Raw genomic sequence first — 144,179 nt, 5'->3', positions numbered from 1 at the left:
AAGATGGTCAAATAAAGGATGTACTCATCCGTATGCTGCCGCCCATCCCGACGTGTTTCCCCCTAGGATAATGCACCAGGGTTCATCAGGGGAAGGAGTGGGGCTTCTCACGGACCGAGGAAGCTCTAATAAGCTGCGTCTCGGAATAACCGCTCAGCAAGTCCAAGGCAGCTATAATGAGCTGTGTCTCGGAATGACCGCTCTCAATGAACCACTCACTATTAATGTGTTTACATGTTTGCTTAGTGATGTGAGTAAGGCTACTTTCACACTTCCGTCGGTACGGGGCCGTCGCAAACCGTCAGACCGACGTACCGACGGACGTTGTGCTAAATTTAGCACAACGTGGGCAGCAGATGCAGTTTTACAACGCATCCGCTGCCCATTGTGATCAGCGGGGAGGAGGGGGCGGAGTTCCAGTCGCGCATGCGCGGTCGGAAATGGCGGACACGTCCAGGATGCCGGACGCCATGATGATAAATGTGTAATGACCAGAGGTCCGAATAAGATCCAGTGAGTCACAAACCAAGACCAAGGCAGAAATCTCCAACGGTATTTACTCAAAGGCAAATTAATCAAGGTAATATGGAGAATATTAAGTCAGATGCACCCCAAAGATACACTAGCTCAGCAGCAGCTGAAATCACTGTGCCACTCCAAGGTCTCCTGAGAACTGTGTACTACAACAGACTAGTAAGAAATTTACCTTACAGGCAACTAAAAACAGGAACAAGTGTAAATTGAATGTAGTGTTATTAAGGGAGCCCCTGGAATGGCACATTGAGTATAACTTACACAACTCTAATATAAGATACACCTCTAAAGTAACAATTTAACACTCTGAGCAGAGATACCCGGGTATCTATAACTATGGTACCGTATCCTGAGATGGATTTCCTCTCAGGCAGGAATCCGCACAGGCTGCAGCCAGTTCACATTTTCAGCGCCAATAAGTTACAGCAAACTCCTCTTGTCTTGTCGGCCGATGCCGAGCCCAAACGCCGGGGACTTAGTTAGTGGTCTCACGATGTAGTCTCTGCTTCTGTAGCTCCTAGGAATGCTTCCACGACAATCCGTCCGTCTCTGTATCAGCCGTCTGTCCAGACTTGGTTCTCCACTCAATGCACAGGGAATCCACAGACTTCCAAATACGTACTGGGTTCTTAGTAAAGTCTCAGTCTTTTGTTAAATAAAGGGTTAACTCCTCTCCAGGAAACGTTAGCAACACAAGTCTCTCACAGAGTTAAACAAAAGGTTAATTCTTCTCCAGGGGAACGTTAGCAACAAAAAGTCTCTCAAAAGCTTCTTTTCCTCCAAAAACACTTGCAGTAAATCCACACAGTCTCTCTTTAAGATATCACAGCAGCTTCTGCCTTTGCTTCCCGCCTTTTTCTCTCTCAGCTCTCGCTTCCAAGTTTCACTTTACACCCGAGACACTAGACCCCACCCAGCAGCACACATTGTCTCTGGGAGTTTTGCACGGTCTGTTCTCTTCTGCAATAGGCAAAAACCACAGGGTCCTAGTGCCCTCTCAGTGGGACTACAGTTCACCCTCTTACATGCCACCCCACTAGAGGTTGGCGTCCTCGACATACCTTCCCACTCAAATTCATCTTGAGCATATCGCTGAGGCGGTATTCCTGCCGTAGATCGTGTAGTTCTCCTGAGTCCTACATCAACAGGTGCGACCTTAGAGGGAGCTAGAGTCTCTTCCATGGTCGTGTCAGTGGGCGTAAGTGGAGTTGTCTCCTCCTGCGGCTCGATGTCCTGTGATACAGCGTCAGGACCAAGCAGTTGACCTGATGCACTCTCCTCAACAACATCCTCCATATCCCCAACATTCTCATCACCCGAGGCCAGATCGGTCACAGGGGGCAAATAAGCAGGCGCAGGAGTAAGCACACCATCAAACTCAAGATCATTCAGAGCTTCCGCCCCTTGAAACATGGCCTCTGGCTCTAGGGGGGTAGGCGCCGAATCTTCAAACCAGCACCGCTGTAACATGTTACGATGCAAATTACGGGTTGGCCCCCCTGTCCCCACCGGTTCGACCTCGTACACTGGAATCTCAGGGTTCACCTGTTTTTTTATCAGATACGGTATCGCCTCCCATCGGTCACTCAGCTTTCCTGACCGTCGTTTTGTCCTCACCAACACTCTGTCTCCCGGAGAGAACAGCTCTGTTTGTACAGGTCGCGTGTCCTTATGGACCACCTGGCGAAGGCGGTCACCCACCACCTGATGCACCACCCTCAACCGCCGCCGATGCTCTCGTACCCACTCGGATGCAGTCCGAAGGGGGGCGGAGGAGGGATCTGGCATGCTCAAATCCTCAATGTCTCGGCCAGGTCTACCAAACATCAACATGTGTGGTGAGTAACCAGTAGTACTGTGCACCCTGTTATTGTAAGCCCACATCAATTCGGGGAGATACTCAGGCCAGCATGTCTGTTGCTGACTCTCTAAGGACCTCAACATTTGCAACAGGGTCCGATTAAAACGCTCACACGCCCCGTTACCCTGAGGGTGGTAAGGCGTTGTTCTCGACTGCTCGATACCATAGAGCTGGTGCAACTCTTTCATCAGCGTTCCCTGAAAGCAGGCCCCTTGATCTGAATGTATTCTCTGCGGACACCCGAACACTTGGAAGAAATGTCGGCACACTGCCTCAGCCGCCGACTTGGCCGTCTGATCTCTTGTCGGCACCGCTACAGCATACTTGGTAAAGTGATCTGTCATCACCAGGCAGTAGGAGTACCCTGATGTAGAGTACCCTATCAACACGTAGTCAATCATGAGTAGTTCCAGTGGAGCTGAAGTCTTAATAGACTGTGTGGGAGCCCGCTGCTCAGGGCTTTTGTTGAGCCCACAAATTCGGCACTGCCGACACGCGTCGGCCACCATCCCTCCCAACTCAGGGCAGTAGAGGACTCGCTGCAACCACTGAAGTGTCTTTTCACTTCCAAAATGGGCCCCCTTCTCATGCGCCTCACGAGCGACCACCGGCCCCATCCCCACAGGAATTATCAGTTGGTACCGATGCTGCAGCTCCGATGGCAGGTACACCTTACGATACAAAAGACCTTGTTCCACACACAATTTATCCCATTGTCGAAGGAGTTTCATTCCTTCCATGGACAACTGAGCCTTGTCCTCTGCACTGGGCCAGGCCTTGTTTTGTACCCAACGGCGCACAAGTGCAACGTCCGGACACTCATCCTGGACTCTTGTCCAATCTGAGGGTGTTTTACCCAGGACACAGGGCATCCCGGTGGCCACCCCACTTGAGTGTACCACACTTTGGAAGATAGGTATTTGCCCCAAAGCTGGAGTTTCAGTATCCTCAAGTTGTTCATCAACATCTTCCCCGGATGACCCAAGGGGCACTCTTGACAATGCATCTGCATTGCCGTTCTCTCGACCAGAGCGAAATTTAATGCGGTAATTGAACTTGGCCAGTCTGGCGACCCACCGCTGCTCCAACGCCCCCAGTTTTGCATTCTCTAAGTGAGCTAGCGGGTTGTTATCTGTCATGACTAGCACCTCAGCTCCTGTTAGATACTCGGCGAAGCGTTCTGTCATTGCCCACACCAGGGCCAGCAATTCCAGACGGAATGAGCTGTAGTTAGCCGGATTTCGCTCGGAGTCTCTTAAAGATCTGCTGCCATAAGAAATCACTCGTTCTCGGCCGTCCTGCACCTGTGCTAGTACTGCCCCCAACCCATGAAGACTACCATCGGTATACAACAAAAAAGGGGTGTCAAACCGGGCGTAGGCCAGCAATGGGGCACTCGTTAGGGCGGTTTTCACTCCATCAAATGCCTTTTTCTGTAGGGGCCCCCATGGAATGGGGCGATTTCGAGGACCCAGCGCTGTCCCTCTCAAAAGTTCATTCAAGGGACTCACCACTTGTGAGAATTTAGGCACAAACCGCCGATAGTATCCTGCTAGGCCCAGGAAGGCCCGCACTTCTCGCAGGTCACAAGGAGGTGGCCACTCTTGTACCGCCTTAATCTTACTGGCTAAAGGTAGTACCCCGTCCGGGGTCACCAGATGCCCCAAATATTCAATCTGGTTTCGTAACAGCTGACATTTTTTTGGCTTTATTTTCAGGCCGTAGCTCTTGAGCCGCCGGAGAACTTGACGCAGCTTCTCCAGATGATCTTCAAATGAGGTTCCGAACACCACAATGTCGTCCAAATATATCAGGACTGATTCAAAATTTAGATCACCCAAGCAATGTTCCATCAGGCGTTGGAAGGTTCCCGGGGCGGTAGCGAGGCCAAAGGGCATCCGGTTGAACTCAAAGAGCCCCATTGGCAATACAAACGCTGTCTTGGCCTGATCTTTTTCAGCCATTGGGACCTGCCAGTACCCGCTTGCCAAATCCAACGTTGAGAAATACTTGGCCCGACCCAGGGCCGACAGGGATTCTTCAATACGGGGTAAAGGATAGGCGTCCCGTACGGTGTGGGCATTCAATTTCCGATAGTCCACACAAAATCGGAGTGTCCCATCCTTCTTGCGGACCAAGACTACAGGGGCCGCCCAGGGACTCCGGCTCTCTCGGATCACTTGGTTGTCCAGCATACTGGCCACCATGCTCTTCACCTCTTGATAGAGCGCCGGAGGAATTTGGCGATATCTTTCTCTAATGGGTGGAGTATCCCCCGTTGGAATCTCATGCGCAATCGTCTGGGTACACCCGAAGTCCTCTCCATGTCGGGAAAAGGTCTCTTGATGTTCCCACAAAACTCTCTCCAACTGCTCCAACTGCACGGGGGTCAGCTTCTCCCGATCCACTCCCATCTGCTCCATGATCACATGAACATTCCATTCCTCCGTAGGAGGTTCAGTCCGGCCTACCTCGACCGCGAATGTCCAGGATGACTGTTGGTCTGGTCGCAATTCGAACCCTGCATTTTCCGGCACCTTCTCTGCCGGTACGAACAGTTCAGCCAGTATGGTCCCAGCGGGAATTGCAACAGCTTCATCTAAAACATTGATGCATCGGACCGGTACTCGTCCATTCTTCACAATCGCCAAAGAACGGGCCACATGTACCTTGGCAAATGAGGAACCCTCTCGGGCGGGCTCAAGTAGCACTTCAAGCCCATTCAATCTCTGTGCAGCTCCCACAGGCAGCATTAAGAGTTCCTCTTGTCTGGGTCCCAGCAGGATCGGGGCCCTCGAAGTCACTCGGACCCGGCCCACCCGGCCACCTGGGACCGCACTTTTCAGCAAGTCGCAACTCAGCACTAGACGGTGTAGAATTCTCTGTGTGGGTCGGTGTCTTGTCGCACGGGCCCAGTATCGGGGTCCTTCACTGGCATACATCTGGTGATTCAAATCTCGCAGCACGTTCATTCCGAGCGTCACTTCCATCCCTCTTCTAGGGGGGTGATCCACCAGTACTACCCCTTTCTGCCCCAGCTCTTGACCAAACATTTTTAGTTGCATCCACACGATCCCTTTTACTGACAATTGACCATTATTTGCGGCGGTCAGTCGTATCACTCGGCCATCCTCTGGAATCACTAGTCGACTGAAGTATCTCTCATATACTTCTAGAGGCATTATAGTACATTCGGATCCCGTGTCAACCAAGCACCTCATCTTCCGCCCTTCAAACTCTGCTTCTATCACTGGACTACATGCAAACAAATCTTGTTCATTCCGTCGAGGGCTTTGTGTGGGTGGGGCCGCTGCTGCTTGCCCTCTCATGGCAGCGGCCGGAAGTTTAAAGCCGGCGACGGGGTTTCTGGGGCTGTAAGCGCCCGGCAGTAACGCGAGATGTGTCCCTGGCGGCCACACTTCCAGCAGGTGATTGTCCCTCGTGGGCGAGGGCTTGACTCATTCTGATAGGACGACCTGGCCATTTGCGGGGTCACCGTTCCAGGGGGTGAGGCAGGAGGTTCCCGCGAGGGGGTAGAGGCGGGATCAACTGTCAGTTGAGACAATTTCAGCTTCAACTCCTTCACCTCAGCACGCAGAGCTTGTACCACGCTTACCAGCCCCTCTCCCCCCGACCCTGATGAACCACCTTCCTCCAGCTGGGCACTGTTCACTGACCCCTCGGGAACATAGGCCGATTTCTCTTCCCTTTCCACTGCAGCTCGGTAAATCTGCCAGAAAGATAACTCTGGTGCAACCCGGGCCATTTCCAACAGTTTGTCCCGGAGAAGTCTATTGGCTACACCGGTGATGAATTGGTCCCGGAGCAAGCGGTCTACCTCCCGGAATGCCCCCATGGCCCCCGGGTCTAGTCGCTGCATCTCATTCAACATCTCTTGCAAAATATTAGAGTACTGCATCAGGGACTCACACTCTCTCTGGGGACGATTAAAGAATAGGGACCGAAGCTGAGCCACACGCGCTCGGCCCCCCAAACTCCCCTCTAACAGTTCCAAAATCTTTTCTAATGTATCCCTCTCTGATTCTGGGCGCACCATCACCATACGCCTAATATCACCCTCCAGTGCATTTAATGCCAGCTCAGCGCGTAACGCGGGGGTCAAATTACACATGCGCAGAATACTCCGGATTCTCTCAGCCCAATCTTGCAACGCCATATTGCGCCCATCGTATTTCGGCATGCGCTGAAGTAAAGCCCCTACAGGCACATACCCTCCCGGAGTCGCAGCGGCTGCCAAGGGAACCCCAACCCCTGAGGAGGAAGCGGATACAGCGGGGTCATTTCCACCCTCGCCCTCGTCCATGACAAACACTGGATCCTGCCGACTACGCCAAAAATGTAATGACCAGAGGTCCGAATAAGATCCAGTGAGTCACAAACCAAGACCAAGGCAGAAATCTCCAATGGTATTTACTCAAAGGCAAATTAATCAAGGTAATATGGAGAATATTAAGTCAGATGCACCCCAAAGATACACTAGCTCAGCAGCAGCTGAAATCACTGTGCCACTCCAAGGTCTCCTGAGAACTGTGTACTACAACAGACTAGTAAGAAATTTACCTTACAGGCAACTAAAAACGGGAACAAGTGTAAATTGAATGTAGTGTTATTAAGGGAGCCCCTGGAATGGCACATTGAGTATAACTTACACAACTCTAATATAAGATACACCTCTAAAGTAACAATTTAACACTCTGAGCAGAGATACCCGGGTATCTATAACTATGGTACCGTATCCTGAGATGGATTTCCTCTCAGGCAGGAATCCGCACAGGCTGCAGCCAGTTCATATTTTCAGCGCCAATAAGTTACAGCAAACTCCTCTTGTCTTGTCGGCCGATGCCGAGCCCAAACGCCGGGGACTTAGTTAGTGGTCTCACGATGTAGTCTCTGCTTCTGTAGCTCCTAGGAATGCTTCCACGACAATCCGTCCGTCTCTGTATCAGCCGTCTGTCCAGACTTGGTTCTCCACTCAATGCACAGGGAATCCACAGACTTCCAAATACGTACTGGGTTCTTAGTAAAGTCTCAGTCTTTTGTTAAATAAAGGGTTAACTCCTCTCCAGGAAACGTTAGCAACACAAGTCTCTCACAGAGTTAAACAAAAGGTTAATTCTTCTCCAGGGGAACGTTAGCAACAAAAAGTCTCTCAAAAGCTTCTTTTCCTCCAAAAACACTTGCAGTAAATCCACACAGTCTCTCTTTAAGATATCACAGCAGCTTCTGCCTTTGCTTCCCGCCTTTTTCTCTCTCAGCTCTCGCTTCCAAGTTTCACTTTACACCCGAGACACTAGACCCCACCCAGCAGCACACATTGTCTCTGGGAGTTTTGCACGGTCTGTTCTCTTCTGCAATAGGCAAAAACCACAGGGTCCTAGTGCCCTCTCAGTGGGACTACAGTTCACCCTCTTACAAATGGCAGGCTAAGTGCATGATGTTATGTTTTGCATCTGTGGAGTTTTGGTCATGATTTTGGATGGGAATTTATTATCTATTTTTGCTCTAGATACCTACATGAAATCCCGCCTATATTGATAGAGCTGTTACAGAGAAGTGAGGGATTGTCCGCGTTGAGTGGGGGCACCAAAAAATCGTATTTAGGGTGCCAACCTCCACAGCCAGGTAAGAGCAATATCAGGCCAATTGTAGGGTTTTTGTAGGCAGTTGTATGGTCATTTGTATCTTTGGTATTTACCCCCAAAAAGTTTTTCACTGGGTTGGTGTCTTTTAGAATCATATTATTAAAGGTTGTATGGGAATGTATGTTCACATTTTAATTTAGATTTCCTTAAGCTATTTGATTTGGTACGATTATCATACACTATATCAGCATTTAAAAAAATGTCTGGATGATTTTCTCTCAACAAATGGCCTTGGGGGTTATAAATAATCTAGTGATAGATAGTATATAACTGGTGCAGAAAGTTTGAACTTAAGGGACCGATGTCTTTTTTCAACCTCCATAATTAAAGGGACTGTCAGCAGGTTTTTGCTATGGAATCTAAGAACAGCATGATGTAGGGACAGAGAGCCCGACTCCAGCAATGTGTCATTTCCTGGACTGCTTGGTGTAGTTTTAATAAACTTCCTGTTTTCTCTGGTGTAAATCTAGCAGTGCTCACACTAATGAGCTGTAAATAACCCCTATTGGCAGCTTCCTGTGTACACTGTACATTGTAAGTAAGCTGTCAATAAGTGATGGGGTTACCCAGATTATCCTTACTGGCTTGCACGTGACACTTAAGGTACCGTCACACTAAGCGACGCTGCAGCGATACCGACAACGATCCGGATCGCTGCAGCGTCGCTGTTTGGTCGCTGGAGAGCTGTCACACAGACGGCTCTCCAGCGACCAACGATGCCGGTAACCAGGGTAAACATCGGGTTACTAAGCGCAGGGCCGCGCTTAGTAACCCGATGTTTACCCTGGTTACCATCGTTAAAGTAAAAAAAACAACCACTACATACTTACCTACCGCTGTCTGTCCCCGGCGCTGTGCTTCTCTGCTCTGGCTGTGAGCACAGCGGCCGGAAAGCAGAGCGGTGACGTCACCGCTCTGCTTTCCGGCCGCTGTGCTCACAGTCAGTGCAGGAGGAGTGCAGAGAAGCACAGCGCCGAGGACAGACAGCGGTAGGTAAGTATATAGTGGTTGTTTTTTTTACTTTAACGATGGTAACCAGGGTAAACATCGGGTTACTAAACGCGGCCCTGCGCTTAGTAACCCGATGTTTACCCTGGTTACCAGCGAAGACATCGCTGAATCGGCGTCACACACGCCGATTCAGCGATGTCAGCGGGAGATCCAGCGATGAAACAAAGTTCTGGACTTTCTTCCCCGACCAGCGATATCACAGCAGGGGCCTGATCGCTGCTGCCTGTCACACTGGACGATATCGCTAGCCAGGACGCTGCAACGTCACGGATCGCTAGCGATATCGTCTAATGTGACGGTACCTTTAGTCCAGCAGTGATAATCTCCTGCTGATAAAACACTGATTGCATTAACACCACAAAAAGCTTAGCAAGAAGAAATGTTCACCAAATCATATTTGCATCATGTTTGCACCTTGTGAAATGTTGTGTTTGCATTGTCCAGGTATATTTTTTATATGTTTTTTTTGCTAACCGCTAAAAAAAAACACTGTGTCCAAACAAGTATCTGTTAGTCATAAAAAAATGTCTCAAGGATCCATCCAGGTGCCTGACGTCATTTCATAAAATATATTATTTTTTTATACATGTGTCTCTGCGTAGTGTGTATATTACGAGACCGGGGCTGCACAACACTTGCCTTGTGCAGCCCCTAACTCCGAGATTCATACCCGTGGACCATGGAGTTTGTCTAGAAAACGATTTGGCAAGCAAATGTTTATATTTTGTACATTGGTAAATTCAGTAGGTTTTCCTGCAGTTGTGTGGCATAACGTTGTGACTGCATAGTACATCTAGTCTAATGACCAATTCAGCACTGCTACATCTACATGTAAGAAGGCTGAGACTGTGACTAGGGATAATGCCGTGTAGTGTAGTGCTCGTCTGTAGTGAGCTACTCTAAATTATTGCTTTGTCTCCATACGTCAGATGTAGCAGCCCTGAGAGCTGGCTAATATATCCGCTGCCATCTTCTAATATTACACCTGTTGCTGGCGTTACGCTTCGGCTTCCAACTGTTTCACAGCTGAATTATTCATACACATTGAAACCACTTGTTCATTTAACTGCACAGAACATTAGAACATAAGCTTCATCCCTAGACATCCAGACAGTATTGGTTTTGTTTTCTTTCATTAATATTGTGGCAATATTTAATATAATTCAATCATTTCTTGGTAGAATCAATTTTCTTTTGTAAACACCTTCTAGTCGGGTTATCAATAAAGAAAGTAACAGTGACGTCCTCAATTCATAAGACGAACAAATGCGTGTAGAGTGGTCACACATGTCAGATTATGGACAGCTATGACTTCTGACCCCTACCTTCCCATGCATACTGTGCTGTATGCTCTCAAAAGGGACACCTTTGGCAGCAGCTATCTTCCTTGGAAACAAAGAACAGGGCATGTTAAAATTAGCTATGTCCGACCCTTCTTTCTCAGATGAACGTTGACACTATGGATGTTTATTTGAGTATATAGCCACTTTCGGAGTTTATATTACAGGTTCATACTAAAGCAACTAAGCTTTCTACGGACCTAAAATGGTGCACCCTTACATCTAGGACTGAAACCATTCCTTGGCTTTTGTAAGTATGCAGGTTCCATGCTACCCCACCTCCTAAACCAAATCCCCATATGGGGTCATGCGTAATACCACCATATACAGTGGGTATGGAAAGTATTCAGACCCCTTAAAATTTTTCACTCTTTTTGAATACTTATGAGTTATGACCATGTGATTAGTGATGAGCGTATTTAGGCTACGTTCACATTTGCGTTGCGTCGGGCGCAACCGCGGCCACGCATGCGTCATGCGCCCCTATATTTAACATGGGGGCGCATGGACATGCGTTGTCTTGCGTTTTGTGATGCATGCGTCATTTTTGGCGCAAGCGTCAGGGCGCAGAGGACGCTGCATGTTGCATTTTTTTTGCGTCCAAAATCAAGCCAAAAATGGACGCATGCGTCACAAAACAATGCGTTTTTGTATGCGTTTTGCATGCATTGTGCGTTGCGTCGCCGATGCAACGCCCAACAAGGCAAATGTGAACGTAGCCATACTCGTTACTCGAGATTTCCCGAGCACGCTCGGGTGTCCTCCGAGTATTTTTTAGTGCTCAGAGATTTAGTTTTTATTGCCGCAGCTGAATGTTTTACATCTGTTAGCCAGCATAAGTACATGTGGGGATTCCCTAACAACCTTCAAGCTTCAAGAGGTAGTCACCGGGAATGGCTTTCACTTCACAGGTGTGCCCTGTCAGGTTTAATAAGTGGGATTTCTTGCCTTATAAATAGGGTTGGGACCATCAGTTGTGTTGTGCAGAAGTCTTGGGGATCCACAGCTGATAGTCCTACTGAACAGACTGTAAGAATTTGTATTATGGCAAGAAAAAAGCAGCTAAGCAAAGAAAAACGAGTGGCCATCATTACTTTAAGAAAAGTCAGTCAGTTCGAAAAATTGGGAAAACTTTGAAAGTGTCCCCAAGTGCAGTTGCAAAAACCATCAAGCACTACAAAGAAACTGGCTCACATGAGGACCGCCCCAGGAAAGGAAGACCAAGAGTCATCTCTGCTTCTGAGGATAAGTTTATCAGAGTCACCAGCCTCAGAAATCGCAGGTTAACAGCAGCTCAGATTAGAGACCAGGTCAATGCCACACAGAGTTCTAGCAGCAGACACATCTCTACAACAACTGTTAAGAGGAGACTTTGTGCAGCAGGCCTTCATGGTAAAATAGCTGCTAGGAAACCACTGCTAAGGACAGGCAACAAGCAGAAGAGACTTGTTTGGGCTAAAAAACAAGGAATGGACATTAGACCAGTGGAAATCTGTGTGCTTTGGTCTGATGAGTCCAAATTTGAGATCTTTGGTACGGATGGACTCTACATGCCTGGTTCCCACCGTGAAGCATGGAGGAGGTGTGATGGTGCTTTGCTGGTGACACTGTTGGGAATTTATTCAAAATTGAAAGCATACTGAACCAGCATGGCTACCACAGCATCTTGCAGCAGTATGCTATTCCATCCGGTTTGCGTTTAGTTGGACCATCATTTATTTTTCAACAGGACAATGACCCAAAACACACCTACAGGCTGTGTAAGGGCTATTTGACCAAGAAGGAGAGTGATGGGGTGCTACGCCAGATGACCTCCACAGTCATCAGACCTGAACCCAATCGAGATGGTTGGGGTGAGCTGGACCGCAGAGTGAAGGCAAAAGGGCCAACAAGTGCTAAGCATCTCTGGGGACTCCTTCAAGATTGTTGGAAGACCATTGCCGGTGACTACCTCTTGAAGCTCTTCAAGAGAATGCCAAGAGTGTGGTTAAGTATATAATTCCACATGTGTTAATTCATAGTTTTGATGCCTTCAGTGTGAATATATATATATATATATATATATATATATATATATATATATATGTATATATATAGATAGATAGATAGATAGATAGATAGATAGATAGATAGATAGATAGATAGATAGATGTATATATAGAGAGAGAGAGAAAACAAAAAGCAGCACCAAAATAAAACAAAGGGTGCAAAGCTTGAGAAAGGTCCACATCCTGGACTGAAACGTCGCACATGTGCCAATAAACCACTTTTATTTTTTCTACTACTACTGGCTACTAAACAGACAAAATTTCAAGTTACGAACTATTTATTATGTAGGACTACACGTAATATATGATGCCACATGCTCCTGCAAATTGATATATGTAGGTCGCACCTCACGAGAATGACGTGTACATATGAGGGAGCATGTTAGAGATATATTGGCAGCACGCAAAATTGATGAATTTTACCGCAAGTCCTTTCATGGACATGATACTTCTACTTTCAACATACGGGGCATTGACAGACTTCGTTGTGGCATCAGAGGAGGTGACTTTAATCGTCTTTTGGCCTAATTACAATGCCGTTGTATAGTGATTTTTGCACAAGGACACCACATATGCTCAATGAGAAACTTAGTTTTGCTTCATTTATTTAAGCTCCTCTTATTCTTCGTTTCTCTCTTTTTAGTTCTTTTAATTGTTGCAGTGTTGTTTTTCTTTTTTTTTTGCAGTTTTAATTGTATTCTTGTTGATATTGGATCCTCATTCCTGCCAGTCAAGATACCAAGAGCATCACAGTTCTTTGTCCAATGGGTTGCAATAGTGTTTTTTTTTTTTTTTTTTTAATTCTTTTCATTTTTCATGCTAGTGTATTGTCATCACAGTGAGGTAGGGGTGTGTGTTTGTGTGTGTGTGTATATCTCTTTAAGACTATTTTTTCACATCATGTGCATATAATGCACTTTACATTCACTTTATATGGTAGAATACTGACATGGCAGCCCCATCGAGCTTCATGAAAGCGGAGTCAGTGGTGCACATGCCTCATGAGTCCATGCGCCTTGGGCTCTGCTCTGTGTTCATATGGTGTGTTACTTCATTTGCTGAACACAACACTATTCTGGCGCGGCGTGTGTGCCACAATAATGGCTCCATGACACCTGGTGTGGGTGTTATATATGAACACAACCAGGGCCGCCATCAGGGCATGACAGCCGTGACTGGCGTATGGGGCCCAGTGAGCAGAGGGGGCTCGCATCGGGCCCCGTCTCATCTGGTCACCGGGCCCCCCCCTGCAGGCGCTGCAGCATCGGCACACTATTGACGTGCGGGCCCGCGCCCGCACGTCAATAGTTAACAGCCGCCAGCCAGTCTGAGGCTGGCGGCTGAATAGGGCCGCAGTGCGCACTCGCCGGCGTTGCCGGCGTCTGATGTCATTGTCAGCCGCCGGGCCCGGCGAGTGCGTCTGTGTGGAGCCTGGGGGGGATCTTCGCCCGGCGCAGGAGCATGGCCAGGTAAGAAGTCGTAGTTTGTTTTTTTTCTTTGAGAGCTGCGAGCCTGCGATCCAGGGGGGCCCGGGGGGCAGGATGATGGACACACAGGGGCAGAAATGCTGGACACAGTGGGGCAGAATGGTGGACACACAGTGGGGCAGAATGCTGGACACACAGTGGGGCAGAATGCTGGACACACAGTGGGGCAGAATGCTGGACACACAGTGGGGCAGAATGCTGGACACACAGTGGGGCAGAATGCTGGACACAGTGACAGGGGCAGAATGCTGGACACAGGGGCAGACTGTGAGACCCAGGGGCAGAATGCTGGACATTGGGGCAGAATGTGAGACCCAGGGGCAGAATGCTGGACATTGGGGCAGAATGCTGGACACGGGGCAGAATGGAGATACGGGGCATGATTGGAGACACGGGGCAGGATGAAAGACATAGGGGCATGACTGGAGACAGATGGGGCAGGATTGGAGACAGATGGGGCAGAATGGAGACACAGGGGGCATAATTGGAGACAAGTGTCAGGATTGCAGACATGGGGGCATGGTTGGAGACATAGGGGGCAGAATGGAGACATGGGGCATGATTGGAGACACTGGGGGCAGAATTGGAGACAGATCGTGCAGGATCATGGGGCAGGATGGATATGATGGAGACAGATGGGGCAGGATGGAGAGATCACATGGGGCGATCATATGGGGCAGGATGGGGAGATCATATGGGGCAGAATGGATACTCATGAGGGCAGGATGGGAGAACATCTGGCTGACGCCAGGAATGAGACACACGGGGCCAGGCTGGGGGATATTATTAATACCATAGGGGCTAATTTAGGGATATTATTACTGCAGTGATGTATTTATTTTATTTTTTTAGTATACTGTTTTAAATGGGGGGCGGTCCTGGTACTGTATAGAGTGATACTATGTCGCCTTCTTCATGTGGTGTAATGTAGAAGTTGTGAAAAATTAAGTAATGTGTTCTGCAAGCGGAGCTCGAGATAACTGTGTTATTTCCTGCAGAGAGAAGTCCTGGCTGGATGAAATGATGGCGGTCTGTGCTGGATGAAAGATGAAGGACTTCACCTAGAGACGTCACTGGTGAGTCAGTGTGTTACCTATACACTGACACTATACACTGTATACAGAGCTCCTGTGTATAATTTCACTAGTGATCACTATATTATCTGTACACAGACACTGCATACTAAGTACAGATTTCCTGTGTATAATGGCACTTATGGTGATAGTATGGTGCTTTTTTTTAAATTACTGATCAGAATTGTAGTATTCAGTCACTATGTGGTGGTAATATGTGGTCTGGACATGGTGTTGTGGTATTTGTTCCTTGTATGTGATATTATTCGATCACTGTGGTGGTAATATGTGGTCTGGTCATGGTGTTGTGGTATTTGTTCCTTGTATGTGATATTATTCGATCACTGTGGTGGTAATATGTCATCTGGTCATGGTGTTGTGGTATTTGTTCCTTCTATGTGATATTATTGGTCATTTTAAAAATTGAAAAATAAATAAAAATATACCTAAATTGTATTGCATATTTTAACAAATATTTAACAGGTTACAGTAGAGTAGGGCCCGGCCAAAAGTGTCTACCGTGTTATGGTGGCGGCTTAAAAAATCTTTTGGCCAAAACAAAAGCTGCCTGCTATGTATGTGATCTGGTGATGGGAACTTTTAATGTCTGATTGGTGAGAAGTGGAGTTTTTCCAAGAGAGAGCGGTGGGACTGTGGACAGTTCGAGGGGTGGAGCCTGGAGGCGGGGCTGGGGTGGAGCCTGGGCGGAGTCTCAAGGGGGCCCCGAAAATTTTGCCAGTATGGGGCCCCGAAATTTCTAGTGGCAGCCCTGAACACAACACTCACACTTAATTCTTTTTCACAGGTCAGTATTTAGGCTGGTTTCACATTTGAATTTTTTTTTTGCGTTTTTGCGGTAAAAAACGCAAAAAACGCATGCGTTTTTTCCCTATATTTAACATTAAAAACGCATGCGTTTTTTTGCATGCGTTTTGATGCATTTTTGCAACGCATGCGTTTTTACTCTGCATGCGTTTTTACTCTGCATGCGTTGTGTTGCAGAAATGCAACATGTAGTAATTTTTGCGGCTTTTTTTTTGCCGCAAAAAAACACATGCGTTTTTTCGCGGCAAAAAAACCTATTGATGTCTATGTAAACGCATGCGTTTTTAAGCACATGCATTTGTTTGCGTTAAAAACGCATGCGTTTTTATTTAAAAAAAAAAAAACAGAAAACACACTGATATGCCACCCCCCACCATAAAGGTGATAAAGGGATCCTAACCCTATCCCTAACCCTACCCCTAACCCTAAAGGGATCCTAACTCTAACCCTAATCCCTTTAGGGTTAGGATCCCTTTAGGGTTAGGATCCCTACCCCTAACTATTTCTGTTTATAGTGGGTTTTTTACTTTATTTTGATGATTGGCAGCTGTCACACAGTTTTCAGCATGCGTTTAAAAAACGCAAACGCATGAAAAAACGCATGTAAACGCATCAAAACGCCACTTTTTTTCATCACATGCAAAAACGCATGCATCAAAAAAACGCAGCGTTTGCACGCGTTTACATGTGTTTTTTCACCATGTGTTTTTTTTTTTTAAACGCATGCGTTTTAAAACGCAAGTGTGAAACCAGCCTTAGTCAGTATTTCGCACCAGTGTTTATGTCAAAACCAGGAGTGGAACTTACGGAGAAAACCTATAATTAAAAGACTGACACCGGTTCTGTGTTTTGGAGACGCTCCAAGTTTTGGCATACAAATACTGATCAAAATTACTGGTGTGTGAATATGGACTTGGACAGCTCTACCACTCCCCCCCCTCCCCCCCCAAAGAAGCCCACGCGAAACGTGTGTTGGGGTATTGTGAAGTACACACTGGGACATGGGTGAGGGGCTTCAACCTCTTCCTTCACATCACATGTAACATATGGATTGAGTGTCTACACTATTATAGCCATATGCAACATTGTAGGTATTTATACATAGATATGATGTCATGCTAAACATATGCCTTCCTACTTCTTTTTGAACCCATAACATCGAGAGGGATTTGTCTACATACATCTTGCTTATGTTTGGCAGTAAATCCCTAATACATTATACATAGCTGCATATATATCTGACGACCCTCAGTGTATGAGTCTATGATTGAAGATTCCACTAATAGATATAATTATATATATATATATACACACACCCACACATATACACGGCTCAAAAAAATAAAGGGAACACTAAAATCCCACATCCTAGATATCACTGAATTAAATATTCCAGTTGTAAATCTTTCTTCATTACATAGTGGAATGTGTTGAGAACAATAAAACCTAAAAATGATCAACGTAAATCACAACTAATATCCCACGGTGGTCTGGAGTTGGAATGATGCATAAAACCAAAGTGGAAAATGAAGTTACAGGCTGATCCAACTTCAGTGCAAATGCCTCAAGACAAGGAAATGATGCTCAGTAGTGTGTGTGGCCTCCTCATGCCTGTATGACCTTCCTACAACGCCTGGGCATGCTCCTAATGAGGCGGCGGATGGTCTCCTAAGGGATCTCCTCCCAGACCTGGACTAAAGCATCCGCCAACTCTTGTACAGTCTGTGGTGCAACATGACGTTGGTGGATGGTGCGAGACATGATGTCCCAGATGTGTTCAATCAGATTCAGGTCTGGGGAAAGGGCAGGCCAGTCCATAGCTTCAATGCCTTCATCTTGCAGGAACTGCTGACACACTCCAGCCACATGAGGTCTGGCATTGTCCTGCATTAGGAGGAACCCAGGGCCAACTGCACCAGCACATGGTCTCACAATGGGTCTGAGGATCTCATCTTGGTACCTCATGGCAGTCAGGCTACGTCTGGCGAGCACATGAAGGGCTGTGCGGCCCTACAAAGAAATGCCACCCCACACCATTACTGACCCACTGCCAAACCGGTCATGCTGAAGGATGTTGCAGAAAGATCGCTCTCCACGGCGTCTCCAGACTCTCACAGGTGTTCAGTGTCAACTTGCTTTCATCTGTGAAGAGCACAGGGCGCCAGTGGCAAATTTGCCAATCCTGGTGTTCTGTGGCAAATGTCAAGCGTCCTGCACGGTGTTGGGCTGTGAGCACAACCACCATCAGTAGACGTCGGGCACTCAGACCATCCTCGTGGAGTCGGTTTCTAACCGTTAGTGCAGACACATGCACATTTGTGGCCTGTTGGAGGTCATTTTGCAGGGCTCTGGCAGTGCTCCTCCTGTTCCTTCTTGCACAAAGGCTGAGGTAGCGGTCCTGCTGCTGGGTTGCTGCCCTCCTACGGCCCCCTCCACGTCTCCTGGTGTACTGGCCTGTCTACTGGTAGCGCCTCCAGCCTCTGTCTGGACACTACACTGACACAGCAAACCTTCTTGCCACAACTCGCCTTGATGTGCCATCATGGATGAGCTGCACTATCCTGAGCCACTTGTGTGGGTTGTAGAGTCTGTCTCATGCTACCATGAGTGTGAAAGCACAACCAACATTCAAAAGTGACCAAAACATCAGCCAAAAAGCTTTGGTGCCGAGATGTGGTAATAATAATATATTAACAATTGTGTGGACTTTTTCCTATATTCATTATGCCATATGCTAGCTGGCATAGCATTTTTATAGTTTTTTTTTTTGTGTCATGTTGGGTGCTGTTGCAAATAAATAACACTGAAGTCCTGGGGCAAGTGACTACTGGGCTCAATAGACTAGGGTGTCCAATCATCCAGAAATTCCTGGAAAGTCTATAAAAATAAGGAACTTTTTTGCTTTGCCCATAAATAGAAAAAAAATTGAGGCATCTGAATTTTTTGAAGCTGAAGAAACTTATACTGATAACTAGATGGTGGCCTGATTCTAACACATCGGGTATTCTAGAATATGCATGTCCACGTAGTATATTGCCCAGCCACATAGTATATTAAACAGCCCACACACTATATTGCCCAGTCACGTAGTATATTGCACAACCCACGTAGTATATTGCCCAGTCACGTAGTATATTGCACAACCCACGTAGTATATTGCCCAGTGACGTAGTATACAGCACAGAGCCACGTAGTATATTGCCCAGTCACGTACTATATTTCCCAGCGACGTAGTATACAGCACAGAGCCACGTAGTATATTGCCCAGCCACGTAGTATATTGCCCAGTGACGTACAGCACAGAGCCACGTATATTGCCCAGTGACGTACAGCACAGAGCCACGTAGTATATTGCCCAGGCACGTAGTATACAGCAGAGCATATTGCCCAGTGACGTAGTATACAGCACAGAGCATATTGCCCAGTGACGTAGTATACAGCAGAGCCACGTAGTATATTGCACAGCGACGTAGTATACAGCACAGAGCCACGTAGTATATTGTCCAGCCACGTATGTCACAGGTTAAAAAAATAAATAAACATACTCACCTTCGGGTCCGAGGGCCCCTTGTAGTTCTGTCGCCTGTTCGCCAGCTTCTGGTCCCAGGGTGTGATGACGTCGCGGTCACATGACGTCATAGCAGGTCCTTCTTGCGCAGGCGCGCAGGACCTGTGATGACGTCGCGGTCACATAACCGTGACGTCATGGAAGGTCCTTGTCGCGCAGGACCTGTGATGACGTTGCGGTCACATGACAGTGACGTCATGGAAGGTCCTTGTCGCATACCATCTTTAGCACCGGAGGAGCGAGAAAGGCGCCGGAGGGTATATGATGATTTTTTAATTATTTTTAACATTAGATCTTTTTACTATTGACGCTGCATAGGCAGCATCAATAGGAAAAACTTGGTCACACAGGGTTAATAGCGGCGGTAACGGAGTGAGTTACCCCCGGCATAACGCGGTCCGTTACAGGCATTAACCGTGTGAGCGGTGACTGGAGGGGAGTATGGAGCGGGCGCTCAGTGCAGGGGAGTAGGGAGGGACTAATCGGACTGTGGCCGTCGCTGATTGGTCGCGGCAGCCATGACAGGAAGCTGGCGAGACCAATCAGCGACTTGGATTCCATGACAGACAGAGGCCGCGACCAATGAATATCCGTGACAGACAGAAAGACGGAAGTGACTCAGACAATTATATAGTAGATTTTGACTTATTATCATTATGATTTCTTCATATCAGAATTATGTATGGGCTGTAGACATGGATGAATCATGTTTCATAATGATTTACTATGGTTTTCCAATGTGTTCTTAAGGCATTTTTTGGCGTTTTGCCCAGAAAAAAAAAAAGTTGGCAACCAGCTATAGACTGCTATGCCAGGTAATGGTGAAAACACATCAAGCCTCTCATGTCTGACTACCGATTCGCATGTGTTTGTTACACATGTAAGTGGGTTTTGTATGAGGCTGATAGCATAGAAAATCATGCGATATGGGGTAGTACATGTAGAGTGCGGGTATAATTATTTTCTAACAGTAAATATAAATGCAATGTGCCGTTATGCAAGATCTAACAATTTTTTAACTTTAAGGTTTTATCTTTAAACAGGGGCATAATCAACTCCTGGAAACTTCTCTGGAGTTCTTGAAGGACAGCTGAGGAGCAGAGATTACTATGAATGCCTGTTCCTAAGTGTTGGCTGCATAAACTGTGAACAATCTAATGGCATAAATGGCATTGAGGGCAATTAGTATAGTAAATGTAGCACTGGATTCATCAGCAAAAAAAAGATAGATCAGAGTTTCAGCACCCTAAGTGTGATAGTGCTGTGCTGCTTGACCAAGTGCTGCTGTCACTTTTATATTCTGCCATCTACTTGCTCTGTCCTTGCAGATATTGTCCTTAGTGGGATTTGATTCCAGGACCCACAGTGCTAACCACCGAGCCACCATGATAACCACTGAGCCGCCGTGCTGCCCATCGTTTTTAGGGAGAGGTGCTGTCTAAAGGCCCCTTCACATTAAGCGACGCTGCAGCGATACCGACAACGATCCGGATCGCTGCAGCGTCGCTGTTTGGTCGCTGGAGAGCTGTCACACAGACCGCTCTCCAGCGACCAACGATGCCGGTAATCAGGGTAAACATCGGGTAACTAAGCGCAGGGCCGCGCTTAGTAACCCGATGTTTACCCTGGTTACCTTCCGAAAAGTAAAAAAAAACAAACAGTACATACTTACCTACCGCTGTCTGTCCTCCAGCGCTGTGCTCTGCACTCCTCCTGTACTGTCTGTGTGAGCACAGCGGCCGGAAAGCACAGCGGTGACGTCACCGCTCTGCTTTCCGGCTGACCAACGCTCACGGCCAGTACAGGAGGAGTGCAGAGCACAGCGCTGGAGGACAGACAGCGTTAGGTAAGTATGTAGTGTTTGTTTTTTTTACTTTTAGGATGGTAACCAGGGTAAACATCGGGTTACTAAGCGCGGCCCTGCGCTTAGTTACCCGATGTTTACCCTGGTTACCAGTGAAGACATCGCTGGATCGGTGTCACACACGCCGATCCAGCGACGAAATAAAGTTCTGGACTTTCTTCAGCGACCAACGATCTCCCAGCAGGGGCCTGATCGTTGGTCGCTGTCACACATAACGATTTTATTAACGATATCGTTGCTACGTCACAAAAAGCAACGATATCGTTAACAATATCGTTATGTGTGAAGGTACCTTAATTTGTACTGGAGCGTTAACTTCTGGAAATGAAAGAGACCATGCTGCAATAATCTGCCCTGCAGCGGTAGATCCCACCAGTCTAAGGGTACCGTCACACTATACGATTTACCTACGATCACGACCAGCGATATGACCTGGCCGTGATCGTAGGTAAATCGTAGTGTGGTCGCTGGGGAGCTGTCACACAGACAGCTCTCCAGCGACCAACGATGCCGAGGTCCCTGGGTAACCAGGGTAAACATCGGGTAACTAAGCGCAGGACCGCGCTTAGTTACCCGATGTTTACCCTGGTTTCAAGCGTTAAACTAAAAAAAAACAAACAGCACACACTTACATTCTGGTGTCCGTCAGGTCCCTTGCAGTCTGGTTCCCGCACTCAGCTCAGTGACTGCCGGCCGTAAAGTGAAAGTGAAAGCACAGCCGCTGTGCTCTGCTTTCACTTTACGGCCGGCAGTCACAGTGCGGGAAGCAGAGACGGCAAGGGACCTGACGGACACCAGAATGTAAGTATGTGCTGTTTGTTTTTTTTTTAGTTTAACGCTTGTAACCAGGGTAAACATCGGGTAACTAAGCGCGGTCCTGCGCTTAGTTACCCGATGTTTACCCTGGTTACAAGCGAACGCATCGCTGGATCGCATCGCTAGATCGCTAGATCGGTGTCACACACACCGATCTAGCGATGACAGCGGGAGATCCAGCGATGAAAGAAAGTTCCATACGATCTGCTACGACGTACGATTCTCAGCAGGATCCCTGATCGCTGCTGCGTGTCAGACACAGCGATATCGTAACGATATCGCTGGAACGTCACGAATCGTACCGTCGTAGCGATCGAAATGTTATAGTGTGACGGTACCCCAATATGGATGGCATATACAAGCGATCGGCTACCAATATTCTGGAAAATTAATTTTAAATATGGTGAACAATTGTTTTTTTTTTCCAACCCAAGTAACTATAACATTTCAATCTTCGAACACAAAGCAGATGAATGTCCAGTGAGAAATTGTGTTATGCCAAGAAAGATGACCCCCTGTCGTCAAGGTTCTGAGTCAGCAATGTGGCTTATGGTTATAGAGATACAACAGCTGCCTGAAGGGGAGGGGGGAACAGACTGCAGTGTGAATTGGAGTTTATTATATTCTGTATGACCCCTATGATATGTTTGGTTTACTTCTCTTCCAGTAGTTCGCCTTATTGTGATGATAAAAGATAATGGTTGAAGTAGGATTCAAGTAAAACAGTTTTTCCCACCATGATATCAGTGCCGATTATTCATGCTGCAACTGACGTCTGCAACAACTTTGTGCCAATAAACTATTTCATGCGTGAGCTGGATCTCACTCTTTGTCCTTCACGTGCGAGTGCGCGATCTGTCACTCTCCCTTCAGTATGGGGTCTGGCACTCAGGCATCTGCTCCCCATGTATAGTGCAGGGTTTGTCAGTCCCTACCCATCCTCCATATGATCTGTACTGAGGACACAGTTACCTTTTACCTGCCCTCCATTTATTGTGTGTGTGTGTGTGTGGGGGGGGGGGGGGTTCGGTTCTGTCATGCTCCATCTACCCTCCCATGAGTTGTGCACTTTTAACCTACCACCCAATGTGTATTATGGGGTCTTCCACGCTCTACAAGCCCTCCAAGTATAATGTCGGGCCCATTACTTTACCTGCCCCATGCCGAGGATAAAAGCAGCCCATGCTTGGGCGAATTCTGCACACTATGTGCCCGGCCCACATCCAGGCCAGTGAGCAGGGCTACTCTCTGGATGTTGTGTGATAGGGCCATATGATGTAACCAGTTGTCCTCTGGAAGCTCCTGCAGCTTTGACCTGCTGCTCTGGTCTCACTGCCCATCCTTATATCACTGTCCTGAGGTTACAAAAGCTATCTGTACAAGAAAGTAGATTTAACCCTTTTGTGGCTTAATGTACCGTCACATTTAGAGACGCTGCAGCGATATAGACAACGATGCCGATCACTGCAGCGTCGCTGTTTCGTCGTTGTGTGGTCGCTGGAGAGCTGTCACACCGGCATCATTGGTCGCCGGAAAGCTGTCTAAGTCCCCGGGTAACCAGGGTAAACATCGTGTTACTGTTAGCCCTAGCTTAGTAACCCGATGTTTACCCTGGTTACCAGTGTAAATGTAAAAAAAAAAAAAAACACTACATACTTACATTCCGATGTCTGTCACGTCCCTCGCCGTCAGCTTCCCTGCACTGTGTAAGCGCCGGCCGTAAAGCAGAGCGGTGGCGTCACCGCTGTGCTCTGCTTTACGGCCGGCGCTGATAGTCAGTGCGGGAAGCTGACGCCGGGGGACGTGACAGACATCGGAATGTGAGTATGTAGTGTTTTTTTTGTTTGTTTTTTTTTTAACTTTTACAATGGTAACCAGGGTAAATATCTGGTTACTAAGCGCGGCCCTGCCGATCCATCGATGACAGCGGGTGGTCAGCGACCAAAAAAAGGTCCTGATCATTCCCCAGCGACCAACGATCTCCCAGCAGGGGCCTGATCGTTGGTCGCTGTCACACATAACGAGATCGTTAGCGGGATCGTTGCTACGTCACAAAAAGCGTGACGTTGCAACGATATCGTTAACGAAATCATTATGTGTGAAGGTACCTTTAGGATTTCTAAATCAGGTGTTAAGTTTCACAGTAACAGCATAATCTCATTAAAACAGTTCGCATACAATTTGATGGTGGGAAAAAGGAGGCAGAAAATTCGTTTTCATGGCCACATCAATGTTTTAATGTCATTTCAGCAACCATCAAGTCACATGATTTTATACTGGAGACCAGTTACAATACGGCATTTTCATCTTATTTACTGCCCTTTCGTCCATAAATTGTTCAATAAACAATAAAGAAATTGCACTGATTCGTATACAGAGTACACAGTCTGTCCCTTTTCATAGGCCAAAAAAAAACTGTTTAGTCCATTGGTCTGGAAGGTAGATGTGAAGATATGGCATACTGACACAGTCAGTGGTTTCATCCTGGAATGTTTCCCCATCAGATTAACACGACGTGGATATTATGTTAACTAAAACATTTGGAAGTATTTTGGCTTGCTAAAATATTACTTCAATCTCAAAAAAAAAAGGAATGTTTAAGGCTTTTTGGTAACAAAATTAAAAAAAAATTAAAATAAAATAGGATCAAACGGATGTTCCACTAGGGATGATGGAATCTTGGTCCTAAAAGAAAGAAAAGAAAAAAAAAATTAACATCAAGACCCCAAAGAGAAAAAAAAAAAAAAAAGGTTACGCAAGCCATTCTAACTTCTTTATAGAATATTCCTGGTTGAGCCACATGGGTCAAATGACCAGGACACATTGTGCCATCCAGTAATATAATAAGTGGGAATAGAGATCAATTGGCTGCAGTGTAGAGCAGAGCCTCTCGGGAGGACCCAGAGATAATCCACTGATGGCCAATTTTAGTACATCCCCTGTGGTGGTGCTGTAAGGAAATAACACTTCTCTAGGATCCTCCACAGATTACAGCTGATCATGGCGAATCCAGCAGAGGAATACAATTCAATCAGTTAATTTTCATGGGACCTCTGCCCATAGCTTACAACTACCTTAATGGTGTTCTTCATTTTAAGTACAATTGTAGTTTTATAAGAGTTTTTATATATTAAAGGCGCTACATAACGTTTCTGATCAGTGGGGTCTGGGTCTCGAGATGCCCACCACACATTCAAAACACCACTCTGCTCATGAGGCTCATGTAGGAGCTACCCACTTCAGAGTGGTGCGCGCCCTCAATACTAAGTCTATGGGTCCGTACAATCACTCTAAGACATGTATAGAGCCATAGACTCATCAGGAGGTAGTACGCCATTCTGTGCACGCACCTGGTGCAGGAACTGCCCACTTCAAAGCGGTGATTTGTGCAATAAGTGGGGGGGGGGTCTCAGGACAAGGACCAACAATGATCAGAAACATTATGCAGGGCCCGTAATCGAGAAAACAAACGGTTATAAAATGACAATTACACTATCAAATTTAGGATGAAAATTTAAAAGGACGCATCATAGGGCTGCCTTAGGAGGACCTGCTGGCTTCAGACAGATTTCACTGGAAATCAGCTGTGAATTCGCAACAAAACCCACATGCAATTCAAGCAGACATTGATGTGGATTTCACGTGGGTTTATAAACATACAATACGTGTTGAAAACCTGCAACAAAAACCGACATGCAGAAAAACTAAACATGTGCAGCAGCAGAAAAATTAAACATGTGCAGCAGCAGCAGCAAACGTTGGTGTGACGTTACTACACAGGCTATGGATGAAATTTGTAAAACTCCTTTCCTTCCTGCTGTAGTAATTCACTGTAGATTATACCTGTGCAAATCCACAACTAATTTATCCTCTGTGGATTTACCCTCATTTCCCACTTATTCTAATGATAGATTCTTACTCAAATTGCTCTCTTTTGTATAGAGATGCACTTTACGGGGTACGGCACCTCCAGTTTTCTGAAGAATGTGAATTAAAAAAAGCATGCGTCATCGGAAAGTGACCTATTGTTTAAATCAGGTTTTTCTGCTAAATGTATTTATTTTTCTATAGCACAATCTGTATTAAAAATCTAAAAATTCAAATGTTACCAGAACAGGCAAAAAAAAAAAAAACACATTTAAAAAATTGGTTGTGCTGCTGGAAAGAAGTCTCCTGCGGCGGTATTCTTTGAAGGTTCTTTATTATCCACTAAGCATTTCAATGTAGTGGATTATAAAGAACGGTCAAAGAATACCGCAGCAAGAGACTTTATCCAGCGTGTAACTAATGTGATTCTATCCTGTTTGGGTCATTTTCATCCGGACGATTTTTCCCGAGCCACGGGCCAGCGGCAGCCGGCTATCTAAACCTGTTTAGTGGTTGTGCCTTCACACAACCACCCCAAGGTGAGCAAACCTATTATTTATACCATCCCCTATATTATGATTGCACCATATTGTGCACTTCCCCCTTACAGTCACCGTTTCCTCAAAAGCTTGCAATTTTCACACAGGCCACTGGTGCTTTTTTAGACCCGAACTTTCTAGGAGACTTACATGTACAATAACCACAATGAACAGATACTGAACCTCTCTTATATACTAAAGCATCTAATGTGAGTGTGCGCATGAAGGTCGTTGTGAAGGGAGGGGGAGCGGGTCAGCTGTGACATCACCCAATGTGATTGGTGCATCCACAGTTATCAGCTGTGTATAGAGGTGTTACCTGTCATTGTAATCCTGCCTCTGATAAGGAAACTGCTGTAAACTCTTCCTGAAAAGACAAAGTATAAAAAAGCCCCAATGTTCACTATGAAAACTGCGAGATTATTACTTTTGAATTTTTATTAAAAAAAAAAAATGTAAAAAAAAAAAAAATACAGCCCAAAATATTTAAATACAAGGAACACAAATGCCTGATGTAAACAATAAGTAATTTTCTGATGATAATTCTATTGTTAGAGAGGACCTTTCATAAAATTTTTCATGCTGAACTGGTCATGATACAATAGTGGCTACAATACGGTATACAACAGGTTTGTTTGTTTTTTTTGCTTTTTTTTTTTTATTTCTCCTCTCTCTGTTGTGGAAATATTAGCAGTGAAATATTTGACGCTTAACGAGTTACTTTTACTTAAGTCCAAGTGGGTGTTTAGATAGTTTTCAATGGGGGCGTGTACTTCTGCCTCCTGTAGGATGCTGACCAATCAAAAGCAAACAGCAATGTAGAAGAGCAGAAGAACCTGTGATGATGCTAGCATGGTCTCTTGACCAGAGGCCACTGGTCATGCCAGCTGCAGTGAGAAGCCTAAATGAGCACTGAAGATAAAATACACAGCACTGAAAAAGTGTGGACCTAATAGCTCAAGTTAATATTTTCATACGTCTGTGTTTGTCTAGTGCAACATGGAGAATTTAGTGAAAAGTCCTCTTTGGTATTTAGGGGAACAGTATTGAGCTCTATGGAGTTTCTCCAGAAGTTATCCCCGGACTGACAGTTAACACATTGATGTTAAACGCTGTTGAAGAATGAACGTATGCAGGAGAGTTACAGATAGATAAAGAATAAAGATAGATACAGATAGGAGATAAAGATAGATAGAAGTTAGTGACTTTGGTCAGTTTAAGGACTAAACAGATGAAAGAGTGATGAGAGTTAGTACCGGTGACTGTAGTCTGTATTGCAGCAGTTTATTTTGTTCTTTCTCCTTATTTAGTTGTTCCTGAGAAGCCTTCAAGAGCTGTAACAATTTGTTAGCTGCTTGACCCAAATCCCGTGTTAGTTTTTTTTCCTTGTCAAGTCTCTCCTACAATATTTCCAGTAGAAGGACAATGTCAGTTAGATATATAGGACATCCATAGGGGAGTAACTTTGCAAACATCTTGTTTTACTCATATTGTTCCAATGTAGAGTTACATGACCATTTCTGAATCCATATCTAGCAACAAACCAGCGTCTTTGAATCAGCCAAGAAAGCAAATAACGACGGATGCCGCCATCACCCCAATGCACATTTCGTGGCTTGTGTTCTGGAACGATTTTCTATTTAGTGTGACAAGTTATACATAGTTAATACTAGGCTGGCATGTTACATGTGTTCCCGCAGCGGCACTATACCGGTATTCGTTTTCAAGGAAAATTAGCAGGATTACAGAAAATACGTAGACTAAAAATCAATCAGTAGAACAAGATCGTTGCAAAGACCTTTATATTGCAGATTTAAGGTGTTAATAGAGCAGAATAAAAATAAAAAAAAAACTTTAAAAATTTTCTAAAGTTTTCATGAAAATATAAAAGATTGGAAAGAGAAATTAGAAGTCCCCATGAAACGGTTCTTTCTTTTCAACATTGGTTTTGCAATTTAGTCCTATCGAGTGGGTTATGTGGCAATAACAGAACCAAGCGTGGAGGGGATATAGAGAGATATATATATAGAGATATATATATATATATAGAGATATATCTAATATACCTCCAGCAGCTTTTGTCAGACCCTCCCAGCATAGACAACAATCTGGATCTTGTGCTTATGCAAATTACTTCTAACCTATCCACAGTGAACGCAGCTATTTGAGCGGTTAAGATCGTTACTTCGGATAAAAAAATATTAGTATACAACCAAGTATGGCGTTTTATTAGCAATGTGTCATGGGAAAACACAAAATTAGTTCTCCTTGGAAGGAAAGAAAAATATCTTGCAAGTCCCTGTTCTAGCGACAAGCTACCCTGCAAATCAATGTCTGACTCTAAGGAACCTTGGCTAATATTACTCATGGCTTGGAAAAATGGCCTCAGTGCACTGCATAAAATAAAAAAGGCAATTTGCTTCCCAGACTTGCATCACTCTTTCGGTCAGTCTCTAATGGAATTGTGAAGGCTGCAGCCAATCAGCAGCTGATGATCGACTGTAGTGGTCATTTTATTTCACAAGGTTGGCGAGGGACCCAGGGTTCAGAACAGAGGAGTGAAGCTAATCCAGGAGGCAAGTATAGTTTTTACGTATCATTCTGGGGCCATCAATAGGGGGGTATCCAGTAATGGACAACCTCTATAAAAGAGCTTAACACTGACTTAGAGGGTAGTCATCTCCTAAAAGTGGCACATCGAGTACATTGATATATTTTCATGAAGGGGAAAAATAAATAAATAAATAAATAAAAATGATCTAGAAAGCAGGAGCTCATCTGCCCGAGAACAGATATGACAAGATTTTGGTAATGCCAGTGGTTCCCAGCAGGTTGTATAACTGGCTTCCCATGCTGTGGCTAGATAACCGGTTCGGTTCACTGTACATTAGTGGCATACAGGAATTTATTCATGAGAGATCAGTACACATCCATAAAATCATAGAACAACATGGCCCATTCTGACCTTTAGCTGCTGGGCTTCCTCCGGTCCAGTTGACGCCTCTTCCGCGGTTTTCAGTTTCTCCAACTCTTGTTGCAAACTGTACACCGATCTCTGTTCAACAGGAAATTATCAGATTTTTACAGTTAAAGAGAACCTTGCAGCTGGTTTTTGTACCATAAAGCAAACATACGTGAGGTCACTGGAATTCCGATTAAATATATAATTTTTTATTATTATTCTTGCTTCTGTTCCAAAGCAATAACTGGTCCTGAACTTACAGGTCTACGTCCTCTTTCGATCTTTCCTAAACCACCACCTTCCAAAGGTCCCTGATGGACAGGTCACTTCTGAGTCGACGACGCATGGGCTTTTGAGTCCTGATGACAGGTGAGATCAGGACTATGCATCTGCACATGCACCAACCACTCTGCCCCGCTGAGATCACAACTGGCGTGAGATTTGATGGTGCCTCTACAATATTTTGGATGGGGGGGAGGCAAGTCCCTCAGGAAAGAGGCTACTTTCACACTAGCGTTTTCTGGCGTACGTCGCAATGCGTCATTTTGGTGAAAAAACGCATCCTGCAAATGTGCCCGCAGGATGCGTTTTTTCTCCATACACTTGTATTACTGACGCATTGCGACGTATGGCCACACGTCTCATCCGTCGTGCGACGGATGCGTCGTGTTTTGGCAGACCGTCGGCACAAAAAAAAACGTTCCATGTAACGTTTTTTTGTGCGACATCTCTGCCATTTCCGACTGCGCATGCGCGGCCGAACTCCACACCTCCTCCCCGGACATTACAATGGGGCAGCGGATGCGTTGTAAAACTGCATCCGCTGCCCCCTGTTGTTCATTTTTGTCACAGCTTGCGTCGGTACGTCGGGCCGACGCATGGCGATGGGCCCGTACCGACCCTAGTGTGAAAGTAGCCTAACCTGTCTGTCAGAGATTCGGATGCTGCAGAGGAGTTTGGTTTATGGTACAACAACCTGCCGACAGGTTCCCTTAAGATAGCATTTGAGTTGTATCGCATTCCAACACTGTGTAGCCCACCTCATTAGTAAGTTACAATAACTATCTGAGCTTTCATATACTTGGCACAAAAAAAATAAAAATAGACAAAAAAAAAACAAAAACACTACACTTAAACATATTCACCTCTTCCAGTCCTTCTGATATATTCTGCTCTTCATTCTGTTCATCCCGACTTGACTGTGGAGCTTTCAGCTAGGAGACAAGAATTAAAGAACATCGATAGAAGGAGCGTTTTTCACACAATACTGCCAACTTCTCTTCTAAAAAAAAAAATAAAAAAAAAAAAAAAACACTTTCCAAGAGATGAGTCGATCACCATTGTCAGGCTCCAGGAACCCCTAAGGATCGCCTGCTTGCAAGGGGACATGTTGCTACACATGGCGCAGTCAGGTCCACCAGAAAGATCCTCTAACTTAGTCCTCTGCTTCTTAATGGGAGAGGACCAAGCAGAGGACCTCTCACTCCAGGATGTCAATTTACTCTACCTTGAACACTTATGAAATATTCACACTATACGCCATAGATGTGTGATTAATTCATGTAACATCTGCACCTAAATAAATCCCCACGGGACCCATCTTTTGTCATTATGCCAGACCAAAAAGATTACATTTTAGTTAATGTAATTTATACATCAAAGTGCAAACTTGTAATCTAAACAGTCATCCAGTATTTAATTTATTCTGATCCATGAAATGCTTGAAGTAAGAAAAATCCCAAGCAAAATGGAATACGAGCAGCTATGAGAATCCCTAACAAAGAGGCTGCCAAAGTAGAAGTAAAAAATACGGCGGTGAAGGTGGACAGAGGGCTGTTTAGTTCTTTAGGGTTTACCAACCTGGTGACCGTCTGAGCCATGGGAGTCTTGGACGTGATTTTGCATTTCACTCAGTTGCTGCCTGAGCTGTAAAAAAATAAAATAAATAAATAAAAAAAAAAAAAAAGATCCAGTTTACGGATTTGTGTGAAACTACAGGCGATCACGCTATACTATTTTGAGACGCCATGAAAGGACGTAAACCTCGTAGGGTAGGATGACCACAGCGGCTGAGACCCCCATACCAGCCATGGGAATTGAGTATAGATATAGACTGGTCACTGCAAACCTCATTATAGGACATTGTGATCTTACCAGAGAAAGCTCTTTGCTCTGTTTTCTGGCTTCTGTTTTCGTAGATTCCAGCGCTTCTTGTGACTCCGACAAAAGCTGCTGCAACTATAGTGGCGGAAATACACACACAAAAAAAAAATTAGGATATCCATCCAAACAATATATGTGCCATAGGCTAAATGTACATGAATTCTGTATATATGTAGGATATGCAATCTTAGATTTAAATTAACGGTTTAGGATAGAATAATCTTTATGAAGAAAAGTAAGCATGACGGCACTTTCTATAAGTGGGATACATACGCTCTCCACCTCTTTAGAGTACGTCTGACACTCCGTGCTGGATGTATTCATCTGGGTTTCCAGCTGGGCCTCCATAAGAGCAATACATTCCTTCAACTAAAAGACAGAAACCGTATGTTACCTGGAGCAAGGGAAAAAGTATCCAAAATGTGTATTACTGGTGAAACGGTTAAGCCCCCAATACACATTAGATTGAACTCTGCTGGTCGGGATTTTTCCCCATAGGTGGTGGATTTCGGAGATCGGATTGTGCGGACATGATGCAATGTAAAGTGTTTAAAGGGGTCCAGGACGTAACCATTAATGAACTGCAGCTGGACGTACAGCACAGATCCATATACTGTCGTTAATAGCAGCTGAACTGCAGGAGCCGAGAGCGGCCACTACACAGTCTACGAGACGGGGCTGTGCGGTTCTGGTTCTGTACATTGAGAACATGAGACTGCAGTGGGAACTGCAAACAGCTGATCGGTGGGGCGCTCCACCTGGCACCCGATTTAAGGAGTCATCTATACTGAGCCTGTACAGCTGAACACAGTAACAATAGGAGGTCTACGCTACAAAACATATATACAAGTTAGAAATAATATTCACAAATGCTACATGTGAAAAGATGTCTGTCTGATGGTGTGACAACATCCAGGGCTTAGCGTCCCATATAGCAGTCATACCTGCTCCGTACTCTGCACTTCTGATTTTAATCTTTCCAAAGATTCTTCTAAAGATTTTACTTGAATTTGTGACTGTTAAAGAAGAAAAAAAAATAAAGAATGGAACAATCTGTAATAATCGTGACATTTCTAAGCTTTAATGATCAATTTTGTTCAATCTATTCAACTACTATATAAGACATCACAACAACAATCCGGAAATAAGAACAGGAGTTATCTGACCAGTCACTATTGCTTTTTTTGAGGCTTTGTTAATACATGACCGCTATCGTGTTTGAACAAGAAAAAAAGAAAAAATCAACGTGGAGGCCTCATAACAGACCACAGATGAGAAGCAGTAGATACAGACAGTAGGCAGCGTCTCGGAATAGTTATAGAGAAGCCAAAAGAAACAGCGGTGAGGCCATTAGACGCTGAATTTTTGTGATCATTTACCAAGCAATCACTTGATTTTGAAGGGAAACCAGTGTTTCATTCTAAAAACTGTGAATTTGCATCTTCAGAGAGGAAGAGGACTAGAACTCTAGTGCCACCTATTGGAATTAACAATCCTAAAAGTCAAAGTCGACCCTTTAACGAGCCTTGTCACATGACTTGGGATAAAAGCCAAACCAGAATCTCAGTTTGAAGACATGTTTCACAGTGTTGCCCCCTCCTCAGTGCAAAATATGAGATCTAGTTTGGCTGTATGAGAGGCCTCCGACTGAGGTCTCTCCTTGTGGACAGGCATGTCATTTATAATTGCCAGTCAATTTTGAGGGTGTAACTGATGTTCCCCTGCAAAATCAAGTAATTGATTAATGTGCAATCTGAAACTCAGCCTTGATTTAGTGTATACTGATATTTCAAGAATATATGATAAGCAAAAAAAAAATGTATAATAGATCTTATTAGAAAAAGGTTTCCCCACTTATGAGCCACTTCTTTCCCTGTTGAACTCATCATTTACTATGAAAAACTACTGAAATTCATCTTGGTCAAAAGCAAGATGTATCAGGGGCTTGCTCACAGAAGTATCAAGTTACAGCTCCCATTAAATTATACGGACAGGAAAAAGGGAAGAGCAGCAGTGAGGAGAATTCAGCACAGCGAGAGATGCATTGGGATCTGCCTGGTCTTTCAGCTAATTTATTTTACTTCAGTGCTGGATTCACAGCCACACAGCTCAGTATCTCTGTATAATGTTCTCCATACTGCTGCTGCTGCTTGTGCTACAGAGAAAAAAAAAAAAAAAGAACAGAAATCCCTAATGTCTGTGTGTACGGTGTACAACTGAAAAGGAGAGAAAGCGGGAGAAAGTAAGAGCTTGCAAAGGGGAAAGCTGGCGAAGTATGAGGGACGAGTCATAATGGCCATAAATAAGTCTTATTTCTAATGTTCAGACAAGACAGCTTGTTCCCGAAAACTTACACCCGGTATGCACTTACCTTCTTGAGCTCTTCTTCAGATGCTTCTAGTTTGGCTTTCCACACCTGTTCTTCCTCTTCAACGCTCTTTTGTAGGTCTTTCAGCATTCCTTCCTGTCATAATAACAGCAGCATATATATTATCCTATTAGTTACATACGGTATGTACGGCAGGGCTTCTCAAAGTGCGAGACGCAGGGTCACATCTGTGCCAGGAATTGGCAGCTCAGTAGGAGCACTAAACCAAATGCAGGAGAGGTCCTCGGACCCGTGTGCTTCTAGAACCACAAATGCAGGAGAGGTCCTCGGACCCGTGTGCATCTAGAACCACAAATGCAGGAGAGGTCCTCGGACCCGTGTGCTTCTAGAACCACAAATGCAGGAGAGGTCCTCGGACCCGTGTGCTTCTAGAACCACAAATGCAGGAGAGGTCCTCGGACCCGTGTGCTTCTAGAACCACAAATGCAGGAGAGGTCCTCGGACCCGTGTGCTTCTAGAACCACAAATGCAGGAGAGGTCCTCGGACCCGTGTGCTTCTAGAACCACAAATGCAGGAGAGGTCCTCGGACCCGTGTGCTTCTAGAACCACAAATGCAGGAGAGGTCCTCGGACCCGTGTGCTTCTAGAACCACAAATGCAGGAGAGGTCCTCGGACCCGTGTGCTTCTAGAACCACAAATGCTGGGGCTGCTGAGCATTTCAATGACAGCAGCCAGACGCACATTAAAGACCTGTCACCATGTCCTAAGTGGACCGATATCCCTCTTATTTTATTCCTGCTCCCCTGAGTAGTCTGTTATAAATCCACACGGTTGCAGAGATAGGGGCCTTTTTATTCGGTGCTAATCTTCATGGTCTTTCCAAAGAGGTGTGGCTCAAGGGTAAAAATGAAAAGCATCGTTAAAGACACGCCCCAGAGGATCCTGTAAGCCACTCCCCCTTGTAAAGAGCATAAAAATTAGCGCTAAATAATCTCTGGCTAAGTTTTAATTTTTTTTTTTTATACACCACAGAGTTCCAATTTCAACCTAGGGACAGGCGATCTTTAGAGCAGTGATCAGTGTTTCCCAAACTCCGTCCTTATGATCCCCAACAGATCAGGTGTTCAGGATTTCATTACTATTGCTCAGGTCAGAGAACCTGTGGAAGCTTTTGATGCCTTAATAATAATGCCATCACCTGTGCAATACTAAGGCAATCTTGACATGTTGGGGCCATGAGGACTGGAGTTTGGACAGCATTGCTCTAGATGAAGCACAATAAAGGATCCGTGAGATAAAGCTAGGGCAATCTATATAGTGACGCAAAAATTGTACCACATATGGCCAAAATTGGTATTTAAAAAACAATCGATTACTTAAAGCGCAGAATAGTGCCGTGAGTAGCATTTTAAAAAAAAAAAAAAAAATGTACATGTGCTGCTGTGTTCATTTATATCTATATGATACAGCTTGCAGCTTGCTTGTGTACACATTGGAAGTGCTGATTGGCTTTTTTTTTTTCTCTGTTTAGTGTATGGATGTGGCTGCATCCAGACTGATCTTGCACTCCTCCTTGCACTTGACCTTGCAGGTGGCGGTAATCAACTCTACCTGCCCATAAATTGTAGGTTTAGCCCAGAGTGACATGTTTGTCCAAAGTTGTAGGCTGGTGGCCCAAGAGTGGCATGTACGGTAGAATAGGACCCATCAGAGGGAGATCACCTTGCCGTGGTTGATGGGCACACATGAATTGGCCAATTTATGCGCGAAGAATCTTCATTTTATCTATAACTAAGTTTTATGAAAAAAAAAATTTTTTGTGAGAATTTTTATGAAAAAATATTTTTGAGCAGTATGATTCATATCGAACATTTGTCTGTGTTTTCACATGGCCTAGATTCATATACATGTGCTGCTGTGTGTAATATATATATTTATACATACATATATATATATATATACACACACACACACACACACACACACACACACACACACACATACACCTATACACCTATACACACTGCAGCTAGGAATGGTTTAGTAAGCACCATTGGTCCTCACATGGGGTCACCTATCATAGAAGCTCCCGTGATGAACCAATTCTGAGGAGACGCGCCGGGAGGTCTTCGAAGGCTGACACCCTCCCTGCTGTGGGCAGATCGCCATTTCTTTGTTTATGGTGTCTATATAGCTCCACATGTAATGGACAGGCAACTGGACTAATAATTTTGAACAGTGGTCACTGAATAAAAAAAAATATATTTGTCCATTAATGTTTTGAGTACCCATATGCTGCATTTTTTTTTATTTTTAGAGAAGATAGGGACCCTCAAAACACACTGGGGTACCTGTAGTTGAAATGTTTAATCTCTGGGAGTTGATGTATGATCCCACCATTGCGCACACACTGGAGGGGAGAGTTATAGGGGGCTCTGTATGTATATTGTAGATAATTTGGTCTTCATCTTCAGCACCGTGAATGAAGCATTATCCCAATGTCATGGATATACGGGTTGTTAGATGTGTCATCCATTCAACACTTCCATAGGCCTGATCCTGTATGGAGCTTTAGACAGGACTGGACCAATCGGATTTGCATTTAGGTACCAGCAGATTCACCATTTGCTTCTGATTTACTCACGGCACTATTCTGCACTTTAATAGAGTATTTTTAATTAAAATAATAAAAGGTTTTTTTTTTGTTTTTTGTTTTTTAATTAACCCAAATTTTGGCTATATCTGGTAAAGCATCTCTGTGCTGGCAGCTCAATATGAACCAGAAAAAAAAAAAAAAAGCAGTAAATACACTGTCTGGTATATATGGCACTAATGGGAGCAAGTTGGCGCTGACCGCTTCATTGTGGTATGTGGTACTACAGGGGAGGCATGTTGTGCCGCAATGGGGGCTGGATGGATATTTTCCTCTGCATTGTGTCACTTGTTTGGTGCTGCCAGGGCGGGTGCTCTATTCTGAATTATTATGCTGCTAGATGGTATTACAAGGGCACTATGGTATTATACGGGCAGCACACTGATATGGATTTGTTGGTACCCATTGATGTGAATGGGCTTGAAAGGCAGTAGAAAAATTGAGAAAGTCAGATTGACGGGAATTATTATCAGGGATTGGAGCGAACCCTGAACCAGGTTATCAGGTCAGTGTGCTGGCTGCATATTACAGGCCACAATGTCAGTGCTGCGCAATAGCATGTTGCATCATAAAAATGGACAAAAAAAAAAAAAACGTGAAGGTCCCTTGGCCACTGGTAGTCCATGACACTGTACTAGAGCACTGCGAACTTCCTACCTCCCGCCAGCATGCTCGGCACCTCTGCTAATTACTAGGACCCACAACGTCATGACATGCAGGGTGCCACAACATCATGGGGCCTACTAATCAGAGGACGCCGCTAGGTAGAAGGAAATTTGCAGTGTTTTGCCCAGCTGCTCATCTATAGTGACTACACCATTTGTACGATTGTAGGGATAAATGGAATAAAAACCACAGCTCACCGTTTCACCAAGAATCGTCCTATATTGTTCACATTCTGCCTGCAATGAGACCTGGGCTTCTTCGGCTTCTTTTAATTTCAGTATTGAATCCTGAACAGAAAAGTAAAAAAAAAAAAATAATAATAATTTGTGTTAAAATTATCTCAATACATAAACCTTACTAATAGTAACTTATGTGAATTCTGTGCACAGGGCGCCACCTGCTGTCTGAAAAGTAGTTCATTTTATTTTTTTCGGTGGGTTGGCGGTTATGGAAACTTGCTGGTCACGCACCTCAGGGGGGGGGGGAATAAATAAAAATGAAGTAGGACAGCAACTAGGAAGCCCTTTCTGAGGAAGCACTAGGCGAAACTCATGTAAGGGTCAAAAAGGTGGTAAATATGATATGTTCATTTGTCCTATGAGGCATATTTAATGTTTAACTTTGGTCTCCTATAGGTCTTGACAATCATGTACCTGGGTTACGACTGCTCCCATTAATACTAAAGCACTTGCACTTTTACTTTTGTGACTCTTGATAATCAGGCCCCCCCAGATCCAGGACTATCTTGCCAGTCTGTCTTGTTCCTGTACCTACTAACCTGAACAGAACTATGCTCTTCATAATATCACCACTAGCACTTTATAATTTACTGTATTAATTTTAATAGGTTTACCTTTCTCTTTGATCAACCAGATTGACTTATTCTTAAAATATCATAAAACCACGAGGTGACATGAACATGTTTGACCTCTAGGTGAAGACATCATACTATCTGCACCAGATAATATCATTTGTTTAAATGTTTTCAGACTGATTTTTCTCCATATGGGTCATTGATTGTTGGCATATCCATGCTCCATGAATATGGACTGATTTACACCTTCTAGGACGAACATAAAAAAATTCTTACTTTCCGGTCATCTCTGCAGTTTTTTAACGTATACCATTGTTTATTTGTATATTTAATAAAGATTGTTTTTGAACATGGGAATTTTTTTTGTCGGCTATAGTACAAGGTAATGGACTGATTGATAGGAGAAGTTTGGGGATCCTTTTCATACACAAAACATGATGAAAAAAAAGTGAGTGTCTGCATACAAGAAGGGGAAAAAAAAAAAAAAAAAAAAAAACCGCTGACATCTGAATGAGCCATCACCAATTTGGCAAGAAAGACATACGAGCCAAGATAGAAGGTAAAGTAGCTATAGTGTCAGGCTGCACAGGGTTTGTTTATAGTCTGGTACTTTGGAGGCATTCTTCGCTTTTGCAGACTTCTCTATATAACAATTGGGTATGGAGAGAAAAAAAAAAAAAAAAAATAAAAAAAATAAAAATCGGAATTTCAATCACCCGACACCCCTTGTAAAATGATCATATTCTGCACTGCGGCTTCTAGCAGGATCCATATCTACAGCAGTTGGTTGATGACTTACTGAAGAATCCGTCTGGTCTGCCGGCTGGCTCAGCTGCTTCAGTATATCGGAGGATTTCTCGCGGAACTCCTGAAGCCATTCACCGTATAACTGGAAAGGAAGACGTTGCAGAGCCATTACATGTGTCACATCATTTCTCAGTGATCTTCTCCTATCCTGCATCTATCTGTTACCAGGATTCTGAGATGTGCCATGCTAAACAGATTTCATTGCTCAGAATCGTTACTTGTAGTGTTTGAGCTTATCTCCTCTAATTAGTGGAAACTACTGGATGTTTGGGATCCCAAACTTAGATCCATTTGCCTACACAGTATTATGGTTAAGGCGAGGTTCACATTGCGTTAATGGGTGTCCGCTGACGGAATCCGTTACATAGCGGCACAAACGCTATGTAACGGATGTGTTAGCGCACCCATTGACTGCCATTATGTAGCGCATCGCTGACGCATGTCATAATCGGCATGTGTTAGTGATGTGCCGTCATTCTGTGACGGACCCTCGGACGCAGTCTGCAGCGTTTTTGGGTCCGTCACCGCTAGCACAGACAGAGCATCTGCGCTAGCGCGATCGCATAAACGCGATCCTTTTTCGGCACTTGCGTTAGCACAGTCCGTTAGTGTATGCGTTGAACGAACTGCACTTAATGCAATGTGAACCTAGCCTAAACCAAATTTATGAACGGTTTACGCCATTTCTAACATTTTAGCACTTGCGCCAAAAAGTCAAAATGACAAGAGAAGGGGGCATGGTTATCCCTATAGTGTTGAGTACATCTGAATTACTGTATCTGCATTTCTAAAAAAATAAATAAAAAAAAAAAATAAAAATTATTTATAATCATTAGATGTGACATTTGATAAATAAGGGGTGGCGGAGTTTAAATGATTACACTAAAGATTTGGAGTGTATGACATCCCTCTCGATAAAATGTCGGCAGCAATATCTAAACATACGGAAGAATCTTGACGTGTACCTGGTGAGACTCTACGGACACCTGCGGGAAAAGGGTCGTCAATGCTTCTTTGGCCTGAGTCTGAACACCACTGAGCTGCTGTTCCAGATCATCCTGTAAAATCGCAAAGAATAAGTCATGTGACTAAAAAAAAAAATGAGGGGTGCATGCTTCAAAGTTAAAGGGAATTTGTCAGCAGGTTTTTGCTATGTAATCTGAGGACAGCATGAGGAAGGGCTAAAACACAGAATTCAATGATGTGCCCCATGTCCATCTGTGCGCTGTTCTTTACATAGACTGCAGGTTTCATCACCTGGTGAGCGAGTATCATTGTCTGGACTACAGACGTTACAGCAGCACATGTGTGCTAGTCAAACTCATTCCACTTCTGTGATAAGCAGCTCACTGTCTATAGACTATGTACATTCAGAGCCTGGTGTGGGCGGGGTTAGCTTTCTCAGCTCTGCTGCATTGCTAAATCTAAAAGCTCTGATTGTATCAGAACGGCTGTACAATAATCTGAACGATGCATCGTTGTATTCAGGGTCTGTGCCTACATCATGCGGCTCTCAGGTGAGGTGGCAAAAAAACGGACTGATTTCCTTTAAAAGGAGTATCACAATCTCAACAAATGCAATTACAGTAGCTTCATTATTTGTTTCTACCAGAATAAAATTTGCACACACACAAACGCTAAAATTCGCTATTTTTTTTTTTTTTTCGGCCAGTGCACTTTTCCTCCAAAAATGCAAAGAGCTATGCAAATGTCTTATGTACCCCAAAATTGGACCAACAAAAACTAAATCGCTCGCCAAAGAATGGTATCATTCAGAACTAACTGGTCCCACCAAATAAAAAAAAAAAAAAAGTCCTCACAGTTATGTTGACAGAAAAACGTTATGGCTCATAAAGAGGTGCCAGAAGAAACAACACACAAGTGCAAAAATTGCACAGATGGGAATGAGTTAATAGATGAACAAACATTTTAATTCATAGTGGGGATTTACGAGATTTGTGGACTTTGTGGGCGATACCTTTGCTTTCCTCTCTGAGGTCAATTTCTCTTCACAAGTTTTTTCGGCTTTGCCCAAGGCGTCCATAGCCTGCCAGTTTTTCTCTCGAAGCTCCTGCAGGAAACAATCCACAGTGACTAGTCTTTATTTTTTTAAGTGCTGGATATTAGAATACAAGCCCTCATCTTTTTATTAATCCATGGAGAAATATTACTACAGACATTATTATAGAAATTCCGCACATAAAGATCAAACAAAGCCTCGGGGCTGGGTCTAAGAAGGATAAATCATTTATGTCCAATTTTGTGCCTGCGTGCATAAGCATAAATCTGCTTACAAAGGTTAGACGAGAGCCCTTTCCCCACCCCCGCACACAGGACATGGTGAATGTTAGCCATCCCCATCGCTTGGAGCGCTCACCCTCTTCACACCAGCATTACATTTTACACAACCCTTTTGAAGTGCCGGCTGATGTATGAGGCAAGGTCAGCGAATTACACGAGGATCTCCGATATGTTCAGCTGACAGGAAGAACACATTGCAATAAGGCGACCAAAATCTGGCAAAACCCCAACAGCCTTGTAATGTGTCAGTTTAATACTCGGGAAGATGACTAATTCAGGAAGATTTGTGGTTTTCTAAGCTCTCATTTGGCATAATTGTGCTGCACCTGCCCTATAAAAGGTGACCAGACAAATCGCAAACACTGAAAACCAATGTTAGCCCATAAAATAAATGTCTCAGTGGCCCAACTCCCCCCTGCGGAGTTCTGGTTTGCGGCTCTGTTCCTGTGACTCCCAGTCTCTTAAAAGTATAAGCTTTTTTAATTTTATCAGGGTGAAACATTTAGAACAAGAAGGGTTTGTCCTAGTAGTGGACAACCCCTTTGAAACAATGGACAGCGTTTGGCCAAAGGCTTAGGCTACTTTCACACTAGCGTTTTTGGCTGTACATCGCAATGCGTCGTTTAGGAGAAGAAACACATCCTGCAAAGTTGTCTGCAGGATGCGTTTTTTCCCCATAGACTAATATTAGCGACGCATTGCGACATATGGCCACACGTCGCAACCGTCGTGCGACGGTTGCGTCGTGTTTTGGCGGACCGTCGGCACCAAAAAAAAAAAAATGTTACATTTAACTTTTTTTTTTTGCGCGTCGTGTCCGCCATTTTCGACCGCGCGTGCGCGGCTGAAACTCCGCCCCCTCCCCGCCGGACCTTACAATGGGGCAGCGGAAGCGTCGTAAGACTGCTTCCGCTGCCCACGTCGGGCATTATTTTCACAACGCGCGTCGGCACGTGGGGCCGACACATAGCAACGGCCCCGTGCCGACGCTAGTGTTAAAGCAGCCTTATTTGGAACACATATCCTTCCTGCCTCCCTTCTACACATGCATGCATGACTAGGATGAACATGTATTTTCCATTGGCCACAGCCAGACACATCGTGCGGCAACTTTTTCTTGGAGAAACAAAAGGATCAAACATTACGGCCTTTCCTCCAATATCACCAGATGGAGAAGGCAGCCCCTTATACATTCGATGGACAGCCCTTTCACATTAAATCCATGTGCATGGATAGCCTTTAGACTCCCTGGTTCAACCCTACATCAAGTCAGGCAACAACCCAATGGGTTTACATCTTTTGTGCCCATAATCATTTATCTGCTCGGTATTTTAAGTCCTCATCTAGCAGACAATCAATATGGCTCCCACAGCATCCACACTGGTATTCGCCCAACCTATATGGCTCTTGAAGAGACTACACCTGCTCAGTCCCTGCATCACTAAGAGTACATTTAATCTCAGAACCCAACACCTGAACAGTACAAGGAGGCTTACATTATTTTTATTTTTCTGTTGTTCAATTGTCTCCTTTAACTCGACAGCCTCTTTCTCTAGTACAGAAATCTGTCCTTCTTTTTCTTTAAGTCTGAGAAGGAAAAAAAAAAAAGAATAAAGTATCAACAACTTCACAAATAAGTAGCCGCTCTTTACGGGACTTCTGTCTCCTCTCAGTGTAATGTAGAAGTATATAGAATTACGTTAATGCGATGCGTCAGCCATACTATCACAGAACACAGACTCCGAGATACAGAAGTGCAGTGCTGGAAGCGTTCAGAGAATGGAGTCATTAAGTAATGGAAGTATTATGAAATATTTGGGAAAAATTACAGGTTATTAGTTGTAAACGCTGTTTCATAGTAACATAGTAACATAGTTAGTAAGGCCGAAAAAAGACATTTGTCCATCCAGTTCAGCCTATATTCCATCATAATAAATCCCCAGATCTACGTCCTTCTACAGAACCTAATAATTGTATGATACAATATTGTTCTGCTGCAGGAAGACATCCAGGCCTCTCTTGAACCCCTCGACTGAGTTCGCCATCACCACCTCCTCAGGCAAGCAATTCCAGATTCTCACTGCCCTAACAGTAAAGAATCCTCTTCTATGTTGGTGGAAAAACCTTCTCTCCTCCAGACGCAAAGAATGCCCCCTTGTGCCCGTCACCTTCCTTGGTATAAACAGATCCTCAGCGAGATATTTGTATTGTCCCCTTATATACTTACACATGGTTATTAGATCGCCCCCTCAGTCGTCTTTTTTCTAGACTAAATAATCCTAATTTCGCTAATCTATCTGGGTATTGCAGTTCTCCCATCCCCTTTATTAATTTTGTTGCCCTCCTTTGTACTCTCTCTAGTTCCATTATATCCTTCCTGAGCACCGGTGCCCAAAACTGGACACAGTACTCCATGTGCGGTCTAACTCGGGATTTGTACAGAGGCAGTATAATGCTCTCATCATGTGTATCCAGATCTCTTTTAATGCACCCCATGATCCTGTTTGCCTTGGCAGCTGCTGCCTGGCACTGGCTGCTCCAGGTAAGTTTATCATTAACTAGGATCCCCAAGTCCTTCTCCCTGTCAGATTTACCCAGTGGTTTCCCGTTCAGTGTGTAATGGTTTCGTTTCGTAACCGCTTTCATTAAAAGTTTTTTTTCCCCACGAACAAAGTTCATTTTAAACAATAGATCTCTGAATAATAATAAGTTTCCACAATTGGATGAGATTAAATAGACATAGGACAGCCCAGGATCAGATTATTTTTCTTTGAGGTAAAACATTGCTTAAAAATAGGGCGAAAAATGTTTTGAATCAAAAAAAAAAAAAACCCACACAGCTGTGATCCCCTGCCATTTTGTCTGTATACTCTTTTGCTCCCCCCTCCCCCCGGCCCAGGAGCTGTGATCAGACCATGTCCCTGTACGGTCATTACACGGCCATTACACAGTACACAGCAGGGAGACATGTATAAGATTATCTCAGCACAGGAACATTTTTTCTAATTGTGGAACTCATTATTATTCAAAGATCTATTGGTTACAATGTACTTGTTTCATGGGACAATACCTTTAAAGTTACTTACAGTTTTGCATATTTTTTTCTTTATTAAGTATCAGAAGGCGGTAGGTTTCCACAATATTATAAATTATACACTGTGTACATCTGGCTGTATTTGGTGCATTGGTCGTGGTATGTACAAAGCAAGTACACACACTAGACTATATGGGGGTCTGCCAATTTCACTCGGAAAAAATACTAAACACAATGCCATGACTAATGCACTCCAAAAGACTACTCAGATATACACAGGGCACAAGACAGAGACACATACACACAGCCATCTTCGTTTCCTTACCTGGCATGTAACTGTGTAATTTCTACATCTTTACATTCCTAGAAAATAAGAGAAGATTACGTCATCAACACCGGTTTGCCGAAAACTATTTCTGGGGGAAAGCAAAAATAAAATAAAAAATATGGCAGATTTGCTTCTTGCCCCTTGGCAAGAGAATGAAGTTGACGTTTTGTCTACAAGGAGCAAACTGTGCCAATGTTAGGAACAATGCATGTTAAGGATTGTCCCGCAAATGATAATGTATCACCTAGTTCCCACAAAATGTAACAATCCTTCACCATGGTGTGATATTCGCCAGGCCCCACCTTGTGTCTTTATGTTCTTAGAACATCCACCCACTTTGTCCAATGCTTTGACTGCAGTAGAAGTGGCTTCTCCTAACCAGCACTGAACACTTTGGGTGGACGTTCTGAGAAGGACTCAACAGAACCGCACGGGGCGCTGTAACAATATGAATCCACTATATCTAGACTGAGGAGCATGCACATAATGATTGATGGTGAAAGTCTGCTGGGCTTAGCATGTCTCACCAGCCTGACCCATCTCAGACATCACCAGCCTGATCCATCTCAGACAACATCACCAGCCTGATCCATCTCAGACAACATCTCACCAACCTGTTGCCGTTTCCCTTTCTCTGCATCGTTGCTCTGTCCTGCCTCCAACAAAACTTCAATGGATTTTATCCTTTCTAACAGCTGTACGTTTTCTCCGGTGACCTCCTGTAGTTTTTGGTTTAGTCTGTCCAACTCTTCGGATTTATGTTTGCCTTCAGCTTCATAGGACATCAATTTAGTCTGAAGATCTTAGGGAACAATAAATATACAAATGCTGTGACATACATAATTAGGCCGACAATTGGTTGCGGGTCATGGTCTACAGCCAAGTTTATTTTAATTTCTATGCATCACATTTATTTTTTTTTCCATAATGTGATCCCTACATGGGATCTGGATCCATTTATGTAACCATACTAACCAATATGTCATAGTAACATAGTAACATAGTTAGTAAGTCCTTAATTATAATAAAATATTACTAGCGGCATACCCAATAGTGGCAGACCACGCAACCGCTATGGGGCCCGTGAGTCAAAGGGGAGCCTTGCCAGTGCCAGAAGCCCCCGTGTGGCTTCGCACTTTCAGGTGCATATGCGTCCTGGATGCAGATACAACTGAAAGCAATGATTGAAGCGGTCAGCTTCCCCTACATTATTCTCCCTGTGTGTCCGACATCTCAGCGCAGCGGGTGCGATGATGTCACTACATCGTGCTCACGGTGCCAAGCTTCAGACCACACACTGCAGAGACCGGAGCAGCAGAGGAACAAGGAAGTGTGAGGGTTTTTCTGTTTTGTTTTTTTTTTTTAAATCAATCAATACTTTGTGGGGGCCATCATACTATTGGGAGGACTATAGGGTCATATGGTGCTAGTATACTGCATGCAGCCCATTATATATAGTGTGGAGGGTTGTGTGCAGTCCATTATACTATGTGGTGGGTTGTGCAGGGGCCTCTATACTGTGTGGAGGGCTAGTGGGGGTCATTATATAAGTGTGTGCGGGCCATCATACTGGGTGGAGGACTGTGGGGGGAAGTTATACAGTATGTAGTGCCATTATTCTGTAGAGAGTACTGTGGGGGTATCTTACGGTGTCTGGTGGACACATTTGATGGCATCACACAATCAGGAGACCAAGAAAGGGGCATCTTCGTGCGTAAGAACACTAAGAAACAAAAGTATATTGGGTGGGGGTGGGGCGCCCAAATAAGACTTCTGCTATGGGGTCCCGCAATTACCATGTACATTCCTGAATCATACCCATATTGTTGCGTAGTCTAAACGAATAACAAAAACCAAGGCTCATCAATAACACACCCACATTAATATACTATTCTCTATGTAAGTATGTGACTAACAACATGTAGATCAAAGTCTGATCTATACATCACTCATGTAATACATAGGTGTGGTTACTTAATTAAATCCATATTACTTCACCTCAGCCACTGTAATAGTTAATTCTGCATAACATATATACATCTACATTTGGTACACAAAGTATTCAGACTCCTTTACATTTTACACTGTTTCTTTGCAGCCATTTGGTAAATTCAAAAAAGTTCATTTTTTCTCATTAATATACACTCTGTACCCAATCTTAACTGAAAAAAAGATTTAAAAAAAAAAAAACAGAAATGTAGAAATTTTTGCAAATGTATTAAAGAAAAACTGAAATATCACATGGTCATAAGTTTACAGACCCTTTGCTCAGTATTCAGTAGAAGCACCTTTTGAGCCATGAGTCATCTTGGGAATGATGCATCAAGTTTTTTACACCTGGATTTGGGGATCCTCTGCCATTCTTCCTTGCAGATCCTCTCCAGTTCTGTCAGGTTGGATGGTGAACAGCTATTTTCAGGTCTCTCCAGAGATGCTCAATTGGGTTTAGGTCAGGGCTCTGGCTGGGTCAACAATGGTCACAGAGTTGTTCTGAAGCCATTCCTTCGCTATTTTAGCTGTGTGCTTAGGGTCATTGTCTTGTTGGAAGGTGAACCTTCAGCCAAGTCTGAGGTCCAGAGCACTCTGGAAGAAGTTTTCATCCAGGATATCTCTGTACTTGGTCGCATTCATGTTTCCTTCAATGGCAGCCAGTCGTCCTGTCCCTGCAGCTGAAAAACACCCTCATAGCATGATGCTGCCACCACCATGTTTCACTGTTGGGATTGTATTGGGCAGGTGATGAGCAGTGCCTGTTTTCTCCACACATATCGCTTAGAATTATCACCAAAAAGGTCTATCTTCATCTCATCAGACCAGAGAATCTTATTTCTCATAGTCTGGAAGTCCTTCATGTGTTTTTTTTTTTTTTTTTTTTTTAGCAAACTATGCGGGCTTTCACATGTCTTGAGAAAACAAATGAACTTTATGAATTTACCAAATGGCTGCAATGAAACAAAGAGTGAAAAATTTAATGGGGTATGAATACTTTCCGTACCCACTGTATACACACATCGATGTACATACTAAGCCCTGATGGAGCCACTGAATGTAGGAGCAAACACTGTGTGAACCCAATCTAACGAAGACAAAAAAAAAAAAAAAAAATCAGATACAGAAATTTTGGGGGTGGAGCAATACCCACCACCTTGAGCAATGTTTTACATTTTTCCTGTAGTGTATCTAAAAATCAATGAGAACTAATGTAATTCTGAAAAAAAGGGAAAACTAAGAAAGCCTTTGTTTAAATTTATTGTGTGGATCCTTTATCTCCAGGACTTTACTGTGAACAAAAGACAAAAATTCGACAATGTACATAAAGAAGGGAACATTTGGGATGAACATTAAATGCAATATCCATGCAAGCGGTTCATACACTTTAGCCATTACCTGCCACGTTCAGCTGTTCTCCTTTGGCCTTTTCGGTGTCTGCGAGTAGTGTTTTGTACGTATTCTGAGACTTGCGCAGCTCTTCGCTGACTTCATCCAGTCTTTTCTGTAGTGAAGCTTCACTCTCCTGCTGTAGAGTCTAAAAATAATTTTATTATTATTATTATAAAAAAAAAAAAAAAAATAGTACACAACTCTATACCATAGTCTCAAGCCCAAAAATGTAAAATTATATAAAAGAATTGACATCACAGATGTTGTAACTTGCACAACATGTCAATTTCCAGGCTTCATTTTCCGCAAGGTTTAGAGGAGATATGTGGAAACCTAATCCACTTTACTGGTAACTTATTAGTCTTAAGATTTTTTTTTTTTTTTTTTTTTTTTACAGAAAAGTCACAGCAAATATCTGTAGAAGGACGTAGATCTGGGTATTTATTATGATGGAATATAGGCTGAACTGGATGGACAAATGTCTTTTTTCGGCCTTACTAACTATGTTACTATGTTACTATGTATGTATATGTAACGTTTTAACAACCCCAATGTCTACCATACCAGCTACTGCAACCTCTCTCCTTCCAACAAAAGAGCATGGCACCCAGAAAGTGAGGTAAGCCACAAATACAACAATATAGGGTGACCCTTGGACTAATAATATTACACCTAATCACATCACATACTAGCACGATATGAGCCAAGAAGATGCCATGGTGGCTTTACCCTTTGTAAAAAGCATCCTGTGGCTGAGCTTCATGGGGAGACCAAGATGGAAGTTAAGGGTGGGGGAGGGGTTCAGCAGGTCACTGGTAATAGATCTTTACATAAAATCAATAGTTTAGGCAATTGTAAGAATATTTATAATGTATCCTAGAAATCAGCTTCCTTCCCCACTTATCAGACACTTCTCCTCCCCATGCCTCCTGAACTCACCACCCACTGTGAAATAGCAGCTCAGTAGATGGACAGCAGGAGTCATGTTACATCCCATTATCCAGTATGGAGAGGGAGGAGGAGGAGATAGAGGAGAAGGGGGAGATGGAGGAGGAGATGGAGGAGGAAGAGGAGAAGTGAGGAGGAGGAGGAGGGGGAGATGGAGGAGGAGGGAAGGGAAGACTCAAAAACATTGCGCAGAGCTCTGTAACAAGCGTTTTATCTCACCTCAGAGGTTGATTTAGATCAAGACCGCTCAGCTCTGCTGTATAACGTCATCACGTTGCAGCAGCTTGTCTCTGAGCTAAACCGTGAATACACAGCAGGCGTTCCCTTCTCTCTGTGTAGTCTATGGGAAAGATTATGCCAGCTCTCCTCCTCCCACAGCAACCAGTGGCTTACAAGTTAAAGAGAGAGCATGGAAAGGGGAAAACTGGGGAGAATGCAGGACAGAAGTCACAGAATGGCCAAAAATGGTGTTATTCCTCATGTTATTACTCACACAGGACACCTTATTTTGAGTAGTTACTTGAAAACAGAGGTACCCTTTAAGCTTTATTGCGACCTTTGGGATGGCTGTAATCTGACGATATGGCCCATAGAGAAAAAAAAGAATGTGCACCCCTGACATATGCCATATTAGTATTATAAAGCATGATAAGTGGTAATATGTTGTGTTTTCATAGGCTTCTTTCACACTTCCGTCGGTACAGGGCCGTCACAAAGCGTCTGCGCGCGGAAGTGTTTTCTTTCACATTTCCGTCTGAGTTGCCCAGCAGGAAAGATCGTGAGAGCGATATTTCCTGCTGGGCATGCACAGTGTGAAACACTGGATGCGACGTACGGAAAAACGTTCCCTTGAACGTCTTTCCGAGACGACGGGCCGCCAAAACCCGACGCATCCAGTGCACGACGGACGCAACGTGTGGCCATACGTCGCGATCCGTCGGCAATACAAGTCTATGGGGAAAAAACGCATCCTGCGTGCAAATTTGCAGGATGCGTTTTTTTGTTTTTTTTTTACCAAAACGACGTATTGTGAGGGATCCAAATAAACGGAAATGTGAAAGAAGCCTTGGAGGTTCCTGGACTGGACTCGGTTGTACCTCCAATTGGGACACTTGTTTTTCGTAGGCAGAGAGTTTTCCATCCACACTCTTCCTCTTCTGCTCCTCCTGCTGCAGCGCCTCTGACTTTTCAGACAGCTCTTTGGACAGTTTACTGCATTCTTGACGAATCTTTGCCAGTTCTGCATTCTGCCTAAAAGAGTAAAATATCAAAATCATTGTTTTATTTCCCAGCACAAAGCTTTTAGACAAATATGAATTAAAAAAAAAAAGAATGTTTGAAGGACGGATTCCAGGTGGAGATGGACAACGATTTACTGATTGTGAGCATGTGTCCAACATTTTTTTTTGTTGGGCCACTTGTGTTTATGTGGCTTTTTTTTTCCCCTTACACATAAGACTGCCTCTGCTTTTAGACGAACTTTAAGGAAATCTGTCAGTAGGGTCAACCTTCCTAAGCCATCTATGTGGGTACGCAAGTCATAGTAAATTGAATAAAAATGACACCTGGATATCGCTGATCCGATGTTTTACTCCAGAAAACTTTTTTTTTTTTTTTTTTTTTTTAAATATTTAACTGATCTGTAAGATCTATGGGCTAGACACCTTCTCCCTGAGTAGGAGGAGTTACCAGTGTGAGACATGTAGTCCAGAAGAGCAGCCTGTCAGCCATTACATGTCTCACACTGGTAACTCTTCCCTTGTATTTAAAATAATCTCTGGAGGTGGATCCTCATGCAGATCAGTGTCCAGCTCAAAGATAAGAATAGCTCATTAACATATTTAAAAAAACAAAAACATGGGTTTCCTGGAATAGGACATTCTATGACCAATCTTCCCATTGAGATAACTTAGCAGCGTTGATCCTACTGACAGATTCCCTTTAAATACAATGCTTTATTTTATTAAAAAGGATATAAAAAGGATTTACAAAAAAAATGTAAAGAATAACCAATATAAAATGTATACAAATACACTAAAATAAAATGTATTAAAATTCGTTCACCATTTGATATGGAACATGTATAATCGCAAATGAGAGGGCGGCACAACAATTTGGTTTGCCTGCAAAGTGTTTGGTTTTTTTTTTAATTTATTTATGTTGTACTAGATGGCAGCCCGATTCTAAAGAATCGGGAGTCTAGAATCCATATATACTTTATTTATTCAAATGTAAGAATAATACAATTAATAAATAATAGTAAGAAAGAACAAAAATAATAGGCAGTATATGGAGAAAACACCAAACAAAAGTTCAAAATTGGTGTGAAAATGTCACTGAACCACTTCACAACTAAATATATATAGTTTTGGTAAATGGTATTATCATTTTTTTGACAAAATTCAGCAGGAGCTTGAAGAGCAACGTCACTGGGCCCGCCTCCACGCAGTAGAAACTTGCTGTGAGGTAAAAATTCAAAAATCACACCAAAATGGCGGGCGGAGTGTGTCACAGTACGGCACGTTTCTGATTGGTCGCTCGCAGCAGGCGGCAACCAATCAGACACTGGACACTGTTGACGTCACTTATCTCCGGACATTAGCTCCGGACATTAGCTCCGGACATTAGCTCCGGACAAAGCCACGGAAGTTGGCACAAATTGCAGGAAGTAGTATTCTAGGCAATTATATATTAGATTGCCAGGAGAAAATTAAACCATGCGATATTATTCATTGGCAGCAGAGATGAGCTGGATCTACCAACAGAACCTCAGCAACGCTGGAGGCACCAGGTAACCGGCGGCACTGACACTCCCTCTCTTCACTACATAGCGCTCATCAAGCTCTTGGAAAAGGAAGAAATGCCATAATTATCCAATAACTGCCTACTTTGTAGTGACTGCTCTGTCTGATCCCAAGTGGGGAAAATCGGGAACACAATATCTTATCTACTGTCCCTAGCACTGAAAGTGGATCATCATCTAAAATACAAAGATCTCTTCTATATACTGTATTCGTAGATCACTAAATACTTACTTGCTCTCCGTTTGGCTTGTTGCTTGGTTTAGTGCATCTCTGAGAATAGAGTTTTCCTGCTGTAAACGAGCAAGTTGTGCTTTGGGGCCATTTTCAAGTTCATCTTGCAGAGCCCGAATCTACAAACACAGAAAAAGAAAAAAAAAATACAGAAATATTAATAATTTTTTTTTTTTTTAATAATAATAATTTTTATCTGTGTCCTCTTTTGCGTCCCCCCGTACCCAGGAGCCACACTGTGGCATGATCAGACCATATTCCTGTATGGTCAGACACAGATATTACACAGTACACAGCAGGGACACATATATAAGATTATCTCGGCACAGGAACATTTTATTTAAAACACATCCAATTGTGGAAATTATTATTATTCAAAGATCTAAATTAAAATCTACTTCGTTAGTGGGAAAACCACTTTTAAGATCAGGAAGGGGACCGTTCGGATGCTGTTGAACGCTTCTTAGCACCCATACAGCAACTGATTACACCTGTCCGTAAGTATATTGATTATTCTTCATATTTCATCACTGACCCCGGGTGCGGCTTACATGCTTTACGTTGACTCACTGCTCAAACATCTCACGTAGGTAACTTTGCACCGGTTGCATTTCCTTGACATGCACCTGTCTTCAGCTCACAGATTTGCATAAATGCCCGGACTTTCAACCCCACCCAGACTGGAAAGCCGTGCAGAGAAGCGAGAACTGAAACTTACAGCCAGGTACCGGCTGTACTACACGGAGGGCAGCCCCTGGTGCACAATTGGGTGGGCTTAGTGATCTTCCATACTGAAATCAAACTTTCTATTACATCTTTTCAGCTTATACATAGATGTATTTGGCACATAATTATTATATGGTTATTAATAATTACTATTATATTATTATTATAATAATTATGAACGGATTAAAGCAGATCTGTCCCCAGATTTCACAATTCCTATAATCAGAGTAGAACTAGCAGTAGCGTATTGAATAGTGTGTTTCTCTTTAAAGGGAACCCGTCACCCCGAAAAGAAAATCGCGGGTGAGGTAAGCCCACCGGCATCAGGGGCTTATCTACAGCATTCTGTAATGCTGTAGATAAGCCCCCGATGTTACCTGAAAGAGGAGAAAAAGACGTTAGATTATACTCACCCAGGGGCGGTCCCGCTGCTGGTCCGGTCAGATGGGCATCTCTGGTCCGCTGCGGCGCCTCCCATCTTCATTACAAGACGTCCTCTTCTGATCTTCAGCCACGGCTCCGGCGCAGGCGTACTTTGTCTGCCCTCTTGAGGGCAGAGGAAAGTACTGCAGTGCGCAGGCGCCAGAAAGGTCAGAGAGGCCCCGCGCCTGCGCACTGCAGTACTTTGTTCTGCCCTCAACAGGGCAGAGCAAAGTACGCCTGCGCCGTAGCCGTGGCTGAAGATCAGAAGAGGACATCTTGGAATGAAGATGGGAGGCGCGCAGCGGACCAGAGACGCCCATCTGACCTGACCAGCAGCGGGACCGCCTCTGGGCGAGTATAATCTAACGTCTTTTTCTCCTCTTTCAGGTAACATCGGGGGCTTATCTACAGCATTACAGAATGCTGTAGATAAGCCCCTGATGCCGGTGGGATTACCTCACCCGCGATTTTCGGGGTGACAGGTTCCCTTTAATAGTTGTACCATAGCCTACAATATTTCATAGTATAGTCGGAGTACAGAGGATGGTGTAGAATGACGATTGATGAGATGTCTGAATGGGCCAATACTTGGTAAATGAGATTTAATGTTGATAAACGTAATGCACCTAGGATGTGATAAGCATATTGCTGCATATATATTAAATCGGGAGTACAGAATAAGAAGGACGGGGTATTCTGGTTACAAGTAAGCTGAGCAGCAGTTCTCAATGTCAAGCAGCAGTCGCAAAAGTAAACCAGATTTTAGGGTGTATAAAAAGATAAAATCCCGGGATCCCAACGTATTGTTACCTCTTTATAAATCACTGGTGAGGCCATATCTAGAATATGGGATCCAGTTTTGGGCTCCACATTTTAAAAAGGATATTCAGAAGTTAAGAGTCTGTTTAAAGGCAGCAACTAGATTATTACAAGGGATGGAAGGCCTCTCATATGATGAGAGGCTGGAAAGTTGGGCTTGTTTAGCTTAGAAAAAAAAAAAAGACACCTCAGGGGAGATCTCATTTACATGTATAAATATATGGGTGGCCAGTATAGAGGAGGACACATGGCTCAGTCCTTCCAAACACTGTACTAAGGTCCAGGGGGCATTCACTACGGGTGAAAAAGGTGATTCCGGCAGCCAAATAAGAAAGGCTTCTTTACAGTTAGGGCAGTCAGACTGCGGAATGCCGACCACAGGACGTAATAATGGCCGACACTAACAGCTTTTATACAAGGGCTGGATGATTTCCTCAGCACACATAACATTGCGGGTTATAGTTAATTTACTGACAAAATGTACAATTGGTGGAGAAAGGTTGAACTTGATGAACCTGGGTCTTTTTTCAACCTATTTAACTACGGAACAATACTTTACCTTTCCTTGTTGCTGCTGGATCTCTACCAAGTGATCCGTGTAACTGGCTTGCATTCGGGCTTGCAGAGCATTGATCTCCTGGTCCCGAGACAAGATCTGCTCTTTGAATTTGGCTTCAACACTTGCAATTTTGGTTTTCTCTGTTGACAATTCCTGTCGGAAAAATGATACAAAAATTATAATGCAAATTGTACATATATATATATAATTTTTATATATATTTTCATTCTGTGTTTTGCAAATAGAGAGCACAGAACATAGGGTAAAACCGTAATGGGGGAGGACAAAGAATTGATGGCGCTCACCTGACGAGTATTCTCCCCCAGCCTGTTGCTGCTGCCCTGCGGCTGGGGGAGGACATCAGCCAGAAGAAAATTCAACAAGGTGGATGAAATAACACGGCTATAATAACACTCTCTTCACGTGATTGAAGACTAATAAAATTGAAAACCTTTTTTTATTCTGTCTAGAATTTAACTTTCCTTTTACTAGCACTCTGCTTCAACCGTAAACCGGCGTCTCGTTCAAGTGAAAAAAAAAAACAAAACACCAAACTATGTTGGAATGTAGTTTTTTTTTTTTCACTAAAAAAAAAAAAATGCTGATTAAGGGTCGGGCTTTTAGTGATAAAATCTTCTGTTCCATTATGTCTCAATGTTGCAGAACAGCTGTGGCAATCTCATGCTGCAGGGAAAAAACGCGCACACAAAAAAAAAAAAAATTGTAACTCCTGATGGAAGTCAAAAGAATGGTCTTTAGGCCTCTGACGGGTGAAGGGGTTCATTTGATTCCTGGTGCATATGGTAAGCAGGCACTGCTGTAATTCTTCTGGGGAGGACTGTATCCAAACAACCACTAGATGTCACTGTTCTACCATTTCCAATTACAAAAAAAAAAAAAAAAAAACAGCTGAAAAATTATTTCATACAAAGCTTCTTGAAAACAAATAAAGTATTAATAGATCCAATATTTCCTTGCAGACAGGGAAAGCGCGGGACAGGCAGTTGCCTGACAAAGGATCCCCACCTTCTTATGGATTCCCTGAAGTTCAGAAACCCCATTACATATGACAAGAACCTTTCTACAGCCCAAAAATTTGGAGGTGTCCATGTGATCCATCCAGCTCACCTTGTTAACCTCACGCAGCTTGTTTTTAGCAGCGGCTGCGTTTTCTTGTTCTGATGACAGCAATTTATCCTTCTCCTCCAACTGCTTTCTCAGAGCTGCAACTGGATCTCCCTTTTGAGAGGCCTAAAAATCAGAGGAAGAGGGTCAAGATTTCTTATTATGACACTAATAATATCTCGTGGTCAGATTTAGCAGAAGAAAGGCTTAAAAAAACAAAAAAACTTTCCATTCAGGGCATATTTACACTGGCCAATAAATTGATATTCTGGTTACCAAGCAGAATACTAGTTCTGGGGGTGAAATCATTTTTAAGACTGCTTAAAAATAAATTATAAATATAGATATTTCTTGGCAGCGCATAGTTCTGTGCAAGCAGGTGACGTGCTGCCGAGAACAATAATATTCTAGGCGCACAGAACAATTGTCCTGTGTGCGTGAACGTGCAGTCTGTCTAAACAGGTAAATATATAGCTTGCATGTCGCCAGTCATCTATATGACAAACGCGGCCAAAGATAATTTAATATAACATACACCAAATTAAAATTTGTCCAGAAGCCTTCTGTATCTATAATAGAACGCTGGGAGCGTCACTCTGTCCGAAGCCTTTATAGACTGCGCCGGCGCAGTCTGGGCCCCACAGAGTGACGCTTCCAGGAGATCGCAGTATGCATAAGCACTGAACGCACACCGCGATCTCCACCGGAGAGTCAGGGACCGCCAGGAGGGTAAGTATATTCACCTGTCCCCCATTCCAGCGCTGCGTGCGGCTCCATCTCCCGGGTCCTCTGCTGTGACGTTCACAGTTCAGAGGGCGCGATGACGCGCTTAATGTGCGCTGGCGCCGCCCTCTGACTGAACAGTCACAGCCAGAGGAGCCGGAAGATGGCGGCGCGCAGCGGTGGAACGGGACAGACAGGTGAGTATAGCAAGTGCTGGGGGCCTGAGCTAGCAGGGATACCGGCACCTGACCCCCACAGCGCGCCGGTGTCCCGGCCTGCTCAAGCCCCCAGCACTCGGCGCCCAGCGACCATAGGTGAGTATGGTTTTTTTTTTTTTTATATATATATATATATATATATATATATATATATATATATATATATATATATATATATATATATATATATATATATATATATATATATATATATATATATATATATATATATATATATATATCAGCAGCAGCATCATACGGGGCATATACAATGGAGCATCTTATGGGGGGGCATATAATACAATGGAGCATCTTGTGGGGGGCATATAATACAATGGAGCATTTTATGGGGCCATCAACCATAATGGAGCAGTGTACGGGGGCATATATTATGGAGCGTCTTATGGGGGCCATAAACCTTTATGCAGCAGTGTACGGGGGCATACACACTGGAGCGTCTTATGGGGGCCATAAACCTTTATGGAGCAGTGTACGGGGGCATACACTATGGAGCATCTTATGGGGGCCATAAACCTTTATGGAGCAGTGTACAGGGGGCATACACTATGGAGCATCTTATGGGGGCCATAAACCATAATGGAGCAGTGTACGGGGGCATATACTATGGAGCATCTTATGGGGGCCATCAACCATAATGGAGCAGCTTATGGGGCATATGGATGGGAGAAGCAAATTAAAGAATGGTGGCGCAGGATGGGAGCAGCACATGACAGAACAGGGGTGCAGGATGGGAGCAGCACATGTCACAATGGGGGCTCAGGATAGGTGCAATACATGACAGAATGGGGACGCAGGATGGAGCAGCACATGACAGGATGGGGACGCAGGATGGAGCAGCACATACCAGGATGGAGACCATATACCAATATAGATGCTCGCCACCCGGGCATAGAACGGGTTCAATAGCTAGTTATTGTATATTATTGTATACCAGTGGTGCAGTGTGTGAAGCGATGCTGGAGGCCCTGGGGCATGAATATTAGGCTAGGGTCACGAGACCGGTCTTCTTTCAGCTGAGAAAATCAGTCCGATTATGCCAGTCACACACACAGTTTTATCAGAGTGGGCTCAGATACTCCTGTCGGTGAAAATCGGAATGTAGTCCAATGGTTACCATGGACCCACAGGCTTTAATGGTCGAGTACCATCTGATATTGGAGGAAAACAGCGCACACTGAGATTTTTTTTTTTCAAAAGAAAAGAGGAAAAAAAAGTCGCCATGTGCGCTGCTCCACTGAACAACAATGGTCAGAGTGAGATCCGATATTTTGACCGATCGAAACCAAAGTCATCTCCACGAGCCCTTACCATGTGCCACGTATCCTGCTTGATGCCGTTTCTCTCGGTCAGAATTTCAATGAGCTTCAGCGCTTCTCCTTCACTCAAAACCATACTGCTGACGGTAGAAACAAGGGTCTTGTACGGGAGGTATAGAGCAGTGTCCAATTCACTGGAGACTGCAAGACAAGATCCGAAGAAAAGTCAGATGGATGCAAATCACAAAACCCAACTTCCATCTTATTTAAAGAAGTTATCCGGTTCTTTAAAACTGATGGGCCATAGATACCAGATCAGTGGAGGTCCGATTCTAGGAACCCCACACCGATCAGTTATTCGATGGTCGGCTACCATAATGCAGTTTGGTCCCATTCGTTTCAATAGGATGACGTAATACCAGACAGAACGGCTCCTACACTATGGTGCTGTATCCTGCAATCAGCTGATATACAGGGCCGAGGGCCAGCCCTCCAGCGATCAAATACAGCCTTTTAAAAAAACAAACACTACAATATTGTACTTGTGCTCCCAACCCTAGATTCCCATCTGTTGGTCCACAGCAACAACTCTCACCATAGGGGTAAATCCACACATAGGTTTCGTGGAGAAGTTTCTGCAACAAATCTGCCATGTGTGAATATACAGTAAGGATAGCACACCAGTTCTATACAGAGAGGAATGGATGTAGTGGAGGCCCAGAAGAGGCAAAATGGTCAGCAGTTCCCATGTAATATAAAGTTTGGGAATTAATGGCCTTTAGAGTGGGCCAAGCTTAGGCTAGATGGCAACCTGTGCAGGATGCGTTGGTGCTCCTTTCTTCCCCGGCCAACAGGTTTCATGGTCAGGATTACAGGGAATCTGGCAGTAGGATCAAACATCCCAAGTCATCTATATGGGCATATAGGTCAAAGAAAGCTGAATAAGGAGATACCTTGTTTCATTTATATATGTAAAGGAGTTGTTTAGATCTATGGGCCGGACACTGATCTGAGAACCTGCACTAGAGATTGTTTTAAATTAAAGGGGGAGTTACCAGTGTGAGACCTGTAATGGCCAAAAGTCTGCAGTACATGTCTCACACTAGTAACAACCCCTTTTATTTACAATAATCTCTGGATTCTCAGGGAGATCAGTGTCCGGCCCATAGATCTTAACTGTTCATTTACATATAAGAAAGACGTGGATTTGTCTGACATCGGATTAGAGATATCAAAGTATGATTTTATTCAACTGTCTATGACCTACATGCCCATTCAGAATTTCTTAGGGAGGTGTGATCATACTGACAGATTCCCATTAAGAAGGTTTAGTCTCAAGGTCACCATTCCGAGTGTACCCATAAATATGTGTAATCAGTATAGACTTTGATGGCGATTTATAGGAAAAAAAACTCCACAGCTTAGATTGAGAATAGGCAGACTCTCCTCACCAATGCTTGGCGAGAACCCATCTTGCTCCAAGTTTCTATCTGGTCTGGTCCACTCATCTCTGCGAGAACAAAGGGTTCAGCAATCCAAGATCGGACGGATCCTTACCTCCCCAGTCAATCATCCATAGGGGCATCCATACACATTACAATCAGTTCATATTTTCTGGTAAGCCCAATGTTAACCTAATGTGTACGGAGGACTAAAGATGAGGTTTGTCCAGTCCCCCACCACCACCATCTGGCGAGAGGGAACAAGGGGTTACATGGGACTGAGAAACCAGATGACCCAAGAAAATTTAAAATGTTCAATATACGCCTTCAGTTACTCTAAGTACACTGCTCAAAAAAATAAAGGGAACACTAAATCCACATCCTAGATATCACTGAATTAAATATTCCAGTTGTAAATCTTTATTCATTACATAGTGGAATGTGTTGAAAACAATAAAACCTAAAAATTATTAACATAAATCACAACTAATATCCCACGGGAGGTCTGGAGTTGGAATGATGCTTAAAATCAAAGTGGAAAATGAAGTTACGGGTTGATCCAACATCAGTGCCTCAAGACAAGGAAATGATGCTCAGTAGAGTGTGTGGCCTCCACGTGCCTGTATGACCTCCCTACAACGCCTCGGCAGGCGCCTGATGAGGCGGCAGATGGTGTGCCAACTCCTGGACAGTGTGGTGTAACGTGACATTGGTGGATGGTGCGAGACATGATGTCCCAGATGTGTTCAATCGGATTCAGGTTTGGGGAATGGGCGGGCCAGTCCATAGCTTCTATGCCTTCATCTTGCAGGAACTGCTGACACACTCCAGCCATGAAGTCTAGCATTGCCCTGCATTGGGAGGAACCCAAGGCCAACTGCACCAAAATATGGTCTCAGAAGGGGCCTGAGGATCTCATCTTGGCACCTAATGGCATTCAGGCTACCTCTGGGGAGCACATGGAGGGCTGTGTGGCCCTCCAAAAAAATGCCACCCCACACCATTACTGACCCTCTGCCAAACCGATCATGCTGAAGGATGATGCAGGCAGCAGCAGATCGCTCTCCACAAGGTCTCCAGACTCCCATCACGTCTGTCACATGTGCTGAGTGTGAACCTGCTTTCATCAGTGAAGAGCACCAGTGGCGAATTTGCCAATCCTGGTGTTCTGTGACAAATGCAAAGCATCCTGCATGGTGTTGGGCTGTGAGCACAACCCCCATCTGTGGACATCGGGCACTCAGACCATCCTCATGGAGTCGGTTTCTAACCGTTTGTGCAGACACATGCACATTTGTGGCCTGCTGGAGGTCATTTGCAGGGCTCTGGCAGTACTCCTCCTGTTCCTCTTTGCACAAAGGCTGAGGTAGCGGTCCTGCTGCTGGGTTGTTGCCCTCCTACAGCCCCCACCACATCTCCTGGTGTACTGGCCTGTCTCCTGGTAGCGCTCCCAGCCTCTGGACACTACGCTGACAGACACAGCAAACCTTCTTGCCACAGCTCGCATTGATGTGCCATCCTGGATCAGCTGCACTACCTGAGCCACTTGTGTGGGTTGTAGAGTCCGTATCATGCTACCACGAGTGTGAAAGCAAAACCAACATTCAAAAGTGACAAAAACATCAGCCAGAAAGCATTGGTACCGAGATGTGGTCCGTGGTCCCCACCTGCAGAACCACTCCTTTATTGACGGTGTCTTGATAATTGCCAATAATTTCCATCTGTTGTCTATTCCATTTGCTCAACAGCATGTGAAATTGATTGTCAAACAGTGTTGCTTCCTAAGGCTACGTTCACATTTGCGTTGTGCACCGCTGCGTCGGCGACGCAACGCACAACGCAAATAAAAACGCACGCAAAAACGCTGCGTTTTGCGACGCATGCATCCTTTTTTTCCTGAAATTTGGACGCAAGAAAAATGCAACTTGTTGCGTTTTCTGCGCCCGACGCTTGCGGCAAAAAAACCGCATGCGTCGCACAACGCAGCACAACGCATGTCCATGCGTCCCCCGTGTTAAATATAGGGGCGCATGACGCATGCGTCGCCGCTGCGTCGCCCGAAGCAAACATGCAAAACGCTAATGTGAACGTAGCCTAAGTGGACAGTTTGATTTCACAGAAGTTTGATTTACTTGGAGTTATATTCTGTTGTTTAAGTGTTCCCTTTATTTTTTTGAGCAGTGTATAAATCGGCATTTTACATTTTTATTGCAGACATCAAAAATGCATATGAAAATAAGCAACTTTATTATATCTTATTAGAGAATTTTACCCCTGAACTGATCATTCAAACTCAATTCAGACATAAAATCTAAATTGAAACAGATTTCCACCATTATTGATATAGGAGATGGCAGTGGTGCTATGAGAAGAGGAGCAGCATGAGGCAGACGCAGACATTCTGCTGCAAGGTCTCCTGAAATGATACTTACAGTTCTCCATAGAACTTTATGAGCACCAACTGCCATCTCCTCCTATCTCAGCAATGGGAGAGTCTGTATTCTTGTAGATTGTGAGCCTTCGCGGGCAGGGTCCTCATTCCTCCTGTACCAGTTATGACTTGTATTGTTTAAGATTATTGTACCTGTTTTTATTATGTATACCCCTCCTCACATGTAAAGCGCCATGGAATAAATGGCGCTATAACAATAAATAATATTATTATTATTATTATTATTATTATTATTATTAATAATAATAATAATAATAATCAACGTAGGCAGATTTAACCATGAACTGAGAATGAAAATGTCTGTTCTGGCAGCGATAGAGTAGGATTTCTCTGAAAAAAATATATTACAAAGTTTATTATTTTTCTCCATGTACTATTAATGTTGCCATTGGGAAAATTAATTTCCATGTCTTGGAAAAGCATGTAAAACAACTTGGGTTGAAAAAAAGTCTTGTGTGGTGACCAAGTGGCGAAATTAAGACCTCCGTCTGGTTACCAAGCGCAATGTTTTGACTACTTGGAGACTTGTTTAGCTGAGCTGGTAGTAAATAAAAGGAGCATGGAGCACACATGGTGCTGGAGGAGCAGTACAATGCGACACTGAAAATAGCTGGTCGGTAATTACAGTGTCAGAAATATTACACTCCACGTCTCACTTGGGATTTCTCGGTAATGAAAGGCTTCTATGTTGTTGCAAAACCATGAATTATTGTCTAGGTAACACGTGAAATCTTATATGCTGCACAAGACATCCAGGAAACGGGGAGGGGGGCATTCTCTGCAATGTAGGGACACAACGCGACTCATTTTGCCCTAAGATTTAAAGGGAAAAAAAATATTTTCAGAAATCTTCTAGATGCCCCTTACTAGATTCCACCTATACGTTCAGGATCGGAATATACATTTCATTCTCAATGGCAATGTAGTATATTACATTCTGTCTTCCGATTCCCTCCAATGTCATAAAGGTCGCTGCCAGAGCGCTTTTCCTTCACAAAGTCTTATGGGACAATTGCAATGAAATCTAATTAGCACAAATACAGAGTAAAATGAACATGTGCTTGTAATTCTGGACCTAAATAGCTTTCATTTATGTTAGGAAAGAACATTGTGGGCCGAGGCTTTCAGAAAGCGACCGCGTGGCTGACCCGTCATTACCGGCCCTGAAGGGGAGCGCCCACTCGTCCAAGTGCGTACTGATTCCCAATAAAATAGATTTATAAAAAAATTAAAAAAAATTAAAAAAAATGAAGAAATGGATGAAAAAAGACTTTTTGGGGAGTTTGACACTATAAACTAGGCATATCACCATGTAGGAGGTATAGTCCCTAAATTGCACCTTTAGGCCATGTGCCCATGATACGCAAGTAGCAGTGTCTTGGATGCAGGGCATTTTTGCTGTGTCCTATTGAACGCAGGTAAATCCTCATGTGTTCACTGAACCGTGCGTATTTACCACGTCCATTACATTCTATTGATATACTGGGGTCCTGAAAGATGCCGCATGTCAATTTCCGCGTGTAATCCGCAGGTGCGAATAGACGTACAGCAGACATGCGATTTCATCAAATCCCCATCCACTATGCTGTAACATCTGGCGGCGGCGGTTTTGATGCTGCATAAGTACGCAGCGTCCAACCCGCAGCTATTACTGACCGCGGTTTTGTACCCTTAGATTTCTAAATTGCTACTTCGGTTCCGCAGAAACTAAAGAACTATCAAATATGCCAAGTAGGCGGATCAGAGCATCGGGGGCGGGGTCAGTGCACAATTCTTCCTGCTAGTTTTGCACGGCCCCGCCTCCCACACGGATGATTGGCAGAGCTTGTGTATCTGAGCTCTCTCTGTAGACAGAGCTCGCTACAGGCAAATGATTACTGTCAATTACCAGTGATGAGGCGCTACATGTAAAACCAGTGGGCGGAGCAGTGTATGTGACCACACCCAGAGTACGCCAAGCACCCCAATTAGCAAACTAAATGTAACTGCAGTTTCTGCAGAATACAGGCTATAGCCCCCATATGGCTGTGTGATTATTTTATACTGTCAGTTTGGACAGACAGACTCCCTTTAACATACACACACACACACACACACACACACACACACACACACCCCGACCGGGTGTACGCCCCATACCCAACAGCCAATGGCCGTGTATTACAGCTATGACCTGCCACTAACCATTTGTTAACCTGTTATTGCCGCTGTCAATCTTTGACAGTGGCATTTAACTTGCGCCAACAACATGATCGTGGGTCACCGATGGGCTGTCTCCACAGCTAAAGGTCAGCTGATGACCACCGTGATTGTCATTGTGGAGCTCCTTTGAAATCCTGCCTGCGACAGAGCTTCAAAAGGAGACTGATTTCTGCTATATGCAGCGATGCTGAAACATATAGCACAAGCGGATTAAGCTAGGCTCACATTGCGTTAAGTGCAGTCCGTTCAGCACATACGCTAACGGACTGTTAACGCAAGTGCCGAAAAAGATCGCGTTTATGCGATCGCGCAGATGCTCTGTGCTAGTGGTGACGGACCCAAAAATGCTGCAGACTGCGTCCGAGGGTCCGTCACAGAATGACGGCACATCACTAAGGCTTCTTTCACACTAGCGTCGGAATCTCCCCATCGCAATGCGTCGGGGAGAGATTCCGACGCTAGCGTTTAACGCATTGCACAATGGAGGCAGCGGATGCATTTTTCCGGCGCATCCGCTGCCCCATTGTAAGGTGCAGGGAGGTGGGGGCGGAGTTCCGGCCGCGCATGCGCGGTCGGAAAAAGCGGTCCTTCAGGAGCAAAAAACGTTACATGTTGCGTTTTTTGCTCCCGACGGTCCGCCAAAGCATGACGCATCCGTCGCTCGACGGATGCGACGTGTGGCAATCCGTCGCAAATGCGTCGTCAATACAAGTCTATGGGGAAAAAACGCATCCTGCAAGCACTTTTGCAGGGTGCGTTTTTTCTGCAAAACGACACATTGTGACGGATTGCAGAAAACGCTAGTGTGAAAGTAGCCTAACACATGCCGATTATGACATGCGTTAGCGATGCACTACATAATGGCAGTCAATGGGTGCGCTAACACATCCGTTACATAGCGTTACTGCCGCTATGTAATGGATGCCGTCAACGGACTGCACTTAACGCAATGTGAACCTAGCCTTATCGCATCTTCAAGCCCACTAAAGGGGGCTATCAAGATCAGTAAAAAGTAGAGATATAGATATAGATATAGATATAGATATAGATATAGATATAGATATAGATATAGATATAGATATAGATATATATATATATAGTTCAAATCAACCACCTTTTCCACCAAAAAAAAAAAAAAAAACACGTTTGGCATCACCACGTTCAGAAAAGGCCTATCAAAATGTAAAAACAATTAACCCGATCAGTAAACAGTCTTGTCCCGCAAAATATAAGCCATCATACAGCTCCATCGGACGAAAAATAAAAATGTTATGGGTCTCGGAAAATGGTGACAACTTCATAAAAAAAATAAATAAATAAAAAAAAAATTTTAAGTATTACTATTTTAGTGGTGAAAAAAAATCTGGATATTTTTGAGAGAATCATATGGCATGGTCATTTACCACAATTTGTACACCGTAAAAACGAATTCCCAAAAAACAATGTCAGAATTGTGTTTCTTGTTTGAGAAAAAACAAAGAAACAATTTCACCACATTTGGAATATTTTTTCCCCTTTTTTTACTACACTATGTGGTAAAATGAATAGAGTCATTCAAAAGTACAACTCGTCCCGAATTAAAACAAACCCTCATAGGTCTATGTGGACTGAAAAATAAAAGTTATGGCTTCGGGAAAGTAGCGGAGGAAAAAAAACAAACGAAAAAATGAAAATGGGCTGCGGCGTGAAGGGGGTCAAGTATTACGAGACCACAGACATCAACACCAAGTGGCAAGTTGTGCGTCCACTCTGGACACACGAGTGCTGGGACCAGTAAGCTCAGGACTGGAACAGGTTCTTTTTGATAAATGGGAAGAGGTCCAGGTAGCAGCACAGGCGCTATGTGATGAAGTCCCCTCCAATACTATAAGGCGTGTTCACACAGCTGATTCTTGTTGTCGAAACTGAAAGAATTTTAACACAGCAATTCATGGCTGAACCTTGGATTTCTGCTGCAAATTTGTGCTGAAACACAGCCATGGATCCGCATGCGGTTCTATCCTATTCAATAGGGCTAATCTGCATGTGGCTATCCATCGTAGGTTTTGATGCAGAAAAAAAAAAAGAAGGTCTTAAATTTTTTTTTTTTTTTTTTTTTTTTTTTTTTAACAGGTCAATTCTTTTTTCCCCCCCTCATGAAGTGAATTACAAACTCCCACATGAAAGAACGTCATTGTATCAACTACAGCCCAATTTCCTATTAAAAACAATGAGTCAGAATTCAAGTTTACTAGTGTGGATTTTGTGACGAAAAACAGGCACGAAACATCGACTGTGTGAACAAGCCCTTTATGTATCAAATTGGATAACAAGAACGCAAAATGTACAAAAAATTAAGAAAAATAAGAGCCAAATTAAAAAATAAATAAATAAAAAATAAAAATCTTAAAAATAAAAACATCTTCCGTTACTCACCCTCCCCAGGTCCAGAGACGCTGCTCGGGTGACTGTCAATCACTGTGCTCAGCTTTATACAGCACAAGCTGCCGAGCTCAGCGATTGTAGGGTCAATAGTGCTGAAGCCAGACTGTAGGCAACAATCCGGACAGTGCGGGAGGGTGGGTAATAGCTGACATTTTTTAAGTCAAGCTCAATCATTTAGTAAAGGCAGTTCAAAAGGAGAAAACAAAAAACTGCTTTAAAGTCACCAAAATTAAAACGTATTAATCCGTTCATCAACGCGCTCTACTGTAGTCATGCATAGGCCAATATCAGAATTAACTTCAGATACACACGAACAGTAGAACACTTCATTGATAAATCACATGAACAATCTGTTATAATGTCAGCAATACTATTGAGCTCCATCTGTACTAGAAAGCAAAAAGGTACAATTTCATAAAGGTCAATAATGTTAATGTCTCAGACAACGTCTCCTAGTAATTAAAGCCTGAAAAGTGATATTAAACGGATATGTATGCACAGATATCAAATTAAATATTTAAGTCTATAAGACAGAAGCACAACAATAAAAATGAAGAAAATAAAAACATTTTTTGTTTGTTTATACAGTACCATCCTCAACACTGGTTACCAACCCAATGAAACTCTTGTATAGAGGGTAAAAAAAAAAAAATGATTTTTAATCATTAAATGTGTGTATGAGTAGTGTGAGTGTATTAATATGCTCTACTACTGCCATTTTCTCCATGATCTAGGGCAGTTCTGCTCCTCTTCTCAGTGACGTCACTGCTCTGTGTGCCCCGGAAGTGGCTTCTACAATGCAAATCTATGGAGTGTCAGAACACGGGTCCGTAGGCTGTCATAATAATAATAATAATTATTTAAAAAAAAAAAAAAAGACTTCCAGCTCACAAATGCAGTGTACAGTGAGCTGGAGAGATCCTGAATTGTAACGATGTCACTGGGAAGACTAGCGGGACAGCTCTAGATTACTGAGAGTCAGTAAACGAGTATACTAATACACCCACACTACATACCATACACCTATATATACACATTTTATGAAAACAAATGTTCTTAGGAGCGCTATCCTATGAAGTCTTTTTATTTACTAAATCTGTATGTATGTCTGTCTGTCTGTCTGTCTGTCTGTATGTAGTGTACGGTCAGTGTATTGATTAAGTACTGACACCTTTTCCGGGATCCAGCGCCATTCTGCTCCTCTTCTCAGACTCACTCTGAAGTCGAAGTCTCTTTATAATAGAAGGCTACAAAGCCTCATTCTGGCGCTCCACCGGCTTACATTGGTAAAGCCACTTCTGGGTCACGAAGCGAGCACTGTGAATCTGAAGCAAATCTGAAGGACTGTGATGTCACTAAGAAGAGCAGCAGAACAGCGCTGGACACCAGAAGAAGCAGTAGTAGGCAAGTATATTAACCAACACACTGCACTACATATACACAGATTTAGTGGGTAAAAACCCATCAAGCATCAGCTCCTTTAATTATTTTACAGTTCATAGTGAACGTGGCTACTCTCTTCATGTCAGAATTACTGGCTGTAGTCAAGTATTGCCTATAATGAATTATGTGCTATGATTTTCCAATATGTCAATTAAAAAAGGTCAGGTTGTCCAGAAAAAAATAAATAAAATAATTTAAAAAGGTGGCAACCCTGATCTACAGGATTTACCCAACAGCACTTCAAGAGAGGTGTATCAGTGTAAAGTGGGAAGTAGCAAATGGCTACATAAGCAATACTTACAGAAAAATTTACCATTTTATTAAAAAGAATCAAGATACCACCACTCACTGGGCTCAGATTTCTTCTTTGGCACGCTCTTCTTTTTTGGAGCCACTTCTTGCATATGGTCTTCATTGCTCACAACAGATTCAGCTTTTTTAGGAGGTTGAGTCTGAGTATTAGTGACTGAGGCGTTTTGCTTGGCGCTAGGTTTAGCACCAACTGTAGAAGCTTGCTTGTTCATTTTTGCTTCAACCATAGGAGCCTGATTGTTTCCTGGCTTTGCTTCAGCCTGGGAAGACTTATTGCCCGCCTTGGCTTCAGCTTGCACAGCCTGGGGAGACTTATTGCCCGCCTTGGCTTCAGCTTGCGCAGCCTGGGGAGACTTATTGCCCGCCTTGGCTTCAGCTTGAGCAGCCTGGGGAGACTTATTGCCCGCCTTGGCTTCAGCCTGAGAAGCCTGCTTGTTGCCTGCCTTGACGTCACCCTGAGCAGCCTGCTTGTTGCTCGCCTTGGCGTCACCCTGAGCAGCCTGCTTGTTGCTCGCCTTGGCGTCACCCTGAGCAGCCTGCTTACTGCCCGCCTTGGCATCTCCCTGAGCAGCCTGCTTGTTGCCCGCTTTGGCGTCTCCCTGAGCAGCCTGCTTGTTGCTTGCCTTGGCGTCACCCTGAGCAGCCTGCTTGTTGCCCGCCTTGGCGTCACCTTGAGCAGCCTGCTTGTTGCCCGCCTTGGCGTCACCTTGAGCAGCCTGCTTGTTGCCCGCCTTGGCGTCACCTTGAGCAGCCTGCTTGTTGCCCGCCTTGGCGTCACCTTGAGCAGCCTGCTTGTTGCCCGCCTTGGCGTCACCTTGAGCAGCCTGCTTGTTGCCCGCCTTGGCGTCACCTTGAGCAGCCTGCTTGTTGCCCGCCTTGGCGTCACCTTGAGCAGCCTGCTTGTTGCCCGCCTTGGCGTCACCTTGAGCAGCCTGCTTGTTGCCCGCCTTGGCGTCACCTTGAGCAGCCTGCTTGTTGCCCGCCTTGGCATCACCCTGAGCAGCCTGCTTGTTGCCCACCTTGGCGTCACCCTGAGCAGCCTGCTTGTTGCCCGCCTTGGCGTCACCCTGAGCAGCCTGCTTGTTGCCCGCCTTGGCGTCACCCTGAGCAGCCTGCTTGTTGCCCGCCTTGGCGTCACCCTGAGCAGCCTGCTTGTTGCCCGCCTTGGCGTCACCCTGAGCAGCCTGCTTGTTGCCCACCTTGGCGTCACCCTGAGCAGCCTGCTTGTTGCCCGCCTTGGCGTCACCCTGAGCAGCCTGCTTGTTGCCCGCCTTGGCGTCACCCTGAGCAGCCTGCTTGTTGCCCGCCTTGGCGTCACCCTGAGCAGCCTGCTTGTTGCCCGCCTTGGCGTCACCCTGAGCAGCCTGCTTGTTGCCAGCCTTGGCGTCAGGCTGAGCTGCCTGCTTGTTGGACGCCTTGGAGTCAGCCTGCTTGTTTCCTGCCTTAGCGTCAGCCTGAGCAGCCTGCTTGTTGGTGGGCTTAGCTTCAGCCTGTGAAGACTGCTTATTGCCCGGCTTAGCTTCAGCTCGTGGAGACTGCTTGTTGGCCGGCTTAGCTTCAGCCTGTGGAGCCTGTTTGTTGTTCTGCTTTGCTCCCAAAGGAGTAAGTTTTGTGCTTTGCTTGGCTCCAACTGGAGGAACAGCAACCACAGGCAATACTTTGGCAGGGGCTTCCAAAACTGGAGATTTTGAAACAGTCTTGGTCACAGCCGCAACTTGAGTCTGAGATGGTTCAGCTTTCTGGACCTTCTCCTGCTTTTTCTTTCTGTCTTTTGGAGAAGGCACAACCTTTTCAAGAGCTGGACACACAACTGGTGTTACAGAGCTCACAGTTTCCTGAGGTTCCCCTTCAACTTTTTTCTGCTTGTTAGTTTCCGCAGTCAGTTGATACTCTGCTAAATTTCCATTGGGCTTGTCCTCCTTTTTCTTTGGCTTTGCTTTCTTTTCTGTGAGTTTATCTTTCTTCTTTTTATCAATTTTGGGTTGGCCCTTCTCATACTCTTTACGTTGCTTAGCCAAAGCTTCTTCATAAGAGGTTTCCTTCATAGAAAAGCTTGACACCAGAACAATGCCGATGGCTGATATAACCATGAAACCTCCAAACACCATAACTCCTAACGTCTGAGGATCATATATATCCATTTTGGCTTTCTTTTAAAAGATACCTGAAAAAGAAAAGGGTATCCTTTTAGTAAAACAAACAAAAAAAAAAAAGTCAGCGCATGCTTATGCAAAATTGTAGTCTGAATTCTCATTTTTAAACATTCCAAGACTATGTCAGGAAATTAAACTGATCTACAAAAGGTCATGTGCAGGTTGGCATTTTATTAGTATTTACCATTCCCAGGAGAAAGCATCCAGTACAAGATGCCTCCTATTAAAAAGAACACAACAACATTTAGTAACTATGTAAATTGGTGAGATTTGTATGTTTAAATTTGAAAGGACCATCACCAAGAGAACGAATTGACTATATTGGGGTCCATCATGTTTGTTATGATGTCTGTGATTCTACCTGACAAAACATGTGAGAACACTGTGCCATTTTGTTTGCCATTATACACAAGACAGCTCCTAATGCAGCCTCCAGATCAGATGTGAATCAAAATGAGTTGGCTATTTAAAAAAAGGAACATTTAGAGCATATTGACAAGAGTACAATGAGTATTAAATAGGGTTTCCGATTTCGGTTAAGAAAGCCTTATATTGCTGAAAGAGCTTTTGTTTTACATAGTGTACAGCAGGTTTCCAAGGAACTCCGCCATCAAAACCTGGCCAAGTATGCGTAGTCAAATTCCAGACTGAGCAGTTTATTCCCGAGATCCCAGCCACCCAACCTTTAAGGTACCGTCACACATAGCGACGCTGCAGCGATACCGACAACGATCCGGATCGCTGCAGCGTCGGTTTGTTCGCTGGAGAGCTGTCACACAGACAGCTCTCCAACGACCAACGATCCCGAGGTCCCCGGTAACCAGGGTAAACATCGGGTAACTAAGCGCAGGGCCGCGCTTAGTAACCCGATGTTTACCCTGGTTACCATCCTAAAAAGTAAAAAAACAAACGCTACATACTTACCTTCCGCTGTCTGTCCTCGGCGCTCTGCTTCTCTGGTCTGGCTGTGAGCGCCGGGCAGCCAGAAAGCAGAGCGGTGACGTCACCGCTCTGCTTTCCGGCTGACCGACGCTCACAGCCAGAGCAGGAGGAGAGCAGAGCACAGCGCTGGAGGACAGACAGCGGTAGGTAAGTATGTAGTGTTTGTTTTTTTACTTTTAGGATGGTAACCAGGGTAAACATCGGGTTACTAAGCGCGGCCCTGCGCTTAGTTACCCGATGTTTACCCTGGTTACCAGCGAAGACATCGCTGAATCGGTGTCACACACGCCGATTCAGCGATGTCTACGGGGAGTCCAGCGACGAAATAAAGTTCTGGACTTTCTTCCCCGACCAACGATCTCCCAGCAGGGGCCTGATCGCTGCTGCCTGTCACACTGGACGATATCGCTAGCGAGGACGCTGCAACGTCACGGATCGCTAGCGATATCGTCTAGTGTGACAGTACCTTTAGTCTATTGATTTCTATACTGCAGATAGCTGCAAACCACACCCTCCTCCCTGTCAGCTGCAGTCCTTTTATCAGTCCTGCAAAAATCACCAGCCCCAACATGTTCCCACACTGCATTTTCAGAACAGTTCTCCTAAAATCACTGCTCACTTTTCTAAAGGTACCTTCACACTCAGCAACTTTACATTGAGAACGACAATGATCCGTGACGTTGCAGCGTCCTGGATAGCGATCTCGTTGAGTTTGACACGCAGCAGCGATCTGGATCCCGCTGTGACATCGCTGGTCGGAGCTAGAAGTCCAGAACTTTATTTGGTCATCAGGTCGGCGTGTATCGTCGTGTTTGACAGCAAAAGCAACGATGCCAGCAATGTTTTACATGGAGCTAACAACCAGCTACCACGATAAGCGAGTCGCCGTTATGTCACTGGATCGCTCCTGCATCGTTCTGGAGTTGCTGTGTTTGACGTCTCTACAGCGACCTAAACAGCGACGCTCCAGCGATCGGCTCGTTGTCTATATCGCTGCAGCGTCGCTGAGTGTGACGGTACCTTAGTCATGTGTTTGTTCAAAAGCACTGCCATCTCTAAACAAATAGTGATAATGATGTACACTTCAGAACAAGCAATGACAGACCCAAGTGTATTACAGTGGCAGGATAACTAGAGTAGGAAGAGGACACTACTGAACCATAACAGTCACCTACAGAGGAGTGCCCACACCACAGCACCAAATAAGTGAAGGGGTGTGCAGCTAAACACAAAAGTTTAGAAAAACCCTTTAAAAAAGAGTAGGTAAATTTACTGTAACTTAACCGTGTGACAGTTCCCCATTAATACAGCAACAAAGATCATACTACAGAAGTTGTGTATGAAAAGATGACCTCTATTTGTCACTTTTAATACCGTTTTGCAATTAGACTTTAGTTAAGGAACTTATGATGATGGTGGATGTGGTCCCACGGTGCTACAGGCCGGGTTCATCCTGGAGGGGCATGGCTAAGTGACTACCCGTTATTCACTAGCGTCTTAGTTGGTGAGGATAGGCTTGGGCCGCAGGTAGTCACCAGGTGCCACTCAAGGTTAGCCCCCGCACCTGAAGCAGCTGATGTATAGGTCAAGGCAGGAATGCGGAGTACTGGAGGATGAAGAAAGCAGTGTAGTCAGACAGTCCAAGGTCAAGTCAAGAAGAACGGGTTCACAGTAGAAAGCCGGATTCAGGAGCAGAAGTCAGACAGAACAGGTAAACGAGCCGGGTTGGTAACAGGAGAGTCTAGGCAAAATAACCCAGAACTGGTTGCTGAGACTGTCAGGAACCTTAGTTCAGGTAGGGAACAGGAGGAAAAGCTGCCAAATATATCGCCTGCTGGCAGGGGATAGGATGGGGAAATTAAACCCTGCATGATACAGAAGGGTTAAATTCCTGCCGGATCAGGCCGCAGACCCCATACCCAGGATGAGGCAGAAAGAATATGCACCAGAGCTGGAAGTGCTGTATGAGGTACTCAGCGCGGTGGCCTGACACGGGACGGAGCAGAGTGGCGAACACAAGGAGTAGCACAGCGCTGGGAACTTGTGCGAGTTACCGCCACGACAGTATGCATACAGAAAAATACAAAAGTTTATCTGATACTTTTAGAACAACCTGGCTTCACACCCAATGGTCCAATAAAAGGGGAAAAAAAAAAAAAAAAAAAAAAAACAATGCTGGGAAGCAAATGGTGTGGCTAGTTTAACACCTATAAGGCCTCTTTCACACTTCCGTCGGTACGGGCCCGTCGCTATGCGTCGGGCCGACGTACTGACGGACGTTGTGAAACTACTGCACAATGTGGGCAGCGGATGCAGTTTTTCAACGCATCCGCTACCCATTCTGCAGTCCGGGGAGGAGGGGGCGGGGTTTTGGCCGCGGATGCGCGTTCAAAAAATGGCAGACGCGACGCACAAAAAAACGTTACATTGAACTTTTTTTTTGTGACGACGGTCTGCCAATTACTGACTCATCCAGTGCACGACGTATGGAACGTGTGTCCATACGTCGCGATGCGTCGATAATACAAGTCTATGTGCAAAAAAAGCATCCTGCAGGCAACTTTGCAGGATGCATTTTTTGCACAGAATGACGCATTGCAACGTCTTCAAAAAGACGGAAGTGTGAAAGAAGCCCAAATCACATTCCTCCCAACATCACTTCAGGTTTAACCTTCTAGGCATAAACACGGCAGTGTGCATCGGCTCACATGTTCTTCCAGCTGAAGTGGTAATGCTGTGGAAACCTCACATTTGCATGAAGATACTAATGACTCGTATTGCTATGTAAGCCGAGGGCTAGAGTATAATGACCAGACATCTGCAAGTCATTTCAATAGGTAAACATGTAAATGTCATGTGCAAAAGTGGATGCAAAAATAACCAGAGTACCAGTTTCATCTAATATCATACTGTACCATTGGTCCAGTGCTAGATATGGGCCAACTGGTTATGTGAACATCACGGATGATTGACATGATGAGGAAATAAAAAAAAGACTCATCAGTAGAAGCAAAAGAAAAAAAAAAAAAAAAAAAAGGGTTTTCAGTGAGTCATGCTGTACATGAATGTTTTGTTTGCAAAACTTGTACTACAATTTTAAAATTTGGGGCACTTAAAGAGGAGCGGTCCTTAGGAAGAGATTAAAAAAAAATATCGTAGTTACTTACCGATAACGGTATTTCTCTGATCCCATGACGGCACTAACGAGAGAGAGGGATCCGCCCTCAGGGACAGGAAACCCACAGGTTAAAAAGGCGGGACCTCTCCTCCACCTCAGTTGGTTTACAGAGCCTTGCAGGGAATTTCTGCTGTAACTTAATTGGTTATTTTTACACAACAAAATATAACTGTATAACTTATATAAGCTCTATATATATATATATATATATATATATATATATATATATATATATATATATATATATATATATATATATATATATATATATATATATATATATATATATATATATATATATATATGCATATATACATATATACATGCATATATACATATATACATATATACATTTTTTTATTTTATTTTATTTTTTTATTTTTTTTATGCACACCTCGTGACTTAATTTATAAGTAGTGTGGACACCCATACGTGAAGGGAGGGAATATACAGGTGCCGTCATGGGATCAGAGAAATACCGTTATCGGTAAGTAACTACGATATTCTCTTACCCCATGACGGCACTAACGAGAGAATTTCAAAGAATGAAAATTTTTAGGGTGGGACCACTGCCTCAAGAACTCTCCTACCAAAAGTTAAGTCTGAGGGAGAAGATAGTGCTTGAAGAATGTAGAGGGGGAAGACCAAGTGGCTGCTCTACATATTTGATCTATTGATGCTCCACCACGTTCAGCCCAAGAGGTTGCCACCGACCTGGTTGAATGAGCCTTAATTGTGTCCGGAGCTTGTTCTCCGGAAGAGGTATATGACATCTTGATGGCATCTCTTACCCACCTCGCCAACGTGGCTTTCGATGCCTTGTGACCCTTATTTGGTCCCTGAAAGCAGACAAACAGAGCCCTCCCTTTTCTACACTCCCTTGTGGCTGATAGATAGTGTGTTAGACATCTCTTTACATCTAGTGTGTGTAGAGCCTCCTCTTTTTTGTTTTTTGGATTGGGGCAAAAAGATGGTAACGCTATCTCTTGAGATCTGTGGAATTTTGACGCCACTTTGGGAAGGTAAGAAGGGTCAGTTTTGAGGATTACTCTGTCATCTAATATTTGTGTTAGAGGTGGGTAGGCTGATAAGGCCTGCAGATCACTAATCCTGCGAGCTGAGGTTAGGGCCACTAATAAACAGGTTTTCCAAGATATTATTTTTAGTGAAGCCTGAGATAAAGGTTCGAACGGCGCCTTAGTTAGTGCTGAAAGGACTAAGTTCAGGTCCCAGGGAGGAGCGGTGAGATGTATAACTGGTCTGGACCTAGTAGATGCTCTAATAAATCTTTTTACCCAGTGATTCCCCGCCAAATCCTGATTATAAAGGGCACCCAATGCTGCAATCTGAACTTTCAGGGTGTTTGTTGCCAGGCTTTTCTCTAATCCTTTTTGTAGAAATTCTAGAATTTCCTGGATTGGCATCTGATCTGATAGAGTAACTGCTGATGTGGATAGGAACTTTTTCCAGACCTTGCCGTATGCTTTGGTAGTTACAGGTTTTCTACTAGCCAGCAGGGTAGAAATTAGATTTGAAGAAAACCCCCTTTTTGTTAACAGTTCCCTTTCAAAAGCCAGGCCGTCATATGTAAACTTTTTATTTGTGGGTGATTCACTGGCCCTTGATGCAGAAGGTCTGGGATATCTGGGAGTACCCATGGATCCGCTATGGACATTAGGCGTAGCCATGGGAACCATACTCTTTTCGGCCAGAACGGGGCTATCAATATCACTTTGGCTCTGTCCTCCCTGATTTTCTTCAAGACTAAGGGAATTAGAGCTATCGGAGGAAACACATAAGCTAGATGGAATTTCCATGGAATTAACAACGCGTCTATAGCCACTGGACTCCCCCGAGGATCTATCGAGCAGAAGGCCTCCGTTTTCCGATTTTGATTGTTTGCAAATAGATCTATATCCGGGGCCCCCCCAAAGATCCACTATGCGTTTGAATATTCTTGTATTTAACTCCCATTCCCCCTGTTTTAATTGGGTTCTGCTTAGAAAATCTGCAGTTTGATTTTCTGACCCTTTTATGTGAAGGGCTGTCAGGGAGGACAAGTTGGCTTCTGCTTGTGACATGATGAAATTTGTCACTTTCATAAGGGATTGAGACCTCGTCCCTCCCTGATGGTTTAAATATGCTACTACCACCCTGTTGTCCGTCAGTACTCTCACGTGGTGGGAACGGAGGGATGTTAAAAAATGATTGATGGCGTACTGAACTGCTAAAAGCTCCTTCATGTTTGAAGTAAGGTCTTTTTCTTCTACTGACCAAGGACCTTGGGCAATTTGCCTGTTTAGGTGGGCCCCCCACCCCCAAGGACTTGCGTCTGTGGTCAGGATTATCGAGACCGGCCATACCCATGGAACCCCCCTCCTGAGATTGGACGGGTCTGTCCACCAAGCTAAGGAAGTTTTTTTCCGAGAGGATATTTTTAATTGCTTTTCTAAATTTCCTCCGGCGTGGGATACCGCCTCTAGTATTTCCCACTGGAGATCTCTCGAGTGGCTCTGAGCCCACTGTACCGCTGGGATACAGGATGTCATTGACCCCAGTATGGACATGGCTCTCCTTAGAGAGATCAGAGGAGAGATACTCAACTGATTCACTAGATGTATCATGTTGGATACTTTTTCTTCCGGCAGACGACACTCTTGCTTTGTTGAGTCTATTACTATCCCCAAGTACAACTGTACTTGAGATGGGATAAGCCTGGATTTTTCCAGGTTCAAAAACCATCCTAGATTCGATAGGGCTACCATCACTCTGTTTAGTTGCTGGCTGCAACGTAGAGAGGAACTGCCCATCACTAGGAGGTCGTCCAGATAAGGCACAATCAATATGTTTTGTTCCCTTATATGGGCCATTACTTCCGCCATTAATTTTGTGAATACTCTCGGGGCAATGGCTAGACCAAACGGAAGAGCCCTGTATTGGTAATGTTTCAGTTCCCCTTGTATCATTACTGCAACCCTGAGATATTTCCGGAAATCCGGATGGATTGGCACATGATAGTATGCGTCCTTTAAGTCTATAACAGTCATGAAACAAGACGGGATAAGGGATCTGACACATGATTTTGTTGTCTCCATTTTGAATTTTTCTAGGTATCTGTTTAGTCGTTTCAAATTTATAATCACTCTGAAAGTTCCGTCCGGCTTTGTTCGAAGAAAGAGCGGAGAATAAAACCCCCTCGTCTCTTCCTGTTGCGGAACTTCCTGTAAGACTTTCTTCTCCAGAAGACTGAACTTCTCTCTGGATACTCAGCTGCTCGATCTCTGACTTTCTTCGTGGTGTGACCACAAACTGATTGTGTGGCATTGTGTGAAAGATTAGTCTTAGGCCTGTCTTTATGATGTTTAGAGTCCAGGCACTTCCAGAAATTTTTTCCCAGGTTGGAAGAAAGTGGGTCAGTCTCCCTCCTACCTGGGGCACACCCTCATTGTGGCTGTTTTTTATTATCCGGCTTGTTGAACATGAAACCTCCTCTTTTGAATTTTCTGTCTTCCACACCCCTCCTTTTGGTTTTTTGGGGGGCGTCTTTGTGTGAACCTCCTTCCTCGAAAGGGCCGCCTATAAGATTGATTTAGGAATCCCGGAAAGGCTTTCTTTTTATCAACCGCTTTTTCGAGGACATCGTCTAGGGTGGGACCGAACAAATATTCACCTTCACACGGAATGGAACACAACTTAGCTTTAGTTTGCAGGTCCCCTGGCCAGCACTTTAGCCATAGTGCTCTCCTAGCCGCATTTGAGAAGGAAGCCGATCTTGCCGTCAGTCTAACTGAGTCTATTGAGGCATCTGCTAAATACGCAGCGGCACCTCTCATCCCTGACACCGAGTCCAGTATAGACTCTCTCGGGGTTTTATTTTTTAATTGAGTCTCTAAATGATCCAGCCAGACCATTAGTGCTCTAGCTGTACACGTAGCAGCTATACCGGGTTTTAGCCCCCCGCTGGCGGCCTCCCAGGACCCTTTTAGGAAGACATCGGCCTTTTTATCCATAGGATCCTTGAGGGTCCCCATATCTTCAAAAGGCAGAGCAAACTTTTTAGAGGCTTTCGCGATGGCGACGTCTAATTTTGGCGCTTTTCCCCATGAGGCGCAGGCTGGGTCATCAAATGGGTATTTCCTTTTGGGTGTTAACAGTACTTTTTTGTCTGGTCTTTTCCACTCCTTTTTTATAAGGGCTTGAATTTTTTCATTTAATGGGAACACTCTGTACTTTTGTTCCAGGCCACTAAGCATAAGATCTTGTACAGATTTTTTGGAACGAGTGTCTGCCAGACCCATTGTCGCCCTAACCATTTTTACCAAAGCATCCGTTTCATCTATTGGGAAACAGTTGCGACCGCTTTCTGAAGATGCGGAGGAGGATGATGAAGCTGTAGAGCTATCAGAATCCTCACTCTAGCTATCTCCCTCGCTGGAGCTGTAATCTGGAGATTTTTCTTTATGTTTTCTTTTACGGTTTTTTACGCTTTTTAATGCGTCCGCTACTTGGGTTTTAATTAAATCTTTTAATTCAGATGTGAAACTTGGTGTCTCCTCATCAATGGTGTTCTTAATACATGGCGCACAGAGTTTTTTAACCCATGATTCCGGCAAATCTGCTGAACAAAGCGGGCATACTCTATGTTTACTTTTCCCCTGGCATTTCTTTCCCTAGGAAACAATAAACCCCTATTAGAATTTCCACTTTCACGGAGGTCACTTACCCTCCTAATGTGAGGAAGATACCGGTTGTGGCTTTGAGGATGCCTCCTCCAGTTGAACCACCGTCTCCCTCCTGGATCCACCAGAGCCTCTGCTACGCTGGGATCCTGAGCTGCTGCGCTGCGTGGATTTTCTTGAAGAATGGCGCTCCTTCGGGTTCTTTGTCACAGGGGCCTGTGAAATTTCTTCCACCGACTATTCTATTCCACTCATGGTGGTAATCTTTGAGCAGTGGTATGCCCCTTTCCTTCCGGATATATACCGATGGAGCGGCGCCAGGCAACTTCCGGTTTACCCAGAGGTGCCCTGCGCCGCCCCGGAAGTGACCCCCGCGCCTGCGCAGTAAGTCGCCGGACCTCGCGCGCGCGCTCACTACTTGCCGGCTCACAGGAGGGACGGAGCTTCTGCAGCCGCTGCTGCACCCTGCGTCCTGCCGCTTGTCGGTGACCGGCGTCACCACCCCCTGTGCGCCTCATGGACCGGCGGAGGAAACCTCCAGGTAGCCGCCGCTACCTATTACCGACCACCTCCATTGAAAAGAGAAGAGGCAGGCTCGGTCCTCTTCACTGCCTCCCCTCCGCGCATATCCACGAGGCCCGCCGACCCCGGAATGCGCCTTCAGGGAGGAATCCACCCGTGACCGTGGCAGGGCCCCCCGCTGCCTGAACTCGGCCCGATGGTCCCTGGACTCCTGGATGGTAAGCTGTGGGTCCCCGTCGGGGACAGGAAACCGAACTGAGGTGGAGGAGAGGTCCCGCCTTTTTAACCTGTGGGTTTCCTGTCCCTGAGGGCGGATCCCTCTCTCGTTAGTGCCGTCATGGGGTAAGAGAAAATTATATATATATATATATATATATATATATATTCAATGAGCAAATCATACGAATTTTGGTAGGAGGTTCATCACTGTACATTACAATAGCCGTTGTCTTAATATTGAAAGGAAAATTTGTCCTAGAATGTTAATAGGGCCGATGCCTGTGAGCATGTGTAGTCGGAGGATCAGTTGCGGTAATCTGGAGGTGGCTTGACAGTACATGGTATATAGGCTCTCTCAGGCTGCTGTCACACTAGCAGTATTTGGTCAGTATTTTACATCAGTATTTGTAAGCCAAAACCAGGAGTGGAACAAAGAGAGGAAAAGTATAACAGAAACATATGCGCCACTTCTGTATTTATCACCCACTCCTGGTTTTGGCTTACAAATACTGAGGTAAAATACTGACCAAATACTGCTAGTGTGACTGCAGCCTCAAAGTTAAAGCAGCAGAGCCTCCTACCACACCTGCTCACAAGGCTCCCATAACATTTACATTCTAGGAAGATGACTTGCTAATTAAAAAGTATGACATTTTATTTATGTGTTAAGAGGGAGAGTGAGAGGGAGAGTGAGAGTGTGAGAGTGAGTGTGAGAGTGAGAGTGTGAGAGTGTGAGAGTGTGAGAGTGTGAGAGTGTGAGAGTGTGAGAGTGTGAGAGTGTGAGAGTGTGAGAGTGTGAGAGTGTGAGAGTGTGAGAGTGTGAGAGTGTGAGAGTGTGAGAGTGTGAGAGTGTGAGAGTGTGAGAGAGTGAGAGTGTGAGAGTGAGAGTGTGAGAGTGAGAGTGTGAGAGTGAGAGTGTGAGAGTGAGAGTGTGAGAGTGAGAGTGTGAGAGTGAGAGTGTGAGAGTGTGAGAGTGTGAGAGTGTGAGAGTGTGAGAGTGTGAGAGAGTGAGAGAGTGAGAGAGTGAGAGTGTGAGAGTGAGAGTGTGAGAGTGAGAGTGTGAGAGTGTGAGAGTGAGAGTGTGAGAGTGAGAGTGTGAGAGTGAGAGTGTGAGAGTGAGAGTGTGAGAGTGAGAGTGTGAGAGTGAGAGTGTGAGAGTGAGAGTGTGAGAGTGAGAGTGTGAGAGTGAGAGTGAGAGAGAGGGAGAGAGGGAGAGAGGGAGAGCAACTTTTGGCGGATCATTTTTCCAAAATTCGCCAGATTTAGCCTGACAGCAAAAACGTGGTGTGAAAGTAGCCTAGACGGGAATTCTCACTGCAGCACTATTCTAACATGGACAAAAAATGTAAAAAGAAAAGTGTCCGATTAGCGCAGGGTCCCAGAGATCAGACCTCAGCAATCTATAAGATTACCGTAGATAACAAAATGAATAGGTGATAAGAGATTCTCTAGAGACAATAAGAACAAGGTGTATATTAAAAAATTTTATCTTGCTGTGGATACAATTCATTAAGCGGACTTAATGGGGAAATCACCAAAAAGTAAAAACAGCCACCCGAAGATAAAGTAACTAATAAGTTTTGATAAAGAGCAAAAATGGTGGAAATATTTGTTGTTAGAATAAAATCTATTTGGCCCTTTTGTGCTTTATGAAATAAGGTGGGTGTCATCACAGAGATGTGCATTGTCCAGACCCTAAAAGAATATTATCTCATTTTCACATTCTTGTCACAAAAATATTAAAGTAGCAATTTAGTAATTCATAGTAAACTGTAATTAAAGCTCTATGCACAGACCCCAGACTAGAAGCTTTCTATGTCAGCGACCTGAAGTTGCTTCTACACATCTGATATTTTCAGGTTGGACGCTACATCAGTCTCTCCACTTTGAAGACGGTTTTTTTTTCCTGGACAGTGCAGCGTTGACCTATACGGGAAAAGCCAGGAAATTTTCCTGAAAATGGAGACACTGGCTGCACTGTGCCTTGTCTGGAGGCAGACACTTGCAGCAGACATGTCTGCCAACACTCAGGCTGTTTTAGCATGCAGCCAAGACGGACACGTGCTAGTTTACATAGACCTCTATCTGCCACTCAATTGTACAAATTTCATGGCAAAAAAAAAAATGTATTTTGCAGGCTTGGAATTAAATAATATAAAGTGCGGCCTCCGCATTAAATTTGATCTGTTAAGTGTTAGATTCTCATGTTGCAGAGATTATAGATATTCTACATATTTTCCCCTTTCAGCAGCGGTTACCTTGCCCCTGGGTGGCCAAATAAGAACAAATAATCAGGAAAGAACAGTTTAAAAAAAATAAATAATATGTTTAATAAGATCACAGAGGACTGCACTGCAAGAAAGTTATAGGTTCTGACTTTACAAGGTCCTGTGAGCACACAAGTACATCTCACAATGCTTCACCATGAAATATACACTTGTCAGTCACATAAGTGGTAAAGGCGAGAAGGAACAAATTAATAAAAAAACAATCCATGCTACAGAATGTTCTGCCACTGGAAAATCAGAGATAAGATTCTGAGTGTGGACCATGATGCACGGACTGGCTGCTGTTCTCCAGACCTGAACTCAACTACTAGGCATGTAGGACATGGCCAAGTTCCAGGCAGGAGACCTGCAGCCAGTTCATGCATCACGGTCCATACTCAGAATCTGGCCACAGACTGAGGGAACTTAGCAAGTGCCCAATTCTTCTGCACCACAGGGGAAATAAAGCATTGCACAGTTGCCAATATATGTTCTCGGTAGATACTCTCAGTCCCAGCTAATTTGTCATGGTCCTAGTAATTCTTGTAGGTACACATGCAAAATTTTAGAAGGAACTCCGCAAGGAGGATGGTCCAGACATCTTGGAGAACTAACCATAGATCTTCTGTGGATGTAGGCTTGTGTAATAGTAATGGGTTGTTCGCGACTGATTCAAGACAAAAGAGCCGGCTATCAAAAAAAATAGAGCTGACCACACAATTTTCATTGAGGGTATGTGCATACGTTGTGGAATTGGCTGCGGACCCGCAGCGGATTTGACGCTGCAGATTCGCAGCAGTTTTCCATCAGGTTTACAGTACCATGTAAACCTATGGATAACAAAATGTGCAGTGAACATGCTGCGGAAAATACAGCGCGGAAACACTGCGTTGTATTTTCTGCAGCATGTCAATTCTGTGTGCAGATTCCGCAGCGTTTTACACCTGTTTATTTATAGGAATCTGCAGGTGGTAAAACTCAGGTGAAATCCACACAAAAAACACTGGAAATCCGCAAGTAAAAACAGTGCATTTTACCTGCTGATTTTTTCAAAAATGGAGCGGAAAAATCAACACAGAAATAAGCAACATGTACACATAGCCTTATAGTGCAGGCGCCGGCTGATGAAAACTCCCATCAGCGGCACCTGCTTTCGCTGTGATCAGCAACAGCAGTCATAGCCTGATGGAAGTAGTACTCAAACAGTAACACTGACTTCCTGGAGAAATCAATGCCCGAACAGTAGGCGTTAGGTATGGACCCTGAACTTTACTGTTCAGGTTCGCCCATCACAATCCATGATCTATTGTTTAAAATACAGCTTTTAAACCGCTTATATGTTAAATATACTAAGTATATGTTTTTCCTGCTGCAGAATGTCTGATAATGCAGGTTAAGGCTGGCGTCACACTCAGCGTATGCAAATACGGTCCGTATATTACGGCCGTAATACGCTGAAAAGTCCCGAAAATAGTGGTCCGTAGCTCCCCGGGGAATGAAGCTAAATATAGGTCAATGATCTATATTTAGCTTCATTTGCGGTGAGACGCCCTCTGCTGGCTGTTCATAGATCGTGGGAACTTTCCTAGAAAGCCTGGGAGCTTTCTAGGTAAGTTCCCACGATCTATGAACAGCCAGCAGAGGGCGCCTCACTACAAATGAAGCTAAATATAGATCATTGACCTATATTTAGCTTCATTCCCCGGGGTTTTGCAGCAAGGAGCAGCCTGCATTAGCGGAACTCCTTGCTGCAAAATGTTTTAACCCCTTCAGAAGGATTTACATCGTTGGACTTTACAGATCTGCGGAAGGTAAGTATATTGTTGGTTTATTATGTTTTTTCTTTTACAGAACGAGGGTCTTCAGTGATTGGATGTTAAATAAAATATTACAACAACCTTTGTTTTTATTTCATTAAAATAATTTTTAATAATGTGTGTTTTTTTTTAACCCTTTCATTCAATTGGATTAATAATGGATAGGTGTCATAATTGACGCCTCTCCATTATTAATTAGGCTTAATGTCACCTTACAATAGCAAGGTGGCATTAACCCTTCATTACCCCATATCCCACCGCTACACGGGAATGGGAAGAGAGTGGCCAAGTGCCAGAATAGGCGCATCTTCCAGATGTGCCTTTTCTGGGGTGGCTGGGGGCAGGTGTTTTTAGCCAGGGGGGGCCAATAACCATGGACCCTCTCCAGGCTATTAATATCTGCCCTCAGTCACTGGCTTTACTACTCTGGCGGAGAAAATTGCGTGGGAGCCCACGCCAATTTTTTCCGCCCTTTAACCCTTTATTTTAAGAGCTAGAACGGCCAAATTTTGCAGATACACACTACTAACATTAGTAGTGTGGATAATGCAAAAAAAATGGTGATATGAGATGGTTTACTGTATGTAAACCATGTCTCATATGTCGGGTTTTAGGAAGGAGAAAGCAAAAGCCGGTAATTGAATTACCGGCTTTTTGCTATATCGTGGCTGTATGAAGTAAGAATATATATACACATATATGTGTCTCACTGACATATATATATATATCTATTCTATGTGTACATATTTATTCTACCTATTCTACTGTAAGCTGTCAGTGTGATTTTACTGTACACCGCACTGAATTACCGGCTTTTCTCTGTAACAGCGCTGCGTATTTCTCGCAAGTCACACTGCTGGTCCGTGTGTAATCCTTTTTTGGGGGGGGCTTCCATAGACTTTCATTGGCGTTTTATTTGCGCAATACGGTGACAAACGCAGCATGCTGCGATTTTCTACGGCCGTAGAAAGCCGTATAATACTGATCAGTAAAATATGGCAGATAGGAGCAGGGGCATAGAGAATAATTGTGCCGTATTTTTTGCGAGTTTTACGGACGTAGTTTCTGCGCTCTTACGTCCGTAAAACTCGCAAGTGTGACGCCGGCCTAATAGTGTTATGAAGGTGGCCATCCACTGTACTGAAAAGTGTGGAACCCGGGAGAAAATTAACTTAATGTTCCTGGAACCCGACAGATTTCAGTCATACTCCAGTCACCGATTGTTATAAGGTAAGCGGCGTCTAAGTTCGCCGCAGTACTTGGTCAACCAGCACTGCTAAGATGGCTGTCAGTAAGAGCTTACATGTAGAAAAGCCGCGGAGACACCATCATGTGTTTCTCAACGCAAGCAATGAATAGCCAGGTCTTTCACCGGGAAGGAACAACCACGGGAAGGGCAGCATCCAAAAGGAAAACCACCTATGCCAAAACATGGTATCCATCCACAGACAGCTGTTTCGGGGTATTTGCCCCTCATCAGTCTGGAGTAGGAAACTGGCTATTAGGAGCAGTGCCTAGTAAAAGGACTATAAACATAAGGATGAATGAGAAACACGTGATGGTGTCTCCGCGGTGTTGGATGTTTTGATCTCCCAGAGGTCATTCATCCTTATGTTTATAGTAAGAGCTTACAGTCGCCACTTACAGTATAATGATAGTGGACGAATACCGTGTGAGCACGCATGCAAGACTGAAAGCTAGCAGCTCACAGGAACAATTAAAGAAATGGTCCACTACTTGGACAACCCCTTCTCATACTCCACGCTTGGCTCCGATAAAATAAAAAAAGCTTATACTGTCTTCCTGTGCCGGCAGCATTCTGGCGGTGTCGGCACTCGCAGTTGTTATGACATGCAAGTCTGGTGCCTAATCAGCTCTGGCGTCACTGTCCCCAGCTTTGTACGAATTGAACATGAAAAGGGAGAGCAGCCGCCACCCTGACTTCCTCTTAATGTTCGATTTGACTGAAGGTGGAGACTGACGCCACCGCTGATTGGGCACCAGGCGCACGTGTCATAACATCAGCACAATAGCCCCGGGAACATGAGTGCCGACACGGGAAAAGAGTTAAAGCTTTTTTTATTTTATTTTAAACTGGTGGCAAATATTAAGATTAAGTAGGGGTTATCCTATTAGTGGACAATCCATTTAAATTAATTTTCTCCAAGGTTCCACACTTTCAGTACAGCAGTCGTACAACTTTATAACTACATTAACTTTCAGACTGACAGCATTATCAGAGTATAAGCCTACAAAACACCTCACTGTGTTCATGCATGCATTTTATGAAAACACATACATGCTGGGGTATATCTGCAACTAAAGGGTGTTATCCGGGACTAGTTTATTCTTTATTTTTTTTTACTATGCACCCAAGAACTCACAAGCAAGTAGTTGCCAACTACCTGCCTGTTGTACTCTGCGCCGGCCCAGAGCGGTCACAGACCGCTCCTACCAGCGATTATGCTGCTTCACTTCAACAGAAAAGCTCTTCCTCTTCTGCATGCTCTGTCAATGGGGTGTGGCTGCAGACATCACGCAGTTAGGCAGTGAAGAGCCAGCTGTCAAAAAGCATGGCATCGGCAGTCACGCTTCAACAGAGCACAAGACAAGCAACCGTTCCGTTGAGACGACTTCAGTAGAGGCCACAGAATTGCCAGCAGGAGTGGTCTGTGACTGTTCTGCGCAGATGTCAGCGGAGGGCAGAACCATAATGAAGAAAAAATTTTCACACGATCGTTTCTCAGTTTCCCAATGTATTTTGGCCAAACTTTTTTTTTTTTTTTTTAAACAACTGAAAACGTAAATGGCAGATTTACTACTATTCAAAAAGTGCCTCAGTTCTGGCATACACACCAAGCAGCACATTAAAAAAAAGGGTTATCCTGGACCTCTATAATTTTTTAGCATGGGGCCAAGAACTAATAAGAAGGTAGTTACTAACTACCAGCAGGGCGACAATCTAACGGCTTAGAGGGATCATGGACCGCTCCAGACGGTGATTCTGCATCTTCTGCAGACATCACATCAACAGGGCAGACCAGTATAGGAAGAGCTGCTCAGTTGACGAGAGGCAAATTGACGCAGGGGAATGGATGGCTGAGGCCATATATAAGATTTTTCAAACTTTTGGCGTTTTCTTGGATAGTGCTGCCATTTAAGCCAGAAATATTGCTCCTGTACCATATCTGGTGAGACTCAAAGGCACACGTCATGGATAAGGTACACTAAATGCGCCCATTAATGAATTTGGTACATATTCTTGTGTGCCCCTCATTAAGACCAGCGTACTACATGCCAGTCAGTTTCGAGGCTGAAGTATTTTAGGCACTATTTGACCAAAAGTGTAACTGAAGACGTAAAAATACTAGTTTAACGCAATTAAAACAAAAGGGTGGTATAAAGCAGACAATTTGGGATGGCAATAATAAAACTACCACAATATCTTACACATTTTAAAATTTTTACAAAAATTGCGATGTCAAACATCTGATAGCAAAACCACGGCAACTCGTAAAAACTACATGCGGACTTGGACAGTCAAATACATCCTAGCACACGTGATAAAGCAGAACCCTTAAATGCATCAATTGCTAAAAATAAAAGTGTGAGATTACCGGTATGTATTTTATTATTATTATGCATCATTTATTATAGGAACACGGTATTACGATTTGCGTTCCTACACGTGGCCGCGCATAATCACCAATTGTGAAGGGCTCCACAGAGGCCGGTAACAATAATGATGTGCGAGTTATAAGGCTATTAAGTACCACTCGCTTTCGTTTTTATGATCTGGAGCGCAGTCTCTAAACTCTAGAGCATGTGCATGGCTGGTAATTAAAGAGTCCCCCGTGATGTAGGCCGCTTTATATTCCATTAGCCGCCTAGCTTTGTAAGCATTTCAAGGCTCCTTTGATCAAAGGAGAAAGCTCCAACTTCACAGACAGACATCAACCCAATTATAGAGCCACCAGCGACTAAATAATATTGGGCAAACTCTACAATGAGGCAGTGCTGCATGCAACAGATCAATATTAGTAATTTAGGCTATAGTCACATATCTGCATGTCGCAGTGCTGGCTGCCTTTTTATTAAGTACTAATTTGTGTGTAGTTACTAAGGGCCGTGGCCCACAGGACCCTCTGGGGTGGGGTCTTAAGGCTGCTTTGCATTATTACTCAGCCACGCCGCTTTGTAAAAATCATAAAAATTTGCACTACGTAAAAAGCCACATATTTCTGGATCCACATGGCAGTTAAAAAATAATGCAATAGTCTAAGGGTATGTGCACACGTATTTTTGAGGGCTGAGATTTGAGAAATCCGCAGGTAAAAAGCACTGCGTTTTACCTGCGGACTTGCTGTGGAATTTGTGCGTTTTTCCACCTGCGCTTTACACCTGCGGATTCCTATAATGGAGCAGGTGTAAACCACTGCGGAAAGAATTGACATGCTGCGGAATGTAAACCGCAGCGTTTCCGCGCGTTTTTTTCCACAGCATGGGCACTGCGGATTGCGTTTTTCCATAGGTTTAAATTGTACTGTAAACGCATGGAAAGCTGCTGCAGATCCGCAGCAAAATCCGCAACGTGTGCACATAGCCTAAAAGGAGCAACAGGAAGAAGATAAATTCAAGAGCTAGTGTCAGATCTATCTATATCTCCTCTAATTTAATAAAGGGGATACCAGATTTGTGTTTATTTTCGTTTATTCTTTACAGATGGCCTTAGACAACAAACTAATGTGTAGCAAAAATGTTGAATGGATTTAATTAATCTTGGGGAAAGTGGGGGGAGCAGGTTAGATTCAAGAACACAAGAAGGAACTTTCAGATTTCCTTCCGAGACCAAAGTTCAGTTCAGGAGGTTCAAAGCAGTGTCATATCTCCCATTGTGACCAACTCAGATTATCTTTCAGAATGCTCTTCAAGGAACATTAGTTATGTGACAAGGGATCATTCATTCCTATGCAGTAGGATCACATTTATGCAAACAAGTCTCCAGGCATTCACTCCAAGGTGCTAAACTGGGACTTTAATACTATCATATGATTATCTACGCAACAGTATCTAACATTTATTTTACTCTTAAATAAATAATAATTACATAAAATTACATTTAAAAAAGTGTTAGATACGGCTGTATAGAAATTGCTGATAGTGTTAAAAATCATATAATTTTTTTCCCTCCATAGATGTACACACTTGTAAAACTTTGGACACCCCTGGTCAAAATAATTACTGTTACAGCGAACAGTTAAGCAAGTTGAAGATTAAATTATCTCCAAAAGGCCTTAATGGGAACCTGTCAGCAGGATTGTGCTCAGTAACCTACAGACAGTGTCAGGTCGGCGCTGTTATACTGATTAAAATGATACCCCAATTGCTGAAATCCGTCTTCTGATTGTTGTTTAATCTTTATTTTCAGTTTTGAGTTAGGGTATGTGCACACGCTGCGGATTACTCTGCAGATTTCTCTAGACTGATTTTGGTAAATCCGCAGGTAATCCGCACTGCGGATTTTTTTGCGGATTTCACCTGCGGTTTTACACCTGCGGATTCCTATTATGGAGCAGGTGTAAACCGCTGCAGAATCCGCACAAAGAACTGACATGCTGCGGAATAAACAACGCTACGTATCCGCGCTTTTTTTACACAGCATGTGCACTGCAGATTTTGTTTTCCATAGGTTTACATGGTACTGTAAACTCAGGGAAAACTGCTGCGAATACGCAGCAAAAATCCGCAACGTGTGCACATACCCTTAATGATATGCCCGTGCTCCGGGGCAGCCTGTGGGGACATCTTCCTGTAGTTCTCCGATTAGGTTTTCATGTGTACGGCTTCTGCCCCTAACATGATGAATGTTATACAGTTTTACTCAAAAGTTTACATACTCTGGCAAAATTTTTGCTTTCTTGGCCTTTTTTTCAGAGAATATGAATGATAACATCAAAACTTTATCTCCACTCATGATTAGTGGTTGGGTGAAGCCATTTATTGTTAAACTAGTGTTTTCTCTTTTTAAATAATAATGACAACCAGGAACATCCAAATGACCCTGATTAAAAGTTCACATACCATGGCGATTTTGGCCTGATAACATGCACAGAAGATGACACAAATGGGGTTGAATGGCTGCTAAAGGTAACATCCTCACCTGTTACCTGTTTGCTTGTCATCAGTGTGTGTGCATAAAAGCTGAGTGAGTTTCTGGGATCCAGACAGACTCTTGCATCCTTCATCCAGCCTCTGAGGTTTCTGGATTGTGAGTCATGGGGAAAGCAAAAGAACTGTCAACGGATCTATGGAAAAAAGGTAGTTGAACTGTATAAAAAAGGAAAGGGATACAAAAAGATATCCAAGGAATTGATAATGCCAGTCAGCAGCATTCACACTGTGAACAACAAGTGGAAAATCAGGGGCTCTGTAAAAACAAAACCACAGTCAGGTAGACCAACAAAAATGTCATCCACAACTGCCAGGAAAATTGCTCGGGATGCAAAGAAAAACCCACAAACATCAGCTGAAATACTGGACTCTCTGATAAATAGTGATGTGGCTGTTTCAAGATGCACAATAAGGAGGTACTTGATGAAAAATGGGCGGCATGGTCGAGTCACCAGAAGAAAGCCATTACTGTGCAAGTGCCACAAACTATCCCGCCTACAATATGCAAAACAGCACAGAAACAAGCCTCAAAACTTCTGTAACAAGGTAATTTGGAGTGATGAGACCAAAATTAAACTTTTTGGCCACAACCAAAAATGTTACATTTGGAGAGAGGTCAACAAGGCCTATGATGAAAGTTACACCATTCCTACTGTAAAGCACATAGGTGGATCGCTGATGTTTTGAGGATGTGTGAGCTACAAAGGCAGAGGAAACGTGGTCAAAGTTGAAGGAAAGATTAGCGAAATCAGCAAATACTGGAGGCAAATGTGCAATCATCAGCCTGGAAGCTGCGCATGGGATGTACTTGGATGTTCCAACATGACAACAATCCAAAACACAAGGCCAAGTTGACCTGTCATTGGCTACAGCAGGACAAAGTGACAGTTCTGGAGAGTGGCCATCTCAGTCTCCTGACCTTAATATCATTGAGCCACTCTGGGGAGATCTCAAGCGTGCAGTTCATGCTAGACAGCCCAGGAATTTACAGGTACTCGAGGCTTTTTGCCAAGAAGAGTGGGCAGCTTTACAATCTGAGAAAAGAACATCCAAAACTACCACAAAAGACTTCAAAGTTGTCATTGATGTTAGAGGGGGCAATACACGGTATTAAGAGATGCGGTATGTGAACTTTTGATTAGGGTCATTTGGATGTTTTGGGTTGTCATGATTTAAAGAGATAAAACACAGCATTTTGACTTCACCCAGCCATTAACCATGAATTGAGATTAAGTTTTGGTGTTATCTTTCATATTCTTGGAAAAAAGGCCAAGAAAGCAAAAATTCCGCCTGGGTATGTAAACTTTTGACCACAACTGTATTTACACATACAAACACACACACACACACACACACACACACACAGCCATTTATAAAAAAAATAAAATAAAATAAATCAATTTGCATTAGCAGCTATCAGTGTATATAGAGGTGATCCCATAGGCGCTACTGCGCATGCACCAGCGGCATCTTGCGTGCTAAAGAACAAAAAATTTTTTTAAATTCCTCCTCCAAGATTGCGCCGCAGAGCCTGTACAGTAGCAGCCATCAGCGATCACTGATAGCTGCTACTACACAGTAGCAGGGGGTTTTTTTTAGTTTTTTTTTTTTTTTATTTTTACCCATTTTCCAAGGCAGCAATACAATTTCAATGTTCTAGAGCAATCATTCCTGGTAAATTATGGTGCAACCTTACTGTTTTTACTTGTATGCTTTTTTTGATCAGCACCTAGTCACACTAGCTTAAAATGTGCTGATCCTTCTTTTCTATTTATATCAGTCTTTTGGACATGTGCACTCCCACTCCCATTAGCCACAGGTGATTTTAAGCAGATTAGCTGGTCCATTCCTGCCCCATAAATTGAAGGGTTTTTTGCCCAGGAGAGGTGACATATCAGGATTGGGACCCAATTTTCGAAGGACGCCTTGACATGGCAATTGGGCTCACATATGTTGGCCAATTTATGTGCCAAGTACCTTCTTTTTTCATAGCAATTTTTGCAGATGCATATTTCATGTACACATCGCTTTTTCAATTTTTTTCTCATTTTCTATGGCAGCAATGCAGTGTCAATGTTCTAGAGTAGCTATTTCTGGTATATTATGGTGCAACTTTACTGTATTTTTACTTGTATGCTTTTTTTTGGTTGGCACCTATTCACATTGGCTTAGATGTGCTGGTCCTTTTCTATTTGTAGAAAAGCACGTTGTCTCATTTCTCTGAATGATGCGCCATCTTCCAGATGGGCAGGCCTGTGCCTGATCCGTGGAGGCGCTGAAGGAGTATACAGCCATTATTTTTAATCAAGGCTTTAAAAATATATAACTTGCCTAAATCTGAAATTGCCATTTTAATATATATATCTCCTAAGCAGCAGGTTCGCTGTCTTGGGGTTATATTTAACTTAGATCTTTCCTTCACTCCCGATATCTGATCACTCGCTCAGGTCACCTGCACCTCAAAAATTTCAGATTAATTCTCAACTGGATTATTGTAACTCTACTTTTGAGTCCACGTTCATACATTTAGCATTTGGTAAGTATTAATCATAGACTTAAGGCCATGTTCACTCAGTGCGTTTTTTTCTGCAGAACCGCAGCGTTTTTGCCGCTGCGGTTCCGCAGCTGTTTTCCATGCAGGGTACAGTACAATGTACCCTATGGAAAACAGGAACCACTGTGCACACGATCCTGAAATTCAGAAAAAAAGCCGCGCTGAATAGCTGCGGGAAAAAAGAAGTACCATGTCACTTTTTTCAGAGCCGCAGCGGTTCTGCACCCATAGACCTCCATTGTGAGGTCAAACCCGCAGATCAAAAATATATCTGCGGGTTTTATTGCGATTTGTGGTGCCGAACCGCTGCAGCAGGAAGTGCGGGGAAGCGGGCGGAAGTGCGTGGGCGGAGTGTGGCTGCCCCGATCCCACCCCCCCATGCTCCGATGCCCCCCACCCGTGCCCTAATCTCCCCCCCTTATACTTACCGGGACTCCCGGTGTCCGTCCGGCCGTCTTCTCCCTGGGCGCCGCCATCTTGCAAAATGGCGGGCGCATGCGCAGTGCGCCCGCCGAATCTGCCGGCCGGCAGATTCGTTCCAAAGTGCATTTTGATCACTGAGATAGGTTATCTCAGTGATCAAAATAAAAAAAAAAAAAATGGTAAATGACACACACCCCCCCCCCCCCCTTTGTCACCCCCATAGGTAGGGACAATAAAAAAATTAAGAATTTTTTTTTTTTTTCTTCCACTAAGGTTAGAATAGGGGTAGGGTTAGGGTTAGGGTTAGGCCGGGGACACACACAACGTATAAAAAAACGGTCCGTTTTTGACGGACGAGAATCGCACAAATTTTTACAAAACAGTGATCCGAGTGCAGTGCGAGGATGCGATTTTCTCGCATCAAATGAGCCGTTTGACATCCGTGTGACATCCGTATGGCATCCGTATGGCGAGAATTTCTCGCAGGCTTGCAAAATGGACATAACGGTTTTTCCACCTGAAAAAATTTAAATCATCACCAAGAACATTATTTAATGGCCCTAAACACAGGTGCCACCCACCAATCTATGCAGTAGAGTCCCTGCTTGTGTTGATGCACTTTGGATTGATGAGCAACATGTCTGATCGACTGACTTTCAACACCACAGAGCGTGTGCTTTTCAACTGGGTACTTTCCCAACGTTTTGGGCAGCCATACCCAGTTATTGTAGATCCGAGGAGGCGGAGACGGATGAGGGTACATCCACTTATCAAACAACGTATCAATAAAGGCCATTTCAGCCGTCTGTATGCTGCTCTGAGGACTAATCCGGACAAGTTCTTCAACTATTGTCGGATGAGGATTCAAACCTTTGACATTTTGTTGGAGATTTTGCGTCCAGGGATCACGAAGAAGGACACCAGGATACGCAAATCTATTTCAGCTGAGGAGCGCCTTATCCTTACCTTGCGGTATGCCTTAATACTAATTGACCCAATATGTTACTCATTTTTTTGTCGATACCCCTTATTAAAAATATATACTTAAATGGTTAAGTAACTTCAACATAATTTGTCCTTATTTTCTTAATGTAATTTTTTTAAAAGATCAAAGCCATAGCATCTCTTTTTTTTTTAAATTAAAAAAAGTGTTTGATTGCCCCATATCACCCTGTATTGTGTTAATTTTATCTTTGATAAAAATATTATTTTGTCTTTTAGCTTCCTTGCCACTGGCCTATCATATGCGGCCCTGCATTTAGAGTTTTTATTGGGCAAATCTACAATTTCTGGGATTGTGCGGGTTACATGCACGGAAATCTGGAGAAGACTCCATCAAGAGGTGATGCCTGAACCAAAAACTGCAGACTGGTTACGTATTGCTCAAGGATTTCAGGACACATGCCAGTTTCCGCACTGTATTGGGGCTCTTGACGGAAAGCACATCCGTGTGCGTAAGCCGCCAGGTTCAGGGACCCAATTCTATAATTATATAACAGTTTTTCTCTGTAGTGCTGTTGGCCCTAGTCGACAGCAACTACAGGTTTATAATTGTAGATATTGGGGCCTATGGGAGAACTGGAGACTCTAGAGTCTTCAGTTCTTCCATTATGGGTCGGCGGCTGCGCAACAATGAATTGGATCTCCCACCCCCAAGTCACATACCAGGTGCTAATTTGGATGCGGTGCCTTACATGATGGTAGCAGATGAGGCCTTTCAATTATCAAGGAACGTCATGAGACCCTATCCACGGAGAGGCCTGGACTACCGGCGCAGAATCTTTAATTTGCGTCTTTCCCGTGCCCGCCGTCTGGTCGAGTGTTCATTCGGCATTCTCAGTGCAAAATGGCGGGTCCTTCAGTCTGCAATCCAACTGAGTGAAGGCAATGTAAATGGTGTGATTAAAGCATGTGTTGTTCTTCACAACTTTACAAGATACCATGATTGCCCATCATCTGCTGCAGATGACATTGATTATGCAAATACTGTCTTGACAACTACACGTGTTCGTCCTTCACGTCGTCAGCCCTCTGGCCTAAAAGTTCGTGATGTTTTAACCAATTTTTTTTGTGTCACCAGAGGGATCTACGGTTTGGCAAGACAATGCTGTTTTGCCTTAATTTTTGTTTAGATCCTAAGTTAATAAATCACATAATTTCCTTCAGAAATTGGTGAAATATGTATCTGATGATGAAAAGATGTAAGTGTGTAAAGTTGACAAATCATGTATGTAGCTGGACCAAGACATAAGACTCTGTTTTCAGAACAAATTTGTACTGCTCTGCGCATATATATATGCATTCCCAAAACATATTTCAATTTTCATATGTAATTTAAACAAAAACAAACAACACAGCTTTACATGCCATGGGCACAAAAAACTAAGGCCAACAAAAGGCCAAAATGACAGGCAAAATCTAACATCCAAAACATTACAGGTTATGGTAGGTTGGGGGTGGTGATGGTGATGGCGGGTGTCCAGCATGTGCGGAACTTGGCCTGGGTGGTTGACCAACCACTCTGTCTACCTGTGTTATTGCAGATAGAAATTGCGGGTATTGCTGCAAGCTGCGATCATGTGTATGACCTAACACTTGATGTGGAGGGTAGAAGGGCATCAAGTCCTGGCTACTGGCTTGACCCATTTGTTCCGAACCCCCAATATGACCATGTCGAGCAGACACATGTTGGGACCAGCCTCCAAACATGTGTCTGTTCAAGTGGTCAGATTGGGGATGTGCTGCAAAATCATAAATACCCCTGTTTTGGCCTTGTTGTGTAGTTTGTGCAGGCTGTTGTTGTGGAGCTATAGGTTGCGGGGGTGGTGCTGACACAGTTTGTGATTGGTCCTGTGGAAGGTCTTGCACCGCCAGAAGGTTGGTAGATGACATTTGCCACCGTTCAAGATAATTAAAGATATTAGTCGGGTTGTTTGGGGGTGTTGCCGCATCTAGCAAAATTTGGATGCAACCTCTGGTCCGCAGCCTGAGCGAGCGGGGAATGGGACGTAAATAGCGGGCAAGACTGCGGAAGTAAGCTTCCTCCCCATCATCATTGGCAGCTCGGGACAAATAGTCCAACACCCCGGTATCAACTTGCCTCCTGGTGCCAATGTTCAAAGCCACCCTTCTGCGACGACCACGGTTTGGTCTGGTAGTAGGCTGTGGTGATGTATCCAGAGCCAATGTTGGACTGCTGCTCTGGCCTCCTTCATCAACCTCAGGATTTGCCTCCTGTGGAGCGGTAGACGCTGCTGCTGCTGGTTGTGGTGGTGGGGGAGGGTGGTTGCTGCCTGTTGCTTGCCCAGATGGTCCAGCCAATTCTGCATCTTCAGCAACAGGGTCAATCAGCAACTCAGTCAGATCCAGTCTCTCTTTCAGTCAGATTTGACTCTGTTCTGTATTTCACAAAACATTATTTATATTAAAAAATACATACATATTCACATCATAAAATGTGTTAAATATTTGTACACATGCATGCACTTACGGTCGTAGCTCCATCACCGGGGCAAGAAAATTTAGACGGTCATAATAAAGGTATTTCCTTTTTTTGGGGGCTGCATCACCACTCCGCCCATGAACTTGACGCTCATGCCGGTATTGGTCCCGGTAACTCCGCCAGCGTCTATTTACATCATTGACTGCAAATATACAAAACATTTGAGATAAATATCACACAAACAGTTACAGGCTTTGCCAAAACACATGGGCCCAGGAGGCTAGGGGGACATAAAATTCCTTTGGCCCTATATTAACGGACTATAGCTAAATTAATTTAAAGCCATATTTGTGTCTCTTGGGAATGTTTTGGCATCTTCAACCAAGAGCATGGATGATTTACTAACATCATAAGCAAAACACATATGATGCTTTCAGGCTTACATGGAAAAAAAAAAATTTTTGAAGAATGGTACTTACATATTTCTTGCTGAACCTCTTGAGGTCGCTCATCAAAATCGGGGAACATGTGGCGACATATTGCCCTCCATGCTGCGTCTTTACGTGCACGGTCTGCATAATGTGCGTCGCGTTGGTCCCATAATTCGGGCCTATCATGGACCAGAGCAATGAGCATCTCCACATTAATATGCCTGGCCATGCTGCTGCTACAGAACACTCCGTGGAGGCGTGCTTCCTGGTTTGCAATCCAGCGTGGGCCAGAAATTAGCATTCCAAAGCTTCCTGATAATGGATGATTCAATTTCCTGTCACCTGGAGAAGTCTTCCGTATTTCTCGCAATGCACACGCATGGTCCGTATGTAATCCGATGTTTTCTCGCACCCATAGACTTTCATTGGCGAGTCTCGCCCGAGATACGCTGACAATCGCAGCATGCTGCGATTTCACTCGGATCCTGAATACGGCCGAGAAAATATCGGATGATGGGAGCTGCCCCATAGATTAACATTGGGGCGAGTGCTATGCGATTTTTTATCGCATTGCACTCGTCCATATTACGGTCTAGTGTGACCCCGGCCTTAGGGGTAGGGTTAGGGTATTTTCAGCCATTTTAACCCTAAAAAACTTCCTAGAAAACACACAGACTCTGCATAGAAAACTGCATCAAAAAACGCATAAAAAAAACGCATAAAAAACGCATAAAAAAAAAAAAAGGACCTCCGTTTTCTGCAAAGAGCTGCGGTTTTTAGTCCTGAAAAAAAGGATGGAAATCAGGAACGTGTGAACATACCCTAAGAGTTGGAAGGGACCTCCAGGGTCGTGTCCAAGCCCCTACTCAATGCAGGATTCACTACACCATCTCAGACAGATGTCTATCCAGCCTCTGTTTGAAGACTTCCATTGGAGGAGAACTCACCACCTCTCATGACAGCCTGTTCCACTCATTGATCACCCTAACAGTCAAAAAGCTTTTTCTAACATCTAATCTGTAACTTCTCCCTTGCAGTTGCATCCCATTGGTTCTTGAGTTTCCACGTGCAAATAAGAATAATGATGATCCCTCTACATTGTGACATCCCCTCAGAAATTTGTAGACGGCTATTAAGTCTCCTCAAATTTAGCTGAACACCTCACCCTAACTAAATGAGTGAGATATATTAGATTTGGGTTCAGTATAAAATTGGCCAAAACCCAACTGTACAGAAAGGCGACCATACACAGGCGGCGCAATGCCCGAGCACCCATTACACAGGCGGCGCAATGCCCGAGCACCCATTACACAGGCGGCGCAATGCCCGAGCTCCCATTACACAGGCGGCGCAATGCCCGAGCTCCCATTACACAGGCGGCGCAATGCCCGAGCTCCCATTACACAGGCGGCGCAATGCCCGAGCTCCCATTACACAGGCGGCGCAATGCCCGAGCTCCCATTACACAGGCGGCGCAATGCCCGAGCTCCCATTACACAGGCGGCGCAATGCCCGAGCTCCCATTACACAGGCGGCGCAATGCCCGAGCTCCCATTACACAGGCGGCGCAATGCCCGAGCTCCCATTACACAGGCGGCGCAATGCCCGAGCTCCCATTACACAGGCGGCGCAATGCCCGAGCTCCCATTACACAGGCGGCGCAATGCCCGAGCTCCCATTACACAGGCTGTGCAATTCCTGGACTTCAAATTAGTACATTTAGGAATCAATGAACAACATTACATTGTAGGAAACACTGATATATTTGTGTTTCCATTGCCACAAGTGATGCACAATGGACATACTTTGTGGGATGTAATCTAACAGGGAAGAAATAGGAGCAGACGACACTTGATAAATGAGAGTTCATAAAACTTGCTCACTTTGCAGACACAGCAGAGTTTTCAATGTTATACATTTAAAATAAAAATGTAACCTTCAACCAACATCGTTTGCAATGCATGTGAACTGCTGCAGGGAGAGGAATAAGAAGTTTCCAAGCGCCTCCTTGTGACGCACAAACTTACGTGTCTCCTACTGGCCATATCAGCATGCTCAGAGTATATAGACATAAGGCGTTACCCAGAGTCAGAATACCGGCGGCTGAGCCCTAGGCCGGGCCACCATCATCTGGTTGTGATGGTCTGCCACTCGGCTTCCCCATCGAACAGCTGTTTAAGGCTGCTTTCAACATCAGTTTCTTCATGTTAGCACAATCCGGCAAATTAACAAAAAAAAAAAAAAAAAAAAAAAAAACACGGATCCGGCAAAAGTTGCCGCCTGATCTGTTTATTTCTCATAGACTTGTATTAGCGCCGGATGGCCTCATGTCTCATTAGTTTTTTAGCCGGATCCGTTGAAAATTCGCTTTCCGGTGGCCGGAGAAAAATTACATAGGAACGTTTTTTCTGTCCGTCGAAAAAAAGGACAGCGACGGATCCAGCGAAAAACAGATGAAACGTAAGGTCAAATGATGGAATCCGGTGACTGATTCCCTTTTTTTAAACAGATCATGCATTTTCCATTCTGGACTCTCTCTCTCTGTCTCTCTCAACAGGGCAGATCAGTACACCTGTGCAGGAGTGCGACACGAAGCAAGCAGGAGGACGGCATCGCATGAATACGGGAAGCGCCATACTAGGACCTGTGACACCCCTCGGATCGGACCGCCCAACAGATGAGTATAATAGAACTTGTTTTTCTTCTCTTTCAGGTCAGACCAGGAGCTTATCTGCAACAATATAGAATGCTGTAGATAGGACCACTGCCTTTTGGGGCTTATCTTACAGCGGCAAAACAAGGTGACAGGTTCCCTTTAACAGTGCGCAGTGTGCAAGCTGTGAGGAATCCCATGTCTGCAGTTACAGGGAAATGACTGCAGACTTGTAACCTTACAAAACCTACAAGAAGAAAAATTGATATAAACTCAGCTGTAACTTCCGGTAAGTAAAAAAGCAAAATTGCATCTAAATAACACAGTGTTCTCAGCAAGGTGACCCTAACCTGGATGGTCCTACGCTGTCTAATATTAAAAACCTTACCATGTGTCAGAATTGACCTCAGTGTGGGAATAAGGGCAGACACTGAGGTCAACTCAAAAACCTTACCATGTGTCAAATATTAGCAGCGTAGGACCGTCCCGATCAGAGTCACCTTAACGACGGTGGGATGGCTTTTATGTCATTTTTGATCACAACAGTATTACTAAGAACCCTGTGTTATTTAGATGCACTTTTGCTTTACTTATTTAGTTACAGCAGGGTTAATAGTCATTTTTCTTCTCGTATATGTTTTGTGTGCTTTATTGCCAAAGTGAACACGTGTTTGTGCTGTATGTATTCCAACTTAAACCAAGCTTAATTTTTGTGTTTAGACTGGTAACCTTGAACGGACAACTCCATTAAGAAGACATAATGTAATTTACTAAACCCCCTTCACCTCCAGGTCTTTTTTTTTTTGTGTTTTTTTCATCTTCCTTTTTTTGCTTCCCTTCTTCCCAGAGCCATAACTTGTTATTCTTTCGCCAATATGGCCACGCGAGAGCTTGTTTTTGGAGGTACACGTCGTACTTTTGAACACCACCATTGATTCTACCATATAGTGTACTGGAAAACTAGAAAAACAAAAATTCAAGTGCGATCGAATTGGGGGAAAAAAAAGGGGCAATTTCACAATGTTTTGTGTTTTTTTTTGTTTTGTTTTTTTTACAAATCAGCTATCATCTGCAGGAAAAGATGAGGGCTCAACAACACCAGAGCCCGCACCAAATGGGGGGGGGATATATGACGTATACACACGTTATATCATTACATCATGAAGGGGTTAAAAAGGAAAGAAAATAAAAATAAATTCTCCATTTATTGAAAAATCATATGACGTTTCATCTTTACAGGCCGCCCTTCATCAGACACCACACGCCATCTGAGGCCATTTCTTTAATCTTTTTCCTGATCTGCAATCCGTCTCTGATGAAGGTCTGACTGTAAAAATTAAACGACGTACGATTTTTCAAAGTGTTTGTTTGTTTTTTTAAAGAAATGACATTATTTCTACTTAAGGAGCGCAGAGTTCCTTGGCCTTCTGAAAACAGTCAGCTCTGACTTGCTGACTTGACAACCCCTTTAATCCTAAAAACCGGAGCTCATTCAGAAAAAAAAAAAAAAAAAGAAATTACGTAACACCAGGATCTTAACCAAGGAAGAAGGAAACGCTTTAGTAAGCGAAAGGTTTTTCTTTCTACCTCTGCCGACACCTGTTCTTGGAAGAAAAAGGGGAGGGAATACGGACACGAGAAGCAGTCGCGTGAATGACAAGGACAGGATCTCACGGGGTTTGTCTTAGGGCGCGAGTGACTCCCTGTTAGAGGCAAAAAGCGAACAACCCCTTTAAAAAGGGAGTCAGCCAGGTGATTTTTGGGTAGTATAATAGTATCCTAAACTAGGGCAGCCCTTTCAGAATATGTAACTTATTGCTGTATCTGCCCCCGTTGTCATAGTGGAATATTCACCCCTTCCCTTGCCCACAATCCCACTCACCCCTCTGCGCAGACGTCAGTGATTGGGTGTAGTCAGACGGCCGTATTTCTCGGACTGACCGGAGGATGACCGCTGCATAGAAATACTTGCTGAGAACTGAAGATGGGGGTATCTGTGATAAAAGTATATTTAAAGGGATTCTGCCACCACATGTAACCTATGTATAACTATTAATATGGGCACACGGGTCATAGACTGCGGGGGAGGGCGATCCTGTGTGTCTCAGATGCCTTGTTTTAGATAAATCATCTTGTATCACTTTATATGTGACCTCTTCCAGGCTCCGGGGAGGATGGGGCCCTGAAGATAACTCTGCCTCCAGAGCTTATTTTACATGACAGGGGAGTTCAGCTGTGTGCCCACCATCAGGAATAGCAGACTTTTGGACGCAGCGCATTCGCGGTGCGTTCTATGTTACAAGCATAGTGGAGGGAATTTATAGAAATCCCATGCCCACTGTGCTTCTATTTAACGTTGCGCCAACCTCACCCGAGGTTCACGCTTACGAGGCGCAGCATGTCAATTCCTGTATTTTGACCAACTGAATGTCATTACATGCGGTAAATCCAGTGATCAAAATCACAGTGATCAAAATGATCCAGTAGGAAAAATTTATTGTTGCCGGGTGCCAGCCACACTGCGCATGCGCCCGCCATTTTCTTCTCCTGGAAGAAGACGCCTGCGGCCCGGGGACTTCAGGGGGGCATGCACGGACACCAGAGGTACCGGGAGGGGGTGATCGGGGGACCCTATTTCTCTCTCCTCTGATGTGCGATCACATCAGAGGAGAGAGAAATTAAACGGAAAATATGACCTTTATTTTTTGCAGTCGCCGTTATACCGTTCATAACGGCGATCAGTAAAAACCAACCCAAATCATGTTCTCTGGGGTCTCACTTACCCCTGGTAGCCAATACACCGGAGGAAATCCAACGCTGGGGGGGGGGGGACGCTATAACCTTTAACCTCAGCATCGTGGTTTAAATACCCTTAACTGCTGCCGTTAAGGGCGTATCGGTGGTCGTTGAGTGGTTAAAAAGGTAAGATGTACAACTTAAGGGAATTTGTCAGTAGGATTGTCCCTCCCAAACTGTTCATACGGGCATGTAGGTCATAGGAGGCTGAATACAATGACACCTTGATGTCTGCAATCTGATCTCTTATTACAGAAAAATCCACATTTTTCTTTCATGTAAACGAGCTGGTAAGATCTATGGGCCGAACACAGATCTACACGAGACTCTGCCTCCAGAGATTATTACACATGAAAGGAGGAGTTACCAGTGTGAGACATGTAGAGCAGGAGAGCGGACTGTCAGTCGTTACATGTCTCACACTGGTAACTCTTCCCTGTCATCTATAATAATCTCTGGAGGCAGATTCTCACGAGATCAGTGTCCGGCCCATATATGTAAATGAGCAGTAAGATCTAAGAAAAACATGGATTTCTCTGGAATAAGACATCAGATCCCATATAGCGAGATGTCACTTTTCTCAGCTTCCTGTGCCCTACATGCCCATATAGACAGTTCTTACTACTGACAGTTTCCATTGAAGATGCTGTACATATATTTTAAATAAACGCCTCTATTAAAAATAAATAATAATTAGATAAAATATTCTAAGCAACATAAAGAATGGCACAAGACAGAAAAAAGGAAAGAAAACTACATGAAATTGGATTGTTTCTGGAAGAAAGCTGCGGTGTTTTCTCATGATGATTAGGCTATGTTCACACCTTACGTCGGGTCCCTGCGGGTTCTCCCGCAGCGGATTTGATAAATCTGCAGGGCAAAACAACTGCGGTTCTCCCTGCAGATTTATCGCGGTTTGTTCCGCAGTTTCCGCTGCGGGTTTCCGCCTATACTATTGATGCTGCATATGCAGCAATATGCAGCATCAATAGTAGTGTTAAAAATAATAAAATCTGGTTATACTCACCCTCTGATGTCCGGATCTCCTGGGCGCTGCACCCGGCGGTCCGGTTCCTAAGATGCTGTGGGAGAAGGACCCTTCGTGACGTCACGGTCATGTGACCGCGACGTCACCGAAGGTCCTGGTCGCACAGCATCTCTGACCGGACGGCCGCGTGCAGCGCCCAGGAGCTCTGGACATCAGAGGGTGAGTATAACCAGATTTTTTATTTTTTAACTCCAAATATGGTTCCCAGGGCCTGGAGGAGAGTCTCCTCTCCTCCACCCCGGGTACCACCCGCACATTATCCGCTTACTTCCCGCAACGTGGGCACAGCCCCATGCGGGAAGTAAGCGGTTCAATGTATTCCTATGGGTGCAGAATCGCTGCGATTCTGCACAAAGAAGTGACATGCTGCGGGTTGTAAACCGCTGCGTTCCCGCGCGGTTTTTCCCGCAGCATGTGCACAGCGGTTTGCGGTTTCCATAGGGTTTACATGTTACTGTAAACGCTATGGAAACTGCTGCGGACCCGCAGCATCAAAATCGCGGCGGTTCCGCGGTAAAAACCGCTAAGTGTGAATATAGCCTTACTAAGAAATCCAGTCACCTGAGACTGTGAGGAAGGACAGGAGAGGAGAGCCGGGAACTGCTGCACACCAGGAGAAAAAAAGAAGAGCTGAGCCTGGGAGCAGCTGCGGCCAGCACAGGCCCCGCCCACAGCCCGAGGCCCCGCCCCCGGAGGATGCGGATCACCAGGAGCCTGCCAGACCGCTAGCTGTAAGCAGACGTGTCCTCCAGGAGATGTGGACACGTAGCCTCTTCACTGTGGGGTCACCAGTCAGGACCTCCCTCTGCCTAATGGACAGACCCCCCCGAATCACAACTATGGAACTGCCAGAAAACTTCCATGAAAGTTATCCCCCGATCAATCAGTGCTGTGCAATGTGCTGGGATCTCCCCAGACTGACACGTAGAGGGAGCAGACACCACCCCCTCCCCGACCCCAAATCCATCAATAACGTCCCCCAAGCTGTCACCGACCGAGCCAGCAACAGCAGGGGGAACTACAACTCCCAGCATGCCGCTGCTCGTAGTCCCACGTGTCTAAATTACGCTGCAACGACCAGATCGATCGCAGATCGCACGAAACAGAAAACGGGAGGGCAATCAAGTGGACAGATCGCGACAGATGTGATCGGAGCATGGGAGAGCGCTCTGCTTTACAGGATCGAGCTGGCCGTGCAGACAGAAAACATCGGCACGATCGTTTCCAATGAGATCGGTGCTCTCTAGGAAAGCTGCCCAGTCAGTAGCGCTGCTGCCCCAGCCGGCTTCTTACCTGCCCCAGCCGGCGTCTTACCTGCCCCAGCCGGCTCCCCTCCTGCCCCAGCCGGCTCCCCTCCTGCCCCAGCCGGCTCCCCTCCTGCCCCAGCCGGCGTCTTACCTGCCCCAGCCGGCTCCCCTCCTGCCCCAGCCGGCTTCTTACCTGCCCCAGCCGGCGTCTTACCTGCCCCAGCCGGCTCCCCTCCTGCCCCAGCCGGCTCCCCTCCTGCCCCAGCCGGCTTCTTACCTGCCCCAGCCGGCTCCCCTCCTGCCCCAGCCGGCGTCTTACCTGCCCCAGCCGGCTCCCCTCCTGCCCCAGCCGGCGTCTTACCTGCCCCAGCCGGCGTCTTACCTGCACTGTCCCGGACGCGGTGCTCCTCCCGGCAGCAGACTGTCTCCTCTCACTGAGCCGGCTAAGCCTCTGACTCTCTGGAGTCGTGGCACTTTTCTTTTCACTCCCTTCTTCTTTTTTTTTTTCAATGAAACTTTATTGTACAAGACAGCAGACAGAAGTTCAGTGCGGTCCCTTCTCCCTGTCCGCAGCGGCTGTGTGACAGACGAGACGTTACCGTAGTGTGAGGGGCTGCACGCCCACCGTCACCTCTTGTCGTGCACTAATCATTATTATCGCGATACAAATAAAACATTGCAGAAGTCTTGTGTAACAAAACTTGCCACATGGTCCCTGACGTTATAGCGTTAACCCTTATTACAAGAGGTGTGTTTTTTATTTTTTTTGAGGTTGTCGTTTTTAATGACAAGGTTCACTATACCATATACTCTACTGGAAACGGGGGGGGGGGGGGATGCCATGCGCACGCGCAGTATGCTTTGCCCAACTGCGGGCAAAGCCAAAAAGCATTAGTGCGCATGCGCCGGCGCACTATGTCCCAGAACACAGCGAAATACTTCCGGGACATGGTGCGCCGGCGCATGCGCACTAATGCTTTTTGGCTTTGCCCGCAGTTGGGCAAAGCATACTGCGCGTGTGCATGGCAAGATTGCCTTGTGCAGGCGTGTACTACGGAGGACAGAGAATGAACTTCAATCCAATATTGCGGCCAGAATGCAGCCAGCGGGTAAGGAAAGGGTGAATCAAACGCCCGAAAACTCCGCCCATATAATAAAGGACATTACAGAATAACAATAATCACATAAATCCACAGATACCAAGAGGAGTGAGGGCCCTGCTCGAAAGCTCACAATCTATGAGGAAATAGGGGAGATACGAGAGGTGGATGGTAACAATTGCTTGTATTGTACGGTCCAGCCATCAATGTAATAAAATGGGTGTTCACGTAAAGCTGCATGATCCAGTCGCCAACCAGCAGGGGTGTAACTACAACAGGTGCAGGGGTTGCAATCGCACCCGGGCCCTGGAGCCTAGGGGGCCCTAAAAGTCCCTTTGGCCTATAGAAAAAGACTATTGGTATTAAAGATGTAAAATATTTGGGGGCCCTTTTGAAGATTTTGCATCGGGGCCCATGAGTTTCACGTTACGCCACTGCCAACCAGTATGTGTAAAAGTACAGACACAGAGGGCTAATAAATGCATAAAGGGTGTGAGAACAGATGATACAAGGGTCCTGGTTTTGACAAAAATGTTATATGGGCAAAACAGAGATAGTTAGATAAGCATGTTGAAGCTGATAGGCCAGTCTGAAGAAATGTGTTTTTAGGCCACGCTTAAAGGGAACCTGTCACCCCGTTTTTTGAGATTGAGCTATAAATACTGTTAAATAGGGCCTGCGCTGTGTGTTCCTATAGTGTATGTAGTGTACCCCGATTCCCTATGTATGCTGAGAAATAACTTACCAAAGTCGCCGTTTTCGCCTGTCAATCAGGCTGGTCAGGTCGGGAGGGCGTGGTGACATCGCTGGTTCTTCCTCAGCTTTACGTTGGTGGCGTAGTGGTGAAGACACAGCGCGCGATCTGCGCTGTCATCCCTTTCGTCGGTGGGGGCGGCCATCTTCCTGGGGCCGCGCGTGCGCAGATCGAGTGCTCTGCTGCACGGGGCTTCAGGAAAATGGCCGCGGGATGCCGCGCGTGCGCATTAGAGATCGCGGCGGCCATTTTCCCAAAGCCGAGTTTGCATCTCGGCTTTGGGAAAATGGCCGCCGCGATCTCTAATGCGCACGCGCGGCATCCCGCGGCCATTTTCCTGAAGCCCCGTGCAGCAGAGCACTCGATCTGCGCACGCGCGGCCCCAGGAAGATGGCCGCCCCCACCGACGAAAGGGATGACAGCGCAGATCGCGCGCTGTGTCTTCACCACTACGCCACTACGCCACCAACGTAAAGCTGAGGAAGAACCAGCGATGTCACCACGCCCTCCCGACCTGACCAGCCTGATTGACAGGCGAAAACGGCGACTTTGGTAAGTTATTTCTCAGCATACATGGGGAATCGGGGTACACTACATACACTATAGGAACACACAGCGCAGGCCCTATTTAACAGTATTTATAGCTCAATCTCAAAAAACGGGGTGACAGGTTCCCTTTAAAACTGGGTATTGGGATTGATTGAAGTGTTCTGGGTAATGCATTCTAAAGAATTGGTGCAGCACATGAGAAGTCTTGGAGGCGGGAGTGGGAGGTTCGGATAATGAGGATGTTAATCTTCGGTCATTAGCAACACAGGGCATGGGTAGAGTGGTAGACTGAGGCGAGGGAGGAAATGTAGGGTGGTGCAGAACTGTGGAGGGCTTTGTGGGACAGAGTGATCCTATCCCAATATGTAGCAGGTGTAACAATAATATTGGTAGCTAATACCTCCAATTAGAAATGCTGTGTGGTTCTTCTGATTCGCTATGTCTCTTACACCATGTGCAAGGAATTGCATTAGCTTAGATATCCATGGCTATTACCACTCATATAATGACAGTTGCTAGTGGTCGTAACCATGAATACCTAATCTACTCCAATGCCTGCACTTGAGGTAAGCGACATAGCTTATCATGAGAACTATACTACATTTCTAATTGGAGGAATGTGCTATTATTACACCTACTACATATTGGAATAGTATCTTGGAGATGGGAATACCCATTTAATTTTATAATTTCGTAGATCGGACTTTTAATGACACAGTGATACTAAATAAGTTTATATTTTGATTTGGAAAAAGGAAATGATTCAAACTTATACAGCTCTGGCAAAAATTAAGAGACCACTGCAAAATGTTCAGTTTGTCAGATTTTTCTCTTTATAAGTATATTTTTGAGTAAAATGTAAATTGTTCTTTTATTCTATAAACTTCTGACAACATGTCTCCGAAGTTCCAAGCAATAAATTTTGTATTTTTTTTTTCGGACAAAGAAAAATGGTCAAAATTGAAAAAAAAAACAGTGCTTTCAGCCCTCAAATAATGGAAATAAAACAAGTTCATAAATATTTAGAAACAATAATACTAATGTTTTAACTCAGGAAGAGTTCAGAAATCAGTATTTTTTTTTGATAACCATGATTTTTAATCACAGCTTTCATGCGTCTTGGCATGCTTTCCACCAGTCTTTCACACTGCTTCTGGCAGAAAAATTTAAAGGGAACCTGTCACCCCCAAAATCGAAGATGAGCTAAGCCCACCGGCATCAGGGGCTTATCTACAACATTCTGTAATGCTGTAGATAAGCCCCCGATGTATCCTGAAAGATGAGAAAAAGAGGTTAGATTATACTCACCCAGGGATGGTCCGGTACGATGGGCGTCGCTGGCCTCCCATCTTCTTACGATGACGTCCTCTTCTTGCCTTCACGCTGCGGCTCTGGCGCAGGCATACTTTGTCTGCCCTGTTGAGGGCAGAGCAAAGTACTGCAGTGCGCAGGCACCGGGAAAGGTCAGAGAGGCCCAGCTCCTGCGCACTGCAGTACTTTGCTTTTCCCTCAACAGGGCAGACAAAGTACGCTTGTGCCGGAGCCGCAGCGTGAAGACAAGAGGACGTCATCCTATGAAGATGGGAGACCCCGGACCGCGATGCCCATCGGACCGGACAACAGCGGGACTGCCCCTGGGGGAGTATAATCTAACCTCTTTTTCTCATCTTTCAGGATACATCGGGGGCTTATCTACAGCATTACACGTCATCGCGCCCTCTGACCTGAACAACACAGCCAGAGGATGCGGAAGACGGAGCGGCGTGCGGCGGTGGAACGGGGACAGGTGAATATCGCAATGCTCACCCTCCCCCGTCATACTCACCCTCCTGGCGCGGTCTGCACGTCATGGCTTCTCTGATGGGATGGTCTCTCCGGCGCAGGCAGCTTGTTCCTGTGTTCAGAGGTCACATGGTACCGCTTATTAAAGTAATGAATATGTGCTCCACCCCTATGGGAGTGGAGTCGCGTCCATATTCATTACTTTAATAAGCAGTACCACGTGACCGCTGAACACAGGAAGAGCTGCCGGCGCCAGAGACCATCAGAGAAGCAGGGACCGCGCCGGGAGCAGGTGAATGTGATGTGACAGAGAGAGAGACGGACCGGTGGGGGTGACGGGAGACAGACCGGTGGGGGTGACTCGAGTATAAGCCAAGAGGGGCACTTTCAGCCTAAAAAAATGGGATGAAAATCTCGGCTTATACTCAAGTATATACGGTACTTGCGTTAAAAATTCCATATTCTTTTCTAACTGCACTATCTAACTTCTTTTCTATTTTTTCCCTACTTCCTTTCTGATTATGCTTCTTTTGAGTATCTTTATGCATGTTGGAATTCTCAAAGTATCATCTGGGGGCAGAGGCTGTGGTCACTGCTGCAGCCTCTGCCCTCTCCCTGAAATGAAGGGTCATCAGCAATGCTGCTTTCGTGGGCTGGGCTCGTCCCTTCTCTGTCCCTGCGTGTTGTTAATGTGCGATGTGCACAATCACAGAACACTCTGTGTTGTCAGCTCAGATCAGCAGTAATGAGCCAGTAACAGAGCTGTGTCACAGTACCCGGCGTGCAGAGACCAGAGCGGTCCCCGCAAGTGACGTCACTGGAATCTGCATGCCGCCTATTGTAAAACGGCTCTGTTGTAAGTTCATTACTGCTGATCTGAGCAAGCAACAGTGAGCACATTGTCACCATGCATATTGCACTGCATGCAGGGAGAGCAGGGACTAGCCCAGCTATAGAAATGGAGGTCATTGATGCATTTTCAGCATGCACTGGGATACTCAAACTAAGCGTCATCAGAAAGGAAGTAGGGAAAAAAAATAGAATATCAAATGTACACCATGTTCCAAATTATTTTGCAAATTATATTTTTCTCAGATTTTCCTAAATGGTCGGTGCAAATGACAGTCAGTCTAATAAAAGTAATCACCCGTTAGAGTATACATCAAATTTTATTGAAGAAACCTCCCAATGATAACAGTATAATCTCCAAAATGAATAAAAACTCAAAATGTAATGTTCCAAATTATTAGGCACAGTAGAATTTCTAAACATTTGATAGAAAAATATTTAGAATTGAGAGTCCTCAGTGGTTGATACCTTTGAATGGCTAACTGAAAACATGGTAACAAATTGCAAGCTTTCGAGACTACTCAGGTCTCTTCATCAGGCATAGACTAAAAGAAATTCCGGAGAATCACATATTTATGCACAACACATCATGGAAAAAAAAAAAACATGGATAAGACAGGTGACATGAAGCAGAATTACCATGAGTGATAAACAGTCATGTCCAGAAATATTGGACCAGTTCTTAGATAAGGAATGTTTTATTGTCCTCCGATTGGGGTCTGGTTCTGTTGTGATGACCCCACATGGTTTGAGGGGCAAATTCCTTAGTTGATGTTAAACAGACATACTGTAAATCCATGTGACACATTCATTCCTGCACTGAGTGTGACAAAGGTCATCATCAGTTTATTTTCCCATATTCATCTGTCTCTCTGAGATTTGAAATTACCCTTTAATACAAGTAATTTCATAAAAAACAAAAGAGAAAAAGACGCAGCACCGCTGTAGTACACTCACCCCTCGTGTGTGGAGCTTGTCCGGAAAGCTGAGACTCCAAACATCCAGGCAATCAGTCCTAAGAGGGTGCAGCATCCATGGAAAGCCAGTCACTGTAAATGCCAAAGAAGAAAGTGGAGCGCACTCCTCGATACGGACGAAGAAGTAATCTTTATTGAGACATCTTACAAGGAGGAGCGGACGGGAGAAAAATGTGTTCGGGAAAAACGGGACAACAGCTGTTTCGCGCAGCAAGCGCTTCAACAGGTCCTATGGCAGACGGGGATGAGGAGGAGGAACTTAAAGACCCAAAACAGGTGAAAATACCTCCCCTCATCAGCCGTGCACCAGACGTTATACGTGACCAATGTTAAAATGGCAAGCACTACAGAGAGTGCTTATCACACAATAAAAAAATATAAAAAAGAGATATATACAAACATGAGATGTGCTAAATACAATTACAATAAGAAAGAAACGGGAGAGGAAGTACAAAATACAATAAATTCCAGACCACTTACAAAAAAACCGACATATCAAGGCGTTCATTTAACCCCATAGGGCCGGTAGCATTGGTACGCATTATCCAGCGGGCTTCGCATTTTAAAAGAAGTCGATGCATATCCCCGCCATAAGGAGGTGGATACACCCGATTATTAATTATTGGATTATCGGGTGTATCCACCTCCTTATGGCGGGGATATGCATCGACTTCTTTTAAAATGCGAAGCCCGCTGGATAATGCGTACCAATGCTACCGGCCCTATGGGGTTAAATGAACGCCTTGATATGTCGGTTTTTTTGTAAGTGGTCTGGAATTTATTGTATTTTGTACTTCCTCTCCCGTTTCTTTCTTATTGTAATTGTATTTAGCACATCTCATGTTTGTATATATCTCTTTTTTATATTTTTTTATTGTGTGATAAGCACTCTCTGTAGTGCTTGCCATTTTAACATTGGTCACGTATAACGTCTGGTGCACGGCTGATGAGGGGAGGTATTTTCACCTGTTTTGGGTCTTTAAGTTCCTCCTCCTCATCCCCGTCTGCCATAGGACCTGTTGAAGCGCTTGCTGCGCGAAACAGCTGTTGTCCCGTTTTTCCCGAACACATTTTTCTCCCGTCCGCTCCTCCTTGTAAGATGTCTCAATAAAGATTACTTCTTCGTCCGTATCGAGGAGTGCGCTCCACTTTCTTCTTTGGCATTTACAAGTAATTTCATGTCCATAATGTTATGAATGGGGAGACAAAAATGTATTGCCACAGATACCGTATTTTTCGGACTACAAGACGCACTTTTTCCCCCCCAAAAAAGGGGGGAAAATGGGGGTGCGTCTAATAGTCGCAATGCAGGCTTACCGTGGCGGCAGAGTTGAGGTGCAGCGGCAGAGGTGTGGCGGCAGAGGAGGCGCAGTAAGCGGGGTCCCTTTCTCCGGTGAGGTGATGCAGCAGCCCGGTATGCAGCAGAGCCGGGTGAATCCTGTTGTTATCGGTGGTGGCAGCCATTTTCCTGAGGCCGCGCGTGCGCAGATGGAGCGCTCTGCTTCCCGGGGCTTCAGGAAAATGGCCGCCGCGATCTCCATCTGCGCACGCGCGGCCTCCCGCGGCCATTTTCCTGAAGCCCCGGGAAGCAGAGCGCTTCATCTGCACACGCGCGGCCTCAGGAAGATGGCCGCGCCCACCGATAACAGGATTCACCCGGCTCTGCTGCTTACCGGGCTGCTGCATCACCATACCGGGGAAAGGGACCCCGCTTACTGCGCCTCCTCTGCCGCCGCACCTCTGCCACCGCACCTCTGCCACCGCACCTCTGCCACCGCATCTCTGCCGCTACGGTAAGCCTGCATTGCCTGCACGGTAAGCCTGGGACCCCTCTCACGCCATACCTCTCACTGCACCTCCTGATCCCAGCACCTCCTGATCCCAGCACCTCCTGATCCCAGCACCTCCTGATCCCAGCACCTCCTCATCCCAGCACCTCCTCATCCCAGCACCTCCTCATCCCAGCACCTTCTCATCCCAGCACCTCCTCATCCCAGCATCACCCCACCTCTGCCGACACCTTGCCTCCTGTGACCCTGCTCTGCCACCGCCAGCCCTCAGGTAAGATACTGTAAATTCGGACAATAAGACGGACCCCCATCTTATAAAAAATCTTTTTTTCTGCAATTTTCACCCCAAATTTGGGGTGCGTCTTATGGTCCGGTGCGTCTTATAGTCCGAAAAATACGGTAGATCCATTCTTTTTTCTCTTATTGTATGGCGATGAGAGTTCATTCTTGTTCTCAGTTTTTGCCCTGTCTCTCCTATATACAGACCCCCAGTTGGACATTAAGTACAAATAATTAGGTACACCACATTAGAAGTGACGCAGCTGAAAGTACCTGATATCTTGTAGTCCTGATGTGAATTGGGGATCTTTATCTTGTCCGTGGTCATTATAAATGGACAGGTTTTACATTTTTTCTGATTGCAAGGAAAGGTACCTGCAGCTGTGGGAGAGGACAGGGAGCTCTTGACAATGATGCTTCTTAGATTTGGGGGCTGCATAAAACACAGTAGTGGGGGGTCTGGAAAAATGGATTGTAAGCAGGCATCTTTTGGTAGTAAAGGTTGTAATTTCCGTGCAGCTCCCCTTATCACCTCCAGATTTGGATTGTAGGTAACTACTAGAGGTACCCGGTTATTTTCCTCTTTAGCTTTATAATGTAGCAGGTGATTCCTTGATATTCTGGTGGCTCTTGTAATCTGGTATTCAATTGTTCTTGGATGGTAGCCCTGATTCAAAAAGGTCTTTCTGATTTGATATGTTTTAAAGTAATGAAAATGTTCATTTGTTGAATTTGCAGCATTAGGAGGTCACATTCACTGAACAAAAAAGCTATTTAACTCCAAAACATCCTAACAGGCCAAGTTACATGTTAACACAGGAACCCTTCTTTGATATCACCTTCACAATTCTTGCATCCATTGAACTTGTGAGTTTTTGGAGAGTTTCTGCTCGTATTTCTTTGCATGAAGCCAGTATAGCCTCCCAGAGCTGCTGTTTTGATGTGAACTGCCTCCCACCCTCATAGATCTTGTGCTGGATGATACTCCAAAGGTTCTCTATAGGGTTAAGGTCAGGGGAAGATGGTGGCCACACCATGAGTTTATCTCCTTTTATGCCCATAGCAGCCAATGATTCAGAGGTATTCTTTGCAGCATGAGATGGTGCATTCTCATGCATGAAGATGATTTTGCTCCTGAAGGCACATTTCTGCTTTTTATACCATGGAATAAAGTTGTCTGTCAGAAACTCTATGTATTTTGCAGAGGTCATTTTCACACCTTCAGGAACCTTAAAAGGCCATACCAGCTGTTTCCCCATGATTCCTGCCCAAAACATGGCTCCTCCACCTCCTTGCTGACGTCGCAGCCTTGATGGGACATGGTGGCCATCCACCAACCATCCACTACCCCATCCATCTGGACCATCCAGGGTTGCTTGACACTCGTCAGTAGACAAGACTGTTTGAAAATTATTCTTCAAGTATGTCTGGGCCCACTGCAACCGTTTCTGCTTGTGAACACTGTTTAGGGGTGGCCGAATAGTAGGTCTATGCACCACAGCAAGCCTTTGAAGGATCCTACACCTTGAGGTTTGAGGGACTTCAGAGGCACCAGCAGCATCAAATATCTGTTTGCTGGTTTGTAATGGCTTTTTAGCATCTGCTCTCTTAATCCGATGAACTTGCCTGGCAGAAACCTTCCTCATTATGCCTTTATCAGCACGAACACGTCTGTGCTCTGAATCAGCCACAGATTTCTTAACAGTACAATGATTACGCTTAAGTTTTCGGGAAATAGCTAATGTTTTCATTACTTGACCAAGGCATTGCACTATTTAACTCTTTTCAGCAGCAGAAAGATCCTTTTTAGTTCCCACATTGCTTGAAAGCTGAAACTGTGGCCTGCTTAATAATGTGGAACATAATTTTTAAGTAGTTTTCCTTTAATTAATCACCTGGAAAACTAATTATCACATGTGTTTAAGATTGATTTCAGTGATCCATTGAGCCCTGAGACACAATACCATCCACAAGTTTATTTGAAAAACAAAACAATTAAATCTTTATGACACTTAAATCCAATTTGAATAATCATTTGGAACACTATGTATAGTATAGTTAGGATCCGGAAGTGTGAGGCACTACTGATATAGTATAAGCAGGTATTCTGCATGCAGGGCATGTTGCATAGTTTGGTAACAGAAGAAACTTGTGAGATTAGATTATATGGGGTAATTCAACTTTTATATACAGAGAACATGAGGTACATGCATCATCTTCTTAATATAGCATAACAGGAAGTCTAAGGCCATGTTCACACTATGCGGTTTTTACTGCGGAACCGCGGCGATTTTGCCGCTGCGGGTCCGCAGCTGTTTTCCATGCAGGGTACAGTACAATGTTACCCTATGGAAAACAGAAACAGCAGTGCACATGATGCGGAAAAACCCGAAAAAAAACGCGCAGAATTGCGGAAAAAAAGAAGGACCATGTCACTTCTTTGTGCAGAATCGCAGCGATTCTGCACCCATAGAAGTGCATTGATCCGCTTACTTCCCGCATGGGGCTGTGCACACCATGCGGGAAGTAATGCGGATAATGTGCGGGTTATACCCGGGGTGGAGGAGAGGAGACTCTCCTCCAGGCCCCGGGAACCATATTTGTATTAAAAAAAAAGAATAAAAATAAAAAATCATGTATACTCACCCTCGGAAGTCTCAGCGCTGCACGCGGCCGTCCGATCTCAGGTTTACTATGCGACCAGGACCTTCGGTGACGTCGCGGTCACATGACCATGACGTCACCGAAGGTCCTGGTCGCACAGCATCTTTGGAACCGGACCGCCGCCTGCAGCCGAGGAGATCGGGACGTCAGAGGGTGAGTATATCATCATGATTTTATTATTTTTTACATTACTATTGATGCTGCATATTGCTGCATATGCAGCATCAATAGTAGGGGTAAATCCCGCAGTGGAACCCGCAGGACAAACCGCGATAAATCTGCAGGGATAACCGCAGCGGGTTTGCCCTGCAGATTTATCAAATCCGCTGCGGGAGAACCCGCAGAATAAAAAGCAACATGTGAATGTGGCCTAAAGGACCTTTTTACCAAAGAGAAAGTGAAACCAGAGTGCAACAAGTATATGCATTACATGCAACTAAGCATATAACAGTAACAACATCGCCATCTACTGTCAAAAAAAGTGTAAACTCCTCCTGCACACAAATAAGTCTGTATCTGTTGCATATCTGCTAACAGGGCAGATATCCTGCATGTGTCCTGTTCTAACTGATGGGAGTGTAGCTCGATACCTATTGGCCATGTACAAGAGCTGGTAAGTTTTCAACACTCACTGGCACCTCTCACCTCCAGAAGTTAGATTCACTAAATAACTTTTTTTTAACAATGTCCAGTCATTTGTCATATATAGTGGGGAAAATAAGTATTTGATACACTGACAATTTTTCAAGTTTTCCCACCTACAAAGAATGGAAAGATCTGTAATTGTCAACTGTGAGAGACAGAATCTTTGAAAAAAATCCCAAAATCACATTGTATTATTTTTATATAATTAATTTGCATTTTATTCCATGAAATAAGTATTTGATACAATTTAAAAACAGAACAGAATATTTGGTAAACACCTTTGTTTGCTGTTCCAGAGGTCAGATGTTTCCTATAGTTCTTGACCAAGTTTGCACACACTGCAGCAGGTATTTTGGCCCACGCCTCCATACAAATCTTCTCCACATCTTTCAGGTTTTCGTTCTATCGCTGGGTAACATTGAGTTTCATCTCCCTCCAAAGATTTTCTATTCTGTTCAGCTCTGGAGACTGGCTAGGTCACTCCAGGATCTTTAAATGCTTCATACGGAGCCACTCCTTAGTTGCCCTGGCTGTGTGTTTTGGGTTATTATCATGCTGGAAGGGGGGATACGAGCCATACATACAGGAGGAGGGGGGGAATATGAGCCATGCATACAGGAGGGGGGGAATATGAGCCATGCATACAGGAGGTGGATATGAGCCATGCATACAGGATGGGGGGAGATGAGCAATGCATACAAGATGGAAGGGGGCATTATACAGTATTGAGCATCATGTCGGGTCATTATACAGTATGGAGCATCATGTGTGGCCATTATACAGTGTGGAGCATCATGTGTGGCCATTATACAGTATGGAGCATCATGTGTGGCCATAATACAGCATTGAGCATCATGTGGGGTTATTATAAAGTATGGAGCATCATGTGTGGCCATTATACAGTATTGAGCATCATGTGTGGCCATTATACAGTATGGGACATCATGTGTGGCCATTATACAGTATGGAGCATCATGTGTGGCCATTATACAGTATTGAGCATCATGTGAGGCCATTATACAGTATTGAACATCATGTGGGGTCATTATACAGTATGGAGCATCATGTGTGGCCATTAGACAGTATGGATCATCATGTGTGGCCATTATACAGTATGGAGCATCATGTGGGGCCATTATATAGTATGGAGCATCATTTGTGGCCATTATACAGTATTGAGCATCATGTGAGGCCATTATACAGTATTGAACATCATGTGGGGTCATTATACAGTATGGAGCATCATGTGTGGCCATTATACAGTATGGAGCATCATGTGTGGCCATTATACACTATGGAGCATCATGTGTGGCCATTATACAGTATTTTGCATCATGTGGGATCATTATACAGTATGGAGAACTGTGTGTGGCCATTATACAGTATAGAGCACTGTGTGGCCGTTATACAGTATTGAGCATCATGTGTGGCCATTATACAGTATTGAGCATCATGTGTGGCCATTATACAGTATGGAGCACTGTGTGGCCATATTTTTTTGTTTATAATTATTGTATATGAAACAGTGTGGTCAGCAGTACTAAATGGGTGTGGTTGGGACGTGGATGTGGGTGTGGTCAGAGACGTGGCCTAAAATTTGCAAACTTTATACCTCTTTCCCTTCAAATGTTGGGAGGTATGATACCGCATTTGCCAGATCATGGCAAGTGCTGCCAATCCCATAGGGAATGAATGAGGCCAAACGCAGTGTTGCCGTAAGTGATCTGTTACTCCACAGATGCAGAAAAACTGCCGGATCTGCTGCAAAAGGCGACTTTCACATCAGCGATTCTTGCCAAAAGTCACTGCGTTAGTGTCATACTCACCAAAGGGGAGGCAGCACTAAAAGTGCATAGGGCAGCAGAAACTCTAAATACGGTGCTGAGAAGACACGCCTACTTTCCTGACTAACAGTAGATTTGGGCCAGTTTTGGGTGGTCTCGACCTTGTTTATTTTGGGTTCACTAACCCTGCAGCTCATCCCGTGACCTAAGTACCAGCCTTCGGGCACTTGGTACCATTTCCTCTATACTCTTACCCATGCCTCGGTGACTACGTCACGCTGAAAGGCTGCGGTCCGTATGGGCAATTCCAGGCATCGATCCGTACCACGTCGCACCCGACCTCAAGCCTCCAGATGCTGTTGTCTAGCGAGAGCTCCATCCATTTTACCCTGACCCCCGGCCACATCCTTTGTCGGTGCCAGAGGGTTCCTCATGCGTACGTTCCTAGTCGTCTCCGCGACCAAACACTCCTGGTTCCTCCAGGCTTTCTTTTCATACGTGCATTTTTTATACCTGTGTCTCTGAGTGGGACCCTGGAACTGAGCTGTCCCGAACTTACCAGGAAACATTTCCAGCTCAGGTTTCAGAGGGGTCTTCACGACCTCTCCTGCCACAACCTCTAGGGGGAAACTATTGGGGTTACACTCTGTCCCTAGGTTGGCGACCCCTATGGCAGGTATCCCTGACTCGGGATCTGCGGGTACTGTGCCCAGAACAACATCCTCAGCCACTCCTGCCAATACCGCTAGGGGAACCTATTGCGCTTAAACCCTGTCCCTAGGTTGGCAACCCCTATGGCAGGTATCCCTGACTTGGGATTTTCGGATTCTACGCCTGGAACAACATTTACCTTGAGAGGGTTGAACCTTGTCTCCCATAGGGAATAGAACAGGGGCAAGTCTCTTCCCAACACAGTCCCATATGGAAGGACCTTCACCAATCCCACCACATGTACAGTATAATGTCCCCACAGGGTGTGGAAAAATTAAGCTCCGCAGTCGGGTACTCCCCAATTTCCCCATGGATACCCATCATCTCCACTTTCCATCCTTTGGGGTTGTCCCTGACAACAACAGACCCATGGACCAAAGTCACAACGCTCCCCGAGTCCAGGAGAGCCTCTGTTTGGTACCCATTCACAAGTACCTGGCACAGCTGGGGTTCGCTGTCAGCGGTGCCTGTAGTGGTGGTACCGACTGGCTGGGCATATGTAGACATCTGGCAACCATACCCGCAGTCCATGGGTTCAGATACTAGCGGACAATTGGCAGCCACATGGCCGGGCCCTTGGCACGGCCAACACCTGATTACTGTGGCACAACTATACCTTGGGGCCGTTTTAGGGACATTCCGGGCTCGGTCCTGGTAGCCCCAACAAAGGTTTCTAGACTTTTCCCCGGCTTCTGGACTGGCAGAGCATTTCGTGACAGCCAAAGTAGAGCAGTGTCCCGTATAAAGTCCTGAGTGGCTGTATACTTCTCTACCAGTCCAACCACCTGGTCCAGAGTGCATGGATCCCCTTGTCCCACCCAATGCTGTATGGCTACTGGCAGATCCCTCACCAACCGGTCGACCACCACCCTCTCTACCATCTGGAACTGAGTTAAGGTCTCAGGCTGGAGCCATTTTATTACCAGCAGCTACAAGTCATATGCCTGAGACCTGGCAGGACGAGACTCCACAAAGGACCACTGGTACACCCGCTGAGCCCGCACATAGGTATTAACCGCCAACCGTGCAAGTATCTTGCCTCTAAGCTTCTCATAGTCCACAGCATCCTCCCAATTGACGTCCAGATAAGCCTTCTGGGCATCTCCCATCAGGACATGGGCCACTACTTCAGCCCACTGTGCCATCAGTATGCTCTCCCGCTCTGCAGTGCATTCAAAAATGGTGAGGTAGGCCTCCATGTCGTCCTCAGGACTCATCTTCCTCAGCGCCCCAGAACGGATCGGGGTCACTGTGGAGAGTGCCTCTAGCATAGCCACAACCTGCTGCAGAATCTGCTCATTAGTCTTTTGCTGCTGCTGACACAACAGCTGATGATGATGATGATTGTGCTCCTACTGCTGCTGCTGCAACTGCAGCACCTCTTGCTGCTGCCGCTGCTGAGTGAGGACCAACTGCTTCAAAAGCTCCTCCAGTTTGTCAGCTGGCTTGAGCTGTAGCGTTGCAGGTTTAATCACTGACATACGGCATGCTTTGGGGTATGCTTCAGTTTACACTGGCCGCATTCTCCACCATATATAGTGCATCGGTAGCACACTTTTGCAGTGATGAGGCAGTGACCCAGGAAAGTTCTAAGCAAAACATCTCTTTAATGTTCAACTCAAAAAACACAGTACACGATATCCTCCGGATCGCAGCCGGGAACCATATGCTCTGGATTAGGGCTGAGTCAGACTGCCATATAACTCATGCGAGGATCGCATTGCACTGCATGCACTGGCCTGTACCACTCCTGAGCTGAGCAAGACAGTATGATGTATTTCTATGCAGCTGTCAAGCTCAGGTTGGGAGAGCCGACAGCCAGTATGAGCTTTACGATGTGATTCTTGCATGAGAAATATGGCAGTCTGTCTCTGCCTTTACAGTTACTTAACAGGCCAGTCCACATCCTGAGACCAGTTGCTGTGGGTGACTGCACCGCCGTGTTAATGTCTCTTTACTCCCAGCATTACACAGTACATGACATCCTCCGGATCACAGCCAGGAACCATATCCTCCAGTTTTAAGTTACTAAACACGCTAGTCCACCCCTGACCAGTTACCGTGGACGACTGCACCGCTGTTCACGCAGTGGGTGTCAGGCATCTCAGCTCCCCTGGCTGCTTGGCTCCGCTTGCCTGCGTTGCCTCACACATGAACTCTGCAGAGTCGACTGCTCTGCCCCCTAGCATACACAGACTGACACTGACTCTGACTCAGACACACCCAAACCTTATGCTGTAGGGTTTTTAACTTGAAACTGTGGCCTTCAGCCACATGGAAAACCCGGCCCAAAATGAAATGGACTGCATGGCTACCATCCTGCAGTCTGTTTCAAAACACAAGCCCAGAGCAGGTTTTCCTGTGGTTGTAGGTGGCAATGCAGTTGTCCCTGAGTTGCAGTCCTGGTCAGGTGTTTCTGCTGATTGCAGTTCTGACTGGGGTATTTAGGTGTGCAGGATTCATTAGTCCTTGCCAGTTGTCCATGGTTCTGGGAGGTTTTGGATCTTTGTCTGGATCCTCCTGCCTTGCTGCCAATTTAGCAAAGATAAGTGTCTGGGTTTTGTTTCTGTGGCACACATGCTGTGTGCTTAATAATTCTGTGCTATTCATTTGTTTTCTCTTGTCCAGGTTAGACTGTGTCAGTGTTCTCTCAGTCTTGTTGGATTCTCTGGAGTTGCAGATATACACTCCACATCTTTAGTTAGATGGTGGAGTTTTTTGTATTTTCTGCTGTGGATATTTTTGGAAGCATTTTAATACTGACCGCTTAGTATTCTGTCCTATCCTTTCCTATTTTAGCTAGAGTGGCCTCTTTTGCTAAATCCTGTTTCCTGCCTGCGTGTGTCTTTTCCTCTACTACTCATAGTCAATATTTGTGGGGGGCTGCCTATCCTTTTGGGTTCTGCTCTGAGGCAAGGTAGAATTCCTATTTCCATCTATAGGGGTATTTAGTCCACCGGCTGTGTCGAGGTGTCTAGGATTTGTTAGGCACACCCCACGGCTACTTCTAGTTGCGGTGTTAAGTTCAGGATTTGCGGTCAGTACAGTTTACACCAACTCCAGAGAAAGTTCCATGCGGCTCCAAGGTCACCGGATCTTAACAGTTTTCCCTAAATCTGCCTTGGACAACCAGCATGTCCAAGACATATACTCACTTTAGTCTGCATTGCAGCCACAGCTATGCCTGTGACTGCAATGTCCGCTCATCATGACCTTAATACACCTCCATGCGCATCCTGGGGTGAACATACAGCAACCCCTACAGGTAACCCCAGTCACTGCTTCACAACAGATACTATTTTTCATACTGATAACAATACTGTTTTTCTGTATTGCTCATTACATATTACTGTTTGTGCTTACATCATTATTGCTCCAATAGCCCCAATTATTTCCTGTTACATCCAGTTTAGATATCTGGTAGTATGGGCTGTGGACATGCACTAGGGCCAGTGTAATAATCAGAGCTACTTACAGAGACTACGATATACTACAGAATGATGCCCGTTCAGCTGAGACATAAGGCATTAATAGTCATTTAACTTCTAGATAATAGGAACATTAAGAACATAAGGCTGGGACGTCACTCTGTCCGAAGCCTTTATAGACTGCGCAAGTGCAAGCGCCGGCGCAGTCTCGACCCCACAGAGTGACGCTCCCATGAGATCGTGGTATGCGTAAACACTGAACGCACACCACGATCTCCACCGGAGAGGCAGGGACCGTGGACGCGCCAGGAGGGTGAGTATTATATTCACCAGTCCCCCGTTCCAGCGCTGCGTGCGGTTCCATGTCCCGGTCCTCTGCTGTGACGTTCACAGTTCAGAGAGCGCGATGACGCTTAATGCATGCCGGCGCCGCCCTCTGACTGAACAGTCACAGCCAGAGGAGCCGGAACACGGAGCGGACGCAGCGCTGGAACGGGGGACAGGTGAATATAGCAAGTGCTGGGGGGCCTGAGCTAGCGGCGATACCGGCACCTGACCCCCACAGCGCGCCGGTGTCCCCGCCTGCTCAGGCCCCCCAGCACTCGGCGCCCAGCGGCGATAGGTGAGTATGGCATTTTTTTTTTTTATATATCGCTGCAGCATACGGGGGCATACACTATGGAGCATCTTATGGGGCCATCAACCATAATAGAGCAGTGTACGGGGGCATACACTATGGAGCATCTTATGGGGGCCATCAACCATAATGGAGCAGTGTACGGGGGCATATACTATGGAGCATCTTATAGGGGCCATAAACTATAATGGAGCAGTGTACGGGGGCATACACTAAGGAGCATCTTATGGGGGCCATCAACCATAATGGAGCAGTGTACGGGGGCATACACTATGGAGCATCTTATGGGGCCATAAACCATAATGGAGCAGTGTACGGGGGCATACACTATGGAGCATCTTATGGGGGCCATCAACCATAATGGAGCAGTGTACGGGGGCATATACAATGGAGCATTTTATGGGGGCCATAAACCATAATGGAGCAGTGTACGGGGCATATACAATGGAGCATCTTATGGGGGCCATAAACCATAATGGAGCAGTGTACGGGGGCATATACTATGGAGCATCTTATGGGGGCCATAAACCATAATGGAGCAGTGTACGGGGATATACACTATGGAGCATCTTATGGGGCCATCAACCATAATGGAGCAGTGTACGGGGGCATATACTATGGAGCATCTTATGGGGCCATCAACCATAATGGAGCAGTGTACGGGGGCATATACTATGGAGCATCTTATGGGGGCCATCAACCATAATGGAGCAGCATATGGGGCATACACTATGGAGCATCTTATGGGGGCCATCAACCATAACGGAGCAGTGTACGGGGGCATACACTATGGAGCATCTTATGGGGCCATCAACCATAATGGAGCAGTGTACGGGGGCATACACTGTGGAGCATCTTATGGGGGCCATAAACCTTTATGGAGCACTGTACGGGGCATACACTATGGAGCATCTTATGGGGGCCATCAACCATAATGGAGCAGTGTACGGGGGCATATACTATGGAGCATCTTATGGGGGCCATAAACTTTTATGGAGCAGTGTACGGGGGCATATACTATGGAGCATCTTATGGGGGCCATAAACCTTTATGGAGCAGTGTACGGGGCATATGGATGGGAGAAGCAAATTAAAGAATGGTGGCGCAGGATGGGAGCAGCACATGACAGAACGGGGCGCAGGATGGGAGCAGCACACGACAGAATAGGGCAGCACATGACAGAACGGGGGTGTAGGATGGGTGCAACACATGACAGGATGGGGGCGCAGGATGGGTGCAGCACATGACAGGATGGAGACCATATACCAATATAAATGCTCGCCACCCGGGCGTAGAACGGGTTCAATAGCTAGTGGTATATAATAGAACGTTACATAGATATTATAGTTAGGGGCATCACTGTGTTCTGATAGTGTTATAACATACTGTATTCACCTTGCTATTGTTACCCATAATATAGTGCTTACTTGTATACATACATACAGATAGATGGTGTTGGTTAAGCACCACTGTCCCCCTCATAGTCTGTGCTGTTGTATGCACGTAACCTGTTCACTTTGTCAAATATGGCTGTTGTAAACTCTGCAGATCAGTCATCGCTAGAAGAAATTGTAATGGTGGTCAGGGACACAAGGAAAAAGAAAGGAAAAATGAACAACTACATCAGAAAGAATGTCAACTGTAAGTCACTGAGTATAAATGCACTGTAATCTCTTACAGGTTCCGAGGAACAGATATCTACCACCATATGGTTACAATATGGTAGTAATATCGATGTTGGTCTTTGTATAGAGATTAATTTCCAGCAGCCTGATCATTGCTGAGTTTCGTGCATACCACTCTTGTCAAACTGTGGCCCGCAGGCCAAATCTAACCAACAGGGTGATTATATTTGGCCCTTGATGCCAGTACCAACCCCCTATTATTCTGCATGGAGGACTATGTGGGGCCATTAAACAGTTTGAATAGCTATGAGACCCCATTATTCTTCTTGGAGGAGTATGTTTGGCCCATTATTCTGTATGGAGGACTATGTGGGGCCCATTATACTGTATGAAGAACTATGTGGGCCCATTATACTGTATGGTGGAATATGTGGGGCCCATTACACTGTATGGAGGACTATGTGGGGCCCATTATACTGGGTGGGTGTAACGTTTTGGGCATCATACAGTGTTAATGGTCACCATATTTTGCTTAGGGGGTATCAAAGGGTTAATATACCATGCGTGATTAGGGTACTGTGGAAGAATTCACTGTGGGAGTATCATACTTTGTTTGGCAGGCACAATTGGTGGCATCATACATTATTATCTATATTATTTATTAAAGGTTTTTATCCTTTTGTTATTACATATTTAAATTAGGCCATTGGGCCATATGCATCTTTCTGCTCTTACATAACATTGTATTTATTATTCTAGTATACCCCATTTGTGATTAAGCATTTATTTTATTCTAATATTTATTCATTAAAATTGACTTTGTTTGTTTGTTTTTAAGTTTGTTTCCATATGAAAAGATTCATCATTTTTTTTTATGATAATGAAAAACTTCATCAATTGTCCAAGTTACCTGGTTTGAGGCCCATCCAGATATTCACCCCATGGGCTCAATGCTTAGCTATTGCTCTGATATGCATATGTAGAAGCACAAAGTAGGGAGTGTTCATTATTAGTGATGAGCAAATATACTTGTTACTCGAGATTTCCCGAGCACGCTCGGGTGTCCTCCGAGTATTTTTTAATGCTCGGAGATTTAGTTTTCTTCGCCGCAGCTGAATGATTTACAGCTATTAGCCAGCTTGATTACATGTGGAGATTCCCTAGCAACCAGGCAACCCCCACATGTACTTCGCCTGGCTAATAGCTGTAAATCATTCAGCTGCGGCGAAGAAAACGAAATCTCCAAGCACTAAAAAATACTCGGAGGACACCCGCGCGTGCTCAGGCAATCTCGAGTAACGAGTATATTCGCTCATCACTATTCATTATCAAAAAGTATAATGTAATGTGGAAAATCACAAGTGAAAAACTAAAAAAGTAATGAATTTACTGAGCAGGTTTTACTAATAAATATTGGTCTGACCGTCAAAACATGATAACTTGGAATATGATGATTACAAGAAGAGGATGCTGAGCATTTCTCCATAAACTGTGGATTAGTCATTCAGTGCTGTATTTCCTGTTGTGATTATAATATTCTCTGAAATTGTTCTTTGATAGCTTTTACTGAATTTGTGGACTTGAGTATTGTAAAATATAATGATGTGATAGTATGATGAATATGTGATGTCATCCCTTAGATTTCAAGCCTGTGAGGGCAGGGCCTCTGCACCCCCTCCCCACATATCAATCTCTCAACAGAACTTTACTGTACTTATACAGTGGGGAACAAAATATTTAGTCAGCCACCAATTGCACAAGTTAGTTCTCCCACTTAAAAAGATGAGAGAGACCTCTAATGGACATCATAGGTAGACCACAACTATGAGAGTCAAAATGAGAAAACAAATCCAGAAAATCACCCTTTCTGATTTGGCAAGACTTATTTTGCAAATGATGGTGGAAAATAAGTATTTGGTCATTAACAAAAGATAATCTCAATATTTTGTTATATATCCTTTGTTGGCAATGACAGAGGTCAAACATTTTTTGTAAGTCTTCACAAGGTTGGTACACACTGTTGGTGGTATGTTGGCCCATTCCTCCATGCAGATGTCCTCTAGAGCAGTGATGCTTTGGGCGTGTCGCTGGGCAACACAGACTTTTGACTCCCTCCAAAGGTTTTCTATGGGTTTGAGATCTGGAGACTGGCTAGGCCACTCCAGGACCTTCATTTGCTTCTTACGAAGCCACTCCTTCATTGCCCTGGTGGTGTACTTGGGATCATTATCATGCTGAAAGATCCACCTTTCATCTTCATTCAATGCCCTTGCTGATGGAAGGAGGTTTGCACTCAAAATCTCATGATACATGGCCCCATTCATTCTTTTATGTACTCGGATCAGTGGTCCTGGTCCCTTTGCAGAGAAACAGACCCAAAGCATGATGTTGCCACCCTCATGCTTCACAGTAGGTATTGTGTTCTTTGGATGCAACTCAGCATTCTGTCTCCTCCAAACATGATGAGTTTTGTTTCTACCAAGCAGTTCTACTTTGGTTTCATCAGACCATATGACATTCTCCCAATACTCTTCTGGATAATTCAAATACTCTCTAGCAAACTTCAGACGGTCCCGGACATGTACTGGCTTAAGCAGGGGACACGTCTGGCACTGCAGGATCTGAGTTCCTGGTGGCGTAGTGTGTTACTGATGGCAGCCTTTGTTATGGTGGTCCCAGCTCTATGCAGGTCATTCACTAGGTCCCCCCGTGTGGTTCTGGAATTTTTGCTCACCGTTTCTGACCCCACGGGGTGAGATCTTGCGTGTAGCCCCAGATCGAGGGAGATTATCAGTGGTCTTGTATGTCTTCCAAATACTTTTTTTCCCACTGTATATTATATATGTATTATACTGTATGTATGGAACCATCTTCACATGTGCAGAACCCTGGCAATAGTAGTGGCTTAAAAACTAATAATAATAATAATTTTTTAAGGTAAAAGGTACATTAGAGTGTCTGATAATCACATAGCTCAACATTATAACACACGGTAACACATACTGACATAAATTCCAGGCTCTATCATCTTTACAGTAGATGTCTCCTTATACCTTTTATAGTACGCTAGTCCAGTTTTATGTTTTCTGTCTCAAATGTTACACGATGTACTGTACTGCACCATATGACATCCCTCTGTGTGAACATGATGCTCATCTCCTGCTAAAAGGAAAATGTAAGGTGATTCATGCTGCCCAAACTGTGGGTAGTATTAATCGGATCTTGGCTGCACGATAACATCCTGGTATATTTCTCTCTGAAATCCTCTGGTATTTTGGAAAAAATATAGTCAGAAGATTCAGCCAGGAACCATAGCAGGAGATCAGATGATTAGACAGGCACCGCCTCCCGCCTGCTCTTCTGTTGTGAATTCTGCTCTTGGGTTCCCTCCAGTGGTTGTAGGTGGGAATGCAGTTGTCTCTGACTCACAGTCCTGGCCAGGTGTATCGGATGATTACAATTCTGACTGGGATATTTAGGTGTGCAGCATCCTTTAGCCCTTGCCAGTTGTCAATGTTCCTTGTGAAGTGTTGGATCACTTTCTGGCTTCTCCTGCTTGCTGCCAAATTCAGCAAAGATAATTGTTTGGTATTTGTATCTGTGGCACACTGCTGTGTGCTTGTTTCAGTTTTATTCCTGCTCTGATTGTAGGATTCACTGGAGTTGCAGATTTACGCTCCTACATCTTTTAGTTAGATGTAGGAAGTTTTTTGTATATTCTGCTGTGGATGTTTTGAAGGGTTTTAATACTGACCGCACAGAACTCTGTCCTATCCTGTCCTATCTAGCTAGAGTGGCCTCCTGTGCTAAATCCTGTTTTTCTGCCTGTGTATGTTTTTTCCTCTCCAACTCACAGCCAATATTTGTGGGGGGCTGTCTATCCTTTGGGGATTTTCTCTGAGGCAAGATAGTATTCCAATTTCCATCTTTAGGGGTATTTAGTCCTCCGGTTGTGACGAGGTGTCTAGGTGTGTTAGATACACTCCACGGCTAATTCTAGTTGCGGTGTTAAGTTCAGGATTGTGGTCAGTATAGTGGCCACCTTCTCCAGTGAAAGTTCTCATGCAGCTCCAAGGTCACCGGATCATAACACTCTTCCCAGCACTACTGCAGGTGATTGACAGGTCTCTCCCTTTTGTGAACATAAAAATAGACCTGTCAGTCACCTGCAACAAAGCTGGAAAGAGCTGGGCAAGGTCTAGTCCGGTCTCCGACTATGATCTCTGGGTGGATCATATGACTATATTTTTTCTGAAAGACTAGAGAATTTCAGAGAAAAATTTACCTGGCAGCAACCAGGATCCCTTTAAATTTGTTTTACATTATTTGCAGTAACTATGTTTTCATTGTGTCTTCTGTTAAAACTTTGTCAGGCTGTATTCTTGTTACGAGTTTACCATGACAGAGAAGCCAGAAGACTGCGGTGTCTGATTTCACATACTCCTGCACTGATTAGAAGCACTTCACCATCATATTGAATACTGCGGGTTTCTGCTAGCAGTGCAAGGGTTAGTCTGTTCATTTGAGAGCTCCTGGAGCTTTCTTGTTTTAATGGTCTCAGCTGTTCAGCGTTGGTCACTCCCCTCTGCTATATATACTTGCCTTTGGCAATCAGGGATTGCCAGTGTTAGTTTCTTACTACCTGGTTCTGCAGTTGGAGGTGTTGATTGTTTGAAGAGGCATTTGGAGTGTTGTTCTGAAAACTGTTAATTGGTGATTTGTCTGTGTGTATTTCTTCATCCTCCCCTATATGAATTTTTCCTTCCTTTACTTCCCGATATTCCACTCTGTTGTTTGTGAAAGCATATTTGTATGATTGGTATTTTCATTTATCCCTGTATGTCTTCCCTTGTTAGTCTGGCTTGTGTATTCTACAACTACCCACTTCACTGGGTGGGGGAGGGTACAAAATAAGTGCTGATTTAGAAGCTTAGCAAGTCAAGCAGCCCTGATCTCATCACCATCAAAAGTAATCCAGGGAGTAGGGATAGCTAGGATGCCCCTAACTTTAGGGATAGGGAAGGAGTCCCTAGCCCCAGGATATTCTGCATAGGTGCCGTGACATTAAACCCTTCCTGACATTGGACGTATCCATTCATCTAGTTTGCTAAGTAGTTACTAACCTTGGATGAAGAGATATGGAGTGTCAGCGGATTTTGACAGCTGACACCTGGCACTTAGTGCAGGAGCGGTATCCTCACTGCTCCTAGCACTTTAACCCTCTAAATATTGTGATCGCAGCATTTAGCATGTATGCAGGGGAGAGCCCGTTTTGCACTCCGATTGCTGCCATAGTGATCCGATGTCATCATGATGACATCCGAGTCACCAGGATCTAGCAAACTTGTTAGATTATGCGCAGTGCATGATCTAACAAGTTTGTGTGAGAGCAGACTGTCACTGCTTATGCATTGCAATGCTGGTGCATTCAATTTTGCAGTCAAATGGCGCTACTTCACTTCCAAGCCCTGTCATGCATTCAAACACTAGTTTTCCCCCCACATATGGGGTAGTGGCGTACACAGGAAAAATTGCACAACAAATCGTATGGTGCAGGATCTTCTATTACCCTTGTGATAATGCTAAATTTGGAGCTAAAACATTTTTGTGCGAAAAATTAGATTTTTGTGAAACACCTGGGGTTTCCAGGTGCTCACCATACATCTAGATAAGTTCCCTGAGGGTTCTGGCTTCCAAAATGCTTTCACTTATTGGGTATTTCCACTGTTTAGGCATGTCAGGTGTTGTGAATTCTGTTGTCGAGCTCCCTCCTGTGGTCGTGAGTGGTACTTCGGTGGGTTCTGTCCATGGACTCCCTCTGGTGGCTTTGAGTGAAGCTGCTGCTTCTGAAGTTCCTTACACAGGTGACGTGGTTTATCCTTTGGTTGGCTGCTCTATTTAACTCCACTCAGATCGTTACTCCATGCCAGCTGTCAATGTTCCTGCATTGGTTCAGTTCGCTCTTGGATCTTTCTGGTGACCTGTCTTCTCCAGCAGAAGCTAAGTTCCTGATAGTTATTATTTGTTCATTGTTTCCTTGTCCAGCTGGTTATCATGATTTTGTCTTGCTAGCTGGAAGCTCTGGGATGCAGAGTGGCATCTCCGCACCGTTAGTCGGTGCGGAGGTCTTTTTGCACACTCTGCGTGGTCTTTTGTAGTTTTTTGTGCTGACCGCAAAGATACCTTTCCTATCCTCTGTCTGTTTAGTAAGTCTGGCCTCCCTTTGCTGAAACCTGTTTCATTTCTGCGTTTGTGACTTTCATCTTTACTCACAGTCAAGGCTGTGAAGAGGCGTCTAGGGAGAGTCAGGAACGCTCCACGGCTATTTCTATTTGTGGTGATAGGATTAGGGCCTGCGGTCAGCAGAGCTCCCACATCCCAGAGCTTGTCCTGTGTGAGTTTAACTATCAGGTCGTGCCGGGTGCTCCTAACCACCAGGTCCATAACAGTACAGCTGGCCCAAAGTATTAATGCATCTCAATAGAGGGATAAGAGAAGTTCTGAGACCATTTTTTTTCTTTGCAGTGTGTTTTGTCTTTCTTTTCCCCTAAACCTTTGGGTGGTTCAGGACACAGGTGTAGATATGGACATTCAAGGTCTGTCCTCTTGTGTGGATTATCTCACTGCAAGGGTACAAAACATTCAAGATTTTGTGGTTCAGAATCCTATGTTAGAGCCTAGAATTCCTATTCCTGATTTATTTTCTGGGGATAGATCTAAGTTCTTGAATTTCAAAAATAATTGTAAACTGTTTCTAGCTTTGAAACCCCGCTCCTCTGGTGACCCCGTTCAACAAGTAAAAATCATAATTTCTTTGTTGCGTGGTGACCCTCAAGACTGGGCATTTTCCCTTGCGCCAGGAGATCCTGCATTGCGTGATGTTGATGCGTTTTTTCTGGCGCTTGGATTGCTTTATGATGAACCAAATTCAGTGGATCAGGCAGAGAAAATCTTGCTGGCTTTGTGTCAGGGTCAGGATGAAGCGGAGGTGTACTGTCAGAAGTTTAGAAAGTGGTCTGTGCTTATTCAGTGGAATGAGTGTGCCCTGGCGGCAATTTTCACAAAGGGTCTTTCTGAAGCCCTTAAGGATGTCATGGTGGGATTTCCCACGCCTGCTGGTCTGAATGAGTCTATGTCCTTGGCCATTCAGATCGATCGGCGCTTGCGTGAGCGCAAAGCTGTGCACCATCTGGCGGTATTCTCTGAGCATAGGCCTGAGCCTATGCAGTGTGATAGGACTTTGACCAGAGCTGAACGGCAAGAACACAGACGTCGGAATGGGCTGTGTTTTTACTGTGGTGAATCCACTCATGCTATCTCCGATTGTCCTAAGCGCACTAAGCGGTTCGCTAGGTCTGCCACCATTGGTACGGTACAGTCTAAATTTCTTTTGTCCGTTACTCTGATTTGCTCTCTGTCGTCCTATTCTGTTATGGCATTTGTGGATTCAGGCGCTGCCCTGAATTTGATGGACTTGGAGTTTGCCAGGCGCTGTGGTTTTTTCTTGGAGCCCTTGCAGTATCCTATTCCATTGAGAGGAATTGATGCTACGCCTTTGGCCAAGAATAAGCCTCAGTACTGGACTCAATTGACCATGTGCATGGCTCCTGCACATCAGGAGGATATTCGGTTTTTGGTGTTGCATAATCTGCATGATGTGCTCGTTTTGGGGTTGCCATGGCTACAGGTCCATAATCCAGTGTTGGATTGGAAATCTATGTCTGTGTCCAGCTGGGGTTGTCAGGGGGTACATGGTGATGTTCCATTGTTGTCAATTTCGCCTTCCACTCCTTCTGAAGTCCCTGAGTTTTTATCAGATTACCGGGATGTATTTGAAGAGCCCAAATCCGGTGCCCTACCTCCTCATAGGGATTGCGATTGTGCTATTAATTTGATTCCTTGTAGTAAGTTTCCTAAGGGCTGTCTGTTTAATTTATCTGTGCCAGAGCACGCCGCTATGCGGAGTTATATAAAGGAATCCTTGGAGAAGGGTCATATTCGCCTGTCGTCGTCACCATTGGGAGCAGGGTTCTTTTTTGTGGCCAAGAAGGATGGCTCTTTGAGACCTTGTATTGATTACCGCCTTCTTAATAAGATCACAGTCAAATTTCAGTACCCTTTGCCGCTGCTGTCTGATTTGTTTGCTCCGATTAAGGGGGCTAGTTGGTTCACCAAGATAGATCTTCGAGGGGCGTATAATCTTGTGCGAATTAAACAGGGCGATGAATGGAAAACAGCATTTAATACGCCCAAGGGCCATTTTGAGTACCTGGTCATGCTATTCGGGCTTTCTAATGCTCCATCTGTGTTTCAGTCCTTTATGCATGACATCTTCCGAGAGTACCTGGATAGATTCATGATTGTATATTTGGATGACATTTTGGTATTTTCGGATAATTGGGAGTCTCATGTGAAGCAGGTCAGAATGGTGTTCCAGGTCCTTCGTGCGAATTCCTTGTTTGTGAAGGGGTCAAAGTGTCTCTTTGGAGTTCAGAAGGTTTCATTTTTGGGTTTCATTTTTTCCCCTTCTACTATCGAGATGGACCCTGTTAAAGTTCAGGCCATTTATGATTGGACTCAGCCGACATCTGTGAAGAGCCTGCAGAAGTTCCTGGGCTTTGCTAATTTTTACCGTTGCTTCATCGCTAATTTTTCTAGTATTGCTAAACCGTTGACTGATTTGACCAAGAAAGGTGCTGATGTGGTCAATTGGTCCTCTGCGGCTGTAGAGGCTTTTCAGGAGTTGAAGCGTCGTTTTTCTTCTGCCCCTGTGTTGTGCCAGCCAGATGTTTCGCTCCCGTTTCGGGTCGAGGTTGATGCTTCTGAGATTGGAGCAGGGGCTGTTTTGTCGCAAAGAAGTTCTGATGGCTCGGTGATGAAATCATGTGCCTTCTTTTCTAGAAAATTCTCGCCTGCTGAGCGCAATTATGATGTTGGCAATCGAGAGTTGTTGGCCATGAAGTGGGCATTCGAGGAGTGGCGACATTGGCTTGAAGGAGCTAAACATCGCGTGGTGGTCTTGACGGATCACAAGAATTTGACTTATCTTGAGTCTGCCAAACGGTTGAATCCTAGACAGGCTCGATGGTCGCTCTTTTTCTCCCGTTTTGATTTTGTGGTTTCATACCTTCCGGGATCTAAGAATGTGAAGGCTGATGCCCTGTCAAGGAGTTTTGTGCCTGACTCTCCGGGTGTTCCGGAGCCGGCGGGTATTCTTAAAGAGGGGGTAATTTTGTCTGCCATCTCCCCTGATTTGCGGAGCGTGCTGCAGAAGTTTCAGGCTGATAGACCTGACCGTTGTCCTACGGAGAAACTGTTTGTCCCTGATAGATGGACTAGTAGAGTTATCTCTGAGGTTCATTGTTCGGTGTTGGCTGGTCATCCTGGAATCTTTGGTACCAGAGATTTGGTGGCTAGATCCTTTTGGTGGCCTTCTTTGTCACGGGATGTGCGTTCTTTTGTGCAGTCCTGTGGGACTTGTGCTCGGGCTAAGCCCTGCTGTTCTCGTGCCAGTGGGTTGCTTTTGCCCTTGCCAGTCCCGAAGAGGCCCTGGACGCATATTTCCATGGATTTTATTTCTGATCTCCCTGTTTCTCAAAGGATGTCGGTCATTTGGGTGGTTTCTGATCGCTTCTCTAAGATGGTCCATTTGGTACCCTTGTCTAAATTGCCTTCCTCCTCTGATTTGGTGCCATTGTTTTTCCAGCATGTGGTTCGTTTGCATGGCATTCCAGAGAACATCGTCTCGGACAGAGGTTCCCAGTTTGTTTCGAGGTTTTGGCGGTCCTTTTGTGCTAAGATGGGCATTGATTTGTCTTTTTCTTCGGCTTTCCATCCTCAGACTAATGGCCAAACCGAACGAACTAATCAGACTTTGGAAACATATCTGAGATGCTTTGTTTCTGCTGATCAGGATGATTGGGTTTCCTTCTTGCCTTTGGCTGAGTTCGCCCTTAATAATCGGGCCAGCTTGGCTACTTTAGTTTCTCCTTTTTTTCTGTAATTCTGGTTTCCATCCTCGTTTCTCTTCAGGGCAGGTTGAGCTTTCGGACTGTCCTGGTGTGGATACGGTGGTGGACAGGTTGCAGCAGATTTGGACTCATGTGGTGGACAATTTGACATTGTCCCAGGAGAAGGCTCAACGTTTCGCTAACCGCCGGTGGTGTGTTGGTCCCCGACTTCGTGTTGGGGATTTGGTTTGGTTGTCATCTCGTCATGTTCATATGAAGGTTTCCTCTCCTAAGTTTAAGCCTCGTTTCATTGGGCCATATAAGATTTCTGAAGTTCTTAATCCTGTGTCATTTCGTTTGGACCTTCCAGCTTCTTTTGCCATTCATAATGTGTTCCATAGGTTGTTGTTGCGGAGATACGTGGCGCCTATGGTTCCCTCCGTTGATCCTCCTGCCCCGGTGTTGGTCGAGGGGGAGTTGGAGTATGTGGTGGAGAAGATTTTGGATTCTCGTGTTTCGAGACAGAAACTCCAGTACCTGGTCAAGTGGAAGGGTTATGGTCAGGAAGATAATTCCTGGGTTTTTGCCTCTGATGTTCATACTGCCGATCTAGTTTGTGCCTTTCATTTGGCTCATCCTGATCGGCCTGGGGGCTCTGGTGAGGGTTCAGTGACCCCTCCTCAAGGGGGGGTACTGTTGTGAATTCTGTTGTCGAGCTCCCTCCTGTGGTCGTGAGTGGTACTTCGGCGGGTTCTGTCCATGGACTCCCTCTGGTGGCTGTGAGTGAAGCTGCTGCTTCTGAGGTTCCTTACACAGGTGACGGACGTGGTTTATCCTTTGGCTGCTCTATTTAACTCCACTCAGATCGTTACTCCATGCCAGCTGTCAATGTTCCTGCATTGGTTCAGTTCGCTCTTGGATCTTTCTGGTGACCTGTCTTCTCCAGCAGAAGCTAAGTTCCTGATAGTTATTATTTTTTCATTGTTTTCTTGTCCAGCTGGTTATCATGATTTTGTCTTGCTAGCTGGAAGCTCTGGGATGCAGAGTGGCATCTCCGCACCGTTAGTCGGTGCGGAGGTCTTTTTGCACACTCTGCGTGGTCTTTTGTAGTTTTTTGTGCTGACCGCAAAGATAACTTTCCTATCCTCTGTCTGTTTAGTAAGTCTGGCCTCCCTTTGCTGAAACCTGTTTCATTTCTGCGTTTGTGACTTTCATCTTTACTCACAGCCAATATATGTAGGGGGCTGCCTTTTCCTTTGGGGAATTTCTCTGAGGCAAGGTAGGCTTTATTTTCTATCTCTAGGGCTAGCTAGCTCTTAGGCTGTGAAGAGGCGTCTAGGGAGAGTCAGGAACGCTCCACGGCTATTTCTATTTGTGGTGATAGGATTAGGGCCTGCGGTCAGCAGAGCTCCCACATCCCAGAGCTTGTCCTGTGTGAGTTTAACTATCAGGTCGTGCCGGGTGCTCCTAACCACCAGGTCCATAACAGTCAGGGCTCTCCAAATGCAACATGGTGTCTGCTAATTTATTCCAGTAAATTTAGCTTTCAAAAAGTCATATGACGCTTTTTCCATTCCAAGCCCTGCCCTGCGCCCAAACAGTAAAATCATCCTTGAAACCCATCCTGCGTGATAATATAGGTGAATCTAATGAAAATATAGAGTCCCTGTGGGTGGAGATAAGGGGATGGGGAAAAAATTATAAATTACTGATAGGGGTTTGTTATAAGTCTCCATAAATAATGGAAACAATGGAGAATATCCTCATAAAGCAAATAGATGAAGTTGCGACTCAAGGAGAAGTCATTATTATGGGGGACTTCAACTACCCTGAAATAGATTGAGGAACGGAAATCTGCAGTTCCAGCAAAGGTAATCGGTTTTTCACAACTATAAGAAAGAATTACCATTCACAATTGGTTCAGGACCCAACAAGAAGGGGGGCACTGCTAGATCTAATATTAACCAACAGGCCAGACCGCATATCAAATATAAGGGTTGGGGGTCACTTGGGGAATAGTGATCACAAAATAATAAGTTTTCATGTATCCTTTAATAAGATGTATAGTAGAGGGGTTACATGGACACTAAACTTCAGGAGGGCAAATTTCCAACAGATGAGAGATGATCTTGGTGCAATTAACTGGGACAATATCCTGAGACATAAAAATACACAAAGAAAATGGGAGACGTTTATTAGCATCCTGGATAGGACCTGTGCACAGTATATACTGTACCTGTATGGGAATAAACATACCAGAAATAGGAGGAAACCAATATGGCTAAATAGAGCTGTAAGGGGCGCAATAAGTGACAAAAAGAAAGCATTTAGAGAATTAAAGGAAGTAGGTAGTGAGGAGGCATTAAATAAATACAGAAAAATAAATTCTGTAAAAAGCAAATCAAGGCAGCAAAGATTGAGACAGAGAGACTAATTGCCAGAGAGAGTAAAAATAATCCCAAAATATTCTTTAACTACGTAAATAGTAAGAAACTAAAAAATGATAGTGTTGGCCCCCTTAAAAATAGTCTGGGTGAAATGGTGGATGAGGATGAGGAAAAAGCCAATATGCTAAATGACTTTTTTTCATCAGTATTTACACAAGAAAATTCCATGGCAGACAATATGATCAGTGATAACAAATATTCCCCATTAAGTGTCACCTGCTTAACCCAGCAGGAAGTACATCAGCATCTAAAAATCACTAAAATTGACAAATCTCCGGGCCCGGATGGGATACACCCCCGAGTACTGCAGGAATTAAGTGCAGTCATTGATAGACCTTTATTTTTAATCTTTAAAGACTCCATAATAACAGGGTCTGTACCACAGGACTGGCGTATAGAAAATGTGGTGCCAATATTCAAAAAGGGGACAAAAACTGAACTCGGAAATTATAGGCCAGTAAGCTTAACCTCTACTGTGGATAAAATCCTGGAGGGCATTCTAAGTGATGCTATGCTGGAGTATCTGAAGAGGAATAACCTCATGACCCAGTATCAGCATGGGTTTACTAGGGACCGTTCATGTCAGACTAATCTGACCAATTTCTATGAAGAGGTGAGTTCCAGACTGGACCAAGGGAACCCAGTGGACGTAGTGTATATGGACTTTTTAAAAGCTTTTGATACGGTGCCACACAAAAGGTTGATACATAAAATGAGAATAATGGCGATAGGGGAAAATATGTGTAAGTGGGTTAAGAGCTGGCTCAGGGATAGGAAACAAACGGTGGTTATTAAAGGAACACAGTTAACAGTGGGGTACCACAGGGGTCAGTATTGGGCCCTCTTCTTTTTAACATATTTATTAATGACCTTGTAGGGAGCATACAGAGTGGAATTTCAATATTTGCAGATGACACTAAACTCTGCAGGGTAATCAATACAGAGGAGGACAATTTTATATTACAGGACGATTTATGTAAACTAAAAGCTTGGGCTGATAAATGGCAAATGAGCTTTAATGGGGATAAATGTAAGGTCATGCAATTGGGTAGAAGTAATAAGATGTATAACTATGTTCTTAATTCTAAAACTCTGGGCAAAACTGTCAATGAAAAAGACCTGGGAGTATGGGTGGATGACAAACTCACATTTAGTGGCCAGTGTCAGGCAGCTGCTACAAAGGCAAATAAAATAATGGGATGCATTAAAAGAGGCATAGATGCTCATGAGGAGAACATAATTTTACCTCTATACAAGTCACTAGTTTGACCACACTTAGAATACTGTGCACAGTTCTGGTCTCCGGTGTATAAGAAAGACATAGCTGAACTGGAGCGGGTGCAGAGAAGAGCGACCAAGGTTATTAGAGGACTGGGGGGTCTGCAATACCAAGATAAGTTATTACACTTGGGGCTATTTAGTTTGTAAAAACGAAGGCTAAGGGGTGATCTTATGTTAATGTATAAATATATGAGGGGACAGTACAAAGACCATTCTGATGATCTTTTTAATCATAGATCTGAGACAGGGACAAGGGGGCATCCTCTACGTTTGGAGGAAAAAAGGTTTAAGCATAATAACAGACGCGGATTCTTTACTGTAAGAGCAGTGAGACTATGGAACTCTCTGCCGTATGATGTTGTAATGAGTGATTCATTACTTAAATTTAAGAGGGGACTGGATGCCTTTCTTGAAAAGTATAATGTTGCAGGGTATATACACTAGATTCCTTGTTAGGGTGTTGATCCAGGGAACTAGTCTGATTGCCGTATGTGGAGTCGGGAAGGAATTTTTTTCCCCAATGTGGAGCTTACTCTTTGCCACATGGGTTTTTTTTTTGCCTTTCTCTGGATCAACATGTTAGGGCATGTTAGGTTAGGCTATGGGTTGAACTAGATGGACTTAAAGTCTTCCTTCAACCTTAATAACTATGTTACTATGTTACTACTGTCCCCTCATATATTTATACATTGCAATAAGATCACCCCTTAGTCTTCGTTTTTCCAAACTAAATAGCCCCAAGTGTAATAACCTATCTTGGTATTGCAGACCCCCCAGTCCTCTAATAACCTTGGTCGCTCTTCTCTGCACCCGCTCTAGTTCAGCTATGTCTTTCTTATACATCGGAGACCAGAACTGTGCACAGTATTCTAAGTGTGGTTGAACTAGTGACTTGTATAAAGGTAAATTTATGTTCTCCTCATGAGCATCTATGCCTCTTTTAATGAATCCCATTATTTTATTTGCCTTTGTAGCAGCTGCCTGACACTGGCCACTAAATGTGAGTTTGTCATACACCCATACACCCAGGTCTTTTTCAGAGACAGTTTTTCCCAGTGTTTTACAATTAAGCATATAATTATACATCTTATTACTTCTACCCAAGTGCATGACCTTACATTTATCCACATTAAAACTCATTTGCAATTTATCAGCCCAAGCTTCTAGTTTACATAAATCATCCTGTAATATAAAATTGTCCTCCTCTGTATTGATTACCCTGCAGAGTTTAGTGTCATCTGCAAAAATTGAAATTCTGCTCTCAATGCCCCCTACAAGGTCATTAATAAATATGTTAAAAAGAAGCGGACCCAATACTGACCCCTGTGGTACCCCACTGTTAACTGTGTTCCTTTAATAACCACCGTTTGTTTCCTATCCCTGAGCCAGTTATTAACCCACTTACACATATTTTCCACTATTCCCATTGTTCTCATTTTATGTATCAACCTTTTGTGTGGCACTGTATAAAAAGCTTTTGAAAAGTCCATATACACCACGTCCACTGCGTTTCCTTGGTCCAGTCCGGAACTTACCTCTTCATAGGAGCTTATCAGATTATTTTGACAGGAACGGTCCCAAGTAAACCCATGCTGATATTGGGTAATGAGGTTATTCCTCTTCAGGTACTGCAGCATCGCATCTCTTAGAATACCCCCAGTAGAGGTTAAGCTTACTAGCCTATAATTTCCAAGTTCAGTTTTTGTCCCCTTTTTAAATATTGGCACCACATTTGCTACAGCCAGTCCTGTGGTACAGACCCTGTTATTATGGAATCTTTAAGGATTAAAAATAATGGTCTATCTAAGATAGTACTTAATTCCTGTAGTACTCAGGGGTGTATCCCATCCGGGCTCGGGGATTTGTCAACTTTAGTGATTTTTAGACGACCCCATACTTCCTACTGGGTTAAGAAGGTGACATTTAATGGGGAATTTTTGTAGATACTGTACATTTAGTAGCAACTGATCCACAACTAAGTGGCGGGTAAAGGTAATGCAGGTCACCTATACATACAGTAGGGAAAAAAGTAGTCAGCCACCAATTGTGCAAGTTCTCACACTTAAAAAGATGAGAGAGGCCTGTAATTGACATCATAAGTAGACCACAACTATGAGAGTCAAAATGAGAAACCAAATCCAGAAAATGACCTTGTCTGATTTGGCAAGATTTATTTAGCAAATTATGGTGTACAATAAATATTTGGTTACCTAAAAACATGCAACATTTCTGGCTCTCAGAGACCTGTAACTTCTTCTTTAAGAGTCTCCTCTGTCCTCCACTCATTACCTATAGTAATGGCACCTGCTTGAATTTGTTATCAGTATAAAAAACACCTGTCCACAACCTCAAACAGTCACACTCCAAACTCCACTATGGTGAAGACCAAAGAACTGTTGAAGGACTCCAAAAACAAAATTGTAGGCCTGCACCAGGCTGGGAAGACTGAATCTGTAATATGCAAGCAGCTTGGTGTGATGAAATCAACTGTGAGAGCAATAATAAGAAAATGGAAGACATACAAGACCACTGATAATATCCCTTATCTTGGGCTCCATGCAAGATCTCACCCTGTGGGGTCAAAATGATCACAAGAACGGTGAGCAAGAATCCCAGAACCACATGGGGGGACCTAGTGAATGACCTGCATAGAGCTGGGACCACCGTAACAAAGGCTACCATCAGTAACACACTACGCCGCCAGGAACTCAGATCCTGTAGTGCCAGACGTGTCCCCTGTTTAAGCCACTACATATCCAGGCCCATCTGAAGTTTGCTAGAGAGCATTTGGATTATCCATAAGAGTATTGTGAGAATTTCATATGGTCTGATGAAACCAAAGTAGAGCTGTTTGGTAGAAACAAAACTCATCATGTTTGAAGGAGACAGAATGCTGAGTTGCATCCAAAGAACACAATACCTACTGTGAAGGATGGGGGTGGCAACATCATTTCCCAACAAAGGATATATAACAAAATATTGAGATGAACTTTTGTTAATGACCGAATACTTATTTTCCACCATAATTTAGCAAAATAAATCTCGGCAAATAAGGCAAGGTAATTTTCTGGATTAGGCCGGGTTCACATTTGCGTTTCTGTGTGCAGCGTATGATCCTCATACATCCGCATGCTTCATGCATATATATCTTTAACATGGTGTACGCAGGGACATGCATTTGTATGCGTTTGCATGCAGAAGCTTATATGGAGCGCCCCCAGATACAGGGCCGCGGGTACTCCGTCCGGGGTTGTCACGGTGGCTAGACCCGGTCCGTGACCCTGCTAAGTGGCGACCAATAAAAGGTGATAGTGCGTGGTGCAGAACACGAGGAATGACAAGGACACAGGGTTGCAGTCTCTTTATCTTTTACTGAAGGCTTCGGGATCCGCAATCCAGAGCACTGCTAATAGGGCTGGCTGAGACCGGCCGGTCCGAAGGCACGTCCAGAGTTCCCTTTGCAGGTGGAAATCAGTGTCTACCTTCTAGCGCCTGTGTGTTGTAGTCCTTCCCTGCTGAGCACCACGGGATAGTCCTCACAACTGTCGTATCCATTCTTTCTCTTCTCTCCGTCCCCCAGTATGATATGGCTAGGACGCACCCGTATGACATGTAGGCCTGGAGTTATTCTGGGACCCTAGTGTCGCCCCTCTCCCACGATTGCCTCCTATGTCCGCTCAGGTGATTTAGGTCAGACAGCCAACCTGTAATTAACTGTCCTGCAGCTGTTTGAAGTAATGCGTAAAGTCTGTTACTCCCTCGGTGCTCCGGCCACCGGCTATGCGCCTCAGAAGGATGTTGCCGTGGTTTTAGAGGCACGACTCCTTCTGGTTCTATCTCCTTCGTACTCTGAGCCCGTTTCTCACTGCTTCACAATATACTTCGCTTTGTGTCCTTTCTTAAGATGCCGCCGCAAGGTAGTGCAGGCGCGGCTCTGTAATAATCAGTCCTTCCTGCTAGGCCCCTGTCAGGAACCCACCTCTGACAGGTCCTCCCTGGAGCTCTCCGAGGCTGCTTTCTGTCCTAACTTCCTATCCAACCCCCAGTTTTACCAGTGTGAGGAGTGGCCTAATACATAGTGCCTTTTGCTCCCCCTGGTGGCCGGAGTGTGAAGTGTAATGTGTGCCTGTGATACCTGGTCAGGTGAACTCCTTTTGTGCAATCAGACATAACATCACTCCCCTTAGTGGCAGAGCGACATTACTGCAACGACCAGGACTCTGGGGCGCTGCATATACATGCGTTGTTTTGTGGTGTGTGGCGGTGTCCGGCGAACGCAACATGTTGCATTTTTTGAAGCATCAAATATTGCGCAATCGTCCTCATGCATATGATTGCGGTTGAGTACATAAAAAAACGCATTACTGTCTATGGGAACGCATTGGTACCAAAGGACATGCGTACGCATGCGTTCGATACGCATGTGTATGTCACACTAATCATGTCCAGGAAATGATGTTACCACCTGCAAAATCCCTGATGTATAAAGGGGGTATGGAGAAAAGAAGTCCATTACTCTCAAGACTCTGGAAGCGTGCACAAGACTCTGGACAAGACTCTGGATGTAAGTATTTTACCTTTGAAAATGTCTATTTGTCTTTGCCGTCTGTACTCTGTCCTAATTTTGTTTCTGTTCCTTGTAGACTGTTTCCTGCTCTGGTCCTGTTGCTGCCGCCGTCCTGGTGCTGCTGCATTCCTGCTGCTGCCGCCTTCCTGGTGCTGCCACCTTCCTGGTGCTGCTGTCTTCCTGGTGCTGCCGTCTGTCCTGGTGTTGCCATCTGTCCTGGTGCTGCCGTCTTTCCTGGTGCTGCCATCCTGGTGAGGACAACACTGTCTATGTAAGTATAGAAGTTTTGAAAATGTCTGTCTCTCTCCCTGCTTTTTCTGTTCCTTGTAGACTGGTTGTCTATTCTGGTGCTGCCGTCTTCCTGGTGCTGCCGTCTGTCCTGGTGTTGCCATCTGTCCTGGTGCTGCCGTCTTTCCTGGTGCTGCCATCCTGATGAGGACAACACTGTGTATGTAAGTATAGAAGCTTTCAAAATGTATGTCTCTCGTTCCTTGTAGACTGGTTGTCTCTCCTGGTGCTGCCGTCTCTCCTGGTGCTGCCATCTGTCCTGGTGCTGCCGTCTGTCCTGGTGCTGCCGTCTGTCCTAGTGCTGCTTTCTCTCGTGGTGCTGCCGTCCTGGTGAGGGCAACACTGTCTATGTAAGTATAGAAGCTTTGAAAATGTATGTCTCTCTCCCTGCTTTGGCTACGTTCACATTAGCGTTGTGCGGGGCTGCGTCGGGCGCAGCCGCGGCGACGCATGCGCCATTCGCCCCTATATTTAACATAGGGGGGGCGCATGGACATGCGTTGTCTTGCATTTTGTGATGCATGCGTCTTTTTGGCGCAACAGAAAACGCTGCATGATGCAGTTTTTTCTGCGCCAAAAATCATGAAAAAATGAATGCATGCACAAAATGCTGCGTTTTGCATGCGTTTTTGCATGCGTTGTGTTGCGTCGCCGACGCAGCACCGCACAACGCAAATGTGAACGCAGCCTTCTGTTCCTTGTAAACTGGTTGTCTCTCCTGGTGCTGCCGTCTGTCCTGGTGCTGCCGTCTGTCCTGGTCCTGCTGTCTCTCCTGGTGCTGCCGTCTGTCCTGGTGCTGCCGTCTGTCCTGGTCCTGCTGTCTCTCCTGGTGCTGCTATCTGTCCTGGTGCTGCCATCTGTCATGGTGCGGCTTTTGTCCCTGTCCTGTGCTGACTGCTGTGCTGTTGGTCTACTGCCTGTAATGTAAGTATTGGTGTCCATTGTTTGTTTGTTTTTGGGGGGCCTACATTGTCTTTGGCTCTTAACAAATTTAATTTTTCTTATCTGTTCTTTTCTTTAGTGTTTCACTTGACTGCTGCCTGCTCTTCAACCATGTCCTCAAGTGAAGAACCGACTGCTTCCCAGGGTGGACATGACACTGATTATGTAATCACATTTGCTATACTGATTGGTATGTATTGGCAATACTATACATGAGTTAAATCATGTAATTTATTTACAGGTACCGTATTTTCCGGCGTATAAGATGACTTTTTAACCCCTGAAAATCTTCTTAAAAGTTGGGGGTCGTCTTATACGCCGGGTGTCATCTTGTATGCCGGGTGCAGACTGGTATATGGTGGGTGTATATGTGTATATGGTGGGTGGGGGGGAGTGGTCCTGATGACGAAGAAGGGGCGTCTCACAGGAAAGTGTGAGTGGAGTATCCCCCATTACCTCATTGTGGCTGCAGCGTGGGGTCTCTGTGCTGGGGAGCGGCGGCGGCTGCTCCTCTTTGTGCCGCGT

General features: G+C 44.7%; 1 protein-coding gene across 6 annotated transcripts; it reads right to left on the bottom strand.

Annotated features, from left to right (window-relative positions):
* Positions 1-24,299: 24,299 nt before the first annotated feature.
* On the bottom strand, positions 24,300-105,116 carry RRBP1 (ribosome binding protein 1). Of its 6 annotated transcripts, XM_069768964.1 has the most exons (26): positions 104,988-105,098; positions 69,238-70,227; positions 68,101-69,021; positions 57,841-57,989; positions 55,574-55,696; positions 54,446-54,598; positions 51,919-52,037; positions 49,981-50,134; positions 47,942-48,080; positions 45,169-45,356; positions 44,552-44,589; positions 42,689-42,779; positions 40,870-40,962; positions 39,857-39,949; positions 38,884-38,973; positions 37,468-37,557; positions 33,993-34,085; positions 32,566-32,637; positions 31,895-31,990; positions 31,613-31,696; positions 31,319-31,384; positions 30,604-30,672; positions 29,462-29,551; positions 27,753-27,896; positions 26,816-26,863; positions 24,300-24,775 (listed from the first exon to the last, which is right to left on the bottom strand). In XM_069768964.1, the coding sequence occupies exons 2-25, from the start codon at positions 70,202-70,204 to the stop codon at positions 26,819-26,821; spliced, it is 4,167 nt and encodes a 1,388-aa protein (XP_069625065.1). In that variant the 5' UTR covers positions 70,205-70,227; positions 104,988-105,098; the 3' UTR covers positions 24,300-24,775; positions 26,816-26,818. The 6 variants fall into 6 exon arrangements, with proteins under 6 accessions (XP_069625065.1, XP_069625061.1, XP_069625062.1 ...); XM_069768960.1 differs by having other exon boundaries at positions 68,101-70,227; XM_069768961.1 differs by lacking the exon at positions 26,816-26,863 and having other exon boundaries at positions 68,101-70,227; positions 104,988-105,116.
* Positions 105,117-144,179: the final 39,063 nt, after the last annotated feature.

Source organism: Ranitomeya imitator, chromosome 5 (assembly GCF_032444005.1).
Source record: "Ranitomeya imitator isolate aRanImi1 chromosome 5, aRanImi1.pri, whole genome shotgun sequence".
Classification (NCBI taxonomy): Eukaryota; Metazoa; Chordata; class Amphibia; order Anura; family Dendrobatidae; genus Ranitomeya; species Ranitomeya imitator.
This window is presented reverse-complemented; position numbering and strand designations above follow the sequence as displayed.

Coding starts and splice junctions, on each gene's coding strand:
- RRBP1 (XM_069768960.1), bottom strand. CDS start 70,204: ATGGATATATATGATCCTCAGACGTTAGGAGTTATGGTGTTTGGAGGT. Junction 52,038..54,445: donor TCCAGCAGCAACAAGGAAAG/GTAAAGTATTGT, acceptor CTGTGTTTGTAG/ATTCGGGCTCTGCAAGATGA. Junction 31,697..31,894: donor ACTCTAAAGAGGTGGAGAGC/GTATGTATCCCA, acceptor CCGCCACTATAG/TTGCAGCAGCTTTTGTCGGA.